General features: G+C 35.0%; 8 protein-coding genes and 1 long non-coding RNA gene across 17 annotated transcripts; 4 read left to right on the plus strand and 5 right to left on the minus strand.

Moving 5' to 3' along the window:
• Nucleotides 1–21,885: 21,885 nt before the first annotated feature.
• Nucleotides 21,886–37,171, minus strand: LOC147396922 (uncharacterized). 4 transcript variants are annotated; one of them, XR_015181093.1, is made up of 4 exons: nucleotides 30,418–32,298; nucleotides 25,385–28,218; nucleotides 23,999–25,087; nucleotides 21,886–22,128 (listed from the first exon to the last, which is right to left on the minus strand). XR_015181093.1 is itself a non-coding variant. In XM_086452240.1 (3 exons), exons 2-3 carry the CDS (start codon nucleotides 30,446–30,448, stop codon nucleotides 27,824–27,826), a joined length of 426 nt encoding a protein of 141 aa, XP_086308366.1. In that variant the 5' UTR covers nucleotides 30,449–30,543; nucleotides 36,961–37,171; the 3' UTR covers nucleotides 27,591–27,823. The 4 variants fall into 4 exon arrangements, 3 of the variants coding, with proteins under 3 accessions (XP_086308366.1, XP_086308368.1, XP_086308367.1); XM_086452240.1 differs by lacking the exons at nucleotides 21,886–22,128; nucleotides 23,999–25,087 and adding an exon at nucleotides 36,961–37,171 and having other exon boundaries at nucleotides 27,591–28,218; nucleotides 30,418–30,543; XM_086452242.1 differs by lacking the exons at nucleotides 21,886–22,128; nucleotides 23,999–25,087 and having other exon boundaries at nucleotides 27,591–27,891; nucleotides 27,991–28,218; nucleotides 30,418–32,486.
• Nucleotides 24,499–26,943, plus strand: LOC147396923 (cytokinin dehydrogenase 6-like). Its single transcript, XM_086452239.1, has 5 exons — nucleotides 24,499–25,159; nucleotides 25,341–25,468; nucleotides 25,565–25,825; nucleotides 25,923–26,185; nucleotides 26,274–26,943. Exons 1-5 carry the CDS (start codon nucleotides 24,499–24,501, stop codon nucleotides 26,611–26,613), a joined length of 1,653 nt encoding a protein of 550 aa, XP_086308365.1. The 3' UTR covers nucleotides 26,614–26,943.
• A 10,302-nt stretch (nucleotides 37,172–47,473) lies between the features above and the next one.
• LOC147396924 (uncharacterized) lies at nucleotides 47,474–61,439 on the plus strand. Its single transcript, XM_086452243.1, has 11 exons — nucleotides 47,474–50,352; nucleotides 50,450–50,689; nucleotides 51,011–51,140; nucleotides 52,984–53,136; nucleotides 53,308–53,552; nucleotides 53,684–53,753; nucleotides 54,663–54,869; nucleotides 59,155–59,390; nucleotides 60,091–60,169; nucleotides 60,241–60,378; nucleotides 60,701–61,439. Exons 1-11 carry the CDS (start codon nucleotides 47,729–47,731, stop codon nucleotides 60,899–60,901), a joined length of 4,323 nt encoding a protein of 1,440 aa, XP_086308369.1. The 5' UTR covers nucleotides 47,474–47,728; the 3' UTR covers nucleotides 60,902–61,439.
• A 1,837-nt stretch (nucleotides 61,440–63,276) lies between these two features.
• EIF3E (eukaryotic translation initiation factor 3E) lies at nucleotides 63,277–72,124 on the minus strand. The gene is made up of 8 exons (XM_086452244.1): nucleotides 71,836–72,124; nucleotides 71,588–71,730; nucleotides 67,403–67,630; nucleotides 67,185–67,306; nucleotides 66,511–66,730; nucleotides 65,277–65,419; nucleotides 63,716–63,853; nucleotides 63,277–63,620 (listed from the first exon to the last, which is right to left on the minus strand). The coding sequence occupies exons 1-8, from the start codon at nucleotides 72,041–72,043 to the stop codon at nucleotides 63,524–63,526; spliced, it is 1,299 nt and encodes a 432-aa protein (XP_086308370.1). The 5' UTR covers nucleotides 72,044–72,124; the 3' UTR covers nucleotides 63,277–63,523.
• An 8,208-nt stretch (nucleotides 72,125–80,332) lies between these two features.
• On the plus strand, nucleotides 80,333–92,457 carry LOC147396926 (chromatin-remodeling ATPase INO80-like). 2 transcript variants are annotated; one of them, XM_086452245.1, is made up of 22 exons: nucleotides 80,333–80,750; nucleotides 80,938–81,025; nucleotides 81,291–82,156; nucleotides 82,237–82,437; nucleotides 82,572–82,682; nucleotides 84,400–84,830; nucleotides 84,934–85,042; nucleotides 85,130–85,210; nucleotides 85,292–85,464; nucleotides 85,707–85,832; nucleotides 86,523–86,684; nucleotides 86,786–86,843; nucleotides 87,274–87,498; nucleotides 87,645–87,791; nucleotides 87,910–88,404; nucleotides 88,485–88,742; nucleotides 88,848–88,955; nucleotides 89,484–89,578; nucleotides 89,711–89,867; nucleotides 90,242–90,442; nucleotides 90,702–90,848; nucleotides 91,858–92,457. In XM_086452245.1, exons 1-22 carry the CDS (start codon nucleotides 80,700–80,702, stop codon nucleotides 92,050–92,052), a joined length of 4,485 nt encoding a protein of 1,494 aa, XP_086308371.1. In that variant the 5' UTR covers nucleotides 80,333–80,699; the 3' UTR covers nucleotides 92,053–92,457. The 2 variants fall into 2 exon arrangements, with proteins under 2 accessions (XP_086308371.1, XP_086308372.1); XM_086452246.1 differs by lacking the exon at nucleotides 87,274–87,498.
• A 925-nt stretch (nucleotides 92,458–93,382) lies between these two features.
• LOC147396927 (putative glycerol-3-phosphate dehydrogenase [NAD(+)] 1, cytosolic) lies at nucleotides 93,383–100,204 on the plus strand. 3 transcript variants are annotated; one of them, XR_015181095.1, is made up of 5 exons: nucleotides 93,389–94,593; nucleotides 95,280–95,501; nucleotides 97,650–97,897; nucleotides 98,614–98,723; nucleotides 99,202–99,341. XR_015181095.1 is itself a non-coding variant. In XM_086452247.1 (5 exons), exons 1-5 carry the CDS (start codon nucleotides 93,936–93,938, stop codon nucleotides 99,910–99,912), a joined length of 1,392 nt encoding a protein of 463 aa, XP_086308373.1. In that variant the 5' UTR covers nucleotides 93,436–93,935; the 3' UTR covers nucleotides 99,913–100,204. The 3 variants fall into 3 exon arrangements, 2 of the variants coding, with proteins under 2 accessions (XP_086308374.1, XP_086308373.1); XM_086452247.1 differs by lacking the exon at nucleotides 98,614–98,723 and adding an exon at nucleotides 99,789–100,204 and having other exon boundaries at nucleotides 93,436–94,593; XM_086452248.1 differs by lacking the exons at nucleotides 98,614–98,723; nucleotides 99,202–99,341 and adding an exon at nucleotides 98,764–98,973 and having other exon boundaries at nucleotides 93,383–94,593.
• Nucleotides 100,205–101,033: 829 nt separating this feature from the next.
• On the minus strand, nucleotides 101,034–111,771 carry LOC147396928 (Saccharopine dehydrogenase). Its single transcript, XM_086452249.1, has 13 exons — nucleotides 111,521–111,771; nucleotides 110,121–110,218; nucleotides 107,801–107,883; nucleotides 107,503–107,629; nucleotides 106,631–106,694; nucleotides 104,944–105,041; nucleotides 104,757–104,841; nucleotides 103,423–103,546; nucleotides 102,938–103,039; nucleotides 102,103–102,167; nucleotides 101,825–101,906; nucleotides 101,490–101,569; nucleotides 101,034–101,408 (listed from the first exon to the last, which is right to left on the minus strand). The coding sequence occupies exons 1-13, from the start codon at nucleotides 111,721–111,723 to the stop codon at nucleotides 101,351–101,353; spliced, it is 1,269 nt and encodes a 422-aa protein (XP_086308375.1). The 5' UTR covers nucleotides 111,724–111,771; the 3' UTR covers nucleotides 101,034–101,350.
• A 3,698-nt stretch (nucleotides 111,772–115,469) lies between these two features.
• LOC147396929 (uncharacterized) lies at nucleotides 115,470–117,788 on the minus strand. The gene is made up of 3 exons (XR_015180351.1): nucleotides 117,678–117,788; nucleotides 116,762–116,807; nucleotides 115,470–115,922 (listed from the first exon to the last, which is right to left on the minus strand). It is a non-coding gene; the product is annotated as an uncharacterized LOC147396929 (long non-coding RNA).
• Nucleotides 117,789–133,786: 15,998 nt separating this feature from the next.
• LOC147396930 (uncharacterized) lies at nucleotides 133,787–140,999 on the minus strand. Of its 3 annotated transcripts, XM_086452250.1 has the most exons (4): nucleotides 140,346–140,999; nucleotides 139,052–139,195; nucleotides 135,278–138,794; nucleotides 133,787–135,187 (listed from the first exon to the last, which is right to left on the minus strand). In XM_086452250.1, the coding sequence occupies exons 3-4, from the start codon at nucleotides 137,517–137,519 to the stop codon at nucleotides 134,220–134,222; spliced, it is 3,210 nt and encodes a 1,069-aa protein (XP_086308376.1). In that variant the 5' UTR covers nucleotides 137,520–138,794; nucleotides 139,052–139,195; nucleotides 140,346–140,999; the 3' UTR covers nucleotides 133,787–134,219. The 3 variants fall into 3 exon arrangements, with proteins under 3 accessions (XP_086308376.1, XP_086308378.1, XP_086308377.1); XM_086452252.1 differs by lacking the exon at nucleotides 139,052–139,195; XM_086452251.1 differs by having other exon boundaries at nucleotides 139,052–140,999.
• Nucleotides 141,000–142,804: the final 1,805 nt, after the last annotated feature.

Genomic DNA, 142,804 nt, shown 5'->3' on the forward strand with positions numbered 1-142,804 from the left:
AAGTCTAGAAGACGTGTGTCCAAAGCTTATTGACTCCTTTATTGTCTACACCGTTGTCAATTTCCAAAATCTTTCTAACTTTCCTACACTTGATAATGGTTCTAGGCCCAACCATTTTATAGGTAGTACATGGATTGACATACATAGTTAACAACTTAATCCTAAACTTACATATGGGACATGCGTGTACGTTAAGTAAAAATGGTTAGACAAACAAACTTCTTCTAATCGTCTCCAACAATTATAAAACTAACCATCCTCTCAAAAATCAGTTGGCTACATTTTGACTCCAATCTTCTTTTTCACAATTTGGGAATTGTGGGAAATCCTTTTCTTTCTTAATTGGGTCGATAGAAAGTGACATTAAAAGGTAAGGAACATATGAGCCAGAGCATTATCTTATCAAATAGTGTAACTTATATTAAGGGAGAGAGAGAGTTTGTCGATCTCTTTCTAGTGTTATTGGCTTTATTGATTGAATTGTAATGACTCACTTGTCTTTTCTTTTGAGTTGATTGATATTGACATATATACATAACCAAATGGTAGATGCTGATGGATCTAGATTCGAACTTATAGATATCAGACATCTTAATCAAGTTCAGATCCAAACCCATAGATCCATATGATCCACATTAAAAAAAATCATCTTGAGCCCTATGAACCATATTGTTTTATGAATTGAACATTTGCTGGATCTTAGTTAATTGTTATATAATGTTCTTCTTAAGAAACACCTTTTGATTGGGTTTGAAATTAAGGATCCATTTTCAATAAAACCAAGACTCAGTATAACTAGGTTTGATCCGCTTCATTCATGACCTATATATATTATTATTATAAATAAAAAGATGAATAAATCTTTGATATGGCCGAGCCAGTGAATATATTGACACCAAAGTGTGTATTATGTCAGTGGCAATGCTGTGTCACAAAATTGAATAGCACCTAGTGTAGTTTTCTGTTGAGTTCTGTTAGCCTGGTATGTTAATCAGGCACCCACGCTAATTTTAGGATTAATAATTAAGGCCCACCTCTTGATGAGTCCCTTTACCCAAAACCACACCAATGACAAAAGAATAATACTGGAGTGACTTTAAAAGTCACATCAATTTTTAAATATTATTCACTCCACACAACTACTTAACTTGAAGAATTTTTACGTATAAATGAGAATGTGAGTTGCTATAGTGATATTCTCACCGAAATATACTATTGATTTTATGAATAATAATTTTGGGGTTTGGTGAAGGTGCCACTTAACTAAGTGGTAAAGGCTTGAGAAGAGTTGATCCCATGACCTAGGTTCAAATCCCGTTGCACCCATCTTCACCTCTATTAACCATTAACCACTTGTTTGCTTAGCAAAAAAAAAAAATGGGGTTTGCCCAATTTAATACTTTATACCCTTGTCAAAACCCCTAGATGTCGTATTGATCATTTCCATCCTCAACTTTGATAATTTATTTTTAAGCAACCATATTAATGCCCAAGTCGAAATAAAGTGTCGAGTCTACAAAGCCTATTTTAATCCTAGAAAGGCTTTGTTAAGTGCCATTCCGTCGTGTGTTCTCATCATTTCCTTCTGATCACTTATAGATATTTAATCATATCCTAAAAAGGCTTTGTTAAGTGTCAATCCCTCTATAACTGTCAAAACCCAGACATTGTATCATTTTCCATCCACTTGTATGCTCCAATTGTTTCTTGATGGATAAGTTTGGACTTTAACCCATGATCTGATCTTAAAGTTGCATTGCAATTTGTCAAACCAACTGACCTATGGATCTAAGCACTAGTGCGCAAACTATTTCTTTTTTTTGCATATGGATTTCTGAACAAGCATATAAGGCAAAACAAATACACAACAAAATTCTATTAAATTATTTAGTTAATATTACCTTTCAAATCCCTTTAAGGGGATAGATTGTAATCATTCCTTTGATTTTGAAATAATGATAGTATCTTTATTAACATTTTGATCTTTATCATTTTTCTGTTTAATGTCAAAATTTGATGATTTTATGAGATAGAAAAAGTTGCTTATTATTATATAATATATTTTTTCATTATATAATACATTTTTATCATTTAGTCATAAATTAAAGTGTACGAGCTCCATAAATAAATCTAGCTTACCCATTACTAACTCAAATCATAGAAGCCCATGAGGATAGTATTTGTTTATATTAGAAAGGGTAAATTAGTCACTTTGAAAATAATTAGTTGACAGTGGTTATCTAATGTAATTAACCTTGCATTAGGAGGAATTTTATTTAATTTACAATTGAGGTCTTGTATGAAAAATTAGTGTTATCTTAACCCCCTCAATCAAGCCAAAAAAGTTGGAATTCTTACTTTAGTATTATTTAATCTCTTAAAGAGAAAAATAAAATAAAATTAATAGAAAGCTTACAATAAGGGTGTCAATGGGTACCATTTAACCAAAATCAAATTGGAACCAGAATTGAAAACCCTGATTCCGATTCGCTTTTTATTAGAACTGATTAGAGTCAGGTCTAAAATGGAACCAAACCGTTTGGTTCTATCCAACGGGTACCCGAAACCAATTTATTTTGTCATTTATTTGTATACTACATATGATTTAAGGTATTCTTTTAATTTTAAATTAATATATTTTATATAAAATTCTTTAATTTTCATATAAATTATCGATTGGAGCTTAAAATGAGCTATCTCTTCCACAAATTTATCATTTTTAAATAAGATAAATTTTTATTTTTGAAAAAAAAATCATCAACTTATATCTTTAGTATAACAAATTATAACTAAGTTAATAATTTTGTAAATAATATGTTAAGTTTTTTAAAAGAAAAAAATTATATAATGATTTAAAATACTTTTTTTTCTCATTCGATTCTTGAGAATCGAGACCGATGGGTGCCCATGTTTTTTGGTGGTTCCGATTCCATTTATTTTGGAATCGGACCTAGAACCAAAATAAATATAATGGTTATGGTTCTAATTAAGTTTACTTGGGAACCGACCCATTGACACCCCTAGCTTACACATTGTGGAGATCCTCCATAAGTGTTTTGTTTCCTTTTTAGTTGAATAATAGTAAAGAAATAAAATAGTAAATTAAATCTCAACCCTTAAATCATCTATGAGTATGATGATATGATAATAGATTAAGAAGGTCAATCAAAATTTAAAATTTAAAATTCTTTCTAAAATAGATAATGTTCATTTAGGAAATTCTTCTAAAATTTAAATTGATGTGTTTTACATTCATATTAGAGTAAGGAAAGAGTATTAATGATAGTTAAGGATTTCATTAACTAATGAGTGATCTAGATTGGTAGGAGAATTAAAAATTGAATAAAGAAATGAGGTGATGTCATGTGGCATTCCAAGAAATATTCTTGTTTTAGCATATCTTTATTTCATTTAAAAGCCTAATTTCATCCTAAAAAAAAAAAAATATTCATCATTTCATTCGTATACTTTTCTCTGAAACTCCATTAAAGGTCTCAAAAAAAAAAAAAAAATTCTTCTTAATCTCAATCAAGCCTTGATCATTTGATATTATTAAAAAAGAAAGAATCATCAATAGAATCAAGAAAATCAATATAGTCAAATCATACACTCACCATAACAAAAAAAATAGGTTCATTTTTTCCCTTCTCTCTCAATTAAAATAAGTCATTTGTTATAGAATATTTAATTAAAATGGTGATATATTTGAATGGTTGTGAAAATCTACTATTAAAGTGTGATTAATAATGATAATAGTTTTTCTAATATTTTAAGATTATTATTGTCATTGATTACGTATTTGTCTTTTCTCTTGTGATCTTCATGTTCTATTCATTTATCTTATGTTAATTTATAGAAAAAGGTGGAGATGAGTTCTTACTCGAGCTTTGTAACTTATGTTTTATTTTAAAAAATAATAATAAATAGATTTTATCTTAAAGGATTCAAGAGGACATATACGATCAATATGAGAATATTTAATCACTATTTATCACCCATAGTGGTTTAGTTTGATAGTTATTTTCTTTTAATAATTAATGCTAAGAGTGGATGGGGTTAAGGTTTTAATTTAAATTGTGTTAACATGTTTGAATGATGATACTTTTGTTTTAGTTTTCAAAAGACAAATGAAGGAATAATTAATTAAGTTATTGTATGAATCTAAATAAATAAGTAAAACAATGATGACCATTGATCCATCAATTAAATAACTTTTTTTTTATCTCACCCCTGAATCCTGGGTAACGAGTTGAGTAATGGATCATTAGAAGAATTGCAGATCCAGAATTTCGAGGTGTGCCTACCTACGAATCCTACCTTACCCATTTAACATATCGAAATCCTAAAGGCTTTATTAATTTCCATACCCTATCCCCGGGGTGGAGCCAAGAAGGGACCCCCCCTCTCTCCCCAAGTGTTTCGGTGATTTAGAAATCCCTCCAACTTTTATGGAATATTTGAGACACCCCACTTATGTTTTAAAATTGATGACATACCCACTTTGACCTTGTTGCCTTTGTCTAAATATTTTTTAGTGATTAGAAAACCCTTCATAAAATAGGTAAGTATTTAAATACCCCTATGTTTTCAAATTGATGCCCTTTGACCTTTTTCTTCCTTACAAGAGTAGCATAAAATGATCTAAAATACTATCATTTTCAATAAGTAACATAAAACCCTTAATTTTTTTTTTTTTTTTTTCTAAAATCAGTAGTCTTGAAACTTTTCAATCTCTATATGGTAAATTAATTTTAATTTATCAATTTTGTCTTAAATTCATTGTTGTAAACATCACCTTTATCCCTTTAGAAAATCTTAGAATATCTTATTAAAAAATCTTATAATCCTCTATTCAAAAAATCATATCTAATTCTTTAGATTTGAAGGTTAAAATAGATTAATCTTGAGATTGAAGATTTAGGTTAAAACATTTATCCAAGAGGTTGAAGATGACTCTTTTTGGGAAGAGAATCAAAGTCCTTTTTTTGTTTCAGGTTGAAGAGTTGGGTAATGAAGCCATTTTGCATTAGTTTATTGGATAACACCAAGGTCAAGGGGCATGTAAGAATTTTGATGAATATTTGAGATACCTTATTCTTTAAAACAGTGGCATTACCCCTTGACTTGGGTCTTCTCTCATAGACTAATGAAAAATGACCTAAATGACATGTTCTTCAACCTCTAATAAAAAACCCTTGTTTTCCCCTAAAATCAGTCATCTTCAAGTTCTTAGACTTTACCATTAACTATAGTCCCCCCCCAAAGAATATCCTGGCTCCACCCTACCATAGTGTGGTGTCGTCATTTACTTTCAATCAGTTATATTTTAAAAAATGTGTAGGAATACAATGTCGAGTCCATGATTCCTATATTTACTTTAGGGCTTATCGAATTTGACAATCTAAAGACTATTATATATTTGTTTCCCCCTTGTGTTCTCTAATTCTTTCCTTTTCTCGTGAAAGTCAGGAAACAACAAGCTTTCAACACGGCATTAAAACATCATTGAGTCTACGAATCCTATCTTACCTGATACTCAATGTCGAAATCCTAGAGGCTTTGTTAGTTGTCATCTCCTTGTGTGTGCACATCATTTTAACCCATATTTAGATATAAAGTCTTGTCTTTCAAATTTATTTTTTAGGATTTGTCGACTTGACAACTGAACTATGATGAAGCTCTAGACACATCATTTTAACCCATATTTAGATGTAATGTCGTATCCATGAAAGATATTTTTTTAGGATTTGTTGAATTTGACAACTTCTACCACTGAAGAAGCCCTAGACACATCATTTTAACCCATATTTAGATATAGTGTTATGTCCATGAAACTTATTTTGTTAGGATTTGTTGAATTTGACAACTTCTTCCAAAATGATGAAAGCCCTAGACAAATCATTTTAACCCATATTTAGATATAGTGTTGTGTCCATGAAACTTATTTTTTTAGGATTTGTTGAATTTGACAACTTCTACCACTGATGAAGCCACATCATTTTAACCCAAATTTAGATATAGTGTTGAGTCCATGAAACTTATTTTTTTAGGATTTGTTGAATTTTGACAACTTCTACCACTGATGAAGCCCTATAAACTGTCATCTCCTTTGTGTGTTTTGATTCTTTCTTTTTTCTCATAAAAGTAAGGAACCACAAACTTTCGATGTGGCATCAAAATAATGTTAGTCTATGAATCCTGTCTTACCTAATAATCATGTCAAAATCCTAGAGGATTTGTTATTTTCCATCGCCTACGTCCCCATCATTTACTTTTGATGGGTTATATTCTAAACCATCTTGATTATAATATTGAGCCCATGGGTTTGTCAAATATGTCGACATCCTAGACATTGTATTATTTGCCACCCCCTTGTGTGCTCTAGTTCTTTCTTTTTCTCGCAAAAGTAAGGAACACCAAGCTTTCGATCATGGCATCAAAATATTGTTGAATCTAAGGATCATATCTTATCCAACATCCAATGTCACAATCCTAGAGACTTTGTTATTTGACATCCCCTTGTGTTTTCTCATCTTCCTTTTGATCAGTTATATTTTAAATCATGTTAAACATAATGTCGAGTACATGAATCTTAGTTTTTAGGGGTTTGTTGAATCTGATCACAACTTTTACTATTGATAAAGCCTTAGACACTTTATTTTATGTCATTCCCTTTGTGTACGACGAACTTTGGATCGTGTGGCATCAAAATAAGGGTTTTAGAAATTGCTCTAAGTCACGAAGAGCCATCTTCAAAACTACTAGACTACTTTATTATCCATCACCATATATAGTGGTAACTTTTAAATTCTTTAATTCACTTTCTAGTACATGGGCTAATGGCTCTAGGCCTAATCATTTTATGGGTGGTAGCTAGATGGATTCCTGACTAAGTGTATGTGGCAAGACAATGACATAACACTCAAAACCCTTATTACACTTTTTGACTTGTGTTGGCCTAAATTGATTATATAAATAAAGAAATAAAGTTAGACAAGAGAAAATTTCCATAAAAGTCACCAACAACAAAACCTATACAAAATGGTTTTCTGACTGGGCATGCTTTCGTAAGAGTTGGTTATACTTTTCTTCTTAATTGGGTCCTTAGAAAATGCACTAAAGGTAAGGAACATTAGGTAAGTAAAACTTTTTTCTTGTCAAGTCAGTGTAAGAGAGAGAGAGAGAGAGAAATGGAGATGGAAAATTTGCTTGGTTTCTTGCATGGTTTATGAGTTGGCAAAAAATGAAGGAAAAATTTAGTGTACCAAACTCTTCTAAATATATTATTGAGTTTGCGTAAGTTTGAATCATATTGGAAACTCTTTGATATCTATGTGTCAAGATCTGAGATATGGGAGGTGGGTTCAAACTCTCCTCGCTTGCGTACATGACTCATATTCTTCCACTAAATTGAATGATATTGCCATGTGAAACGAAATACCACAACACATTAGATCAAATTGGATATGGATTTGAATTTATAGGTATTAAACATTATCAACATCTTATTCTGGTTTGGAACCAAAATATGGAGGGTCTAAATTATCCCAATAGTTATTCCTAGGATTAATAATTGAGGAAAGGTTGACACTCATTTATGTCACCTGGACCTACAAAATGATGGCCCAAATGAAAGAAATACTCCAATCCCATGACTAGGAATAGGATTAAGGGTGTCAACAGAGTGGGCCAGTTTGGCCTTATATGGGTCCATTTTTTTTAATTGGGCCTACTGGGCTTTACAATGGAAATTTGTTTCCATCCCTTTTCCATACATTTTGTTTCATATCATTGAACTTAATTCAATTCTCACTAGTACCAAAAACAGGCTTACTACCAATCGAAGAAAAAAGAAGGTATTTCACCCTTAGTTCACCAAACTAAGACAAGAGATTTGCCTTCAGCATTGGGCATCTGGCCAAGCCGAGCACTATTACTATGTAAAACATTCAAAATGAAAGAAACTCTCTACCCATCGATTTCACGTATTTGTCATTCCACTAGAGGGTTGCTTTAAAAAAAATGTCTATGGACTTCTAACCTACTTAATGACCATGTTAGATACTATATTTACATCGCCACTAAAATATAATGTCAAGTCTATGAACCATATTTTTCGGGGTTTGTCCAATCTGACACACAATACCATTGTCGCAAATCCTAGATGTTGTAGTGGGTTGTCATCCCCATGTGCGCTCCTCACACCGTTTCTTTTTGAACCATAACACTTATATCCATGTTGAAATATAGTGCCGAGTCCAAGAATCCTATTTTTACCCTATAGGATGCATTATTTGCCATCCCCTTGTGTATTTTCACCTTTCCAGCTATATATGTTATCGATTGAAATATAATATCGAGTCCATTAATACTATTTTTATGGTTTGTTGAATCAGCCTAGGCATTTGAAATATTTTCCATCCCCATGTGCACTCTAATTTTTTCCTTTTCTCGAAAAAGTATGGAATCACAAGCTTTCGACAAATCAAATTAATGCTGCCATATAGAATCTTTCCGACTTTCCTACACTGGATTCCTGATCAACAAGACAATTACATAACAACTTAAGCCCGTAAGTCATATTATTTGACTTGTCTGGGCCTTAGTTGGTAAAAATGACATACAAACAGATTTCCTCCAAAAGTTTCTAACCATTAAACCTAGAAGTGGTTTTATCAGTGACCATGCTCTCAAACAAGTTGCTTATAAGACTACTTAGAATCTTTTTCTTCTTTTTTTTAAAATTTGAGAATTGTGGATAACCTCTCCTTAGCAAAAACCTCTTCAACATTGTATTTTTTCAAAATAATAATTTATTATTTTTTCAAATTTAAAAAATAAGAGTATATTGATCATTGTGCAATGGCATTTTTGTATATGTATTTTCATCATTCGAGTTATTTTTGCATCCATGTTGAAATATATGTTGAGTCCGTGAATCCTATCTTTTTAGGGTATGGTGAATACGACGCCTTGTACACATGTCGAAACCCTAGACACTGTACTATTTGACATCCCCTTGTGCGGTCTAAGTGTTTCCTTTCCTTGTATAAGTATGGAACCACAAACTTTCGATGTCTAGTCAAAGTAAGGTTGTTAGACCATATTCTAGTCCCCCCCCAACAATCTTTTGGGGTTACTTTAGATATAGCTATTTATGTCTAATTTGTTCAATATTTGAAATACCCCCTTTGTTTTCAAACTGATGACATGCCCCATGCCATTTGATGTAGGTCGTTAATTTTTCTTTGATCAAGCGATGGTATTGGGAGGGTTTCTGTTTATAGGTTGAAGATGAGCACATTTAGGTCATTTTTCATTAGTGGTAAAGGGAGATGTCATCGATTTGAAAATATAAGGGTTAAGTTAAATATTCACCAAAATGTGGAGGGGCGTACCTAAATCACCCTTTTTTTAGAACTGTATTTTATTCTTGCCTTGCCCGTTTGTTCGGCACAAAGTATCTGCTTTTTAAGGACCTTGGAAAATGACTACTGCTTTTTAAGGACTAAACTTTCGGATGATTTAGACATTTCCCTCCACATTTTAATGAATATATGACATATCCCCCTCATGTTTTCGAACTGGTGATATGCCCCTTGACTTCGGTTTTCTAATAGAGTAATAGAAATGACTTAAATGAATTCATCTTCGATTCCAACCCCAAAAGAATAATGATGAATGCACGCGGCCTTGGTACGCGGCTGATGTGGCAAGGGCATAGAACCGCACATCTTTTTCCTATGTATATATCTCGATGAAAACGATTTATGGTTCTATGCCCTTCACTACGAATTTTAGAAACTGAATTTTGACAGTTTAGGACCATTGAAATTCTTGATGTTCTCAGATTTGACGGCTTAGAGCTGTCGAATTTTTCCCATCCTTCATTAATTTGACAGTTTCGATTTTTCGAAGAAAAAAAATTACAATGAAAATTTTGGCGCCAATTCAACCCCTTGGTCCGTCGAATTTTTTGAAATTTGACGGCCCAAGGCCATCAAATTTGGATTTTTTTTTTGACATTGTGCTTGCCACGTTAGCCGTATACTCAACCGCGTACCAAGACCACATGCATTCATGACAACTACTCTATAGAAAACACTTTATTTTTCTACCCAAATATCTGAATAGCCAAAGCACATATTTTAGATTTTTATACAACATCCTTGGAATACATTTTTTTAGAGATTCCTTTGAATGACTTTCAATCTCAATCATATATACTAATTTGAAGTAGATTTTCCCACATCGTTGGATGCTAATATTTTTTTACCTAGCTTATACATTTTAATCTCAAATAACATTTGAGGCTCTCCATTAAGCATACATTGACAATAGTTTGCCACCTACAAGACCCACTAGGGCTTAAAATGGGTTGGATTTTATCTAAAATTCGAGTGATCTAAATCCAATTTTAGCGGATTTGGTTCTTTCAAGTATATCGATTCATCCCTATATCCGTCCATACTTGAATGATATATTATTTTGTATGTTATATTTTTATATTTTTCAAGTTATCTTCTATCTACTAATAAATGGTGGGTGTAGTGCTCAAAACCTCTCTTTAAAAAGAGAGAAGTCTTGAGTTCAAGTCACATTTTTAACAATTTTTCTTGAAATGGTTTAAAGTCATCCGATCCAATTGACTAGATCAATTAATTTAGTCGGATCGGATCAGAATATAGGTTTAATTAAAGAAAAAAAAAAGATTCAGATATGATTTGAACTAGTAGGATCCAAGTTAGATTCGGATCCAGATTTGGATATATGCATATCCGACCTGAACCCAAGATGCTCCGCCATTGCTAGTCAAGAAGTCTTGTCTTAAAAGCTTTTGGACTACTTTATTGTCTACCACCATTGTCGTAGCTTTCAAAATCTTTTCCAACTGTCCTACATTGGATAATGGTTCTCTAGGACTAATCATTCTATGTATGGCATGTGGATTCCTGAATGTGGACCTTAATTGGTGAAAATAGGTGAAATAATGGTTCTCTAAGACTAATCATTCTAGTATGGCATGTGGATTCCTGAATGTGGACCTTAAATGGGTGAAAATAGTTGAATCAGGATCTTAAACAAGTCGTGCACGCAGCCATATATATTTTTAATCCCACCAAAACATGTCATATAGACACCATATGTTGCTATAGGAATGAGACACCGTTCTAAGCCGCAAATCAAAATAGTTACACAAGTAAACTCCTTCCCACGAAAAGTTACCAAAAACAAAACCTGCAACAAGTGGTTCACTCATTGATGAGCATGCTCTCAAATGAATTGGCTACACCATAGAATCCTTTCTTCGATCTTCTCAATTTGAGACTTGTGGATAATTTTTTTCTAGCTTCTTAATAGGCTTTAGAAAATTACATTAGAAGGACATGAGCCATAACTTTTTCTCACTATCAAATCAGTGTACATATATAATAAAGGAGAGAGAGAGAGAGAGATTCTTTAAGCCCAAACTTTATCTTAGAAACCAATGTGGAGCTAGAAAGGTTTGGAAGATGGAGATACGGCACTAAAGGGTGTTCAGAAAATGACACTAAAAGGTATGTAACATGAGCAAAAGATTTTTCATTTCAAGTCAGTGTAACTTGTGTATGTGTGCAACTGTGAGAGAGAGAGAGCAAAAATTTCATTGGACAAAGCCAGGGGTTATAGTGCCGTAAGGGTATTCAGAAAATGACAATAATAGGAATGGAACGTGAGCAAAAGATTTTTCTTTTCAAGTCAGTGCAACTTGTGTGTGTGTGTGTGTGTGTGTGCGCGCGCGCGCGTGTGTGTTTGTGTGTGTGTTGGAGAGAGAGAGAGAGCATAAACTTGATTGGACAAAGCAAGGTGGTAAATTAAGGGAAATGGAAATGGAGCATATTAGCTTTATTTGTCATTGCATGCTTTTTCATGAGAAGGACTTGGCAGAAAGATGAAGCTCAATTATGTTCTTTGAGATATCTATAAAAGTGAAAGAAAATCTAAGTGTACCAAATTCCTTTATAAGTGCTATTGACTTTGTAGTATTTTTAGTACAGAAGCAACAGGAAGCACATGGAAAGGTTACTTGTTCACATGGGTTCTCTCCACTATGTAATGTTGAGCTAGCTAGCTAGGATCCGAACATGGGGACTCTTTATCTTTTAGTACATTTTTGGTTAATGCTTGATATCATAACCACAATAGAAACTAAATTAAATTCAAGAGAGAGCATCATTTTTTAGGATTAATCACTATTTAATGGGCCATCAAATAGATTGATCATTAATGTAAAAGTTGACTCATTCAAAAATGGATCGAAGTCCCAACACGATGTGATACGATCAATGGATGATTTTATTGTATGTCCCATTGAAGTATGAGACCCATGCCAAGGTAGGAAGTGTTATATTTATAGAAAAGTTTGCATTGTAGGATCCAAGGTCCTTATTTGGATCATGTGGATTGTCACGTTGATCCAAATGACATCTCAGCTCTCTTGATTTTGTTTTCTAAATTGGATTTGAGAAAAGAATTCCAAAAGATAATTTATTTTTATTTTTATTTTTATTTTTTATCAGATCTTGAGTTTGAATATGGATGATCACAAAATTCCCACATTTAAAATTTAAATCTAATGATTAACAATTCTTTTTTTTCCAATTTTATTTCTTTTGAGAGTTCATTAAATTTTATGTCAGCTCTACATACATGTAGCACCTGATAAGGGAGAGGATTTACAGTGGGGGCTGTGGAGGCACTTGCCCCCACAAGAAGGTTCAAATTCTATGGATTAATAAGTTATTGCGACAGATTTTAGCAGCTAATATAAAAAATAAAACCATCACTATTGCCCCCCACATTTTTTTCACACTCTTATTGCCCTCACAAATTTTTTTTTTCTTTTTTTAGTTGCCCCCTCCTAGGCAAAATCCTGGCTCCACCCCTCCACCTAATGGTATTTTTGGGTACCATGTTGGCATGCGATCCATGGAGATAGATGGTCTCCCGATCGATATAACCCCATCTCATATATATATATATATATATATAGTTTTCAATTTTTTATATACAACAACTTTGGTATGTAAATTTCTTTAAGTTGTTATATCATTATTTTCCTTCTCATTTTGTATCATCTCTGGATCAATTAATTATCCCAATTAAAGAAATTTCTTTATGTTATTTTATCATTGTTCTCTTTTCAAAAATCTATCCCAATTATTGGAGTTGTGCATTAGGAGGGACCAACCATTGTGTCCTGTGAAGTGTGTGTCGTGTCATGCATCATATTGAACACGTGCCTCGCCGTATTATCCAATAAATTTTTTTGTTATATTTTCATTTTATTAATTTTATTTTTCAGCATCATACATTCTGGACTTTATACGTGTCTTGGGACTCGTAAAATTTACAATTTCAGATTTCACTTATATTATGGATTATGAATTGGATTATATTATGAAGAATTTGTTCAAGGAAAATGCTGAACTGACTTCCTTGGACACTGTGTTCAACACTGTATAGATGTGGCACTGTGCACATAATCATAGATTTCTTTTTCTTATATCTCGAAAATATATATATATATATATGTTCCCTGCACACTGCCATGTCAACACAGTGTCCAAACCAGCAGTGTCTAGGAAAGTCAGTTTAGAATGACTTGTAAAATTATTATAACTATCTTTGAACTAATGTTAAAATAAATTAATTTATAAGAAAATAAAATAAGTAGGGCTTATTGGCGAACACATGAAAGTTTGTATTTAGCATTATTTATATAGTCCATGTTTAGGAGGATTAAAGGCGCACGTGTGAACACTTATGACGAATTGAAATCAGGACATATCGTAGCACCATCGGCCATCACTCCCAAATGAAAGTACCCTAACGCACTGTCACTGTCCTAACGAATTTGGTTGGGTGGGCTCCATGCTATTAATTGCGGTCCAATACATCTTTGTCCATATCCATGACTTTTCAACTTGAATTTCTTAATCTTTTAGAAAAACTCTTCCCTATCTAAAGTTAAGAAACTTTTGATGATTTTTCATCGATGTATGCTACAAAATTTTATCATGTTAGTAATTTTTTATTATGGGAATTGAATTTTAAATCTAGGAGTTTAGGGTTCATTTTCAAAGTTTTTAATCAAGTCAAAAAATCAACTCCGAGAGATTGGCTCAATGGGAATTTCGACTCCAATAAGTGGAGAGTTCATAGGCTTTGTGTTCGATACTCAGTCTATGCAATGGCTCCTTGAGGTCACCTTCACTTACCTGTTGTGTGTGATGTGCGGGTGTTACACGTGCCAAAGGGAGGGACACATATGCCTTGGTCCAGGCCTTGGCTCACCCGGTCTTACTAGTTGGACCTAAGTTCGAATACCCTGTTAACAAAAAATCAAAATAAAAAAAAAAATTCTTTTTTATTTTAAAATTTAATCTAGATCATGAATTTAGATTGTTATTGTAGTGCTTAAATGGAAAGGATTTTTTTTTTTCCAACTAAGGAGAATTCTACCTTTTGATGGAATTTTTTTTTTTTTTTTTTTTTTTGAGATGGGTAAGCCACGACCTCAAAGTTGTTTTGCAATGCATTAAACCAATTAAGCTACAACCTAAGAGCATCTCCAACAACCTTTTAAAGTAATAAAATGTCTCCAAGAGACTCTTTAAAGGTAAATGTTAAAATAAAGAGGGAGCTTCCACTCTCTACATGTAAAGAACCTCCAAAGTTAGTTATTTTAATATTAAAAAATGAAAAACACTTTCTTTACTAAGGATCGTTGGACCCATATGGATTTCCACATTAACAATCCAACATAACATCCTTCTAGATTTCATGAAAAAACTTATCCAAAAAAATAATAATAATAATAACTTGATCTAAGGTGTTAAAAATGGCCGGCTATCAAACTCCCAAAACTTAAAATTAGAATTTAACAGTGAAAAATGATTTTTTTTTTTTTTTCAAAATTCTTATAATTTAATTCTCTACAAGCTTGTAGTATTAAATCATATTTTTTTATGCCAAGATGTGAGCCTATGACCCTTAGAATGATTTAAATAGGTTTAACAAATATTTAGTGGTAAAATAATATAATATCAAGAATAGAGAAAAAAAAAATGTTGAGTTTGTTGGAGTTGAGATTAAATTTTACACTAGCTAAAATAACTTTGGTTACTTTTTAACAAAAGATTAGGACTGCAACTCGGGTGGGGTTGGGGCTCAACCCATGCCCAACCCAAACTTGACAAACACCAACCCGCGCTCATGCCCAACTCGACCTCGGGCATGAAATGCTCAACGTGAACCCAACCTAAGTCGGGTTGTTTGGGTTGATTAGGATAATTCATTCCTCTTTAATATTAAGTAAGTTAGTGTTGATAAGGATTTATATATTGATAATGGCATGTTAAATAACTTATAAGATTTACAATTATTTGTCCTAGAAAAAGAAAATCAAAATTTTATGTACATAAAATTATAAGAAAATTTAAAGAAGAAGAAGAAGATTAACTAAAATAATCATTTTCATTTACTGTTAATCACAATTTCAACCAAAGAAAAAATATTGACAGTTGTAATATAATCATTATATGACAATACGGAATTACACTTAAACAAAAGCATTAATAGCGAAAAAAAATTATTTATTTAGTAAAAATATTCACACATTAACTTAGATATATAAATAAATAGAACATAAATATTGAAATATGAACCGTGAGTACAAAAGAAATCAAGATATAAAAAATATTTTTAAATTAGAACTATATTAAGTTTGTGTTTGGGCAAATCAGATTGCTCGATACGTATGCCTGAACCTAGTCCATTTTGAGTCCGGCATTTTTTTTGCTGCCCGAACTTAAGGCCAAACCCAAGCTAATTATGTCCAGACTTGACCCAAGTTCGGGTTCAACCCAGTGGATTCGGGTTTAGCCCACCCAAGTTGCAACCCTCAAAAGATATCTTTATTTTAAAAAACATAGTTGGAGATGCTCTAAGCCCACCTTTTAATGTGCGATAGGAAGTTTATACAATGAATTTTTTGTGAATTAATGGCATTTTCGTAAAAATATTTATTGTATTTACTGTTAAGCATTTAGTGCAATGGTATTTATATAAAAATATTTATTGCACGATAACCAAATTACCATTACTTTTTTAAGGGTATTGTCAGGTAGGGCACACACATTAAGATGCATTAAATACACTTTGAAAATAATTAATAAACATCGGATGGTATTTTCAATAGAAACAACTTTTTGAGGGCATTTTAGTTTTTTTTTTTTTTTTAAATTGATGTGTATTTAATGCAATTTAGTGTGTACCCTTAGGCATATATTAACAAGACCCTTTTTTTTAATAAAGGCATATTCAAAAAAAGGAAAGTTATGGACCAAGCTAATGTCCCCATAAAGCATTGGATGTTAGTATTCCTTTTTTTATTTTATTGTTACTTATGGTGAGTATCCCCAACCTTCGGGTGAAACTAATCTCATAGTCACACGCATTGCCCCCTTGAAAAGTCTTACGTGCAATTGGTTGAATCGAGGGTCAACTGGATCGTGGAGGTTGACCCCAAAGAATTCATTGTTTCGTGAGCTTTCAAACACTTTGATCGACCCTTCCTGATGAGCTTATCAAGGTTCGGTTTGCCACTAGGCCAATCCCTTAGGGTTATATTAGCATTCCCCATACATATACTATATCACTATAATAAATAAAAAAATTATATATATATATATATATATATATAAAGAATTATATTACAAGTTGCTTTGAATTGAAATTTTGTAAAAATGGTCATCCAGGCATGGACAATTCATTGCCTGGTTGGATTGTTCAAAATATTACTTTCACGTGAGGCTCACAAGTGGGAGCAAGTAAATGTAGTATCTTTATCCTCGTTGTTATATATGGGGGGATACTATCACCTAAGAGCTCTCCATTCCTTACCCAAAGTAAGACTCAAATTTAAAATTTAAGTAAAACTTAACTTTTAACGCTTTTGTCCTTGAATAAAATCTATATCAAACTAACTTTTATCCAAACTCAAACTCAAACTCAAATCAAGTCAGAGTTTGAGTAAAACTCAAATTCTAACGGTCATATTTTACTTTAGAAAATTACTTTTCATATTAACTTGATCAATTTCAAATATTATTAAGGGTCATCGGCCCCATACGGATTACCACATTGACAATCCATGTTTTGAACTTCATCCAAGATATTGAAAATAGACGGCCATTGAATTCCAAAATTTAAAATTAAAATTCAACGATGAAAATTAACTTTTCTTTTTTTTTTTTTTAAGGCTTCTAAAATTTTGTCCTCTAGAACTCTATGGCATTGGAACATGTTTTAAGATGCCACAATGTGAGCTCAAGACCTCGGTAAGATTTGAAATCTTACCAAGCTAATAAGGTTAGATTGATTTTTATTTTTTAATTTACCACTGGAGTGCTTTATATCAAATGAAGCTTTTACTCAAACTTTTACTTAAATCTAAGTAAAAATTTGAATCATGGCTGGAGATGCTCTAAGATATGTCTTACTGGGATGTTGATATTGAAAGGCATTAATTATTTTATTTTTGAATGCAAAAAAAGATCATGATATTTTGGTACTAGTACAATAATTACTTTTAAAAATGCCATTGCATTATATACTTGTCAATGGGTAGTTTTACAATATATATATATATTATTGAAATTTTTTGATACTTACAAAAAAAAAATTGTTTTAATGAAAAAAATAAAATAAGGGCATTTTAGGAGTTGTCTAATGACATTTTTAAAAATATCAAAAAACTTCAATAATATTTTTGTAAAAGTACTTATTGCACATGTATTTATTGTAATAGCATTTTTGTAAAAGCATTTATTATATAAATGCTTTTACCAAAAAAAAAAAAATTAGGATATTTTGGCACTAGCACAATAATAATTTTTTTTAAAATGTCATTGCATTATCTGCTTGTGCGACGGGTATTTTTCCAAAAATATTATACTTACAAAAAAAAAAATGTTTTAGTGCAAAAAGTAAAGGTAGTTTAATACTAAAAAATGATATTTTTTTAATATAAAAAGCTGTGGATTTTGTTAACATATGCCCTAAGGGCACACATTAAAGTGTAGTAAAAAAATTTTTTTAGAGGGCATTTTTTATACAAAATTCAATTGTTCAGTGCATTTAATGCACTAAAGGGCACACGTTAACAAAACCTAAAAACTTTAATAATAGACTAATGATAAGCCGCCACTCTTTGTACACTCTCTGGCGCGTGGCATATGAATAGAATCATAGATCCTTTTTCCTTATGTATCCCAAAGAAAAAGATTTATGGTTCTGTGAATTATATACCAGACCAAAGAGCGTCAATTTATCACAATTCTTAATAATATTATTGTAAAAGTACTTAAAAGTGATGATATAAAAATTTTCACTCGATCGACATGGAAAGTGCACAGAACCATAGATCTTTTTCCTTCGATATATACAAGGAAAAAAATCTACGATTCTATACACTTGTCACGTCAATTGAATATAGAACGGGTCTGTAAAATTTTTGAGTCCGATTATCATTAGTCCAGTACTTATTGCACATACATTTATTACAATAACATTTTAGTAAAAGCATTCAATACATAAATAGCAAAAAAATACCCATACTCAAAGATAATGATAATAATAATAACAATAAATGTACTTCGAAGGGCATTTGAAAAAAGTTAAAGTTGCGACAAGCACATGAGGTTTTTCCAATTCTCCGTATTAAGGACGAAAGATGTACTTAAGGTGTAAAAGTCCTCTTGGCACTTCTGCCTTGAATTACTAAGTACAAATGGGACTTATTTACATTATTGAATGATATTGAAGTTAAAGCATCAAAGTGTTCGTACTTGTTCTATAAGCATTCATCAACATGTGGTCTGTGGTCGGACACCTTTTGGACTTGTGGTGTTGGATTGACGATCGAACTAGGGGATTGGCTAAGTGGTTCCGTAGTTTCTTCTTTCGGTAAATTTACTTAATTATTGACTTCTGAATATGACTTTATATTTCATGCTTTCTTTTTTATTTTTCACAGAGTTTGTATGGTTGTTCATGGAAAATGGGAGGGAAAATTAATTCAACTTGGAAAATGATAGAACGATTCTCCACTCACCCACCCTTCCTCCCTCCCACTCACTCACCACTCAGGAAAATGATTTTCCCACCTCTTAGTATTATTCTCCTACGTCACCCCAAAAAAAAAAAAAAAAAAAATTTAAAAAGACTACTATAAAATGACTCACTAGAATATACGCGGCAGTCTGTATGCTGTTGACGTGATAAGTGCACAGAATCATATGATTTTGTGCACTTACCTTGCAACTGCGTATAGATTGAGTATGTTTTAGTAAGTCAAATTATCATGATTTAACTAAAAAGTTAGATTTCAATGGGGGGGGGGGGGGGGGGGGTCAAATCAAGTTAACAACTCACAAGTTGACTCGAGAAAGTTATATTAAAATAAGAAAAATTTTATAAAACTAATTTAATATTTTATGATAAATAAAATTTACATTTTTTATCCCCAAAATGTTATACATAATATAATAACTTGGCTGTTTTTCTTTCAAAAAATAAAAATAAAAAATTGTTATATTTATTAGAATCAATCATTCGAGTTTTTGTTCTGACTTGGTGCACTTTTGAGTTGACGAACAACTCTAAGTCTAGATCTACATAGCAATACAGGGAAGCAGAGGTCTTGAGCTTAAATCACCCTTTAAAGGTCACAGTCAAAGATTTATCCTTGAAGTTATCCAGTGCGGGGGGGGGGGGGGGGGGGGGGGGGGGATAGTACGAGCCTCGAGATTAGTTTGGGTTCTCTAATAGGCCTGGATACCTTGATGTGGCATGTGCTAGAACCACAGCTTTTTTTCTTGGGATACACAATTACTTTTTCCCATAAATATGTGCAATTATGTATCTCGAGAAAAATATATATAGTTCTAACACATGCCACATGGGGGGGGATTTCGATTTATCATTATTATAAAAATATACATATATATAACATTACATAATCTCATATAAAACAAAGCAAGATTTCAAATGGTCAAATGAAACCATTAGCTTTTTCTTCCAATTATATTTTTTAATTTAAAGAAAAATCATTTTTTTCTTTGACGGGTCACACGTGCCGTCCCACCCGGGCACGTGTACAGCATTAAATAGCCAACTTTTGGTGGAAAGGCATATAAAATTTAACGAAAATTCATATACATACGAAATGGTTTTTGTTGAATAACATATTTAAAAAATAAAATAGGTTAATTAGAATTTGAAAATGCAATCTTTATAATATGAAGCAATCTTTAGCAGATCTAGGATCAAAGATTGTCTAAACTAGACACATTGTACATTTGTACAGTCACACACATACATGCTCTCTACCAATGAAAACTTTTTTATCATATAATATATTGTTTCCATCTCTTATGTGTGAAGATACATTCTTCTCAACAAGGCCATTTCACATGGCTTGATTATACATTGAAATTAAATATTTTATTTCGGAGCTTCTATTAACTCACCAACTTTTACTTAATTTCAAAAGGATTGGTGTTTTAAAAGTAAATGTTGGTGTACCAATAGAATCAATCTTATATTCTCATTTCCTTTAAAAGATATCTAACAATAATACTAGATATGCATATTATTAAAGGTTGTCCCCACAATCCTTCTCTTCCAAAAAAAAAAACTCATTTTGAAAATAATTTTTTAGATTTTGATTAATTTGACAAAAACTGAGGGAAAAGCGTGACTGGAAAGAGAAACCAAGACACTCACTTCCACAACGAGAACTGACTTGGAATCATGATCCCTGCACCGATTTATGCACGGGTCATAGAAAACCTATGAAAAAGGCCTGTATTAATAATTATGATCTTACGTAAGGACAATTCCTCAATATCTTGTTCATTCGCAACAAAATATTTTCTTTGTACATCAGTTTTTTTTTTTTTAAAAAAACATGTTTTTTCTAAAGAGAGAGAAAGAGAGAAACTATTTCAAGTAATCCAAATTATATATTAACCGAACTTTCTTCCAAAATGTGGTCAGACCTATCGAACCATGGGTTCGATCTGAATATTAAAACATTACATACATACACATGTACATACAAATATATAGATTTATTGACTAGTAGTATCCTCTTAGTGATGTCTTTAAATATTAAGCATATAGTTAAAGGCATGGGTAGTAAAGATGTTTCTAGAAAGGGGAGAAGGGAATCTCTGGTGTGGCAAGGGACAAGGGGACAGATAGGAGTGGAATGTACATTGTTTAGGGAACATGATAAGAAAAATGGCTTAACTATATTCTAATAAGTTTGAGGATCCTAGATCAATTTTTGTCCTAAACCCTAATTATTTAAATAATTAATAATGACTCATGACGTAAATGAAGATCCCGATGCATATAGATACAAATGGTCTAATGAAATGATTGGTAAAATATTGCCTACTCGGCCACATTTTGTTTTTTTTTTGTGTGGGCCCAACATTCGATCGAATGGTAGAAAAGTTGGTGTTGATATGGTGGCAATGGTGTTGATTATTTAATAACATTTGACATAATTAGCTTCCATGGTATGATGATGATGTCGGTGATGGTCACGATGTGGCGATCGTGCGGTGATCCACCTGCAACCTAGTGGGAAGGCACCCACTTGCCACGATATGATTGGTTGTTTCTGTAGCTCCATAGCAAATCGAAGAGCTGTTATGGTTAATGGTTGGCTGAGCACCTAATTGGCCTAATCTTCCTCTCTTTATCTTTTATCTTCTTTTCCCCTCTTTTTTATTATGGCCGGTCTAACACCACAATGAGAGGACCAGCTTTCTAGTCTTTAATTTTTATTTCTTAATTAGATTGTCTTGAGTGCAATATCTAGGTCAAATTATGAGAATCTTTAGTAAAATAACAAGACAAATTTGACCCAAATTACTCAAAAACCATTTGTGCTTGTTTGACAGTTCACATCCTTATGCATAGCTACTACCTGAAGCCTTTAAGCCCTAAAGGCCACTCTTGTTGGTCCAAAGCCGAACAACCCGACCCGACCCGACGTGCTTGACTGACCTGCATGCAATGACTAATCTGATAAATTTAAATGAGAATTTATACAACACCACTAATCAATTATAAATAGTTAATAATATCATATACTTTCAAATTTTAGAAATACAACGAAAAATCCGCACCGCAATGTGACGCCAATAGCAAGCTCGAGGGCCCCTACCCCCCCCCCCCCCCCCCCCCCCCCCCCCCCCCCCCCCCACAGTACTCTCTTCCAAGCTGACACACTTTGGCCCTGCCGAAAAGTTTAGCAGACCAATCTATAAGTGAATTCCCGTATATTAAAGTTCAAAAAGGACTAAATCTATCTATTGTTACTTCATTTTCGTACTTTGTGGTGCCTGTATGAATATGCAATACCAGAGTGAATCATTCTCAACATTCAATCAATTTTAACATAAACTATTTGTCAGCATAGTCCCATATTGCCTGAGTACTCTTGGCATGTGCCATCTATAAAGTGGGGGCAACACTCCCTTACAAGCCAGTTTTCAATGATTTGTTAGATCCATGGACTTTATCATGGAATCAGAGCGGGTGAATCTCAAGGATGGGTCGGGTTAGTATCTCTAGCTTTGCATGGAGGGGGAGAGCCGAGTGTCTCAAGCCCTGGCGTTGATGGGGAGCTTTAGCATAGTCCCACATCACCTGGGTACTCTTGGGATGTCCAATGTATAAAGTGGGGCCAACCCTTCCCTTGCAAGTCAGTTTTCATTGATGAATTAGGTCCATGGACTTTATCACTAAACAAAAAATAATAATTTACATGTACAGTCCAGATTTTTCAACTTCAAGTCAGCTTTTATGAGACTTAAGGATATAAATACAAACAGAGAATAAAAGTAGAGACTAGCTTTACTTTTTTGGGTGTTGCCAAAATAGACACAAATATAAAACATAATGCTTTTTTCCAATTGCTTACATGTGCCATGACATGTGTGTATGTGTGTGTGTGAACTCGTAAGAAGAATGGTAAATGGTGCAATGATGTCGATAATAGTAATTTTCGGGTTGTTGGGAACCAAGGCTCCAAACAAATATAAGAAATAGAATAGATTAGCCTTTTAGTGTTTCCTAATGTCAAGCTTGCCATCTCCATGTCCACTTATCTCCCTCATCAAAGTCCCCACACTGAACCCAGGCCCGGCCCCTACACACCACCACCTCTAAGATTCGGCTAAAATCGTAGTGTTGCATCCTCCCCTTGGCCCCCCACCTACCCACCAACATACCCATTTGAAGATCATGTGATGCGGGACCGTTTGATCCGGTCCCCTTATGGGCACTCACCTCTTCTCCCATGCAATCCGTGGGGGGCCGACGCAGTGATCTCTCCCCGTCATATTGAAAATACTTGTTTATGATATACACTTTCAAACTTAAATAAAAAATAAAAAATAAAAATACTAGGTGTTCAGAAAGTGCTCTTGGGGTCTAGAAGAATTTCCAGAAGCTGTGACGCATGAAAGCAATTAAAAAGTAGTTTCTAACTGTGTGGAATGAAAACAAGATGAGACACGCAAAAATAATCCTAAAAACAGTTCTGGGCATTGTCAATATTAACTCAAATGGAGACATTTTCATCCCAAAATCCCATAATTTTTGTCCCTTCAGACTTCCCGCAAAAACTAAAAGCCCAAAGCAAGTCTAGGGCAGCTTCAACTTCTGAACACTTCTTGGCTTTTGGATTTTACGAAAATCCAGAAACTGAGTGCCCACCAAACATGCCCTTGACTCTGGAAAGTGCTTTTGATGTGAGCGGAAAGCCAAATACGGTGCAACACACAAACAAACCCACTTGAAAATAAATAAATAAGACAAGCAGAATACGGAAAATTATTTTATTTTTTGTAAATGATTTATGTTGACATACCTGTCATTCTTCAGAAGGATTCTAAAATATCGATCATCGGGTCAAAGAAATTCTGCCCAATCCAATCTTGGCAAGTGGCATGGAAAAATATATGGGACACGTTTCTTTGCTAAAAAAGGTGGACGTGTGGTTGCAACTGAAGAAAAGTGATCTGAGGATAAATATAAATTTATTTTCTTTCTTTTTGAAAGATTTTCTCTTCAACTTGAGTGAGGAATGTAAGGTTCCATAAACAAAGGAACCCCAAAAAGGAAGAGCTAAAAGAAATCTAACAACACTTCCCACCCAAGTAGACGGTCTTCATACGGAGTCTCACCACTGAGAATAAGTTGACTCTGCCACCCAAACCTCTCCTTTAAATTCCCTTCTCTCCCTCTCATTTCCTTGGACTTTCTACACCTCTCCTTTTGCTCTGCTTCACCAAAGAAACAACAAAAAGAAAAGAGTTTAAGAGACCTCTCCCTCTTTACTTGTCCCACCTCTTCAGAAGGAAAAAAAAAATGGGATCACAGCCCATTAGTTTCCTCAGAAAAAGCAACCACAGATTCCTAAGATGCTTAATTTTCTTGTTTTTGAGCTGTATTACTGCTAGAATCAACCTATGTTCCAATCTCCCCTTCACATACCCAAGTGTGTCGAACTTGAGTCCTTCTGACTTACTTTCCTCTTTAAAAACACTGAACCTTGACGGTCATTTTAGCTTTGACGATGTTCATCATGTAGCCAAAGACTTCGGAAACCGATATCGGTTACACCCGTTGACTATTCTACGGCCAAAATCAGTTTCCGATATTGCCACCACTGTAAAACATATTTTCCAAATGCATCCGAATTCAAAGCTCAAAGTTGCTGCTAGAGGCCATGGTCACTCACTCCAAGGCCAAGCACAAGCACATAAAGGAGTGGTTGTTGACATGGAATCACTCCGAGGACAAGAAATGCAGATCAACACAAAGAAGCTCCCTTATATAGATGTATCCGCCGGCGAATTATGGATAAATATCTTGCATGAGTGCTTGAAATATGGGCTCGCACCAAAATCTTGGACAGATTACCTCCATCTTACGGTTGGTGGCACCTTGTCCAATGCTGGAATCAGTGGGCAGGCATTTCGGCAAGGCCCACAAATTAGTAATGTCTACCAGTTGGAGGTTGTTACAGGTGAGTTTAAAATTACAACTAAGATTCCTATAATCAAGATTTAAAATTCTGTACTGTTTCGGCCTGAGACCCAAACAAAACATTGAATGTTTCAGGAATATTCCAGAATGTCTCAGTCGAGATAGTCTCGGTTTTTCTTATAGTCAATATTTTGACTGGGCAACTGAAATTGTGAGTGCAGGAAAAGGAGAAGTGATTAAGTGTTCAGAGAAGCAGAATACTGACCTGTTTTACAGTGTTCTTGGAGGATTGGGTCAGTTTGGGATCATCACCCGAGCCAGAATTGCTCTTGAACCAGCACCCAAAATGGTATAAATGAATCTTCTTCAGTTCTTCCTCCCAAAAATGAGTTTAAATATGATGACAAGTACCTGTGTTCGTAAATATAACCGTCACTTTCTACAGGTGAAATGGATTAGAGTTCTGTACTCAGATTTCTCCATATTTACTAAAGACCAGGAACATTTAATATCTTCGGGGAATACATTCGATTATATTGAAGGCTTTGTAATAATAAACCGAACGGGTCTACTTAATAACTGGAGATCTTCATTCAATCCTCAAGACCCAGTTCAAGCAAGCCAATTCAACTCAGATGGAAGAACTCTCTTCTGTCTAGAAATGACCAAGAACTTCAACCCAGACGAATCCGAAATCAAAAACCAGGTGAGACAATAAATCCCTCCAGAAACCCAGGCACAATGTTTACTTCAAGTCTGAATGTCTGATCCTTAATTCACTTTCTTCCTTTGTTTGCTTGTAGGAAGTGGAGAGCCTCTTGTCACAGTTGAGCTATATTCAATCTACACTTTTTGTATCGGAAGTCTCATACTTGGAATTCCTGAATAGGGTACATATATCTGAGATAAAGCTCCGGTCCAAAGGCCTATGGGACGTTCCACACCCATGGCTCAATCTTCTCGTTCCGAGAACCAAAATTGGAGACTTTGCCGAAGAGGTCTTTGGCAAGATTCTTACAGATACAAGCAATGGTCCCGTCCTCATCTACCCAGTAAACAGATCCAAGTACAAATTTGATAACTCGAATAATCTCTCAATGAAGATTCTCAAATTTTTTATGTTTTAACCTCCTCTTTTTTCTTCGACTTTTCAGGTGGGACAACAGAACTTCTGCAGTTACTCCAGATGAAAATATTTTCTACTTAGTGGCATTTCTTTCCTCAGCGATGCCGTCTTCCACGGGAACTGATGGCTTAGAACATATTTTAACTCAGAACAAAAGAATTCTAGATTTCTGTGAAACAAATCGTATTGGGATGAAGCAATACCTGCCACATTACACCACCATGGAAGAGTGGAAAGCCCATTTCGGCCCTCGATGGGAAACCTTCATAAAGAGGAAATCTGCTTACGACCCTTTTGCGATCCTTGCTCCTGGTCAGAGAATTTTCCAAAAAGCCCCTTCTCATGACAATGGTCTCTCTCACATATAAAAACTATTATACAAAGGAGCCATACAGCTTATGGAGGAAGCCAAGATGTCAAATTCTAGGAAAATTTTATAATTATATTCAAAATACCTTCTTGGGTCTCCATGACAATCATGAGAGGCTGTGAAGCTGCTTGAAACTTATCTTCTTGTTGGCCGATAAGAACGAAGCTTATCAATTATGAAATGCCAAATACTGTAAATACATTGTAATTATATCCAATACTTACTCAGCTCCATGGCAATCTTAAGCACAAGCAGGATAATGCTTGACACTTCATTGACAGGCTGGAATAAGTCCTTCAAATATGAAATTAGTGAGGTTTTTAGTGAAGTTTTGAGGTATCCCTCTGGGCTTTGGTGAAAATTAGAGTTAACCCCAAGTAGCAAAGAGATGGCATATGCCCCTTGCCCAGTCTTCTGAGAGAGACTAACAAAAAATGACTGAAATGCCATCGTCTTCAACTTATTGCCAAAAACTCTTGATTTTTTCCCCTCAAAAAAAGATTGTCTTCAACCTCAAGGTAATGTTTTTTAGCCTACTCATCCTCTTCAATGTCATGCTAAAAAACCCCATTGTCAACAACCTCACCAGAAAAAGGTTGAAGGATAGAATCTTGATGTTGACGCGGAGGATAAAAAAATTTACTCTAGATAAAAATAAAAAAAGTTGAAGATAATGGGTTTTATATATATAATATCAAGGGTTTTGAGCATGAGGTTGAAGACAAGGGCATATCAGTCTTTTTTTCTCTCATGGAACACCAAGTCAACCGTACTCCCTTGACAACAGGAAAACCAAGTTAAGGGGGCATGCCATTAGTTTGAAAACAACAGGGGGACTATCTTTAATTTTACCAAAATTCAAAGGAGTAACCTCAAAATTACTCGGAATTTAATATTGAAGGGAGTCAAAAAGCATCAACCCAGGGTGGCTGTTTATGAGCAAATGGTATAAAGAAGCCAGAATTAGTTTTTAGCTAACAGTTATAAAGCATGATGTACCATTTCCAGCATAAAAAACACAAAATAATCCTAATAAAGGTGTACTAACTCAAGTTAAACACCAATTGTACAAGCATACCTTGCAGATAAAGCCATAAAAGAAACATTTACCAAAGCGAAATTCAAAGGGCAAACATATCTGGGAGTGATTTGATTGTTTGGTCTACAACAGTAACAACAGATAGAACCTTGGACAAAGTAAGCACAAATCAACGTTCATTTGACTCCAGAGCTTCTGTCCAACCGAGACCTGGCCTGCATACTTGCCCTTGAGGTTCTTCGTAATCTCGGGCATCACGAAGAGAAGCCTCAAAGTCAGTTAAATCGATTGCAACAGGAAGGAAATTGTTTATATCATCTCTAGCTCCAAACCCACCAGCTCGCAAAACATCGTCAGATGTTATGGAGGCCTCCATGTTCACGTCTCCGCATGTATGCGTATCTCCATGAACAGCAGCTTTTGTCGTATTTTCTTCACCTTTGGTGCCCATTTTGTTATCTTCGGATTTTTCCAAGGTGTCTGGATTCTTTTCCAGGACATCTTTCACATCCTCCTCTGAACTATCAGATTCCATTATTCCACTCATGTTGCATTCATTCTTATCTGATGCATTACAGACCAAATATTCTCAATTTGAAGCAGAAATCCCAGGATGAGCATATTGAGATTTGAACAGAAATTTTGCACACAAAAAAGTATTGGATTGAGGAATCATTCTTACGTAACAGTATGAATAAAAGCAGAAAAACAAGAGTTTGTGTGAATCAAATCAAACTAATATTTTTTATAGGTAAAGATTTTGTCCAAAAGTAGGAAAAAAAAATCCTACAACATCCCATATTTCACAATCATTCAAGTTTCTTCTAAAACCAAAGTCCCAAGAGATGTTCTCGTCTTTATGATCATGAAGTCTTGAGCAAAATAATTTTGCATGTAAAGGAATATATAGTTGGAAAGTGCCCTTTAAGAGATTTTCCACACCACAGATCCTCCCAAAAGCAAATCTTATCACCAATGGCCACACTGAATCCCACACATTTATCTAAGTATGGATTAACATTCACAATAACTTTACATCAACTACACCCATATGAGTCCCTAACCTCCCCATATCCCAACCTAAATTTCTACTCCATATGTGACTAAAATAAGTTATTCAAAGATCGTGTATCTTGCTTCAATATACAGAACCACTTCCCCATTTGGGCTGAATTAATTTGTTCTACTTTTCTAATTCCTAGACCTCCATCAGTCTTTTGGAGTATTAATTCCAATCCACCAAACGGTAATTAGGATCCCCTTCTGAATTATTTTACAAGAAATTTTTTATCAGTGCTCCAACTTCTTAGCGACACTCACAAGATTAATGAGGAGAAGTGTAATAAACAAGAAACTTGAATGAGTACTTTTTTATCAAACCATCTTACCCACTTTGTAGAGATACCAAGACTTTTAAGAAGCCAAGCTTCTTCCAAAATCCTCAATGACCATGGGTTTTGGTGTTTTGTTTTTTTTTTTTTTTTTTTCTTTTGGGTGGGGGGGGAGAGAGGGGAGGGGGTGGAGGAAATGACCCTATTTCTATTTTGCAGCCAAGGGTATCAGCTAGCACACCATGAAAAATCTGTCTCCTAACGAATGCCCGTTGCTCTAATAGGATTACCATAGGAAGTATTGCATGAATTTTCAAAGCCAAGAATTTAGCAATGATCTTATAATCACTACCAACTGGGTTTATGGGTTTATCAAGCCTTAAGGCATGCACTAAGCATCCGATAATTGTTTGTAAATTCAAGTTTTTTTTTTTTTTTTTTTTGGATAAATTAAATTCAAGTTGTCATATGCTACTCAGTATTCTAAATAAAATTGATAGAATTATATTACAGTTTAAAGGGGTACAAGTCAATCTATAAGTAAAACATATTATATAAAATGTGATTATGTTAAAAAGGTAAACAATCTCATTTTCTTATAGTTATCTCAACACCTAAGAGAGGATTGACTCCCAAGTCCATTACATCAAAGTTCAGATACAAGAACTTTTGGTTTCACCAGTACATTCTAAGTTGGTTCTAACTTCCAATAGACACCACGTGTGAGAGAGAGTTCTAAATCCAAAACAAAGAAAAGTCTTTAAATACAAGATTCATTTCCATATGTTTGAAACCCACACCATGGGAAAAGCTAATTTTGGAGAAGCAACTTTGATCAACACTTTTATCAGTGTTAGATTGGCATACCAGACATTGGTTGCTTATAAAGACGTGAGGAAAACAGCAGAAGTAAGGGGCATGATTACTTGAAAGTATCATTCATGGCCATGTCATTGGAAACACCTTGTTCCATCAGCTTCCAAGATACTAAACTTGACTGAGATTTTAAAACTTAGGATAAGGACATAAGTTGCCTAATCAACATATGACAAACAAGTGGTCAATGGCTCAACTTTAAGTTGTTCTAAGGCAATTGAAGTCCTGTCTAACCTTTTACAGATTCAGTCCTCGTATCTCCGAACCATATATATATACTTGTACCTCGTTCTTTGTTTTCTTAGGTTTTAATAAACAATAAATTATATATATATATATATATATATATATATATATATACATATATTTATTCTTGTATCAATTGATCCACTCGTACAATTGTAGGTTTTATAAATCTCATAGGGAAGGGAAACAAGATTAAAAAAAAAATCCATGTGATTATTCTACATGGTACATGGAGATACCATACTTATTTTCATTAAAAAAAAAACTTTGAAAGGGATTCGTATGTAAAGCTTGGGCTTTATTCAAGTACCATGTAAATTTTCCATTGTATCACGTTCCATACATGGATCAAAGTTAAGTCTACAGAGAAAACACAGCCTTTAGTTATTATTATCCTCTGGAACCAAGCAACTCCAGCACCTGGACAAAAACAAGCCTAAAAACCAAATAGTTGCATCAGGATTTCTGAGTACATGACTGAGAAACAATACGTTGTAATCACATGGTGCAAAATCCAATTTACAATAAATTTAACTTCAACATGCAGCGATTCCCATATAATTTTCAACATGAAGTTGCTTATAAAATTAATAGGAAAAAAAGGTATGAAACAATAATTGGTCAAAACTCAAGACAGAAACAGATTGCGATAAGAAAACCATAGGCAGGACACCAATGAATATGCTTTCCTCAAGCTCATGAAGGAGGTCAATTAAAATATATATATATATATGTATATAGTTGATATGAAATCTGGTGTATATCTAAAAATTTATCGATGTATGGATTGGATCCAGAAGAAAGAACTAGACATAAAAAGTGAATTCTGGTCCTAATTTCAGATCCCCTTAGTTTGCACCCAAGCACCAAAACCCAGTTTTGATATCATAATTCGACCTCCGGGTGGTCATTCCAAACCATTTTAACTTTTCAGATAGTCGACAAGAAAGTGTAAGTAGACTTTCCCCCTATATAAATATATGAAAAAAAATTAAAAAACATAAACTTTTGAAACCAAAGACTAATTCTACATACTTTTGCTGATTTTATCAATGACAATCTGAACTCAATCAAAATTTTGGGTAGCAATTATACAAGTTTTTAGTATGATATTCTTTAACTCTGTATGGTTGAGGACCTCCTTAAATGGAATCTGTCCATCCACAATTTCATGATCCAGGGATGATCTTTTTGAGAATGTGCCACCGTTCCAACATATGATACTCGCAATCCACTGAAGTCCATAAATTAAATCATCACTACCAAGGTGTGATTTGAAACCGGAACAACCTGTATATATAATCTGCTTAATTCCCTACTTGTTGACTATAGTGTTGGAGTGCCTTTTGCACAAACATTGCACCTAATTAACAAGTACGACATTTCAGATCAAGATAATCCAAGTGTGACAGAAATGAAGATCACTGATTGGCTCGCCAGCACAGTTGTCGTGCTGAAGAAGAATGAGAAGGTGTGAGAGACTTGCATTGACTTCACCAAAAAGAAAGGAAAAAAATATATCCAAAAGACAGATTTCCCTTCATCAGAGATTGACCAATTAGCTGAAGAAATAACCGATCATGATCTCTCGTTATTTATGGATGGATAACCATGACTACTACTATCGAAAGATAAGGGGAGGAATGCCTCCATTACTTACAAAAGGTAATAAATAATATTTTGATTAGTATAATTTTATTGAAGAAAGAGGATATAGAGAAGACCTACCTAATTAGAAAAAAGGAGCTGAATCTAGCCCAAGACTGAACACATAAAATCCCATTTAAAAATAAAGTCCTCAAAAAATAAACGTTTAAACTCATCGAATAACTTACACCAAAAGAATAATACTAATATGCTAATGATTGATTCTTAAAGTGACTATTCTTCCCTTCAAAGGTTCATTTGTTCCTTCCATTCCAGGTCCCCCAACAAACTATAAAAGGTATTGAGACCCACAAGACTTGACACTCTATATGAAAAGGCATTGATCTGCAAGTTTTGGAATAGTGACAAGACAAACTTAAGAAAACCCAGTGCATATGAAACAAGTATAGGAAGTGTGACCAAATCTCCCTATTGAATGGGCAATGTATTAACAAATGATCTACTGTATCACCATGCTCTTTGCCAAGAATACAATAAATAGGCATAGCAAATCCCCGGTTAATTAAGTCATCAGAAGTAAAGATTTTATTTTTTATTTTTTATTTTTTTTATTAAAAAAAAAAGATACCTTGGAACTTTGTGGCCTCAAATGGAGGCAACAAAGAAATCAATAGAAGAAGCAAGTACTAAGAATGAGTAAAATGGTTTTACCGAGAAACACCTCTCTAGGCTACACGTTCACTCCCTCCAATCATCTTATTAGGAATGCGAGGTGATTGGTTAATAAGATTGGCTATGCTGAACCCCCCCCCCCCCCACACACACACACACACACACAATCACTAAAAACCCTCTTGAAGCCAAAATCTATAACAACTCACTCCCTTACAAATCCTAAAAGCTTCAACTGGTATATTCTTTTTAGATTAAATACAAATCACAGATAAAAACTATAGGGATAGGGGAGAATCCCTATACCATCCATCCTTTTGGTTTCACACCTATTATAGTGTGCCTCTCATTCATAATTTCTCCAAATTGAACAGATTATACACATGTATCATCCCATAAATTATTTCTTGCAGGTGATACTTAGATTGATGTCACATAATAGTTAACTCTTCTGAGATTCAGCCAGATGGCACACATTGGTGCATCCCATCATTGGTGGTAGTAGCATTCTGAATTATATTCACTTTGCAGCCCACACACGTTAGTAACAAACGTGTTGCTGGATCTTAGGATTTTATACAGTAGTAATTCAAATGATGCACGTGTCACTTCCTTTATTTGCATAGCATATCGAACAGAAAGCTCAACCCAGTTCTTAGGATTAAAATCGTGCGGAATTGAAATCCTTTTAAATCTATGGTTGAGCTTTGATTCCACCAGGCCTGAATTGGAGATAATAAAAAACTCTACCGCAATCATCCTGTTTTCCACATTCATCAATGGTTGGAATGATTGCTTCTCCCTATCTCCGCTACAATTCTTTTAGAAGCACCTTCAAGCACAAAAACAGTCATTCTTATGATCTATGAACAATGTACTTTATCATAGAGCAAGCTACCTTTTTTCTCACTGGTCTTGAATAGGGATTAGGATGAGAATGAAACACCAATATTCTCTATGAGCAAAACCTAAATTTTGACCAAGAGATGATATTCCCAACTCTAGAATATCAGATTGGTCCTTTCTCTAAAAAGAAGGTGCGACCATAATTTCAAAGCCACGCCATCTGATGATTATTGACCATCCAACTTGAGGGTTTTGAGTTAGCCTAGTGTATCTAGATGGCTCGTGAATGAGGTCATCTAGCTATAGGAATTTGACATTTCTTCATGTCTCAAGGACATTTCTCAAAGGTCAGGTGTGGAAAACTTCATATTTGAATTCCCCGTCACTTACTAGTTTGCAAATGACCTCCATGATTAAGATACACTCGGTCATCAGATATTTGTCAATACACCATCCATCGGTAAGTAGTTGGGCTGACCCACTCACTAGTGAAAGAAGAGAGAGAGGGGACCAATTTCAGGCCCCGGGTCCAGAATGTGGTAAGGTGTTCAAGCCCCATGTTATTTTGATAGGTAACCAAACTCAAATGAGTCGGGAGCTTTAAGTGGTGTTTGTATCCCTAAGAAGATTAAACTAAAGAAAATAGTAGAATAATGGATTCCGACCACAAATAACAAAATTGACTATGAAGTAATTATATTATGGTTTTAAATGGGGATAAAGAATAGAGGTTAGACAGGTTTTTTTCCATTGACAACTTGTTGGTGATATATAGTGTCATAAAATAATATGTAAATTACCACTTAGTTCACTCAATTTATTTCTATTGAACCAGACCAGTCCAACAGGTCCCAACTAGGCAGACCAAATCATTACGTTGATACTACGACAATCAATATGGAATTGAAAACATTGACAATTATGTAAATACCCTTGTGTTAAAGCATACAACTAAAAGAACCATTTACAGGAAGGTTCACATATGACAAAGTGTACAAATAATCCAATGCAAAAAGAATGGAGGGAATGGGAGGGGACACCATGACATATAAATGTTCATTGAAAATGAAACTCCAAACTAAGTAAAGCATTTGATCTACTTTATAAAGAGAAAGGAAAGAAAAAAAAAATGACAATAAATTTCAATACAGACAAACAGGAAAAGAAATGTGTCAATAGATATTTGAATTGGGCGGATTGGACCCTAGTAGACGAAATATTCTAACCAACATGCCACTCCAACTCTGGAATCCCACTTTCAGCCATAAAATAGTTTGACTTCTAGTTTTTTATGGATCCCGCTTCCAACATAGAGCCGCTTCTTGGCATTTCATTTAACTAAGGATTAGATTGTAGGATCGCTTTAAAGATAGGTGGCAAAATCAGTTCCTCGAAGAATATTTCCTCTTTTCTAGCTTGAGGTCAGAGTTTCTGTATGTCATTGCGAGCACAAAAAAAGGAAGAAGTGTATCTCAAATGAATATAGAGTTTGGCTAATACTCGATGCCCTAGACTAAATTGAAGAAACTTTTGATACTTATCTAGAAATGAAAGGTGGAGTTGCAAGGTCAATTCCACATAAAAGCAACAGCATCGAAGCAAAAGAAGTCAAGACTTGCAATCAATGGTCTTACAACAGGGGACTAAGTAACTAGGGAATCCACCAAATTGACAAGATCAATTCCACACAAAATCAACAGATCGATGTAAGAATAGTCAAGCTTGCAACAATGATCTTCCAACAAGAGAGTAATATTAAATAGAGTGACAAAGGGATACGCCTGATGCAGATGAAAGAGATATTAAAATCAACATTAGTCGCATATAAGCAGCAAGCAAGGGACACAACTTCAACTCGAGTAGCTAATGCCTATGACCCAAGAGCCAAAAGTCAAAAATTACACTTTATTAGCTAGAGATGAAAGGTTCCCAAAAAGAAATACACGACAGATGAAAAATTAGAATGCATGAACTCTCCAAATATAAAATAGAAAATCACGAGTCTAGTAGCACAATGGCATTCTAGGATTGTGCATCCTTGACACGTTCACTAAAACGCCATAACTAAGTACATCTTCAACTAGTGACTACTCATACTTAAGCCAAAACCAATTCCAAAACAGGATTATTTACTGAAGAAACTCCCCAACTAACATAGCAAAATACATGATATAGATGCTTGTACTTCTAAATCCCCAACTTTTTGTCCTTAAACATGCAATTCAGGCAACCTGCAATGTTGAAGAACACTTGACCCAACGACATTTGAACTGCTCCAACAACAGATTAGGTCATACCCATCACACTAAATGAAAGAAAATGAGGCAGGTATTCAAAACGACGAAGTTCTCCATGTATGAAACCCACAATTGAATAGTATAACTTTCCACTTCTAACAAGAAGTTCAGCAATGCCCACCTTTTAAAATTGCAGAATGTACGTGTATGTATATAAATATAGAGTCCACATTACTGGACCTCTAGAAAATTGACATCTTCAATCACACGTGCTCATAGAGCCTACATGGAGATGAGTCATAGGATGATTTTTCTCCTTTTGAAACTCCCAACCCTACGAAATATGGCATTCAAAATAACAGTGAACGCAAATGGTAGAAAATTGTTTATCCTGAAAACCACTTTTTATGAAAATACAAATGCCATCCTCGCTAAAATCGGCATTTGACTAATATCCATGTTGGACTTTTGAGCGTGTGATTTTAGATGTCAACTTTCCAGAAGTCTATTGATACCAATGTGTGTGTGCACGTATAATATTATTGTAGACATGCATATGTGAGGGTCCTCGCAAAAATCATCCTAACATAGAATTTGTACACAAATAGACTTAAAAGTTAATAGTAAAAAAGAGCTGTCCAGATTATTTTTTTCCTTGCAACATAGATGGTAAGTGTTTCAAGGCATGTCACCTAAAAATATCCCAACCTCTGGCATGCAACCCCACCACGTAAATGATATTAAATCTTGCAATTATAAAACCTGTTATAATCCATAAGATAAGACCTTAACTTTACACGTCATTATGCATAATGGCTTTTTTTTTTTAATGTTGGTTAGATTGGAATCAAATGGTATCAGAGTCAACAAATTGTCTCGAATTCAAATCTTGCTCGACCTAGGAAAGGGCTAACAGAGGGCCCGATAAGAATGGTACCAGAGTGAAAGCCACCACAAAGGGGGCCAGCATGAACATCAAAAGAAATGACAAGAGAGAGAAAGGGCTACCTAGTGCCCCAAAAAGTAGGGTACCAGAGTGAAACCCACCACATAATGGGCGGCCATGGGCACCAATTACATAGAATGGTGGTGTATAATGACCCTAAGAAATAAGTGTTTACTTTCCACACCATTATCATCAAATTTCTTCTGGTGTATTGCATTGGTTAAGCCCATATCAAAACCCTACTCACTCATCCTTAAATATGTAGAATCCATACATCCAAGAACACTAAGAAAATCCAATATGTCGTGTTTAAACTGTTGTTACCAACAAATTAACTAATACCAATCACTTCAAATTGAAGAAAAACAAAGAAACTATCACAAACAAAACTTTTATGTTCATCAGTCAAATAGTTGCACAAAACTAAATGCAAATTGCAAAACCACGGGAAATGGTTATAAAGGCAAACCCATTAATGTAAGAACATGTACTTTCAGCCCCCACCCCAAAAAACAAAAAAAACACTAACAAGAAAGAGTAGTACCTGAGAGACTAATGACTAGTGACGACTCGGAGGGTTTCAGCTTTGCCACCCTTTTAAAGGTTTCTCTATTGGGAGAAAGATATGCTCACGCGTGTACTAGCTGTGCTTGGACACGTGTGGGTTAGAGGGTAACCCGCGTGTTTGCAACGCAGGAGACAACTTAATAACGTGATCAGGTGTCCCACTGGGTTTTTTCTCTGCACCTATGAGATTTTCTTTATTTAACGTGGCAGACCTGTTTTTCAACCCAATCCACATAAAATCGGCTATAAACGTTCATGGTCAAATTGAATCCTCTTGAGTCGCTTTTGTCCTCCAAATACACTTTAGGGGTGAAATTAACTTAGCTTGCAATTCCCACCTACATTCATAAGTTATCTAGATCAATTTTTCGTTTTTAGCATTTTTGAGAATTTGACTGAATTTAAAATCATAGATATTGGATTATTGAAGTCTAATTTCATGATGAAGGATATTATTACAAGAACGTGAGAAAAAGGCCTTTGTATCCATGGGTTTAAAACTTGTTCGAGATCAAGACGTATCACCCGAGTTAATTATATATCAGAGTTGAACGAGACCAACTCACAAGTCACTTTTTTGACCGAGATTTAATACCTTACGTTTAATTTTTTGAACGAGACATCTCAAGTGAATCAAAAAACTCGTCCGAGACGACTCGATATGGAGACTAGACAAGACAAGACGCGAAACTGAGTTTTAAAACCATGTTTATATCAGGTGCTTGAGATTGAACTTGAGTCATATCATGATGAATATTTAATTAAACTACTTAGTGTCCTTAAATTGATCCCTAAGTTTGCTACCCATAACCATATTGGAAAATGATTAAGTTTATGATGATAAACCCAAAATCCACTAATCAATACCATATATATTCAATGGTTGTTGAATAACCGGTACACATTGACACCCTTTGCCGTTAGTAAATAGTCTATTACTCTGTAATTTGAATATAATCCCAAACATGATCACAATTTAGAGACTCTCATCATGAATTTTAAATAATTTCATCCACACCCAAAATTTTCATATTCTTCCTCTAAGTGAACCCCATAAATATCTTTCTTTAAAAGCACAAATATTTCTTCATCCAATCTTCTCTTTTTTTCCCTTCCTCAAAATACACAAATAAGTGAGATGCAGCTTCTTGAAAGAGAAAAAAAACACTATCGCAATCAAGTTAGAGCATCTCTAACCATGCCTCAAATTTGATAATAAACTTCATTTGATATGAACCTCTCCAATGGAAAACATCAAATTTTACAAAAATCTTTCTTAAAGATTCTCATCGTATCCCAAAAATACATTTCTTTTTTTTTCATCTAAATTTGTTTCTCCCACTTATCTTTTCTTTACTTTCCCTCCAAAATCTATTTTCCTCTCAATTCTCTCTTCGCTCTAAAATATTTCTTCCACTTCAACATTTTTACTCATTCAAAAATAGAACATTCCATTCATTAATTAAACAACTATTACAATAATAGGTCAAATTATACAAGATGAAAATAAACATAAAAATATTCAAAACTTATTATTTTTATTTCGAGCGAACATTTGTTGTTAAAGATCTTCATAGTATGATCTTTGCATAAGAGTTAAATTGGTCATGTTCATCGACATGATTTTATGATCTTCATTTTTTTATTATATCTCATTTATCGTCATTAATATCTGTAGTTGTACCTCCATATTCCGAGTCTTACTCTGACGATTTATAATCTTTTGTTGTTCTCAATCTATATTTCATAAGGATATATTTGTCAAAGTATCAATAGTTTAGTTTAGTTGGTTACCAGATCATTATTCTTGACATCATTGATTGTTTTCTTCATTCTTGCTTCTTTCTCAGTCTTATTATCAATGAGTCATTTTAATTTCTCTCTTGAAAACCGATAATCTGGATCTAAATCAGAAGCTTGGACCGTAGGTTTCTTGGAATGTGTTATAATTTCATCTCATTTACAACTCAATCGCAATATTTCCCACCATGTATAAAAATTGAAGTATTTTTTTTTTATAGCATGATACATCATACATGTGTTTAGTCTCACCGATCTAAAAAAAAAATCAACATCTAAAATCACAACTATATCATAATTTTTAAGTTTGAAATAAATACCTTATTTGCTTCTCCAATTCTACTTTGTTGACTCATTTGCATTTGATCATAAAAATCAGAAAATTTGTTCACCACCTTCTAAATAAAAAACCAACAGTGAGACAAAGAAATACTTGTTCTATTTTTTACAACATTCAGTTGGGAAGAGACATAAGCATGCACACGTTCCCAAAACACCGTCATAATCTTAGTATTACCTACAATTGGGTCTTGAGAGATAACCACTAAACTCTACAAAATGCTTCATCTTCCACCATATTAAAGGATTTACCATGAACACGATCACTTTGAGAAATTATCTCGATTTTGTGAGATTCCTCCAAAATCGAAGAATCCTCAAACATTGGATGATTATAATCCATTACTTAAATAGAAAATTAACAAAATAGAAAAATGAAAAAGATATAATTATAATTATAATATATATATATATATATATATATATATATATATATATATATATATATATATATAGAGAGAGAGAGAGAGAGAGAGAATTTAAAATAGTTAAAATTGTGGAGAATGGTGTATAAGATGAAGAGTAGAGAATAAGTTAGAATAAAAAACAAGGTGTGTGAAGAGTAGAATAAGGGTGTGTGAGTTGAAGCATGAGGATTTATAAGTTTTTTTTTACTGTTGGGCCCCAAAAAATGTCGTTGGAGGTTTGATCAAAACTCAAACTCTCATTCAATTTGAGTCTATGTTTGGGTAAAAAAGAGTTTGGGTAAATGATTGGAAGGTCAAAAGTGAGGGTTTTACTTAAATCTTAAATTTGAGTTAGACTTTGGGTAAGGGTTGGAGATGGACTTACAAGTAGGGGTGCACATTGTCTTGGGTAAATCCAAGAACCGAACCAATCCGAAGCCTTTTGGATTGGTTCTGATTGAGCATGGTTTGATTCGGGTGCAGATTGTAAAAAAAAATATGATTAATTTGATTCGGTTCCGGATTAGTGGTATAATAGAACCGAACCAATCTGAAGTATATATTATAATATATATTTTTTTTTATTTAAAAATAAAATCCTTTCTTAGTTTCGTTCTTTTATTATATATTTCTCTCTTCTTCAAGTTTGAAGAAAACCTAGCCATCGTTTGTCTTCATCACCTCGTCATTTCGTCGGAAAACGAAAAGATAACCCATTTCTTTCTCTCTCTCTCTCTCTCTCTCTCTCTATTTCTCTCTCTCTCTCTCAACTGTGTTAGTATGTTACGTAGAGGTAACTCATTAAAGTCTTCAACTTCATCTCCTATATTTTTTTCTAACAAGAACTTATAAAAAATGTACACAAAACTCTCTCTCAACTCTTAAATGGATCTACCAATTTATGGAAAAACTTTCTCAAAGAATTTAATTCCTTGTTTTTTACGATAACCTTTATGCTATGTTTGTTATATGAAATATACTATATGAACCTAGACTTGGATTCGTTAATCTACCATTTATAGATTAGTTTCCTCACTAATCCATCAAAAATACCAATTTTAAAATTGTAATTTTTTTTTAGTCTCATTAAACTTCCTCTAATTTTCAATTTATACAAATTTCAGTCAAAATTTAATTATAAAATCATTTTCATTTTAAAAATAGGCAATATTTATGATCTAGTTCAAATGATTCCTCTTTTGAAAGAAAACATACTAGTTTTTCTATTGTAAAAGTATGAGAACCGATAACCGATCCGAACCAATCCTAACCAAGGTTGGTTTGGATTGGTTTGGTTCTATAGGGTAATTGGATTGATTCAATTCCAAATTTGTAGAACCGATCATGTTTGGTTCGGTTTCAATTTTGTCAAAATCCAAACCAATCCAAACCATGTGCACCCCTACTTACAAGTACTTTCAATGTTTAAACCTAATTGTGAAAGTGAATCACTCGATGATGTTAGGGTTGGTTCTTTATATTTAGGAAAAATTACTTGAAGGTTTTTTACGTTAAATTTTCTTTCTGATTAATCCCTGAATTTTCAGTGAACTAAATAGTCCATCTTTTTCTAATTAGTCCCTCAAACCCATTTCCCCCCATTTTCAATTGTGAACTATTAAAAATACTTTCTATTTATATACAAATCTACTCTAACCATTCAACCTTTCCATTTCCAATCCCAAAATCATGATTTGGAGATTCCATTCCTACCGAAAATGTTAAAGAAGGAAGAAAAAATGGATTTTTCTAGGGTGGGTACACGTATGTTAACAATGTATGTTCTAGTTAGGATTTTTTCAATTTTCACTTCGTTTTTTTATGAAAATCCTTTGATTTGGGTTTATTATGTTAGAAATCATCAAATAATGTTGGTTTAACATTTTTTTTTAATTTTTCATATATTTTTGTGAAAAAATAGAGAAAAATAATAATTTCATATTTACAGCACCAAGGTTACTAATAATTTTACCTAGATAAATTTTAATTTGAGTCTGGCAATTTTATTGTCGACCTCGATAATAATCATTATCAATTAATTAAAATTGACAAGGTCGAAAATATTTTGATAGAAACTGAAAATGTCGAACTCAAAATAAAATTGACAACCTCGATACTCTTGTAGTTGAGGTCGGTAATTTCTTTTTTTGTTTAGAGTCGACCTCAGTATTTTTTTATAAATGTAGACCTTGACAATTTTTTTTTTTTTTTGAAGAAACTTCAAATACCATTGAATGGTAACATCTACTTTAATTATTTCATGACATGACAATTCACTTTGATTATTTAAATTGCTTCAGTGAATCAAATGTGAATGGTCACATTTACTTAAATTGTTTTGTGGCATAACAAATTACATTAATTGATCTGTATAAACATTTTGAATACAATCCTTTTTTTTATCTAAACCTAACCTTCAAGTCTCAACTTTGTCTTGTTGTTGACGAAAGCCACATTATCAACGATGTCTGGTGATAATTCTCCAACTATAATTAGTAGTAATGATTGTGAAAAAGAAATCTAGACAACAAACAATGATAATAGTCAGTCGGATGACTACTTAGGAAACTCGTTTTACGGCACGAGTAGCTTAGACGAAACAAATCATGATATATAAATTATAGAATCAACTGAAGAATTTTTTAATAAAAGAAATATACAGTGGCGTGTGTTCTTCTCTAAAGCCAAATGTTTTAAGGTGGAGATGTGTGATATTAAAGAAAAAATTCTTCAAGGGAGAACAAGAATGTACTCAAAGAATACACCATCTGCATTTGATTTATCTCTTGAACGCATAAAAAAAGAAAATGCACGAATACGTTCACATGGCTTACAAAATAAGAAGTTGAGTTTATTCCAATGTTTTACTAACAAAGAATGAGAATAATTTATCAATGATAACAATTTACGTTCACCATACTTTATGACTGATGAAAGAGATAGAGATACATATTAAGAATCGTAGTTGCTAATGATATTTTAATAATTTAAAAGTTATGTTTTACATCTTATGTTCTGTTTTATTTTTTTATGTTATGTTATGCACTCATTTCTATATGATGTAAAAGCCATGTTTCCATTTTTATGTTATGTTTTTCATTCTATGTTTTGTCTTCTATGATCAACCGAGAATTTCATGACAATGGACCTAACCATCAATTGGTTTGCTCACTTGATGCATGACTTGTTCACAAATGGGTCCGCATGCTGATTCACTTCTACATCATGTCTTGAAATATTACGTGTGCATATCACTTAAAGTAAGAAATGATCATTCAATTTTTGAAAATATATTACAAAACATGATCCAAAATACTAATGTCTTGAAATATTAATAAGAATAACAACTCTAAGAGAGGAAATATATTCATTCACGAGGCTTCTTTATATAAAGCAGTTAAATTGATTTTCAGTTTCACTTCAACATCCTCAGTCGATATTACTCAAGCTGCTTTTCTGAAATATGAGAATACTCATTAATATTGAAGAGTTTTGATTGATTTTCAATAGTTACACTATTTCAATCTATTGATGATCCCCCCCATTCTATCTTGTCAGTAGTGAACATCCTATGCTCTTCATGTCTGATTTGACAACAAAATTGACCATCATTCCTCTTTGATAGTTGGGGCATGCAATTTTCTTCGGACATTCTAGAGCAAAATATATTAGTTGATTACAAGACCAACATACATAAATTCATTTTCCATCCATGCTTCAACCTAGTGGAAAAAATAATGGTTGCAATTAGATAAAATACAACAAAATTACTTACCCAAATATTGAGTTCAAATTAACAGAAAGTGAAGTGAAGAGAGAACCATTTGAATTTGTATACCACTATGTGAACCCAAATATAAAATCTTAATTTGTTATAGTTTTTTAGTTACTTGATCTATTTCACAAACAAATCATATTGTAAGAAAAAAGCTTTACAATTAAACAATCTAATCTCATCAAAGACACTTTCTTTAGACATTATAATGGAACCTGGTGAAACAAAAAAATTAAAAAAACTCAACAAAAAATGAATTTTATTACTGTCAAGGTCGAAAATAAATTTAATTATTATCGAGTTCTTCAATTAATTTTCATCAAGTTCGACAATTAATAAAATTAGAAATTGATGAGTTTAGTGATAATTTAAATTATTGTTGACCTCGACAATAATTTTATTAAATTGTCGAGGTCGATGAAAAGTTTTGTTAAAAAAAAAAAATTTATCGACCTCGACAATAAAAATTGATGATCTCGGCATTGGTAAAACCCACCCATCTTCGTTTTTCGAGTTTTTCTTACTAAAATACATGGAAAAATCGACAAACAACTAGAGATAACGATATGTCTAGATTTTTCAAACCAAAAGAACCATCCTTGAACGATTTCCTTCTTAAATTCTTTTTTATAGAATGGAGTCTCTGAAACTCGATTGGGATGCCGAAAATCCATTTTTTTTTCTAAACAAAAAACAGTGAGATGAAACGGTTAGGGCTTTCAATTGTGATAAATGTGGTGAATTTCGGAGACTAATTAGAAAAGCAAATTTTACTAAATGGCCTATAAAGAGAAGCCCTAGAACTTGGGGACTAATTAGAAAGAAATCCCTCTACTAGGATCCTTTAAGTAATTTTCTCTTCTTTTTATCCCAACTACTAGGAAGGAGGTGGAACTGGTGATGAGGAGACCAGATGGATGCAGTGATGCGTTATGAGTGAAAAAATGGTGCAATAATAAAGCATCCATGACAATAAACTATCATTGTATAATACAAGGAAAATGAGATCTAGCTGAGTTACTTTATGTCAAAATTTCAAAATTTTGCACATCATTTGAATTTTGAGGTGTGAAACTTGCTATTTTCAAAAGTATAAAAGTTATATGCTCTCCTTGTGACACTTAATTGAGCTCACTAACCTCTTATATTAGAATCATTCTTTTAGAGAGTTGGTATTGGCATCTCAACTTTTACTTATTACATCACCATTTCTTAAATTACTTATCACACGCCAATTAAAGAGTAACACACTCCAAATATTTCAAAGGATTGGCTCAAATTATAATCTCAACATTATAACACTCGTTCAAACAATTTTAGTAGTTGTTTGCAATTATGATTAGGCTCATATAAAATCTTGAGCACAAAAATAAAAGGGATAATTTTCAAAATATGTGCAACTTATGTCTAAATTCCGATTTCAATACACTGTTCATTTTAATTCCCAAAACATGCATTTCAATTGAATTAATCACTTTTATAACCAATGAATTTGTTGATATATATACGAATTCATAGATATTAAAAGTGACATACTCACGAGTTTGTAGGTTATAAAAATGACGAATGCATGCTTTGGCAATTAAAAGGAACAATGTATTGAACTCAGAATTTCGTCATATTCAGCGCATGAAAAGGAAATTCACCCAAATAAAAAACTAACAAAAAACCAAAATAAAGAAAAAACTTCTATTGGCACCCCAACATTTACTTATTCTCAATCATTCACTTATTTTCTTTATTTTTAATTGGGGTATACCAAGTAAAAAAATGGCAGTGCCAATAGCAACTCTCTTTTTTATTTCTCATATATTTAAACAATAAAAAAGATCAAATGAAATAAACAATGAAAATTGTCAAATTTAATTTCCAGTAATTTCCAATCAAGTTGAAAATATTTATCATATTCATAAAATGATTTTAAAAAAATAAACAAAGAGATTTACATCAATTTTTATTATTATTTAGGAATATAACAAATGTGTGCCTCTAAGGATGCATTCTACTCCTTGCCTCCTCATCAAATTCGTAAGAGTCATGATAAACTAACACTCTTGACGTGGTTTTGTGCATTGTCATCTCAAGTGCGTCAATTTTTGCGAGTCTGTTTATCATTAATCAAATCGTAATATAAGCTCTCATAAATATTTTTTAAAAGATAATTACTATTTTGTATTTAGAGTGATTTAGACATGCCCACTTACTTTTTGGTCAACATTAGAGTTACTCCTATGTTTTCAAACTGATAATAGTAAATATGCGGTGGCATATCGAAAAATATCATTATTGTTATGTTAACCACCAGACTATGAGATTTTCCTAGTGAATGTTCTCTATTTACATTCATGTCTCTTAGAAAGAACCCTTAGAACAATCAAACTAGAGAGGTGCAAGTAGCACAATCATGATACATGTCATTAATAAATTGGATAAGTATCGACTTATATCCCCACCAATGTGATCCCCATTGCAGATGGACAAACTTATTTGGAAACAAAGTTCTTTTATCATGGAAGTAGACCCCCTTGACTTAAGTTTTGTCTAAAAGACAAATTTAATATGACCTAAATGCCCTATAGCCAAAATCCCATGATTTTTATCCCATAAAATATGTCTTCTTCGAGATGTTAACTTCTATCATAAAATATTTCAACTCATTCATTGTGTTTCAATCCATCACATTCAATGTTCATAGGAAACCCTTGATTTTCTATCCAAAAAAATCATTGTTCTACTTCTTTCAAAAATTCTATCTTGTTCTTGGGATATGAAGGTTGAAGGGGATAAAATCTTTAGATTGAAGATGAGTTTATCATACAAATTCATTATTTTCAAGTTATTGACTTTTAGGGTAAACTATTTTTAGTTTCATTCAACCTCATCTTCAATTCAATGTTTTATAAAAATATTTTATTTTTCTATCCAAAAGTCCATCCTTCTACTTCTCCAAAAATTGTATCTTGTTCATGATGATTGAAAGTCGAATAAGATTGAATATTTATATAAAAACACAGTCAAATATAAGTTGAAGATGATTGATTTTGGAAGAAAATCAAAGGGTTTTTGGGCATATGTTGACGATGAGGGGTATTTAAGTCATTTAATTTGATATAAGATAACCACTAGGTGGAGGGTGCATTTCATCAGTTTTACGAGGTGTCTCTGTCATCGTCCAACACGTGGAGGAGCATGTCTACTATCCCTAAGAAAAAAAAAGTGATTTAGACAAACCACTCCAAGTTCTACTCAATACTAAAGATAATGTTGTATTTTGAAACTCATGAAATGTGCCTAGGTCTTCTCTAAGAGATCAATGCACATGACCTAAATGCCCTCATCTTCAATTTATACCCCTTGATTTTCTCCCTAAAATTAGTCATATTCAATATTAGGATATTAAACTCATCTTCAACCTTAGAATTCTATGTTCTTCTACCTTCAAACCTTAGAAAGAAGAAAGGAATTTTAGAAAAGTACAATAATGAATTTTTGGGTAAAAAAATCAAGAATTTCTATAAGATAATGAAGACAAGGTTGAATAATTAAAAAAAAGAGTTGGGTTTCGATGACTCATGAGAAAACACATAATCCCAACCGTTTAGATACAAAATTCAACAGTTAAGATTTATGTTGATCTTGATAAATCTCAACAAGTAGATTTTGTGTTTAAATGATTGGGGTCAAGTGTTTTTTCATGAGCCAAGGGATCTAACCATTTAAAAATTGTTTACACTACTAAAAAATAACAACTTGAAGATGATAAATTTCTTGGGTAAAATATTTTACCTTATTCCACATAAGATTCTCCCCTCATTTAATTTTCAAATCTAAGTAGTAAGATATGATTTTTGGGGGAGAAGAATGGATTCTTGGAAAAAAATTCAAGCTCTACAATGCAATTGAAGATGATATTTCTACCAAGAGAAAGGTTTTAGCTAGATGTTAAAGATAAGGGCATTTAAGTCATTTTGATTATTCTCTCAGACCAAACTAGGTTAAGGGGGGCATGTCACTCAGGTCTCAGAGGGATTATCTCATATATTGACTAAAAGGTGGAGGGGTTATCTCTAAATCACCACAAAAAAAAACTATGGTAAATTCACACAAACCCAGGGGTACATACTTCAAACCCTCAACAATAAATACCTCCTTCACAACGTTTAAAAAAAGAGGGTTCAAAAGCGATTTTGGCATTTTAAGAGAAAACCCGTGAGATCTCTCTCTTTCTTTTTCTTGTTCTTTCAAAAAAGCAAGAGAAGATCCATCGTAAAAGAGAGATTTTTTTTTCTTCTTCTTCTAGACGAAGGATCTTCAATCCTTAAACCCGTTTAATCCGTTCGATTTCTCTCAAGCTGGCTTCCAATTGGTCTTACAAAGCTGAAAATCCATCTCTAGCCGTCCATTTTGATGACTTCTACCCTGAAATGTCACCAACAACGGTAGATTTGAGAACTCAAACGACCAATCCAACAATGCAAGCAAAACGATCATCTCTTCCTCAAAACCCTAACCCTAAAGGTAATATCTCTTCCTCCTCTTCTTCTTCTTCTTTTACGCCTCACTTTGGCATTTCTTCGAATAATATCTCGTCGAATCGACAACAACAGAGATCTTCACAGATTGATTCAGAAACGATTAACCCATTGAATTTAGGGAGTGGGGATTTTGTAATTCGGAATGCAAATGAGGGTAGTTTCGTTTCATATTCTGTTCTGCCTTCGGTTTTTGAAAAGCCTGTGTCGAGGACGACATCGGGTCTTTCGACGCCACGGTTTGTGAAGGTTAGAAAACACTCGTCTTCTCACAAGGGTCGATCGGGATCTGCTTCTCAATCGGAGAGTCAGCTGGACTCTGATTTTAATCCGTTTTGTCCAGTTTCCGAGGATTCGGATATTGCTAGAGAAAGTAATGGTTTGAATAGTTCCGGTGGATCGACTTTGGGAAATTTTGGGCTTGGGAAGAAGTCTGATGATGTGGGTTTTGTATTTGGAGCTAGTCGGAGTGGTTCAGTCTCAAATTTGAATTTGGGAAATAGTGGGCATGTTGAAACTAGGGGAACTTTGCTTCCTGACGTGATGAGTAAGTTGAACATTGGAAGTGAAACAGAATGTATGAGTGGGAAAGATGCAGCTTTTAATACTGGGGAGAGGATAAATTTGAAGTCGGATGAGGCTTCTGAGAAGTTTGATTATGTATTTGGATTTAATAGTCAGAAAAATTCTGGTTTAGATGGAAATATGGAATCTAAGCTTCCAGAGGAGATGAGGAAGCTGAACATAGAAAGCTCTGGGAAAGGTGATGGTGTTGAGAAGATTAAAGATGCCAATCTTAGCTCTAAGGGTAATGCCAAGAACACTTTCATCTTTGGAAGGAGTAGAAATGTAGAATCTAAGCTCCAAGATAAGATGAAGAAATTGAATATAAAAGACTTTGAGAATGCCCAAGACACTAATTCCATTCCTAGAGCCAATGATAAGGACAGTTTTGGGTTTGGAACTAGTGAGAAGGATGTTGATTCTTTGGGTAGAAGCTCAGCATCTATGCTTCCCAATGAGATGGAGAAGTTGAACATCGTTGGCTCTGGGATTGATGATGGAGTTGAGAAAGTTAAAGTTGGTAACTTTAAGGTCAATGAGGAGATCAGTTTTGATTTGGGGAGTAAAGATAAAAAATCTGATTCTTTCAGTGGAAGCACAGCAAATATGCTGCCTGATGAGATGATGAAATTGAACATCGGGAACCGAAATGAAGCCGAGAATACTAAAGTTGGTAATATTAAGGACAATGAAAAGAAAACTTTTGTATTTGGAAACTCTTCTGCAAAATTTTCCCGTGATCCCGTTGTTGGCAAAGCTGTTCCTACACCATTTACTTTTCAGACGGCAACGTCGAGTGAAAGTTCAAGAATGGGTCCAGTTCCTTCCGTTCAGCCGAACAATGATTCCAAACTTAGTGAAGCTTCCTTTCCATCACCTTCATTGTCATCGGCTGGTCTGGTCTTTGAATCAGTTGGGAATGTGTTTGAAGAACCTTCTATGGGCGGAAATGAAAAGAAGTCTGAGTTTAGTTTTAGGACACCTCATATGGATATCCAAACACCAAAGCAGGATGCTTCTTTTACAGGGAATCTGTTTGCTGGGTTAAACAAAAAGTTGGAATTCAGTACAAAGAGGGGAGCAGTTAAGGATACGGGGTTAAAGAAAAGGAGAGGACAGATGAGGCAGCCTGCTTCAGTCCATCAATGGGCCGGGCAAAGCTCCGTTTCAATGAAAAACAGTTTCCAAGAAAACCCAGAGTCGTCTCCCAAATGTTATTCACCAATGGATTATTCTCCCTATCAAGAAACATTAGCAGTCGATCAGAGTTCAAGAGAAACTTCAGTTGCATCAGACGAGTACTCCCACTTTGACTCTAATTATGCATCAACTGATGCATGTCCTTCGGTTTATAAAGATGCAACACAAGAAGAACTTGTTACTGCTACCCATAGCTTGGATATTAATAAAGATGATCCAAAATGTGGAGAATTTGAAGATGAAGGGTCCATGGATCATGTTGAGGGAAGTGTTGGTGATGAATGTCCTTTGAGGTCCGAAACTGAGGAGGTGGACATCATCCATGATGATAGTGTTGCCGCAACAGAAACTACAGAAGGTTGTAGCTCAAACCTAGAAAGAAAAGAAAGCGATGACATGATGCAATTTTGTTTTGCACCAAGTTCTGAAGATGTTGGTGTCACTAACTTCACCTTTGCTGCCTCAACCTCTAATGAGGGAAATTTATCAGCTACAAAGCGGCATTACCGAAAGAAAAATCGAATGAAAGTTGGCCAAGATTCAGGTGGTAGCTCTTCAATGCAGTTTATTCCACTTTCTCGTACTTCTTTGCATTTGGGCTCCGGGCAGAGTAATAAAGGAGACTCATCTATTTCTCAAAGCATAGGAGAGAATAAATTAGCAGATAAAGAACCAGAGGTCAAGCAAGGGTCTATCTCCATTAATGCTGCAAGCTCAGCGGCTCAAGAAGCCTGTGAAAAGTGGCGACTCAGGTGCGCGTCCTATAATTAGTGTCTAAAATCATTGCTTTATTTTTTGGTCATTGTTTCATCAGTCGTATTTGAAATTAATCCATTTGATTCACAATAGGGGAAACCAAGCTTATGGGAAAGGGGATTTATCTAAATCTGAGGATTATTATACACGTGGGGTGAATTGTGTGTCTCCAAACGAGACATCGGAAAGCTGCCTTAGGGCCTTGGCACTATGCTATAGCAACCGTGCTGCTGCACGGATGTCTGCTGGAAGAATAAGAGAAGCACTAGAGGACTGTACAAAGGCTGCCACTCTAGATCCCAACCTTCCCAAGGTTCAAGTTAGAGCTGCAAAGTAAGGGTTTTCTCGGGTTAATTTCTTCTCTTCATTTTTCTTAAAGTTGTCATGTAAGATGTGACTAATAGTCCGTGTGTAGGAAGGATGTGGATACATATTAGATCACAACATCCACTACTTCAATTTTTGCTGCCATTTAACAATTGAAAAAATTGCTGTCATCATCATCAAAGTAGTATTCCAAAACTTGGGGTCGGCTGAGTGTATATTGTTCCTCCATTCATTTCAGTTGCCATCCTGTTATTTTAAGTGCGTTCAAATTGAAAAGATTGATACATCTTCTGTAATTTACGTAATGCTTTTTTTTTTCTTTTTCAGTTGTTATCTTGTGCTGGGTGAAATTGAAGATGCATTAAAATATTTCAAGAAGTGCTTACCATCGGGTGGTGATGTGTGTTTGGACCGAAAATTTGTAATAGAAGCTTCTAATGGTCAACTGAAAGCGCAGGTACTGCATTTGTTGTGTTTACCATGATGCCTACTTTCTTTTATAAGTCGTAGATCGATTTAGTTTTAAAATCCACTCATTTAGTACATTTGAGGTTGTCAAAGATTTACAAACATGCAGCTACCCATCAAGATATGATGCTTTAGTGTTAGAAATCTAGATCCATCTTTCATTCAATTATGAATTAGATGGATGCCCTTAACATCCACTAATGGTCATGGCTTAAAATATTGGCACTGCAAGCATATCGTTCACCTCAAAAACCAGTAGCATCATGATACATGTGAATGCAGTAATGCACAGCCATATACTGTAAAACATATTCATGTTTATCTTACTGTCTATATGCTTTCTTTGTTCTATATCCCTAGAAGTGTTGAGGTGAGATTGGATAAATTGTTTAAAATTTTTGTTTGGTATGATAAGGAGGGGAAGAGGAAGTATTATTTGGTTAGTTGGAAGAGTATTTGTTCCCCTAAGAAGAATTGGGGTTGGGGTTTCGGAACTTAAGGCCATGAATTTTACTCTTTTGGGGAAGTGGTTGTGGAAGTTTGGAACAGAAACCTAATGGCTTGTGAAGAAAGTTGATTGTTACCAAGTTTGGGGAAAAGAAGCTTAGTTGAGAGAGTGAAGTGGTGCGGCCTTCCTTCGGGCATGGGGCGTGGAAGGGGTCTTTATGGTATTGTTGGCCTTTCGCACAAAAAGTGATTTTCAAGGTTGAAAAGAGTAATAGGGTCTGGTTTTGGAAGGATCAATGGTGCAGCACATCTCCCCACAAGGATTAGTTTTCATTATTGTATGACTTATCTAGTAAAAAAGATCTACCCTGGTTTTGGGTTCAAAGGAAGCTTGTGACCTTTGTTTTAGAAGGGCTTTTAATGATTGGGAAATGGATTCTATTGTTGGCCTTATGTAGGATATTTTCTACGTGATTAGGGAGGTTGAGTTTGATAATAGGATATTCTCAGTAAAATCCTTTTATCAATCTTTATCTAGTCAGACATCTGTGGCAGTTCCTTCTACAACTATATGAGGCTCAAGAGTTCTGACAAAAGTTTCCTTCTTCATTTGGTTGGCCGTGCTGAGGATGATCCTCACCATGGATAATGTTTTCATAGAGGCCTTATCTCTCCTAATTGGTACCATATCTGTAAGCGGGATGGGGAATCGATGGAACACGCTTTTATTTTTTACTCGGTAGCAAGTGAGATTTGGTTTTACTTCTTAATTTTGTTCGGAGTCTCAGGTTACTTGCCATGGGAGATGGTATCCCTCTTCGAGAGTTGGTTGTTTCTCCGATTTGAAGCATTCAAGAGAGTTCAGTGAAGCTTTGCCCCATTTGCTATCTGTTGGGGAATTTGGAAGGAAAGGAATGCTAGTATTTTTGAAAACAAGGAGCTATCTATCGCCGAGTTGGTCATCTGTATTATGGGATTTATGTTCTTTTGGTGTTAAATCTGTAATGAATTTAGGGGTGTATTTTTTTAGGTTATGGTGGGGGTAGATGGGACTGGGTATATAAGATTCCTTTATGAAAATATAGGACATAAACACCCCTGCTCTGTCTCTCTCGGCCTTTCTTACTCTTCTTCATACTAGGGTACAAATATTGGCCATAAACACCAATCCTTTGTGATTACAATCTTCATATGTATCAAAAATATGTTAAGAGATTCAAGGATAGTTCTACATACTCAAGGCTGGTTATCTGGATATGTATTCTGGTTCTCTCGAACTTGGTAATGAAATGTGTTTCTGCTTTCTTTTTTCATTATGCATGGAAAACTTTGTCGATTTTTCCTTGATGCATGACTGATTGAGTTTTTTCCTTCTTGACTGGCAGCGAGTTGCTGAGTATCTCGATCGTTGTGCAGAACTTTTGCGACAGAGGACATCCAATGATGCCGAAAGTGCATTGCAAATAATCACTGAGGCTTTGTCAATAAGTCCATACTCAGATAAATTAGTTGAAATGAAGGCGGAGGCTCTCTTCATGGTCTATGCTTCTTTAATTTATTACTTATAATTTTCACTTCAATTCCTTATGACATGCTTATATAAACCATTCAATTACGCTTGAAATTTAATAACCTATTATGTTCCTAAGATTTTAACTATAAACCAAAAGGACCCATTTTGACACTAACGTTTCACTATCGTCTAATAGCTGCGGAAGTATGAAGAGGTGATTCAGGTGTGTGAGCAGTCTCTCGATTCTGCAGAAAAAAACTCTGCTTCAGTGACTCTTGATGGCCAGTTCAAGAACTTGGATCGTTCTGAAAGCATAAAGAACTCTCCTTCAAGGCTATGGAGATCGTGCCTGATTGCTAAGTCCTATTTTTATTTAGGAAGGCTTGAGGAGGCTCTTGATATTCTCGACAAGCTAGTGCAAGCAGTATCTGCCCCACAAAAGTAATTTATTATCCTTTTTTTCTTTTTTTTTAATTTTTTTTTTTTTTTTTTGCATTTGCTGTGATTGATTTGTATCAGGATATTGTTGTTGATATGGGCTGTTGTTTCTAATGCTAATGATAACTGTGCAGGTATGGAAGTGAGACTCTGAAAACATCAATTTCATTAGCTGTTACTGTCCGTGAGCTATTGCGCCACAAAGTATAATCATTCAGTTCATTACTTTTTTTTTATGTGTTTGATATCATTTTCAGTTGCATTTTATTGCTTGAAATTAGGAACTTAATATCTGAATGTTTTTCTTAGTCTTTTGTTGAGTGTTAACCAATAACAAATTTACGAACTTTGATTTTTCAAATAAATAAAATATATGGATCTAATATCTTCATTTCATGTTCATATTTTGCAATTCGAACCAATGCCAATTGTTTTGTGGAAGTAAACTGCTTCAATTCGATGTCTGCTTCTTGATTTAGAGTGTCTAAGCTATATCCCCATATTTTTTTATTTTTTTTATTTTTTATGGGTAAGCTGGACTAGAACCCACGACCTCAAAGTTGCTTTGCAATACGTCAAACCAACCGAGCAATGGGTCTAAAGCCCACATCTCCATATTTATGGTGACTTATAATAGATGCTCTGAGGAGATTGAATTGGAGTGCTGATTTGCAAACTGTGTCTCGTTTGCATTATCTTTTTTCCATCATTCCATCAATCAAATGTTTACGTACTCCCAGCTTCCAAAATTTAGGATCTAATTTACATGCGGAAACTGTGGATTTTATTCATTTTATCTCAAAATGAAGATACAGATATGAATACAATAACAATACACTACAAATCCACTTACATCATTGTCTAGTCTTTTATTTATTTATTTATTTTTATTGGGTTCATTTTCTATACCAAACAAATGAAAATTTTAATACATGCAAAGTATTCAAACCATTTCATGCAATTGGGATTCTCCACCAACCTTTATATTTTGACGGTTTGACTTTAGTCTCAGTTAAATGAACTGAAGACTTTACTTGCTCAAGTATTGCAGCACTGAATATTCTTATGGCTTCATATTATTCCTTAATAGTCATGCTTTGTTGTTAATTGTAGGCTGCTGGAAACGAAGCCTTCCTGTCTGGAAGGCATTCAGAAGCAATCGAGCATTATACTTCTGCCTTATCATGCAATATTGAGTCACGTCCTTTCGCTGCTATCTGCTTTTGCAATCGTGCTGCTGCGCACAAGGATTTAGGTCAAATTACTGATGCCATTGCTGATTCCAGCCTAGCAATAGCTCTTGATGGAAATTACGTGAAGGTTTGCCATTCAGACTACATGTTCTAAGTCGCATAGATATGTTGAATCCTATTTGAAAAAAAATAAAATCCTAGAACATAAAATAAGAGTGCTTCTACTGCCACACCAACTTTTGCTAATGCCATCCCAAGATGTGTGCTAATTCTTTGCTGATTTACATATGAATTGGGGTGCGTTAGCAAAAGTTGGTGTGGCAATATGATGTAGGACTAAGAAACTAACTAAAATAATGGTTCACAGATTACCAAAAAAAATTATCAAAGACAATAAATATTATAAATTACCGGATTCTACCGCTAATAAATAAGAAAAGACTAATAATTTTTTTTTTTTTGAGAAGTAAGAAAAGTCTAATAAATAGCTAACAAATAATTCTAGATAATGTTTTAAGTCCTGTCAGTCTGAATCTTAAATATTAAATTTGGTAGAACTTCTAACTAGCCTAGGATATTTATTTATTTTATCGATAAAAATAAATTTATTGAAAGAGGAAAACAAGAGGGGTCGAGAGGACCAACCAAAACAAAGAAACAAGAAATAAGAAAAAAGAACAGCAAACAACAACGAAAACAAACAAAAGACTCTCACGACAATGAACAGACCCTGTCCCATCTCACAACAAAGTCTTCAAAGAAGATCCCCCTAAACTCCTTACAGAGTTTACTCCAAGAAAACAAGAGTTCCAAAACAGCCAGAACTAATCCTTCCCTCATAGTCTCTTTCCCTTCAAAAATGCATTGATTGCGATGTTTCCAAATTTTCCAACAAATTGCTGAAGGAACCAGGAACCAGAGAGTCCATTTAGAAGACAAGAAAGCTCCTCCCCACGACAGTCAAGACTCCAGAGCCGACTTGACAGATCTGGGAAAGCAACCCACAATCCCAAACAAAGATAAGAAGTGTGACCAAACGTGATGAGCCACACGATAATGAATGAGTAAGTGGTCCACCATTTCCATCTGAGATCTATACATACAACACTGATTTGGCGAAATAAAGTCTCTTCTAATCAACTGATCCATAGTAGCGAGTCTTCCCAAGGCTGTTATTCAAAGAAAAGTCGAAATTTTAGAGTTCCTAAGGTTAGATCTAGGATTGGAATAAGATTAGACTAATAAAAATAATGTTTTAGGATGGTCTAAGCTTGTTGTAAATTATTGGGCAGTGAGTAGGGTTTATTCGGTTGGGGTTTTGGGACCGGTTTGGGTTGGGGCAGCAATATGATGATTTGAGGAGAGGATTTGGTTGGTTCTATTATGTGTAGGATTTTTAAAAAAGGTAGGTAAGGGTTGATCTAGGGTTTAGAAACAGAGAACTATGAAAAAAATGATGAAGAAATAAAAGAAAATTAGACTATACCTGCAAACCAAGAAAAAAATGGAAGATATTGATGATTCTTGCTTACCAAGATGGATGCTCAACATTCAAGATAGGAAAATCAGAAATTCTTTAAGTTATATTCAAAAGCTCCATAGAATAACATAAAAATGTCCTTAAATAGTAAAACAAAGCTAAAGAGAAAAAAGACTTAAGCTAACCTTAAGTGAAAGATAAATTATAAAAATTATCTAATTTTTGTAACTTTCTCTTTCCTAAAATTTCAAACCTTAAAAACTTAAATAAAAGACAACCTAAAGTTACTAAACTACCCCCAAATGTATATACTATGACCATGAGCCAATAAAACATGAAAGTTAGCTCAAAATATAAAAAAATCCAAAATAAAGTTCAAAATAGAAAATTAAATAAATCCTAAGTATTCTAACACTATGGTCACGTGTTGGTCATTATAATTCAACTAACAAGTCCTCCTCGATTCAAATGCAACCCATACGCACTTTCCAATGTGGAGTATTCAAAAGATCTTGGACATGGGATCTTCAAGTCCTCTCCGTAGCTATCACCAATCCACAAGGAAGCTTGTGATTTCCTCCTCCTGTGGTAATATTTAGAGGGTGATGATCTGATGTCCCCATCATAATAGAATCTCTTTAAAATAATTGAGACCAACACTTAGAGAATTTGAATGTTATCATTCACTGCCTTAGCCATGTGGAAGGGGGATTCATGATAGAACAAGTACTAAATAATAATAATAGACCTTGATTTACAAGTAAAGTGGGTTAATCAGAGGAAAGATCCCCAACTAGCCAATACGACGATAACTAATACATCCACTTTATAATCTCTAGTTAGAAACTTAGAATCATGGGTTTAAATATCGATTTTTTACTTTACTAATCCCAATTATTGTGGTTGGCGACATGAATCCCATTTTTCCATTTAACTCTATCATGAATCATATCTTAGTCAAGTTGATGGTTAGGAAATTCCCGAGTAATAATTTTCATTACTTTAGCTATATTGTCCCAAAGGATGGAAAGATCGAAGAGGATCTTATCATAAAATTAGAGTTGAATGGTTAAGTGGAGGGTAGATTTAGCGTAATTGAGACGAGGGTGCTGAGATGGATGAGTGAAAAGCCTTGATAATCAACACATTCTTAAAAATGTCATAACCCCTTTATATGATAAACTAAGGGGAAGTTGATTGATATGGTGTGGTTATGTTCAACTCCAAGGGGTTGGCCTAGTGGCAAGCCGAGCCTTGAAAAGCTCCTCAAGAAGGGTAGGTCAAGTGTTTGAAACCTCACAAAGCAATGAATAGGCCTCCCTCTAGGGTCTGGTTGATGACCCTCAACTCAACCAATTGCATGTAGGACTTTCCTAGGGAGTGGTGCGTGTGACAGTGGGATTAGTCTTAACCCTAAGGGTGGGGATACCCATGATAGCAAAAAAAAGGTATGGTTATGTTCAATGAAAATAGATAATGGCCTTAGTAAATAGTAACATGAAATTGAATGTTCTAAAAAGCTCAAGGGAGACTAAAAGGATTTGGATTGTAGTAGTAAGAGCGGATATGAATACACTTGAATTAATAGAAGACAATGGATTTAGAAAGAAATGGAGAGCGTAACATGATCTCTTATGGAGGAATTCCCGGTCATGTATTCTATGTCCACGAAAAAGGGTCTCCCGGTCTTGAGTTTTAGATGTTGGGCAGATGGTTTTTGGAATTGGGATTTTGGATTTAGGAGAGATTTTAATGACTGGGAATTGGAAGCTGTTTGCCACCTACTCCAAGCTACTAAATCCTGATCGCGACAACACTCAAGTTTGGCTGGATTCCAAAGAAGGTAATTTTACAGTCAAATCTTTTTATCGGTCACTTGCCAACATTGATCAATCAATTTTCCCGGCAGTAGCTGTTTGGGAACCAAGAGTGCCATCGAAAGTGGCATTTTTCAGCTGGATTGCGCTTCGTAACAGAATTTAGAGTATGGACTTCCTTATGCGTAGAGGCTTCTGTGGAGCAAGTTGTTGTCCCATGGGTACTCGCGACGCGGAATCAGTAAATCACTTGCTTATGCATTGTCGGGTGGTAACTGAAGCGTGGAATCATTTCTTCAACTTCGGCATTTACAGCTGTATCCCAAGGTCGGTGATGATGTTATTTGAGTCATGGAGGAATATGGGGAGGAGGTCTTTCTCCGGTCCAAAAAGAATACTTTGGGGCCTAACTCATATCGCAATATGTTGGGGCATGTGGTTGGAGCGTAATAGATGTATTTTCGAAGACAAAGCTTTGGATCATTGGTCCCTTGTGGTTTCAATTTTAGGATTGCTGTTCTTGTGGTCAAAATTGTATACCAAGTTTAGAGATTTAGGTTTGATGATCTTATGTTTAGATGGGAAGGGGTTTGTTGTGTCTCTAATAATTAAGCTTTGTATCTGTTTTTGCGCTTGGTTGGTCATCTTAACCGACTAAGCTTCTCTTCAATAAATTGCTTTGCTTATCAACAAACAAACAAAAAAAACAATCAAAACCCCAACTTAGATGCTCTAGAAAAAAAGATCATAGAATAAGAAAAAATAAAAAATAGGAGAGAGTACATAGGGGGAGGGGGGAGGGGGGGGGGGATGTAAATTGTTTAGAAAGAAAGCGATAATAAATTCTTTATATTACTGATAAATTTTCCATTCATGTTATGTAATTGGATTGTTTAGCTGTATATATTCATTTCTTTTTCTCTGTGTTTTTTTTTTTTTTGAGGGCGGGGGATGTAAATATATTTTCTCAAATATGTTGAATTACGTGGCATTCTTTTAGTTCTTTGAAGAGCCTTAAAAAGCACATTATCTGCATTAATGTCCATCTACTGTTTTGGAAGAACTGATGACCCAAAATGTTTTTTGTGTTCTAATTTCCCTTGAACCTTTTGCAGGCAATTTCTAGAAGAGCCACTTTACATGAGATGATCAGAGACTACGGGCAGGCAGCTAGGGATCTTCAGAGACTTATCCCTCTCCTCGAAAAGCAGACAGAAGTCAAGGTCAACCAAAATGGGACATTAAGTATATCAAATAACAGTATGAATGATTTAAACCTAGCCCGTACGCGACTTTCCACGATGGAAGAACAAGCCAAAAAGGGAATTCCCTTGGATATGTATCTCATCTTGTACGTTTTTTTTTCTTCAACTGAAGTCCCAAGAGATTTGTACTATCTGCACGCATTGCACCTTGTTTATGATTCATTGCAACTGTTGTGCAATAAGTAAAGCAATTAATAGGCAAACATGTTACAGAAGAATATATATATAAATATATGGGTAGCATTTGCGGGACAACGTTGGGAGACAACAAACTTTTTCCTATATGGCTTAAAATTTTCGGATTGGGCTGGTTTTTTACGAGGATGATCTCTATGGCAAGGAGATCATCCTCACAAAAAATCTGCCCAATCTGAAACTTCTAATCCCATCAAAAGTGGTTTACTAATTAATGGTAAAGAATCGACAGTCCACAATTCTAAACCACTTTTGATGAGGTTAAACGCTTCAGATTGTGAGGAGATCATCCTCACAAAAAATCAGCCCAATCAGAAATTTTTAAGCCATATATATAGGACAAATTTTGCTTCCCAATGTTGTTCCCTGAACGGGACCCTATGTATATATATATATATATATATTATTACTTATGTTCCAGGGAGGTTTACTCAACATCCTGCCGTGCATTTCCCTTCTATTTAATTTCATGCTTTCTAATAAATTTGATGACCCCTAAAAAATGTAAGAAAAATATAGGTATTAGATGATAGGGATAAGAACATCCTTAAACTAAAAATTAATTATTTGTTATCCCAAATATTGATGCAGAGGAATTGAACCATCTGGTACGGTATCTGACATCAAGAAGGCATACCGTAAAGCAGCACTCAGACATCATCCCGACAAGGTCTCATGTCTTTCTCTTTGAATTTGAGCTTACATTGTTTATTCCTCTTAACAAGTTTTGTGTTGGTTTAGGCTGGTCAATTCTTGGCAAGAAGTGAAAATGGAGATGAGGGAATGTGGAAGGAAATTGCTGAAGAGGTCCACAAGGATGCTGACAGGCTTTTTAAAATGGTTGGAGAGGCTTATGCAGTACTTTCAGACCCTGCCAAGGTCCGCTATTCATTAGATTAAGTCCTCGAGCTTTCTCCATCCTTAGTCAATGTTCTTCTGAAATCTTTTGTTGCAATGTTAACTACCTTGAACTCTTTCAATTTCTTCAACTTTCCAAAATTGGTATCATCATTATATCTTTGGTATTGAGATTTTGTTTTCTTGGTTCAGATGCATGTTAAGTTCTGTGCATCCTTCAATTCATTGTGTTCGTCAGAGCTCACTGCATTTAGAGAGGAATTATATTCTAGAGATTTATTTATTTTTCCTTTCTTTGAGTTGCAACATTAGCCTTGTACTTAAGTACTTTTTCTGTTCTCAGCGCTCACGGTATGATGTCGAAGAGGAGATGAGGAACGTCCAGAAGAATGGTAATGGAAGTAGCACTTCAAGAGCATCTTCCGATGTTCACAATAATCCATTTGAGAGAAGTAGCAGGCGGCAGTGGCAGGAGGTGTATAGATCGTATGGGAATCAACGGCGCCCATGGTCAGAAGCATCTCAATCACATAGGTATTCTTGAAAACTATGAAAACTATGTGTATGGTGCACCATACACAAGGGATCACAACTCTTCCAACTCAGGTTATAAGCTCAAGCCAAGTCACTTTAAGGATTTGTGTTGGCAAGCTACAACAAAAGCAGCTTTACATTTCAGAGTTTCCACAGATGGACAGCCACTTCATCAGTGAAACAACAGCGAGGCAAAGATTTTCGACATTGGGATGTTTGGAAAATCACAGGCTTTGAAGGACTTGAAAGCATTCCTCCATTTAGATGTGTGCAGTTGTTTTGTGTGTGTATAGTCAGAGAAGGTTTTTCTTTGAGAAGGAAAGTTTAATGGCGGCCTTGGACAGGTGGAAAGCCAACGATTTGCAAGATAGAAGAAAGAAATGGGTTTGTGTTCTGATTCTTTTTGCGGGAAGAAGAATCAAAACAACCAAATATAGAAATTACATTATTTTTCTGTTTTTTTTTTCCCGGGTGGTGTGTGTTGCATGTATATTGTTCATCAAAGTGTAGATCATGTTTTGTTTGTGTAGTAGTTCTACCATTTATAATGTTCTTTCTAGAAATCCATCAGGATACATGGAATAACAGTAGAAATGGGTACCAGTGGGTTCTGCCATCATGAATCCTTTGAGAGCCATACCTACTAGTTTACCATGTAGTGCATTAGTTTTTGGAAAGTAAAAAAGATCAAGAAATTCGGATCTTACGCTAAGGAGTCCGACACCATTTTTCACCGCCAGTTTGCATCGCTCGAGTTTATGTGGATCCCTTGTTTAACATTGAAGTCTTATCTTGAAGATTTGGGTTGGTTAAATGAATCCCTAGTTTATCTTGAAGATTTTGTCATAAGGATAAATTTCCCTACATTTGAACTAACTAGGGAAAGATAGGGTAGGGTATGTGAAGAAGAAGAAGAAGAAAAAAAGAAGGGTGGTTTTAAGTATTTCAAAATATTATATAAACCTGAGATGAGGTTGAGTAGGGCTATCAAAGGATATTCATCAGTTTGGATATATCTGAACCAGAAACTGAAATTTTTATTTGATATCCAAATCCGACGGATGTTTTAAAACTCTATTTGAATTCAAATTTGATTATCTTATCCGATATCGAATAATATCCAATTAGAATTCGAATAATTTGTACATATAAAAAATAAAAAAAAACATAATTTTTCCTTGTCCAACTGATTTTTCACTATTAAAAAAAAACTTATTGATATATTATATTATTTATATAATAAATAAAATAATATATATCATATATTATTTCAAATAAGATCTCATCAGATTCGAAATGTTAATATCCAAATCCAAATCTATATCTGATAAGGATTCGAATATATATAAAACTATCCGAACTCGAATCTAATATTCGAAATTTGAATAATATCTGATTTTTTGAATTTGAATTGGATTCGATTTTCGATTATCCATTGGCACCCCTAAGGTTGAGGGATCATTGAGAAAACAAAGTTTTACTAAATGCACAACCGCATGAAACTCAGGGACCACTTAAGAGAAACCCCTCCTGTCAGGACCCTTTAAATTATTTTTCCCTTAAATTTACTAGTTTATATAACTTATTATGATCATTCGTCAAAATGAATTAAATTGCAAACCTTTTAACTAAATTAATTTGTTGAATTACAGAAATATCATCCATCATATAGTGAAACGCAGGTATTTTTCTTTTTCTTTTTATTTTGGTATGCACAGGTCATCGGTCAAACCGAGTCGACTCAGTCTGCCGAGTAAATGCATTCAACTGAGTCGGCTCGTTTGATTAAGTTGACCAGTCAACTGATTCGATTCGTTTGCCAACTGAGTCGAATCGTTTGACTGAGTTTAAAATCCTTTATATTTCAGCAAAGAAGATGCCAAAACACCTATTTTAAACATGGATAGGAAAGGCAGCAGCTGCAAAAATGAACACCACCTATTTTACAATACCATAGAAGACTAATAATGGATTTTGCTGTATCAATATATATATATATACACACAAGTCCCCTAACACATCATGAAAGCTACTTTATTTTTCATTAAAAATATAATAATCTCTACCCAAGGAGGAGGATTCATGTAGTAAGGAAGATTCTCCATACACTATTTTGGTTCCATCTCACTTTCTTATTGTTAAAAATGTCAAAAATATTTTTCATATTTACTGACTGACACACTACATGTTCGTTCAAGTAAATGAAGTTTTCAGCCAGTGTCTAAGACGTTAGTAATTAGGGATTTTGTTTGTTAAAATTTTCACTTACAGTCCCCCTCCCTCCCTCCGGGAAGTCTATTAGGAGGTTTGGCTTCACCCTTTCAAAGACACAAGTCATATGAAGAAGCTGAGTGCCGGTCATCCAGACAAAAACATAATACTCAATTTAACAAAATTTGAAGCTCAATATATGTTATAGATATTGCCTTACCACCTGTGCTAAGCTTCAGAAATCTACAAAATGAACAAAACAAAATCCAGTTTTTTAAGTATCTGATTTTGTTCTTGTTTCTGGTGAAATTCATAAAACAAATCCACCATCAAATCCCTAACATAGACCTTAATTAACAATAAATAAAATATCTTAAAAATCTTTTCTTCAAGGACATTGTTTCATGACATCAACCACTCGTTAGGCAGGCTGTGGCAGTGCAGATTCTAGGACGAGATTTGCATACTTGTAAGTCCGCACTGAGAGTGACTTCATACTTTCAATGATCTGTTCATACCTGGAAAAAGGGAAGACAAAAATAGAAAAGAAGTTGGAATGGAATGGGCAAGAAGACGAAGTAAATTAATGGAATCAGGCGCAGTATACACTTACACATTAGGATGGTTCGGTTCCATTATAACAGTCCCGGACTTGGAATCAATCTTGGCATCAAGCTTTGCATTTTGCACAAGATTCACTATCCATCTCTCAGCCTCATCGAATGTCATATTCAACTTTTCAGCAAGCATTCTGTCAAAAATAACCAGAAATTATGTAGAGTAACAAGTATTTTCAACCAACCAAGTTCAAACAGCAGATTCTAGAAAACACATGAAAATCATAATCAGTGCTAAACAAACTCAGAAGCACTCCAGCAGCTTTCAACTTCAGTAACATTCCCAAAACATTTCTAGGATGCACACGAAACGGACAGAGTGTAATATGAGTTAAGTTTGATGACATCTTCCAGTAGGCAGGTCAGTGTAAGAATTTAATGGTCTGGAAAAATACAAATTTCCCTAGCAGATGAAGAAGGTATCATTTGTAGAGCGCAGTGAGCTATATTGCATGGATTCTTCAAAAAAACATGCAGTACCCAAGATAGACATGGGCCGGATTCTGACACTTCCAATTCTTTTCTTTTCTTTCCTAAAGAGCAATATATTACTTAACATATATATCATATATTCTATTCCTTTAACAAATATAGGGATATATATATATTCTCTTGTTTGTAGTATATGATACATGTCCCGAGATATCCCTTGACATCATCCACTACTTTTTCTTAATTTTACATATAAATTATTTTGAATACAAAGCTTGAGTCCATGAATCATGAATCCTAATTTTCCTTAGCCAAATATAATACCCCGTACACACTCATACCCATATTATCAATACAACCTAGATGGTGAGTCACTCACTCCACAGAGTCGGGTTGATCGATCATAATGTTGTATCCTTGGGATGAGAATGAACATGCCCAAAGCAATGTTTCCAAAGGTTTCAGAGGCTTACACCATGAGGTTCATCTCAGCAATTCTCCCCAAAATAAAGACTCGTAGGCTTTAAAGAAAAGATGTTTTCCATCGATGCTTGAACTAAATTAAAAGAAGTGAATAATAAACCTTATGCATTGGGAAGAGACCTTCTGTTACAAACTCCATATTGCATAATGACATCCCCATGGAAGATGCATTTAGATACTTTACACACTCGAGAAACAAACTCCACTCTCTAAAAAGTGAAGCCTAATAAAATTACGTATTTTGAATGCACAATCATAAAAAATTTAATGGAAAATGCAAAGCCTAATAAAATAATTTTTTTTTTTTTATCGATAATAAAATAAAAATATTATAATCTGGGACCAATACCATAAAAGAAAATCTACAAAGTACATGCTTCCCAAAATTTCAAATTGAGGGGGAATTGAAAGAGAACTTCTTAGGACTGTCCAAAAAATAAAAAAAACTTCCATCTAGTTAGAAAGAAGATTTATGAAACAAAGCTAGCAACATAGTTATATATTCAAAATAAAGAGTAAATATTGTGAATAAAATGAAAGAGTAAGTAAGAAAACGAACCAATACAAATTTAATGGTCAGCTATACTACTCGGTTCACATAATGAAATTGAGTGATACTGGACTTTGGTAGCAAGTACGTACCCTATATCAATGCATTGATGTATTCGGCAATAGGTCTCAAAGATGAAGAGGCGAGCATTCTCAAGAAACTCATCTCTCAATGGTACTGAAGTAAAGTTGCCTTCTTCAACTCGTTTGCCAAGAAAGGGGTCATTCAAGATTACCTGCATAATGGTTTCCAAGTTCAACATTCACTAACAAACTTCAGAGATGGAAACAAAAAATGAAAGGGCAAACTATCAGAACTAAGTTGTGCAGCATTGGATAAAAATAAACATCAATCTTGCATGATAAAAGTATCTTCCAACGCATCTAAATAAAAATAAAACTCAACGCGTAGATAAGCACACACACGGGCTTCCCAATCATGCAACCGAGAAAAGAATGAAAGATTCTGTTTTTTTTAATAGATAAAAAGAATTAAATATATTACAATTGTGATATGCTCAAAATGCCGATAGACTATTTAATTGAATGCAATGCTAACACTCCACATTAAATATGAGTTCAGCTTAGTACCCAAATGTAATTCAGAATGTAGATCAAACCAATATGATGAAATGTTATTTCATGTATTGATAAAGCCTACATGACCTCTAAATTTGATGTGGAACCTAGAATTTACTACTTCAGATTTTCAGGTTCCCAACTATGCAAACCTGACGGAGCAATGATAGTAATTGGTAAGGATCCAATCATCTTTGACTTGCACATGAATGTACATGTTAATTCTAGCTAATGGCCATAAACACTGAATGTTTGGCAATGGAACAAGTTCCGTTTTGAAGTGATGTAACACCCCCCCCCTGCGGAAGTCGGATTTCTCTCCACCACAATCCTGCCCAAAGGACTCTGGCTTCTTCAGACAGCTAAAATGTCTTTTGGGACAAGTGACAAAATTCTCCAATTTTTTGAAAGCCACAATTACTCCACGGTTCTTTCAACCGACAATTTAATAACAACTAATTCACAAAGTTTGAAAAATACATTTTTATATTATATGTTGAAAATATATATATAACGACATGCTAATGCTTGAGTAGATTGATTCTAAACTACAGATGACATGGTTCTTTGATTTAACTGCACCCCATTTATCCTAAATATCAGAGGCAAGCCAGAGTAGAGGATATCAAGGCCTCACAAATTCAAAAATCAGTCATTCGGACCAAAACCTGATAAACATGCAACCTTTTGCTTTACCAAGAAACAAGCAGCAGTTTAGAATTGAAGGAATAGAAGACAGAAAACTTACATATTCACACTCTCGCAGCTTCTGTTGTGCACCATCAAAGTCATAGTTTACATATAAACACTGTAAGAACTCTGTAATGGGGTCTTTGTAAGAGTGCTGCTCTTGCTGGATAACTTTGATCAACTCCTTGAGCTGAGGTCTTCTCTTTTTGTTAATAATCAATGCAGTTGCCAAATAACGTAAAAGATGGGGTGCATTCGTTTGAATTGCATTTAGATACCTGATAAAGTATGTTCTTATTATCTTCAATAAAAATAGTTTAACAATCCCAAAAAGGGAAAATTTCACATAAAGAGTTATAAACTACAGAGGGTAAGCCAATGAAACATGTACCGAAATTGACTCGTCAATCTGAGCATATTGTCAAAAGCTTTTGAGGATCAAAAGGTCGCTCTGGGAATATAAGGATTTATTTTGTTTATTTCCTATTCTTTGTAATCAATTTTAAAGGGGTTGGTTAAAAATATGGAAGTGATGGCCTTTTTCGATTCAGAAAAGTGGGTAGAATAGACTCATATATTTGTCATACATACAAGAACAAGGTTATCAACTTCCGGGTCTAGAAAAGGCAGGCAATGGAGAAGGGACCACAATTAAAGCAAAAAAAGAAAAAAAACAAATGATAGGAAATGAGCAAAGAAAGCTATACGAATGGATAAGTTCAGATGGTAAACCTGTCATAGAGAAACAGATCAATGATCCCATTTCTGCCATTGTCATGGTTGAAAAATATGAAGAGACTCCAGTGCATTAACCATACTCTACTTTGCAATTGATTTAGTGGCGATGAAAAGTTCTGCATCACAAATCACAGTTAGCAAACAATGTCATAGAAGGCAACAACACTAGATGCATGTATGATCAGATTCACATGAGTCTATTCATCGCAGACCTTTGTATCAATTATTTCTCTCAACCGATTAAGCTCCTCAAGAGCAATATCCCAGTTCTGCATCAATATCTCAGCTGCAAGCTTTCCCCATAATGCACTCAAACTCCTGTCACTGTTTGTGCATAAAGCCCTGTACTGATACAGAAAGTCCGCTGCACCAGAGTAGTTTCCACACTCGAACTGAAATTTGGCATAATGATACAAAGCTTCTATCTGCTCTGGACCGATCTGTGCTCATAAAATACAGTTGTTTCCCAAGTTAATAGGTACACAACATGCATATGTTGCATACAATGAAAATTAATGAATCTAATGCTGCCGCTTAAAATAAAGTTGTAAGAAACTTTACAATATGGTGATTTACAATAATATAGGGCAAAGGCCTAATGTTTTTCATGACCAGGTGTGGTAGAATATATATAACTTCTGTGCCAGTACAACTTAAATACAGTAATGTCATAATCATTGAGAATGAGAGTTTCTGCGGAAAAAAAAGAGGCATGAACATGGAGTTGTTATAAAAGAAAATAGCTCCTAGTAGGAGAACATCCAACGAAAAACAAAACAATATCATCTGTTTCAAGAAACGTTGGTTCAGTGTAAGTCATAAAAATTCAAATTGTACACGAAAAACAAGAGTATCTGAATTGGAACTGGAGCCAAGTAAACTTATGGTTTCTCCCATGAACAGGAAACAACCAGTCAAATATTCTGTACATAACAAACCTAAAAACATTAAAGAATTTAGTTTCTTGTTGGAACACTTATCAAAGCGCATTAAAACAAAAAAAAAATTGCAAGCCCCCAAAACAAGAAATCCTACAAATTAAAAAGGAGACAGATATTCCAAAATGACAAAACAAAGAATAAAAAAAAACCTGGTCAACTAAAAACATGGATTTTTTTATATTGATATTGTACATATAAACTAAAAGCAGGGATTCAAAACACGATGACTAAAGTGGTAGGACAAATAAGGTCCATCATGTCACATTTTCAGCTCAATTCGCCATCCATGTGCCAAAAGATGGGAGGTTTTTCTCTTTTCTTTTTTGGCCTAAATGATATAAATCAATGCTGTAATTCGCAGTAGAGAAGTGCAAGACATTTTTTTTTATATGGGTAAGCTGGACTTGAACCCATGACCTCATAGTTGTTTTGCAATGGGTAAAACCAACAGAGCTATGGGCCTAAGCCCCAGATGTGCAAGAAATTGAAGAGCATGTGTGTAATGTAAACCAGGGCTTTGTTAATAGGTCAACATGGATTGGCCAATCAGTGAAGAGAAGAAAACCCCAAGTTAAAAGTGAAGGAAGTATTGAATATTGAAAATTGAAAATTGGAAATGAGACGCCAAATTATACAAATAACCTACGAAACGCATCTCATAACTCCATACTAGTGTATAGGAGTCCTGCAGGTCATTTTAGAAGTTCAAGAGGGTTAAGACGAGGGGGCCAGCTAATATGGGCATTGGGTAATCTCTTTCTTCTTTTTCGGCAACTTGCTCGTCTTTTGGTAGGTTTGTATTTCTTTTTTTCGGTTGGTCCTCTCGACCTCCTTTTTTTATTAATGAAATTATCTTTACCTATCAAAAAAAAAGACAAGGGGACCCGTTGTCTCCGTTTTCGTTTGTGATTGTGATAGAAGCCTTAGGTAAGCCGTTGTCTTTGGGAGTTGACGGGTTTCAGGGTTAAACCAGATAGCCCTGAGGTAACTCACCTTCAGTTTGCAAATGATACCTACTCTTTTGGGGGGGGGGGGGGGGGGGGGGGCTCTTTCAATCAACTGAGAGTTTTTAGAGGTCTCCTATGTTGTTTTGAGGCAATTTCAGGTCTTAGAATCAATTTCAGAAAAATCAAGCTTTTAGGTGTCGGTTTGGTGCTAGATATTCAGGATTGGGTGGCAATGTTTGGGTGTCAAGTGGAGACTTTCTCTTCTAGCTATCTGAATCTCCCTTTTAGAAGTACGTCAATTTGGGACCCGATGTTAAAAGGATTGGGAAAGAGATTGAGTTTGTGGAAAACCAAATATTTGTCTAAAGGAGGAAGCTCACTTTAATTCAAAGTACTCTAGAGAGTCTATCGATCTACCGTTTGGCTTTATTCTCTATCCCTAGGAGTGTAGAATTAAGAATGGAAAGGATAATGAGGGATTTTTCATGGAATGATAGAGATAGGAAGAGGAAATATCATTTAGTTAAGTGGAAGGTGGTGTGTGCACCAAAGAAGGATGGCAAATTGGGTATACAAGATTTAGAATGACTAATAAAGCCTGCGTAAATGGTTGTGGCGATTTGGATAGGAGAATTCGTGTTTGTGGAGGGTGATTAAGTCAAAGTTTGGGGAAAAAAGATTTGGGTGGGAGAGTGGGATATGAAAACTCCCTTTGGGCACGTGGTGCGAAAAGGTATCGTGGAGGTTAGTTGAAAGTTTAAAAGGTCAATCGCGTTTAACGTCGACACAGGTGAGAGAGTTCGCTTCTGGGAAGATAGATGGTGTGGTGAGATTCCTTTATAATTGCAATATCTAGTCCTCTTGATTTATCCTCCAAAAATAATATGCTAGTATCTACCTTTGTTTCTCGTAACGGAATCGAAATCTCTTGGGATTTGAGTTTTAGAGGGGCTTTCAACGATTGGGAAATGCAAGGACTTAAGGATCTATCCTCAAATCTGGACCAAGTCTGTTTTGAGGATTCTGGGCGCAATCGTTGGGAATGGACTTGCAACAAGGAGAGATGCTTTTCAGTCAGCTCATTCAAAAATGCCTTATCTCCTCAAGGTTCGGGGACTTTTCCTATTACCCTCATTTGGGGGGCAAAGGTACCTTCTAAGATTTATTTTTTCATTTCGTTGGCAGTTTATGGTGGATTTCTTACTCTAGATCAATTAATTAGGAGAGGTTTCATCTTGTCGAATTTTTGTGCTTTGTGCTATGCGAATTTTCGTTTGGTTGGCGATTTTATGGTAGGTTTCTTATTCTAACATTGTCCTTTGACATTCAAAATTTGGTCCCACTTTTTTAGGTTGTTTATTTTTTTCTTGGGTTATGCCTTCTTCAACCTTAGTAGTTTTTCAGGGTTGAAAATAATCTTTTCACGGGCAGGAAGACATCTTTGGGACCTTGCTCCCCTTTGATGTTTGTTGGGGTGTGTGGAAGAAAAGAAATAGGAGAATCTTCTCCAAGGTCGAAAGTACCGACCACTATGTTCTTTTGTGATTCTTAAGTCTTCTTTTTCAATGGTCCAAGTTGGATGGGACTTTTAGAGGGATTTTTTTTGTTTTTGAAGATTTTGTGTTTAGATGGGATGCCCTTTGTAATGTGTAAAGTTGTCCTTTCTTTTTCTTGTATCTTCTTGTTTTTGGCCAATCCCCTCGACTGCCTTTTTGATCATATTGTTTTACTTTAAAATAATAATAAAAAACAAATAACCTATTTGGCTAAGGTATACATTGCAATGGCCCTAAGGGACATAATTCGAGATCCAACTAAACCCAAAATCCCCATTTATTATCCTTCATGGATTTGCTCCACCAATTTCATAAATAAGGCACCAAACATGGTTCTGATTACCCATAAAAAGAAACAAAAATATAGAACTAAAGAGAAAATCAGGTCTTTAATCGAAGTGAAAGATTTTGAGATCTATGATACCTTCAACAGAAAAAACGGTAACCTTACAGAAGTGGTATGTATATTTCTCAACAAAAAAAAAAAATCAATGGCAATTCTGAAAGTTTGGACTCTTTAACATGATAAAAGTGTAGATAAATTAAGGCTTGCAATATTTTTTTAGAAGTAATTTCGTTTAAATTTGTGCCTTTTCGTAGATATGCATGTTGATGCAAATATAAGAAATATGTATTCTCAAAAGGCACCCTTGTTATTAAATAATGCTTTATCACCTGAACCCAAACCATAAACACAAACCCCAAAACATAAGCAGAAAAATAATCAAAAAATTCCAACAGGAACTCTGCATTCATGGTCTAGAAAACCCTTTTTCCAACTAAAAATGTTACCGAAAGTCAAAAGATTTTGAAAACGAAAAACTTCTTAAACCCTATATCTTGAGGTTACCAATTAATACAACATCCTTAACTACAAACAAAAGATAAACCATTCAAACCCTGAAATTAATGTTCTATAACAAATAGCAAATTTTTTTAAATAAAAACTTTACCTGGTATCGATCATGAAGCATCTGGAGATTGTACTGCTTATCAGGTCGGAGTTCCTGAAGCAGATTAGGGTTTTGAAGAAACGTAATCAATTCTTCTAGAGATTTCAATCTCGCAACCACCTCCGCTCGTCTATCAATCATATCTACCAACAAAACACAGAAACACAAATAAAATTCAATGATTCGAACACTAAAATCAACAAAACCTTAAAATGTGAAGAATGTTTTCAGTTAAAAGTCAAGCGAACCTTGAGGGACTTCTTCCGTATGATAAAGACTCTTGTGAATGTCCATGGCATAATCGACCATGTTTGTCTTGCTTAGAAGTTCGATCTTCGCTTTTAGTATCTCGTCGTCTGGGTAAAGCTGCAACTCTTGCAGGAATTCGAGAAGAGGAAAGACTAAGTGGCGATCGAGATTCGGAGCGATTTGCCTTGTTAGATCGTAATTCGCCATGGCAGCACCAGTCGACAGAAACCCTAGCCAAATCTGAGAGATAGGGTAAATAGATAGTTGCCCTAGTTTTTATGGTTTTAAATAGAGGTGAAAATTGGTCCGATTCAAACCGATAGCGTTGGCTTGGGTTGCTTCGGTTTGGGACAAGGTGCGTTCGGTTCTAAGACCACCACGATAATAGTGTATATTAAGAGCCAGACTAGCCTTACTAAGTTAGTAAAGATTTTCACTCTTAGTCATGATATCAAAAAACCTGATCCAATGCTTTAAGGGGGTAGAAGATAAAATTCTATGAACTGTGAAAAAAAATAAATAAATTTATATTTCACTATTGAATTTTAGTTTTAAATTTTGGAATTAGGTGGAAGTTCAGTAACCTTCAAAACCTTGTATCAGGCACAGAAGCAATTGTTTTTTGACAAAAACAAAATGAATCTTAATTTTTTGATGAAATTTAGAGGGTTGTGGTATTAGATTGCTAGTGTGATAGTCCATTTGAGAAAAATGACTCATAGTAATTAAGGCTTAACATTTTACTAAGTTTGTAAGGAAAATTTTACTAATATTAATACTAATAGAAAAGAGAGGCTCGACCCGCTTAAGTTAGTAAGATTTCAAATCTTACTAAGGATCTTTAGACTCACATGGATTCCTACATCGGCAACGCAACACTACAGCCCTATAAATTTCATGGAAAAACACATATTCAAAAAATAAGAATAAAAAAAAAAAAAAACATTTTGTGGGCCTAATCGAAAGTGTTGAAAATGGATGACTACCGAACTCCTAAATTTAAAATTAAATTTCAATGGTAATAAAAGAAAAACACACAAGTACCTTTTTTTTAAGTTCTTAGAATTGTGTCCTCTATAACCTTATAACATCGGATCATGTTTTTGGGTGCCAGAAGGTGATGCGATCGAGAATCTTTTCCTACAAACTTAGTAAGGAAAGTGTTTTTCAATGAAAAAATGATTTAAGGGCCCTCATCTTCAATCTCTATTCAACTTTTTTGGGAGAAATTAGTGACTTAGCCTCCCTCACCCCACCCCACTTGTTTTGTCGATGTTAGAGGTACCTTTGTGTTTGCATCTCTTAGAGAGATCCCATTGAACTTAAACGAAATGGTGATTTAAACCCCCACGTTTTGATCGATATTAGATATAACCCTTGTATTTTTCAAACTAACAGCATGAATCCATTGGCCTCGATCTCCTTAGATTAATGATAAATGAATTAAGAGTCATCACTTTCAACCATTATTCATTTTTTTTAAACATGAAACAAAGTTTGAATTCATTAATTTTCGGAGGAAATTAAATTTGATTAATTCAGAAAAAAGTTTTGTAAAAAAAAAAAGTCGAAAAAATTATAGTGAGTATAAAAATGATGTTTTTAAGTTTCTTGATATTATCTTCTGCTCCCTGAAATCCTTTCTTATTATTAAGATTTTAATGTTGAAGAAAATAAAATTTTGAGATATTAAACCTGAGCTAATTTTTACTTATAAGTTCAAAATCTATGGTTTTCATTTGAATCTTTTGTCATTTTCATAGAAATTATTGGTCAACCATCGTTTATTGTGATAAACCCAACATTTACATAGAAGGAAACAAAGATAATCAATCGACCATCGTTAGCACTTAGCCCCCACTGACAAAGAATTATGGCTTTGCCCCTGTTATATATAGAACCGACCCAAACCAAATCTTATAAAATAAGTTAATGATTTGTTATATATATATGGGTCCCTTTCCGCACCCAACCATTTGCCCAACATGTTTTGTCCACATGGGTTAGAAGTTTTGGAATAACCCCATGTTTACAAGTTGAAAAATCGTGGACTGTCCATTTTTTGTAAACCATTTGTGATGGGATTAGAACTTTTGGAATGGGCTGATTTTTTGTGAGGATGATCTCACCAAAAATCAGTTCATTCCAAAACTTCTAACCCATGTAGGACAAAACATGTTGGGCAAATGGTTGGCTGCTGAACATTTCCCTCCATATATATGTGTGTGTGTGTGTGTGTTTATTATCTATACCCTATATCTCCTCTACCTCCATAAAAAGCAATATAATTTTCTTATGTTTTTTGTTTAAAAAATAAATTAATTTTTTTTTAAGTGTAGAGAATCTAGGAGATCCCTTTGGAGACCACGTGCAATCCAACAACAAAGAGGGTGTTCTTCTAAATTTTTTAACCAAGTTGCCTCTTGGTATTATCAAAAATATGAAGGAGTTGATGATAAAAAATAAAAAAAATTGATGATCGCATTCATTCTTATATTGCATTCCACTATTTTGTACTAATTAAATTTATTTATTTTTTAAATGTATATTTTAATTTAATATATTTTGGGTTAAATAAGAGAATCATTGATAAGTAGTTGCATAATTCGGATGAGATTTATTTACCTTGTTTTCTTAATTGATTTTCTCCAATGTCTCATGGTTAAATTTAACTTTCCAAACTTCAATTTTTCTTTTTCCCCTCTATTCATGGCCAAACTAGCATGTAATTTATATAGCCCTTCTATTCATGGCTAAATTAGCATGTAATGTGTATAGTATTTAAGATTTAGAGTGATTTTCTTTCATTTTAAATTCCAATAAATGTGATTACTTCTCTCATGTTAAATGCACGTGTGGTCACATGTAGAGTGTTTTGCAAATTTACTAAGTCAACTATTTTTTTTAAAGTTTGTGAAAATGTCCATATATCTAATTTTATGATTTTTTATTTTTATCAAAATAATTATGTATATTGTACAATCACATTTGTTATTTACTTATTTATCCTTGTGAACCTACATTCAACTAAATGGCATAGAGCGATCCGTATACAAAAGAAATAAAATAACAATTTTGGATATATGACTATTTTCATAAATATTAAAAAGTTGACATATGGTTCAGTAGTTTTAAGAAAATATGTAGCGATTAACAATTTCCATGGGTTAAAAATTTAAATCATAAATAAAAATGTATATACTTAATATAGAGTCAATCCATTCTTTTTCATATATCTTCTTTAATATCATTTCAATTATCTATGACTTCATCCTCACAAAAAGACAAAAAATTTCCCAATGAGACTTTTAAATGGTGATATCAAATAAACTTACATAAAACTCCAATATATGGCCTTGAAAAATCCATTGAAACAATTTGTAGTAAATTGCGTATATCAAGGGTATTTCCAGTTTCGAGAAATATCCACATTAGGTAAGTCCTCGATACACGTGACATCCTGTTATTGGTCAATCAAACTGAGACATAGATTATTTGATTCAATGAACTCAATGGACACCATTTCGTGGATCAAGATTTATGGGATTCACATAAATGTATTATAAAAAAAAATTAAATGAAATTGTTCTAAGGGGTCCAAACACATTTCCTACTTTTGATGAACGAAAATATAATTTTATAGTGGCTTCTAAAGTCATAGTTACATACGTTCAAAACATTTACTTGTACGCATATGTAGCCACCACATTTTTGCACTCACCTGATTAATCAACTCGTCAACCCGATTGCAACGGTTCCCAATGATGGGTGATTATTTCATTACTATATTTTGTTGCTAGATATGTTTCAAAAATTCAGATGAGATATCTCGAACTAACAAAACTATAGAAACCACACTACGCTAAGAAAATATAATCCAAAAATCATAAAAATCATCATCTTGCCAACAAAAAGAAGCTTTACGATAAAAATCACTAAAAAATGATCAAATTATCAAAATACCCTTAATCTCAAAACATCCCTAGAGCCTACATTACACTTAGAAAAACCCTTTTAAACACATAAAATAATAAATCAAAATCAAATGAACCATTTCACCAATTTTCACAAAATTTGATAAAATTACGAAAATGCCCCTTATAAAGTTCACGATCATTTCACACAAAAAATTCATAAATGACACAAATCAATATTCTCATTGAATTCCTTACGAAAAATCAATTCCAAAACATCATAAAACATTGAAAAATGACTTAAAACGCAGAAAGTCCTCTCAAAGGGCAAAACGATAATTTTACAATTTTAATAATTAAAAATTCTGAAATTAATAATTAAAATATTAATTAATGTAAAGTAAAATCCTAAATAAAATTAAATTCAATCAAGTAAGACTAAAGTCAAAATTTTAAAGTCAATCAAGTAAATACTAAAGTCAAAATTTTAAAGTCAATCAAGTAAAGACTAAAGTTAATCTTAAAGTCAATCAAGTAAGACTAAAGTCAAAATTAAAGTTAATCAAGTGAGACTAAAGTCAAAATCTTAAAGTCAATCAAGTGAGACTAAAGTCAAAATCTTAAATTCAATAAAGTAAGACTAGAAATCAAAATCTTAAAGTCAATCAAATGAGACTAAAAGTCAAAACCCTAATAGAATTCTAATTAAACATAAATTCTATTTAAAACAATTATAATTAAACTATAACTCTACCTTCTAATTAAATTACAACTCTATTTAAAACAATTCTAATTAAACATTAACTCTATTTAAAATAATTCTAATTAAACATTAACTCTATTTAAAATAATTCTAATTAAACACTAACTCTATCAAAATAAGCACTTAAAAAATCTATAAATAGGAGTTCCTACAACCTATTTTCGTATGAAAAAATAAACCTTAAGAAAAGTATGAAGAAAAGCTTCCGTAGCTTCCCATAAACCCTAATTTTGAAGTCCTAACTCCTTACCTAACATCCATACCTCAATTCTTTCTCAAAAAACATCTAGAAACCCTTCTAAAACACCTAAAAATCCATTAAAAAAAATCAATCAGAAAACTCATAGATCTAAGAAGAAGATAGTCCATCTTAGAAGATCAGAAGCGCATTCAGTGACGAAAACGAAGCAAAGAATCACAATAAAGGGACCTCTCCGTCAAATCTGAGTGAACCAAAATCGTTGCATTTGTAAAGGTAAATATTTTTATTTTTTTATTATTATTTAGATTTTTTTAGTAATGTATTTTATTTGAAAATTAGTAGAGACCGACGTTTGCCGGGCGGGGTTGGTGCCTAACACCTTCCAACCCCGTAACGTAATCCCCGGACTTAGTATTCCTTTTAGTAGATTAGTTGTTTTGATCTGTTTCGAGTCAATGTTCAATTCCTATACCGTAATAACTAGGTGGCGACTCCCAATCCTCGAAAATCAAAAGTGGATCCGTGCACCCCGCGGATCGAAGGTGCTTTCAGCATATAAACAATCATACAACAAAGAAACAACAAATGCAAATGAATACATGTTCTCATTTCTAAACTATATAAACTTAGTAAACTCTATGATAACCACACACAAAATACATGCAAGGGAAAAGTACTATTATTCAACAGCCACCAAGGTGTTGGGTTGGGTCGAGAGGTGAGGAGTGACCCATTCTTAGCCCATGAGCCAAGCAAAGAGGCCCTAGGCCATTATTTAAAAAACATATTTGAGGGTTTTGGCCCTTAAACCTGTATTTTTGGACATTTTTGCATGGGACCGTTGAAATTGGGGTGTCTACACTACTACTATACTTCTATAGTCTATTGTATTACTTTTGTGTACTATTACTATAGTACTACAATAATACTAATACAATATAATATACTAGTACTATATTACTACTATATTGTTGCTACTATGCTACTAAAAATCGAGATATGAAAAGAGTTTACGATAGATTGGAGTGGGATTTCTTGTTGGAAGTCTTATACAAAATGGGTTTTCAAGATAAATTATTTCGGCTTGTGCGTGGTTGCCTCCAAACTTCTATGTTCTCAGTATTAGTGAATGACTCTTCTAATGGATTCTTCTTGACTTCACAAGGTCTAAGACAAGTGGATCCTCTATCTCCTGGTTTATTCATTCTTGCAGAAGAAGCCTTAATTTCGAGTTTGAATCATTTGGTGGAGTCCAGATTAGTGGAAAGGTTCGTGGTTTTCAAAAAAGGTTCAACTCCTAGTCATCTCCTTTTTGTGGATGATCTGATTATATACACCAAAGCCACCAAGAATTCCTTAAATGCCAAAAAAAAATTCTCTTAGTGCATCAAAAAACTTTGGGTCAGCAAGTGAATATCTAGAAGAGCAAATTCTTTATTTCTAACTTAGTGTATAGAGCTAGACTGAGACTGATCAAGAGTGTGTGGGTTTCTATAAGGGGTTGATGCATTCTAATTACTTAGGAGTTCCTCTATTTTTGGGAAGAGTAACTCAGGATATGTGGTGGTTTGCTAGTAACAAACCTGGTGAATTGAGGCTTTGTGGAGGGATTAAGAAACTACTTCAACACACATTTAATATAATTTTATTTTACTCATTTGAGTTGACTTGTGATTTTTTGAGTTGAATTAATTCGATAGACATTCAAGTCAAGGTTTAAAATTATGTTTTAATTATTTATTTTTATATTTTAATTAATCTATTATACATAGATAAAATAGGTTTGATGATGATGATGACCATACTCATCTCCATCATTGTCATCACCATTTTTGTAGTCATTGTCATCATATACGACTCTTTGTGGGTTAAAGATGATTAGTTTTGAGAAGAGAAAATAAATGTTTTTTTCTCATTTAAATCTTATTTTTTCATTAATCAATAGTAGATGACTTTTGTCAATGGGCATATAATTAGTTCTAAAACATAAGAATACCTCAAATAAACACATTTTTTTAAACATCAAAAGTTGTTGAAAGGGTCAGACAATATTTTCATTTCAAAAATATTTTTTAGATTGACATTTGATAAAATGAGTACTAAAGAATCCATAAGTTTTTAGAGGAGACTTTTTGGTACATATTTTTAAAAAGTGTAATAATTTTGTAACTCAACCTGATAAGGCGATTCAAAAACTCAACTAACATGTATCCTGCAATAATCATAGATTTTTTCTCTCAAGATACACAACTGTAGATCCCCATAAAACATGTGTAGTTGTGTATCCCAGGAGAAAAATCAACAGTTCTTGCACCTGCTACGTTAGTGAGTTTTTGAGTTACCCTCTTAGGTTGAGTTACAAAATCAACACTAAAAAGTGTAATAGGATTTTGAAGTGATCGTCCCTTTAATTTTAAGGACTATTACTGCAAAGATCTATTTTTTGAAAATATGTACTAAAAAGTTCTTTCTAAAAAATTGTGGACTCTTTAGTACCCAATTTACCAAATATTAGTCGAAAAATGATTTGTAAAGAGAAAATACCATAATCACCCTTTCAATAAAGGAACCTGTTTATTTGAGAATATTTGAACTACTCTTATGTTTTATAATTAATGACATGCCTTTTAACTATGGTCATATCTTGTAGATGATTTAAAAAAAAAAAAAACTTGTTTCTCTACCCAAAACTTGTTAAAAATGCATAGATGATGATGACTACACTAATGATGATGATGGAGATGAGGATGATCATCATCAATTTGATATAATAAATGAATATCAGTTTTATAAAAATATATAAATTAAACAATTAAAACATAACTTTAAAACTCGACTTGAATGTTCATCAAATTGATTCAACTAAAAACTTAGCAAGTTGATTGAATTTAGTTTTTAATAAATAAAATATTTATTTTTATTTTTCACAAAAATATTAATAACTAAATAAATTGATTGAGTTTTTAATTGACTCCTTATATTTTTAGATTAAACACATTGTAAAGTTAAAAGGGTATTTCAGGTATTTTTCTTAAAAAAAATATTCAAAAGATCCTTAATTGACTAATGTTTTATTAAGTCGGACTTAAATGTTTCGTATTCTTTACTAGGGGATTATTCGATATATATTTTTAATAAAGAGTCTTTTAAAATCATTTTCCCTTGATTTAAAGAGTTGTGCTGGAGTGACCTCAAGGTTGGACCGCATATCGCACATCTTGACGTGAAAGTCAATAGGAACCAGAGATGTTTTTCACTTGTATCTCAAGGAAAGAATCTATGCTTCACATACAATTTTACATCAAGGTGTGCAATGTGAGGTCCAATCATGAGTCACTTCATCATTATTCTAATTTTAGAGGGGGCATTCGGTGGTTGTCCATATTTAAAAAGCCACAACCATTTGGTGGGCCTATTACCTTCTACATCAAGCCAATGGTAATAACGATCTACCAATCAGCAAAGATGGATGGGCCAATCACCCAATCACTTATGGAGCAGTGGGCCTAAGAGAAGTACCACATGGCAAGAAACATGAGATGGAGTAGTGTAATTACCCAACTTCTGGAGTACGGGAACGGCATGAAACAAGCCTGAGAAGTGAGAACAAGGTGGGGGGATTCTTGAGCTTCTTTGGCGACCAGAAATAAAACGTACAGAAAACGTAGAACACGTTAGTAAACAGCACCCCATCGGCGCACTTTAGCACTTCGAGATGATTTCCTGTAATCCGTCTGTCTCTATGTTTCGTCTCGCTCTCTCTCCAACTTCTTCTCGAACTCCAAATATATTCTCTTATCCTGCGCACCACCCCCCTTCACATCTTCTCTGCTCCCTAATAAGTTCTCTATATGTCTCCATATTCTTTCTTCACATTCTCACGTGCAGAAGTTACGCGCGGATTCGAGGTCTTCTCCTCTTCTATTCCCCAACTAGTATTTCAGTTGTTAGGGTTCCTTTCTCAGAGCCTTCAAACCCTACTTCATGGAGGGTATTCGTAACGATTTCTCGTACTCTAATCTCTTCAATCTCGAGGTTTGTAAGATGGGTTTTTGTTCTTCTGAAATGGGTTGCTTTTGTATTTTTGATCTGAACTGGATATTTGGGTGAAATTTTATGTTTTTGGATTCGGTTAGGGTTTTTGATCATTTATGGTTTTTATGAAATGGGTATTGTGTGTATTTGTTTATTATAATTTTTTTGGGTTTGTGTTGTATTGTAGTCTTTGATGGACTTTCAACTTCCTCAACAAGATGATGGTTTTGATAATTATGGGAATAGCAATCAGGATGTGAGCAAAGATAGTCAAGGTAGGCATTTTTGTTTTTGTTAAATTTGTTCTTTCAGAATTTTGTTCTGATTTTGATTGGAAATCACAAGTACCCAATTGGATTGTAGGATTGAAATCACATTTAAACTGTAGAATATCTTCTTCCCCCCCCCCCCCCCCCCTTTGTATTATTGTTAGATATATGTCTGCATGGTTTCCACTTTGAGCTGATGGGGAGGTTTGGGTCGGACAATTTTGAGCTTACGTGTGCGATTTTTGGGTTCTTTTGGATGGTCATTTAACAGATCGAAGAACCATGGTGGAGCATGGCAATGGGGTTCTGTCAGGAAGGGCATTAGTATTGGGCCTGACAAAGAAGAATAAGAAGAAGAAGAAGAAGAAGAAGAAGCACGTCAAAGCGGAGGTTGGTTTGAATTTTTCAGCCAGGAGAGACACTGAAAGAAACAATGGCTATGGGGCTGACGAATATGGGACCCACATTTCGGAGGAGGGTTACCGCTCAATGCTTGGGGAACATATTCAGAAATACAGGAGGGTGTTGAGACCAGCCTCTACCCAAATGGGAATATCAAGAAAGAAAGTAGGGAATGAGGGGAGAGTGTTACATGGGATGGAAACCCCATCATATTATCTCACTGACATTAGTACTCGAGAGCCAGCGAACTATTATGAGAAGGATTATAATCCAAAATACAGGGCTGATAGGTTGTCTTCCTCCCTCGATTCTGATTATTTGGATATTGGTGAGGGCATTACATATAGAATTCCTCCAACTTACAATAAGCTCGCAGCATCTCTGATGTTACCCAGTTTCTCAGCTATTCAGTTGGAAGAGTATCACTTAACGGGCACCTTGGATATGGAGTCCCTAGATGTGATGATGTCCAGTGATAATAGTTTAAGGCCTCAAAGCCGATCAGGGATGATGGGTGAGCCTCAACCCCATTATGAAACACTTCAGGCTAGATTAAAGGCCTTGTCTGCTTGTAATTTGGTCCAAAATTTCAGTCTTCAAGTCTGTGATATTGGATTGGATTCGTCATCTATTCCAGAGGGGGCAGCAGGAGGCATACTGCGATCTATCATGTCTGAGGCAGGCATGATGCAGGTTTACCATGTGAGGGTCTTGGAGAAAGGAGATACATATGAGGTTTGTATTCACTTTGAATCAGTCTCGACGATGCATTCTTTTTGGATATTTTCTTATTCTAGTTTTCGTATGAGTTACAGATGATTGAACGTGGGCTACCCAAGAAGCAAATAGTGAAGAAAGATCCTGCATCAATTGAGAAAGAGGAGATGTTGAAGATTGGGAAGGTTTGGGTGAACATAGTGAGAAGGGACATTTTGAAACATCAAAAAAATTTCATGAATTTCCATAGGAAACAACTAGCCGATGCCAAGAGGTTTTCAGAAACCTGTCAAAGAGAGGCATGTATAGTTTAATCCGATTTTGATCCTTGTTTTACCATGTTAACAAAACAAGCTTATTTCTACTTATCTATCATTGCGTAAGTAAAGTATTTAATTCTGTATAGTTTACTGAGAGTTGATTTGCTTGCCAGGTGAAATTAAAGGTGAGTAGGTCAGTCAAATTGATGCAAGGGGCACCGATTCGCACAAGGAAACTGGCTAGAGACATGCTGGTATTCTGGAAAAGAGTGGATAAAGAACAGGTATGACTCTTTTTCAATTGTGAAACTACTTGGTGACAGTTTCTGATGTCATGGTTTATTATAAATAAATTTGTTGTTTTCAAACAAATGCCATTAGACTAGAACTAAATCTGTAAAATTTCTTGGGACCCAGTACCTTGGGTCTGCTGTTTTATTAGTGTTAACAGTTTAAATGAGTTTTTTTTGTTGTTGAGGAATTTGTGTTCACTTGAGACTTGATTTGTAACGAGAGTCTGTGTGTTTGGTTATATCAGGTGACTAGTATGTGCACAGTTGTGTTGTGTTTTTATGCTTTTGCTTTGGCCAGGCTATCTTGTAGGAAGGTCTCCTCGACCTTCTCCTAATTTGGTAATATATAATTATTGAAAACAAATTGTTAGGGACATTTGGTTGCATTTTCTATCATTGTTTTGTAATTCTTTGTGCTTTCTTAATTCCACTTTAGATCTGTTTCAAAGTTGGCATGTTCAAGCCTTCTTACATAGAGAGGATATTTTTGGTGAATAATTCATTTGGTATATGTTGGGGGGTCTGGAAGGAAAGGAACAACAAATTTTTTTCAGGAGTCAGGAAGTGATTATGGGTGTGTTTGATTGCATGGAAAATCAAAATCCATGGAAAAATGACTAGTATGGAAAACTTTAATCCATTGTTTGATACTACTTTGAAAAAAATAAGAGGGACAAAAAAGAAGAAGAGGAAGAGGGAAGGGGAGGGGGAGAGGATGTGGTGGTGGTGTCGGTGTCGGTGGAGGTAAGGGGGGAAGAAGAGGGGAGGACGTGGTGATGGTGACGGTGACGGTGGCGGCGGAGAGGGAAGAAGAAGAAAAGAGGGGAGAGAAGGTGGCCGGCTATGCCAACAGTGGCAACAGCGATGGTGAGGTTGAGTGTGATGGTGGCTATGGTGGTGGTGGGGAAGAAGTAGAGATGAAATAGGGTTTATTTTGGAGATGAAAAATATAGATGGATTTCACTTTCTCACCCATATGGGTGGGATAGTGAAATCCGTGGGAAAGTGAAATCCAGCTTTTGGTGGACTTTTTGATTGGGGTGGAAAATGAATTTCCATGGAAGAATGCAATCAAACGCATACAAAATGTCATTTTCCATACTTACAAAAAAAAAAAAAATCATTTTCCACCCTATTTTCCATGTGCAATCAAACATACCCTGTTTGTATTTTGGGTCTTTTGTTTTTCTAGTGCAATGTCTTTAGAGAGTTTAAGACTGTCTTTTTGAGGACTTCATAGTTGTAATAGGTAAGTTCTTTTTTTGATCAATAAAAATGCTTTTATAGGTAATAGGTAGGTTCTCTTGTCCTCTTTTTTTTTTCAGTAATAAATTTATCCGTTTCAAATAAAAATAAAGATATGTTATTTGTAGTATTAGTTCACAAATATACAGATAAAAGACTTAAGACTTCAGTGAAGTAGACAGTTACTAAAACTTAATACAAAATATATAAAAATATCTGCAAAAATGAAAATAAAAAACTCTTTGTTCTATAATTATTTTGGTGTATCCTTGCCACTTATTGGACACACACAGGAGCGCCACACATCCTTTTTTTTGGACAGAATGCTTTGAGTTTTTAAATAAGGCATTAAGTTCAATATGCATTTGTGGAAGATGTTGACTAGGGAAGCTCAGGTGGACATAATCTTAGATAAATTTGATGCAGACGATTCTAAATGTTTTACTTCAACCCTCTTCTATAGGCAGAGGTGAGGAAGAGAGAAGAAAAAGAAGCTGCAGAAACTCTGAAGCGCGAAGAGGAACTCCGTGAAGCAAAGAGACAACAACAGAGGCTCAATTTCCTAATATCACAAACAGAGCTATACAGCCATTTCATGCAGAACAAGTCAGCCTCGCAACCCTCTGAAGTTTTGCCTCTGTGTGATGGAGAATCAAATACATTGGAAGCACCTTTGAGTTCTTCTGATGTTATGCGAGGAGACAAAGAAGATCCTGAGGAGGTTGCATTGAAAAGGGAGGCTCTCAGAGCCGCTCAACATGCAGTTTCGCAGCAGAAGAAGATAACTAGCACGTTTGACAGTGAATGTCTGAAGCTGCGTCAAGTGGCTGTGCCTGACGAACCTCCAAAGGATACTACAATTGCAGGATCTACTAACATAGACCTACTGAATCCGTGGGTGTTTTTTTTTTCTTCTTTCGTGGATAAAAAATGATAGAAATACCTCGTTTAATTATACTGATATATGTTTTGAATGTTCTTTTGTCAATGAGTTCAGCTCGACAATGCCTGTTACATCGTTAGTGCAGACACCAATGTTGTTTAAAGGGTGTCTTAAGGAATACCAGCTAAAGGGTCTGCAGTGGCTTGTCAATTGTTATGAGCAGGTAATCTTCGAGGGGGTCTTGTAAATGAAATTGAGTTCACCAAGATTGGATCGGACTTTGTTGTTAACTTCAGATTTTTTTTTCTAGGGTTTGAATGGCATCCTTGCCGACGAGATGGGCCTGGGAAAGACCATCCAGGCCTTGGCATTTTTGGCTCATTTAGCTGAGGTGATCGATCTTCCTGTAATGCTTAATGCTTATAAAGCTGTTTTCCCCCTTCTAATTGCTTAGATCGGCTGTATTATGCAGGAGAAAAATATATGGGGGCCTTTTTTGATTGTTGCACCTGCTTCTGTCTTGAGCAACTGGGTTGATGAAATTAGTCGTTTCTGTCCCGACTTGAAAACAATTCCATACTGGGGTGGGCTTTCGGCAAGGACTATACTTAGGAAAAAAATCAATCCAACACGTCTCTATAGAAGGTAATTGCCCTCGTTAGAAATGTTTCTTTTGTTTCCTTCTGGAGAAACCCAGATTCCTAATGAGCTGCTGCTAAGCGTAAGCTTGCAGATTATCTTCCAGTGGCTCTTATCCATCACTCAATCATATTATGCCCTTTGCAATAGCAATTGTTTCTTTTGGTAATCTATATGATTGTTGGTCAAAATTTTGCCTTATTTGTATTCTAGCTATGAAAGTTATAAGTTATGTCCTTGTCTGACAGGGAGGCTGGATTCCATATACTCATTACCAGCTATCAACTGCTAGTATCTGATGAGAAGTATTTCCGGCGAGTGAAATGGCAATATATGATACTAGACGAGGCCCAAGCGATTAAAAATTCAGATAGGTATGTTAACCGTCTTCCAAATTAATGTGTGTTTAAAGGCTGTCAGAAGATTAATAATTTATGCTTTTAGACTTTCATTTCCTTGGTAATAAAATGCTTTTCTTTAACCAATTCGTATTGGTTTAAAATTTATTCAGTTATTTATTTATTTTTAAATTGTTAATTAGCTTGTCTTTTACATTTCATCTATGAATATCTCGAATATTAATGTTGGTAACATGAGTCTTTTTTTCTCCTGTTAACTGTATCTTCTCAATGCTCATATCTTCATATCTTTTCTTACCACCTCTGTTACATCATTTTTTGTTCTTTTTCTCACCATTTTAGAGCCTTCAACCTGCACTAAACCATGCCTCTGTACTGTGTAGTGCATGCCTAAATCATCTTAATTGACTTGCTTCATTTTTTTCCGTTTGGGGCTATTATAGATTTCCCCAATTTCCATATAACATGTAGCATGGGTTTGTCATCTTAGAATCCAAGTGAGTGAGTATTTTGTTTAATATTGAGCAATGCCTTCATGTCTGTGTGTGTATAAGAAAGATCTATGAAGATTTTGGTTTTAGTAGCATGTCAGCATGCATCATCACAATGTTATGAAGGTATATCGTTAGATGGATTGTAAAATTGTTCCTGCTTTGTTATTTCATGTATTATTATCCACCTCACTGATGACTATTGGTTTTGCAGTATAAGGTGGAAGACATTACTCAGTTTTAACTGTAGAAACCGCTTGCTTCTGACTGGTACACCCATACAGAATAACATGGCTGAGCTATGGTCTCTTCTTCATTTCATTATGCCCACCTTGTTTGATAGCCACGAGCAGTTCAATGAGTGGTTTTCAAAAGGGTATGTATCCCTGTATCAAGTTCATTTATTTTATATTTAACTTATATGAGCTTTAAATTTCTCACACTTCAATCATTGATCATTTTTCCCTACATTTTCAGCATTGAGAACCATGCAGAACATGGAGGAACTTTAAATGAACACCAACTTAACAGACTGGTGAGTGCACTTTTCGTTCTGATAAGTTTATTAGGAGTTTAGTTAAAGAAATCCAAGTAGTCAAGTCAGTGTGTCATGTTTAAGTGATCATACATTCATACCATCCAAATGAAAAGGAAGAAGGTAATTTAACATATCATCGTACATTTTTTTTCCCTGCATTATTGTTTTACCCCCTAATAACGTTAATTATTATTATTTTTTCCATTAAGCTATTTGATGTTGTTGCCTTGTTGCTTAAGGTGTATGATTATAATTCTCCTTGCATCAGTACCATTATATTTATAAATTTTTCTCTCTTGAAAATCTTACCAATCTATACTTATAAAAAAAAAAAATCTTACCAATCTCTTCATTGAAGGCACATATATTCTTATCCCCTTTGTTTTTTTGATAAGTACATATATATCGGTGGTTATCATTTTGGCAGCACGCAATTTTAAAGCCATTTATGTTGCGGAGAATTAAGAAAGATGTGATTACTGAGATGATTGGCAAAAAGGAGGTCATGGTACACTGCAAGTTGAGTACTAGGCAGCAAGCTTTTTATCAAGCTATAAAGAATAAAATATCTCTTGCTGAGTTGTTTGATGGCAGACGGGTTAATGAGAAGAAAATTCAGCACTTGATGAATATTGTCATTCAACTGAGGAAGGTACTCTATCTATTAGTGTTGAGGTTTTCTTTTACGGATGATCTGATAGAAATGAGGATCATCTTGAGTTCTCGATGTGTCTTGGTATTAGATCAATTTTCAGTCATTCGTTGTGAATAATGTATTTTTCTTTTGTATAATGGTAGGTATGCAACCACCCAGAGTTGTTTGAGCGAAATGAGGGAAGCACGTTCTTATATTTTGGAGAGATCCCGAATTCTCTTCTACCTCCTCCCTTCGGGGAGTTGGAGGACATACACTATGCGGGAGATCAAAATCCTATAACATACAGGGTACTTTATTAAATTTGGTTCTTCCTTCATCTTTTTCTTATTGAATTGTTGTTATCGATAGTCCTTTTCTTTTTTTTATTTTGAGATTTTTCATGACGACTGAATTTCATCACTTCAGATACCAAAGCTGGTCTATCAAGAAATTATCCAGAGTTCTGAATTTCCTTGCTCGACATTTGAGAAGCTTTTCAATATATTCTCTCCAGAAAATATTTATCGATCTGCTAACAATGGAGCATTTGGTTTTACACATTTGATGGATTTATCCTCGGAAGAGGTTGCATTTTTAGCAAAAGGTTCTCTCCTGGAGAAGTTGTTGTTTTCCATTATGAGGTGGGATAGACAATTTTTGGATGATATCTTGGACATGTTCATGGAAGCTGAGGGTGATAATCTCCAGAGTAACCTTGAGAGGGGTAAGGTGAGAGCTGTTACTCGGATGTTGCTGATGCCGTCAAGATCTGAGTCTAATTTACTTAGAAGGAAACTCGTATCAGATCCAGGTGATGCCCTGTGTGAAGCATTAGTTGTCTCTCATCAGGATAGGCTTATATCCAACACCGGGCTTCTCCACTCAACATATGATTTCCTCCCTCGAACTAGAGCTCCACCAGTAAGTTTGGTTCAACTCATGTATTTTGGAAAGAAATTGATCTATTTCAGAACCTTTAATAATTCTCTTCATATGGACAGATTAATGCCCACTGCTCAGATAGAAACTTTGCATATAAACTACATGAAGAAGTTCATCACCCCTGGATTAAGAGGCTGTTCTTTGGGTTTGCACGAACTTCTGAGAGTAACGGACCAAGAAAGCCTAATTGTCCTCATCGGTTGATACAAGAGATTGATTCTGAGTTACCCGTTGCACAGCCCATTCTTCAGCTCACATACAAGATATTTGGGTCTTCTCCGCCCATTCAGAGCTTTGACCCTGCAAAAATGCTAACCGTAATTTCTTTTCTGGTCATTTTTTCCCAATTTTTTGATTATTTGATGGAATATTTGTATTCTACTTACTCCCCAAAAAATTGTTTGTATTCTACGAATGTTTAGGACTCTGGGAAGCTTCAGACGCTAGACATATTATTAAAGCGTTTGCGGGCTGAAAATCACCGTGTCCTGTTGTTTGCACAAATGACAAAAATGCTGAATATTCTTGAGGTATTTCTGTTTCCTTGTCCCTTTTATAGTCAGCTATCTTCTGAATGTTGAAGGCTCAATTTGTGACTCAGCCAACTCAGAATGGATACGAATTGGTCTTGGCTTGGCCAAGTCAGTGATACAGTTTATGATGTTTATTCTAATGTACTTGTACCGGTACTGGTAGCCACACCCAACTTGGCGCGTTTTTATTAACATGCATACTTCACCCTTTTGGAAGAATCCATGCAACATAGCACATGACATTTGGTAGAGGGCTATAACATTTTAATTACTACAGAACTAGGTCTTGCATTTTCCATAGAGTAAAATATTGGCTACTCCTTTGGACTTCAAAGATTCATTGACCCTCCGATCAAAGGCCGCCTTGCACTCTCCTTTTTAGGATTAATGATCACATACATTGCCAGCAATATGTTTCCGGGAACAACCAGTCCAGTTCTGTTTTCTTGTTAGCCTTTTAAAAAAAAAAAAAAAAAAAAACTTTTCCAGGATTTATTTTCTTAACCAATTAAAATTTTCATGCAGGACTACATGAATTATAGGAAATACAAATATCTTCGACTTGATGGATCCTCCAGCATTATGAATCGTAGCGACATGGTTAGAGACTTCCAGCATCGGTAAGCTAAGCATTACTTGAACATACAATGAGTGTTGTATAGAGCATTTACTTTTACCAAATTTTCATCGTTCTCCCTCTCCATTCACTCTAGAAAAATTAAGCTATGCTAGCTACTGCTCTCCTATTGCAGGAGCGATATTTTTGTGTTCTTGCTGAGTACCAGAGCTGGTGGATTGGGTATTAACTTGACTGCTGCTGACACGGTTATCTTCTATGAAAGTGATTGGAATCCAACCTTGGATCTACAAGCAATGGATAGAGCTCACCGAATGGGTCAGACTAAGGAGGTTAGTTCATTCCCAATATTTTGTGGTTCAGAATTTTACATATAGCACTGGGGCATAATTGGCCAAAGTGGTACCTGTGCTTTTTTTGTTTGTTTGTTGATAAATATGGCTTTTATTAAAAGAAAGCTTGGTCGAGCTGACCAAACTGAAATAAAGAAACAAGCACACTACAACAACCGGACCAAAGATGACCTCTATTACGTAGAAATCTTACAGACCAGTCCCATTTCCCTATAAGCAGTCCCTGTGCTTTTGCCGTTTATTTGTGTTGCTTCTCAGGGCTCCCCTGCTGTGATACGCAGTGTAACCCTGTGGGGTATGAAGGTGCAATGGAATATTCTAGTTGATTATTTTATAATTTTATGCATGTGCAGGTCACGGTGTATCGATTGATTTGTAAAGAGACTGTTGAAGAGAAGATTCTGCAAAGAGCCAGTCAAAAAAATACTGTGCAGCAGCTGGTCATGACTGGTGGTCATGTTCAGGGTGACCTCTTGGCTCCTGAAGATGTTGTTTCTTTACTCCTTGATGATGATGCCCAGTTGGACCAGAAATTAAGAGAAGCTCCACTGCAGGTTACTTACTTTCACCTTTTTGAACTGGGGTTCATCTTTCCTAGAGTAGATACTATATTTCTCCCTTTTTAGCTTTTGATATTTTGATTTAGTGAATCTTAGATGACATTTTCATCACCATTTCATGTTTAGGTGTTTATTTTCTTTACTGTAATTTTGCCTTGTATTCCGTTTGTTCTCCCCAACCCCCATTTTCTCTTCTTTATTAGTAATATTTGACCTGTCAAAAAAATGTTGCTTATGATTATTTTCCTACCAGGTAACCGATCGGATGAAGAAGAAACGTGGAACAAAGGGCATTCATATAGATGCAGAAGGAGACACATCTTTGGAAGATTTCACGAACATTGGATCAGACGGTGCTGGACATGGGGTGCTTCCAGAGCAAAATATTAGTAATAGAAAGGTATGTTAAACATATCTTTTTTAGGGGGTGTGATATTCTTACACATAAAAAACGCTGTCTCTGTGGGGCCCACAAGGGGATGAGTCTACCAAAAATCAGCACTCTGCTGATCATGATGTGGGGCCCACAGACCGATGTAAGAATATAATTTTCCTATGCATGCGTTTTGTCTTGTGTATCTTGATTGCTAAACTTTACTCCATAAATCAATGCACACTGCCGATGGTTGTAGCATAAGTATCCTATTCACATCATATACTATCCACATTCTGGAGATAAAGTTGCTGACACCTATTTTACAGATGACTATGTAATAAAGACATGGTCATGTATGTTGGTGTCAAACAAGGTTATGAAGTGCTTAACATGATGCCTTCGGGAAGCTTGAAACATATACACGCTCATACACTTGTATTATAATATAATAATATTTTAGTTATATTTAATTAAAAGTTTTAGTAGTAAAAATAATGAAAGAATATTACGAAAATGAAGAAAAATATTTCTATACAGCACTACACAATGAAGGTAGATTTATAATATCAAACCATGGTTGTGTTTGACAATTAATATGATTGTGTACAGGGGATGGATTAGACTTCTCCAATAAAAGTTAAAAAAAAAAAAAAAAGAAAACCTAAAAATAAGGATGACACTACCAAAGAAATCGTACAATTGTCGCATCCTTGTTACATTGGATTTTAGTGTACTTAGAGTTCTTGGATGGATCCTTTTTCCTTATTTCCAACATGTACATAATCGCTAATCATTTGTGAGTAATTAAATGTTGATTCAAGATTTGAGGGTGCATGCTTTAACATAATAAATGTCGCATGTAGAATTGAAATTGAGCGACATGACAGGATGCATGTAGCTGACCCATATTAGTTAGGCCAGGGCTCTGATGATGATACTAAAAGTCAAGTTCACCAAAAATGTTCAGCTCTATTGTTGTTACCTGTTTTTCAGCTTTATTTATTCATACTCCATTACTTCCTTTTGTTTGCAGAGGAAAGTGAATTCGAACAAGCAAACCCCCCGTCCCAAACCACAGAGGTCTCAGAAAGTTCCCAAAAGCACTGATTCTTTTAAAGGGTTGAATGAACCTTACTCAAAGGACTATGGCTTGGACAATTCTGTCTGGTGCATAGAAGACCCGCAACAAAATAAATCCCTGAGGCCTAAGAGACCAAAGAGAGTGTAAATGAAGGCCTTGAACTGGCATCAATGCCTGCTGAGAACCCACATATTTTAGCTTCACCAAATAGACAAAAGGAGAAAAAAAGAAATACGAATTGGAACTATTCGGGTATAATAGGATTCATCGCTTGATGGGCTTAGATATTTCCTAATTTAGTTTACAAATTTGGATTAGAGTTATATGACAACTGGCAAGAGACACCCTCGGAACACCAGTTGGGATATCAAATTCTCAAAGGGGAAGCTTGGTCCCTTGAGCTGGTGGGGTTCTGTCATTCTTTTTTGCTATATAAACACCAAAGTTTGTACATATTTTGTGAACCATCTTAGCTTCGTTTAAACGTTGGGTATCAAGAAAAAAGAACAATTTATATATAGCCTGGTTATAATGAATGATATTATTAGTTCACTTTTTTTGTTTTTGTTTTCGTTGTTGTTAATTTCTCTATTATTTCTCGATCCATAATAGAAATCAACTTTTAAGTGCATCTCCCATACTTGGTGGGCATAGTTGCAGCTGAGCCGAGACCAATATATTTGTCGAGTTGGTAGAGAATTGAGTCAAGTGGTTCCATTTTCATCTCAGAGAGAGAGAGCCTATTAAATGAATGGTCAGGATTGATTGATTAATGAATTGGTGAGCAAAGAGCATCAAATTGGATTCTTAAATCCCACTAGATGCCTTCGGTCAGTGTTATACACTAGAATCCCATTTTTGCCCATAAGCTAGTTCTAAGATCTGGTTTTACATTTTGGTTTGTATTACAAAGGTGATTCTCATAGAATCAGAAATGTAAATGAGCTAAAAAATCAGAAATGAGGTAAGAGGAACATTTCTTTGGGTTTTGTAAAACCGGATCAGCCAAAAGGAACTTATGATTTTAATTTTCTGAAATTAGTTCCAAAGGAGTTTATTTTCCTAATAAGATTAATAAATAGTGATTCATTAATTCAAGTAATCAAAACAACTTTTCTTACAAATACATCCTATTCTATTCTATTCTATTTTGAATAGAACTAACAACTTATTCTTCTTCTTCTAATTTTGATGTTTTCTCCATTATTATGATTTTAGTAGTTTTCATTCACTAGGGCTGGCTGCCCCCCAATGTTGATTGGGTTTGGATCTGAATAACACCATTCATTGGAAAAATCTGATTTTATTTATATGCAAAATATATATATTACTTACTTACATACCAAATATAACTACATAAAGCAAAACAAACAAAGTAAAGGGAGCGTTTGGGGATTCAGAGTTTGGGTTGTCCGAATCAGGTTATAAAGTAATTTTCAAAAATCAAATAAACTCGATTTACATCTGTCACTTTTTTCACATCCAATCACACATTCACAACTGTCACTGCATGCGATTGAGAAAGAGAGAGCAGCCGACACGGAAAAAAAATTTACCTTTTTGTTGTTGTTGTTGTTGTTGGTTTGTTTGGTTCTGATAGATGACCAAAATCAAAACGGAGATTTGGAGGAAGAGTTTGAATTTGTGAAGGATATGTTGAAAGCTCTTAGAATTTGAAGGGAAAGAAAGAGAGAGAGAAAATCTGGGATTGGTGGAGTCTGAAAATCTGGTGAGAAATCAATTTATAATAATACAAGCCTTTTGATGTTTATGGGGATTTAGTAGGCTAAATCTATTTAGTTTTTAGTGATGATTTGAGGGTTTTGGGTGTTACGAGAGCAAAATTTATATCAAAGTTAGACTTGGTTCGTTCAGAACTATTTAAAATTGAGTAAATTTGACACCGATTACTTAAAGGGAATCATCAAGAAGTTGATTATAGAGACATTATAAAATATTTTTTGTTTGTTTGTGAGGATTGGGTTTGTTTGTTTATTGGTATTTTGGATTCAATTCTGCTTTGAGGAAGGATGGTAGGGAGTTCTGAAAGAGTAGCCAATATCATTTTCTCAGATGGGTCGGTTCAGAATTCTAATTGTATCGAGGAAAAACTTGACGAAATTCGTCGGCTTTTGGGTATAGCTGAAGGTGACTTACTGAAGATTGTTGGTGTTGGGGCGGGTGCTTGGGGTAGTGTTTTTGCAGCTATGCTGCAAGACAGCTATGGCCATTTTCGAGAAAAAGTTCAGATAAGGATATGGAGAAGGCCTGGTAGGTCAGTTGATAGAGCCACAGCAGAGCACCTATTTGAAGTAATCAATTCGAGGGAGGACATATTGAGACGACTCATTAGGCGCTGTGCATACTTGAAGTACGTCGAGGCGAGATTAGGTGATCGGATTCTATATGCAGATGAGATTTTGAAAGATGGGTTCTGCTTGAATATGATCGACACGCCACTTTGCCCTTTGAAGGTTGTCACCAACTTACAAGAAGCCGTGTGGGATGCTGATATTGTGGTGAATGCCTTGCCATCCACGGAAACTTTTAAGGTGTTTGAAGAGATTAGTAGGTATTGGAAAGAGAGAATCACAATGCCAATCATTATCTCGTTGACAAAGGGTATAGAGGCTGCATTGGAGCCTTTCCCCCATATAATAACTCCCACACGAATGATTAATCGAGCAAGTAAGAATTTTCATTTTCTTCATTTATGTTTTTTTTTTTTGGGCCTATGGTTCCCATTTATGGTCTGTTTAATTAATATTTCATTTGTTAGCTTTATCTTGATTATCATGGAACAAGTAAATTGCTTTTTTAGGCGGAATAATTTGTGACTCCAGTGAAACAAGCGCCTTGTGTGACATGGAAATTTGGCATTACCGAATGTGTTGAGTTTTGTAGAAATAGATCCATTTGCATTGCTAATCAATACGTAGAGGATTCCAATGCATTTTTTTATGCATATAGATCTCCCTAGCTGGACAATTTTCTTATTGGCCAACTTTCATACCCTTTTTGATTGTTATGTAAAACCAAAAATGATGCTTCTTCTATCAGTGATCCTATACTTTCTACTTCAGCTTTACTTTGGAGTGAATAGAGTGCAAAGATTTATTGATCAATGTGCATGTTGTATGTTATCTCCATCATGGGATATAAAACACCTTTAACTATATGATAATCAGGTTTTATGCCATTTAAGTGATTTATTTTTCTGTTAATGTCAATTTATCTTTAGTCATTCTTGTTTTGAATTAACATCGCTGTCCTTTGCTATGAGATCAATTAGTTTCAAATCACACCAAGTACAGCATGTAAGTCTTTATTTTACTGCTTGTTATACTTTTTAGTTTTTTCTACTTTTTGAGCAGCTAGAGTTCCCATGGAGAATGTTCTTTACCTTGGAGGACCGAATATTGCTTCAGAGATTTATAATAAGGAGTATGCTAATGCTCGAATCTGTGGAGCTGAAAAGTGGAGGAAACCTCTTGCTAAATTTTTAAGGCAACCACATTTCATTGTGTGGGATAATAGTGACCTTATCACTCATGAAGTTATGGGTGGCTTGAAGAATGTTTATGCTATTGGAGCTGGTAAGTATTCATTTTGGTAATGTTGTTAAGAAGATTTGTCTAATTAGTGAGCAAGAACTTGTTGTTTCTGGACTTAGCTAAGTAGTGAACCCAACTTGAGCATTAAGAATTATGTTTCATGTTTGAGGGTGCATTCCAATGGTTTGGAAGAAAAATGCCAACTACTTGAGACATAGGCTTGACATCAAAAGTGGAACAATGGGATGTGCACAGCACCTCAGGGAAAGGAGAATTTTGTATCCTGTGACCTGTATTCTGGACTTATCTAGGGTCAACCCTTTCGACTTGGTGGTGAATATCAGTCTACACATGTTGGATGTACCCAGGTTTTGGATATGAAAGGTATACACAATGTAAAAGATTGCTAAATATGATGGGAGTGTCATACATGTTGTGTTGGTCGTAACACTATGAATCCAACACCAAAATTACAAGAATACAGGTCATAAAACAAATTCATCATCATCATCACCCAAGCCTTATCCCAAAATTTTGGTTTCAGCCAAGTCATCAAATAAACACAAGAATATTCTCCTTAAAATCTACATTCATCAAAACATTTATTGTTCTATATTTTTTCGTATGTTCTTCTAAAGTTTAGGGATTAATTCATTTTTGTTAAAATAAACCCATTTTTTAGAACTAAGTTCATTGAAAATTCTTATATTTTCAATATATGGGTTTATGTTTTTCAATCATTTTTTGTTTAATGGGTTAAACCTATGATGAAAAACATAAACCCATGTTAGAGCAAATAGAAAACACTGTAGGACAATAAATTATGTGCATATTTGATATTTTCTAGATTTATCAGCAATGGTTATATTCTCTTCTTTGATGAAATTATCAATGAGGGTATGTTTGATTGCACGGAAAATTATGGGGAAATTGAAATTTCGTGGAAAATGGCAATTTTCCAGGCAATTTCCCCGTGTTTGACGCGTCAAAAACTCTAAATTTGCGCAGAAAATGATTTGTCAACACCCCTGATTTTCCTTAATTAACGACAAATCGTTTTCTTACCCCCTCCCCCTTGGCAAACGATTGGCTAGCACATGACAAATCAAACAAAATCAATATATTTTTTATAAATAAAGTTAAAAAAAATTAAAAAAAATTAAAAAAAGCACAAATTTTTTTTGAAACTAAACAAAATCATAATTTTATTTATAAAATAAATATTTAAATTGTTAACAATTAATTATTTTTGTCAAAAAAATTTAAAATTATCTAAATCAATCCATTTTTTTTTTTTTTGTTGTAAATTTTTGATTGAATAATTAATTTTAAATTATATCAATATTTGTTTTATAAATGAAGTTATAGAGCTGCTATTGGCACCCAAATTGTATTGATTACACACCAAATTAAAAAAGAAATAATAAGTAAAAGTTGGGGTGCCAAAAGAAACTATCTCATTATTTGCTAGATTTGATCTATTTTTTTTTTTTTTTTGGGTTTAGGATTTTATATGAACCTAATCATAATTGTAAACAACTACTAAAATTGTTTGAACGAGTGTTACAATGTTGAGATTATAATTTGAGCCAAACCTTTGTAATGTTTGAAAAATGTGTTTTAATCTTTAATTGGGGTGTGGTAAATAATTTAAGAAAATGGGGTGGAATAATTAAAACGTAAGGTTCCAATTGTAGCTCTCTAAAATATTTGGGGTGCCATATAGTTCTCTAATAATTTAAGAAATTGGGTTGTAATAATTCAAATCTTTCCCAAAAAAGTGATTTTATCATTATTTTTTGTATAATCACAAAATTCAAATTAAAATAATGTTTTTTTGATTTTTTTAATGCAATTCAAACAACAAAAATAATTTTTCACGAAATTTTCCATCTTGTGTCCAAACAGTAGAAAAGGATTTGCCTTGAAAATCATTTGCCAACTAATATTTTCTTTGCAATCAAACACGCCTTGAATGAAAAATTTAGAATAGTTGGGAAACATTTTAGATCAGCAAACATGTGCATATGTGATAAATGGAAATGAATCGCATGGTCTGATATTCTTACTTAAAGGCATAAAGTTCTGTTAATAGAACATGCTGTAAAGATGGTATACTACTGCTTCTTTTGAGAATAATAGTTAGTTTCAGATTTGGAATCTATTCAATCTTCAATTTGTTTTCCACAGGAATGGTAGCAGCTCTAACCAACGAGAGTGCAACTAGCAAATCGGTATATTTTGCACACTGTACCTCAGAGATGATATTTATTACTCACTTGTTGGCGGAAGAACCAGAGAAGCTCTCTGGGCCATTGCTGGCTGATACTTATGTAACCCTTTTGAAAGGTCGTAATGCATGGTATGGACATATGTTAGCCAAAGGAGAATTGAGCCTGGATATGGGTGATAGCATCAAGGGGAAGGGAATGATTCAGGTAAGGATATTGATTACTTCAACACACAACAAATTTAAAATATATATGGTATAGTACTAGATGGATGTGCTGCTTCTTTTTCTAACTTGAAAACCAATAGACTCATCGGTCTACCCAGGAGTGGCCCAAAAAGGATTTGATAGTTTCTTTATGCTCTAACATTCTGGCGAATATATTATCTTCATCATGCTCTAGATTGTTATCTCTAATTTCTTGAGCAAAGGCTCCTGTCATGATGAATCCTGCAATGTATTGGTGATGAGTACATAACGCATCTTGAGTAATGAAGTCTTGTGCTATGAATGCATAAGCAGGTAAAGAAATAGGTTAGAGCAAGGCCTAATTGAAAATGAATCTGACTATTGATTGTGTCATAAAGACCCTTGTGTCCATTCCCCAATCCACCTCGGAGGAATGTGTTTCTAAAAGATCTTTCATATTGTGCCCAATCCCAAAATTAGTTCTATACATGTGACCAGCTATCAGGAAAAGAATTGCAATATTGGTCAGCCATAAACTTTGCGTTTGTGGTTTTTTTGGGCCCAATATGTGTTCCCTAAAAAACATTTTCCAACAACATGACATGATTGTTGTTGATTTAGATTTTTTAATTGCACATTTACTATGAGGAGATATTTTTCTTCTTTTAGAATAATATGTTAAATCTCTGATTTATTTTTTCATTTTGACTCGACACGTCATTTTCAATGTGTCAGGTGTCGGCACCCTAAAATGGCATGTGTCTTGGCCTGTCATGCCATGTCATGATTTGTCGTGTGGTGCCGCATGCTTGCAAAGTAAAAACTTGGAAATTGGAAGGGCCAAGGTAATGCTGATTGTGTTTAGGCTTCTTCCTTTTGTTTTAGGTTCCATTAGAAAATGAAACGAAAGAAAGAGTACGATGTTAACTTAGAAAATCCTCGCCTTGGTATGTTCGTCAAGTGCTTTTTGGAGTCTTTGAATTAATTTATGTAGCTGTGTCTTTGACTCTCTTTTTATGCTGATTGTGTTTAGATTTTTTCCATTGTTTTAGGTTCCATTAGAAAAAGAAAGACTGCAATTTTAACTTCTTTATTTATTTTAGGGAGAGAGAGAGGGGGGGGGGGGGGGGGGGTAAGAAGAAAATTCTCACCTTGGCAAATTGGTGAAGTGCACCTGCAAATCAGGACCAGAGTTTTGATGTCCTTGAATTAACCTAAATTCATACATGTATCCATATCTGACTCTCTCCTCATATTCTTTTCCTTTTTTTTATTCACTTGATCTTACCTGCAATTAAGATAATTCTGCTTTGTTTTTCCCAGGGTGTTTCTGCTGTGGGAGCTTTTTATGACTTGCTAAGTCAGTCTTGCTTGAGTCTGTTTCATTCTGAAGAAAACAAGCCTGTTGCTCCTGCTGAGCTTTGCCCCATCTTGAAGACCCTATATAAAATACTAATAACAAGGTACTTAAACTCTCCAGATTCCAGATATTTCTCTCTTTGCTCTTCACAGAATGGGGTCATGAACCGATCAGATTCAAATGAAACACTAGAACTTTAGATGTTGCCGCTGTTTTGAAGATGTCTAATTTTAACTGATCAAAATGCATAATTGGTCAAGTTTAACCATCGCAGGGATGGTTGAGTGGTAGACTTGGGTATCATTAGGTTTGCTCCCTAGTTGGTCTCAAGTTCAAATCCCGCCAACTATATTCCTGTGGTGACCACGCACTGGCTTGGACCAAGCAGCACCAGCCATAGCCTGGGTGTGGGGCGTAGGGACTAGTCAGGATGCGCGCAAGCTGGCCCAGACACCCTTCGTTATAAAAAATAAATAAAAAATTGGCCAAGTTTGATTGTGCTACCTCAAGTATTTAAATTCAATGTGTTATGGTTTATTTTGATCTGCAGGGAGCTTTCATCACAAGCTATTCTTAAAACATTAAGGGATGAAACCATGAATGATCCTCGAGATCGCATTGAAATGGCCCAAAGCCATGCATTTTATAGACCTTCGCTTCTTGGGCAACCTTGATTGATTGTCAGATATCAGATGGATGAAGAAATGGAGGATAGACCGCCCGCTTGGGCTGGACTGCTGAAGCCACAGACGAATTGGTAGTCATTTTTGCAATATCCTCTCAAATTTTCCAATTCAGGACTCTGGTTTAGTATGAGCCTGTTGTATGTTTTTTTTTTCTTTCTGATATTGTTAGTAATGGTAGGCAAGTAACATCATTGTGGGAGTTTCTGAATCAGAAACATTGAATGTTTCGGTATTACCCATGTTTTCTTGGTTGAGAAAATTTCAAATTTTCTTCTGATTAGCTTTAATCATCCTAAGAAATAATATTCAAGATTATGCAAAAATAAGTACATTATCAAGGAAACTCACTGATGCCTCAAATGGATTAATGATTTTTTTATTTGCACCCACCATTTATGCTCAGTGCACCCACTCACTGCAATATAGATCACCCAAAAATGTGTTTTAAGCGGGTGCAAATATCCTGAACCTTCTCTTAATTGTTTGAACATTTTTCATTTATAATTGGCTGTTCTACTGTTCTCATCTCTGCCCCCTTCCCCCCCCCCCTTTTTTTTATTCACTAAAAATGTTACTTCAATAGGAAAAAACCTCACTGTTTCAGAATTTTAAAGAATTCTCAGAGCAGTAGAATTTTTTTTATAAAGAAAAAAAATTCCCTAAGCTCCCGCTAACCTGATTTCAACAATAATTTTTATAATCAGTAACAGAAGACAAAACCTAATGCCATCAGATATGAGAAGAAACACCAGCCCATGTTGAGCTGGTATCCTGTATTTGACTCTCACTAATCTGAATGATTTCACCAAAAAAAGGGTGAGAAAATGTAATTTTCAGGTGCATAATTGCATTTTGTGGGAATTCTATGAAAATTATTTTCTCGTGAGGGCGGGAAAATCCTAAGATTATTCCCAAGCCCAAAACTAAAATCCAACTTTCTTTCAGATCTCATCCTAAGTGCCATCTTTCACCAACAAAAATTTCGGGAGTGGGTCCATTCCAAGATAGAATAAAATTTATTCGCTACAATTGAAACAGAAAAGAATGATTAAACAAAGAAGATTTATGAGTCTCAAATTTTGTTCCAAAGTAGTTCAAAGAGAGATTCATTTGCGAATGAAGTTCCATGACAATGTTCTTATTACTTTTACTTTACATGTTATGCAAGAGTTGATTCGTTGCTCAATGAATTGTGTTCCCCCTTGTTGCAATAATATCTCGGAAATTTTCATGGGAAATTGATTTTACTGAGAAAACATTTTCTTCATACACATCTTACAATACGATACTACCGATGAAAAAATAGACATATCCTACTTGAATCCAACCTATGGAACAGAGATCTCCAAGCAACATTGTAAGTTCACCACAACAATGAAGTGGAAGGAGAAAAATTCAAATGCACTTGGACTTTAGTGGAGTAACCTCATACATATATTCCAAAACCGAGCTCCTTTGGGTTAGTTTCCACCATCCATGGTGCCCTGTTTACAGAAAATTTAGTAAATCCAAGAAAAAAAGAAGAACTAGAGTAAGAAAGACAATAAATGGGATCAAATATTTACTTGTTCATTGCAAAATTGATTGTTCCTTGTGATGCACGTTGGAGAAGGACCTCTCTGGCATCAATTGCAATTCCTTCAGTCTGTATGGAAAATGTGAAAAGGGATTAGCAAACCCACTAATGGTTGATAGCTAAATTCCAACTATTGTTGAATGTCAACGAATCTATACATCATGATTTGATTTTTTATTCTTCTCTGCCCACTTGATAAGTGGCACGGATCTGTTACAAGATCAATTTGGATTGGCTCTGGTAATTTGGTATTTTCAACTCCATTAACAGCCACTTAATTAAGTTCTACATTGTGTATCAATCCTCTCAATGGCAAATACATACCTCTTCTGGAAACCAAACCCCAGGTTGTGTGCTTCCCTCAAGAACTGCCAGTGCAAATGCAGCTGTTGCAGTTCCCACTGATCTGAAAAGATAGGCATTAAGTGTAACTATATTGTACAGTGAAAAGCTAGTGGTTCCATTTATCTGAAAAAGTGGAATGATAAGCAAAGCAAGCATGGAGGATGGGAGAAACTATTGTGAAGTCAATAACAGTCAAGTGAGATGAGGAAAATTCCAACGTCAAATGTTGTAAAAAGAACTGGAAAGGTAAGACTTACACAGAAAGTCTTTTATGACTAAATATACCAACAGTATGGCGTCCACTTGAGCACTCTAAATCCACCTGTAAAAAGAGAAAAAAAGGATAAATAACCTTATACTGTTCTAGCATTCCAGGTTGTATTAATTATTAACGTGTGTATATTTGTGCACAGTTCCTTTCTTCCTCTCCATCTCATGAAACCAAATAAGCTTTTCATAGACACAAACACTAATCCGGAAGAAAGAATTTTGTGGGGTTGATCCCATTTGTATTTTTTTTTATAAGTAAAATTTTATTGATGAAAGTTAGAATGAACAATGGGCAGTTGAGATGACCACCCTTACAAATACTACAGACTAAGAGATACAAACCGCTTTCCACCTAAATACAAATTCCTCAAAGAAAACATCTTTAAACTCCAGGTAAAGTTTACACCAAAAAAAAAGAAAAAGAAAACACCTTTAAAATCCACGGGGGGTTCCCCTGCTCCATAAATCCCATTTGTAGTTTATTAGGAGCAATGGAAGGACAGGAACAAAAGGATCTTTGAAGGAAGGAGTAGCCGGTTCCTGAATTTATCATTTAGGTGACAATTTTTTATGGTGTAAGATCCTTAAGCAAATGGGACCTTGTAGTTGGGGAGGATAAAGAGTTGAGTGGTTGTTAAGTGTTTAGCTTGTTGCTTTATTTTCTCTGTTTCTTTTCTGCTTTTCATGTAGGTCTCCTTGACCTCCTTCTGTATCCTTCCCAACGCCTCCCCTATAATCTAATACATATGTTTTAAAAAAAAAGCTCTTATTCAAGAACCCACAAAATTGATTCCTTCAGTTTCCTTGTGTATAGTATCTCACCCTCATTGACACACGCTCTCCTGCAATTCCATCAATAGCACGTACAAGAGGGTCAAACATTTGAACCATCTGCTGGACTTTGCTTTTGTCTCTTAGAAATTCCTGAAAAAAATTAAAAAACCAGATAGAAAAATCAATTGTAGTAGCTACATAAACTTCTTGCTGTCTATAACGTTTTTTTTTTCCTACGCGGTGGCTCATATAAGTTTGCAAGATTCTAAAATGTCGAACTTTCTTTTTTTCTTTCAGATCTGTGCTAAGCCATCTTCCATTTTCATACGTAAATAGATCGAAAAGACTTATCTGCAGATCTGCATTTAATAATTCCTTGCAAGAGATACTATTTATACTACCTTTTGTTGTAATTCCAAGACCGAATCCAATGCAATAAAGAGAACATCACAGGAACAAATAACTTAATTAAAATTTGAATAATATGGTTATAAAAATAAATGGCAGAATCCAAGACATATAAGAGAGCATACACCAGGAACAAGACTTGTCATGGCTGCCATTCCCCAATTCCAGAAGAAGGGTGCAGTACCGAATCGAGCACTGACAGTCGGTACCCCTAAGACCTGATGAGCGCTTCTTACTTCAGGCAAGTTCCTGAAACATGAAACTCTTGACTAAGAAGTGATTTGGAAAAAATAGCTTTGTAGTGTTGTGCATTCGGAGCTAGAGCAAAGCTGAGCAGCCTTATGACTGTACGATTTTTTCTTTTTATTTAGTGATCCAAACTCAAACCGGTAAAATTGACTTAAGGAGACAGGAAAACTGTCAAATGGAACACAAAAAACGATGAATCCACCTTTTTCTCATGTTCTATAATCTTATAGGCATTTACTATAGTTAATTCAGAGGTATGTATTTAGGTAAATTTAGCATTTGATTCAGGCTGTGACATGGCAGGGGCTATAGGAAATTCCAAGTGAAATGCTATTGATCTTCATTTCCACACTCCATATGGTTGTTTAGTATAGTTTGATGACCTATGAGATTTTTTTTTTTTTAGTTTCATTATTTAGTTTTATGAAAATTTTCTCCATATTTCCAATCATTTCTACAACATTTCCACCATTTAAATGAAAATTGTATTTATATCCACACTGGTTGAAATATTTTCATTTCCAAGCTAACCGAAATAGACACTGAAGCTGAAATTTAATTCCTTGCTTCCAAATATCTGGTTATCGGTCTTGGCCATATGTGCTCTCACTATCTCAACCCACGTCCTGATTTTCCTCACTCTTTCTAGATCCTTAATGGTATGTTCCTTCTCACATGTTATTGGTTTTTGTAAGAACAAACCATCTGAATTGAATTCCCTTAGCTATCAACTATTGGGGCTACCCCTCCCCCTATGTTTTCATGATTGGTTTCATTTCTAATCTCAGATTGACTTGATAAGGGTGTAGATGGATGGATAAATGGTACCATGTGATATCAATGCAATTTTTCTCTTTTACCGATAATTTCTTATGCTTTATCAACATTCAAACAAATAAAAAAATAGGAAAGAATGAAATCATGACTAATATGTCATCATCATTGTGAGTTGGGCTTATAAGATTTGGAGTACCATTTAGATGGTAACTTAGACACAAGTTTATGGATTACATTGATTAAACAGCCAAGTCATCTACCTGATCCAGAGTCCAGACAAATGTTTTGGATATCTATAAGGGTGAAAAGTGATTCATTATGTATGTCTATGGTGTGTAAACAATGTCATAGAATGTAGAGCATTCTTTTTTGTTTAGTTGCAAAAAGCTTGCGAGATGCTTTTGGGATTCATTTATCTCATAATCAAACTTACAACAAATAAACGTCTCTCTTTCCAATCCCTTTTCCAAAGTCAATGTTGAGCATTCCAGTATAAGGCTTTAGTTTGATCTTTTCGCCTGATTAAAGGGTTTATTAACATAGTTAGGTATATCTTAAAAGACGGAACCACACTTGAAATGAAAGAAATAGCAAGATCAGTGAGTAATGTAAGAATTGACCTTTATTATAAGCAACGACCTCCTCCCCAAGAAGCAAAAAGCTAGTGGCTAATATTGTTGGACCAGCACCACCAGAACCTGCTGTGTAATAGGAGAATCTGAAAATAATGTATTAGTGATCTCAGACTCAAACATGCTTTAATAAAATACACAAAGACATAATGAAAATGAGCAACAGATTAATGCTTTGCATACTGCATTTAAGTGTTATATTTGAACTTAACTATTTCTAGTATCTGAATATGTAATCCAATTTTTTTTCCAGAAATCTGCAAAAATTGCCAATGGTTTGGTTTAGGTCAGAGAAATGCATGGGAAAGCAGTGAAGTGGGAAAACCATGTTATGGAACAAATAAGAAGTGAACAGAACGAGGGGACCTCAGACCGGAAAAACCAAATAAAAATCATAAAGAATAAAAGAGGTATTTTGTTTGTGATGTCCACTCCAAGTTACTTTCATTCTGAGAAAAGAAAATACAGGAAAATAAGGTGTTTCCCACTTTCATTTGTTATTGTTTTACCCCAGAATCGACTCTAGCTTGCTGGCTAAGGGGAAGCAGAATCTGGCAGCAACCCCAAACATCCAATAAGTGCTACAAATCATTGTGTATGAGTGTGTGATTGTATCACCTTGCAACAGATTCCTCTAAGCTTGTGATTTATATTTTTCGAGGCTTCTAGATTTTACTTCCTTTGTTTAATTTGATTAAAAAAGAAGAAAAAAAAAATTAAAATTGTTAGATCTGAAATGTAACTCCAGCCATCACATATTTTCACCTTAAGCTATGGATCGCGAGAAAAAAAAAGCTTAATTATTTCAGAGGTAGGTTCATTTCAGCTAAACATAAGGTAACATGAGATGTATATTCCTTCAAGATATCTTGCACTACCTCTTGGCGCCAGCTACGAGTAATTGCATCTGAGATCTAGTCTAGGAGTAAGTTGGCAAACGTCTAGGCTCATGGAAGTTTAGACGTTTATCCAAGGGTAGTTAATTGACCCTAATTAAAGTGTACCACATCGAGTATTTATGTGTACTTCCTTTCCCTAGTCTACATCCCTAGGAAGATCAAAAATCAAATTGAAAAACTAACCCCCTATTTCAAGTGGAATGGTTTGTAGTGATCCCATAATTTCACAGTTAATTGGAACATCATTTGTTCCCCTCAGAAGGAAGACGCATTGGAGGTCAAAAATATCAAGTCTATGAACATCGCCATACTCAATTAGTGGTTACAAAGATTTTGAGTTGATAATAACAGCCTATGGTGGACAGTGATAAGGAGAAGTTTGGGTTCGGGATGTCATGTCCTTGGTGATTCTTTTGGTTGTTGAAGGGTTCCAGGCAGGTTTTTTTTTCCCGAACTCTTTGTATGCTTTCCCTTGGGCCTTATGAAAATATACACTAATCGTAGAAAACAAAAAACACAAGCATAGGGTAGATATAAAATAGAAACAAAATAGTTAGGAATGGAACTGTAAACTTGTTATTCCAATAATCAAATTAAAAATGTTGGTATAGAATATGGGAAAAAATATTTAGTATCCTTCCATTTCTTTTTTATGGGTAGTTAAATAATAGTTAAACCTTGATTTATTTATTTTTTCTTAATGCTCCATGAAGAATGATTTGATAAAGAAACAAAAACTCTGAATGTAAAATTAGCAAATAGTTGGGGGAATTTACCTTAGCCTCTCAGGTTCTCCCATGTTTTCCTCTCTTGCAGACCGCACCAGCTCAGCTGCCATTACTGTCATGATAATGGAAGAAGAAATCAATACTTGACACATATAGAGATCATAGTAATAGAACAAGTTGTTTGGATCCAGTTCCTAAAGGAGATTAAAACATTCGAAGAAATAAAACAAAAACGAAATTAACCTTATAGATACAGCTATGATAAAACAACATATGAGAAAAGGTCTTCCATGTTCAATCAGTTAACTTTCCATCATGTAGTAATATTTGAAAATGAATAAAAGACTAAACCCCTTATAGATCTTCGAAAAAAATTGTCCTACATCCATCAGTACAAACATTATTTTGTTGACACTTCTAGATAAGGTGACCAACCATGACATATTTAGCAAAAATCAGCATTGAAAAGTTCTGACACATAAATTGTCCAAAATCTTCATACGAAGAGTCCTCTACTAATAAAATATTGACAGGTCCTAGCAAAAGACTTCCATTAGAGTTTGTGTGCATTTCATTGTACAGCTGTTGTCATTTATCTGATTTACTCAATGGTAGTTTTCACCTTTTTCTTTATATATATATATATACTAGAGTTTGCCTGTGCCTTTGACACGGTCATTTTCTTTGAGGTTAAAGGGGTAAAAGATGAAAGAGAGTAAAGTTAAGAGGGGTATTATTGAACAATGGGTGGGTGGGGCGGGGGGAGAAGAAAATAAAGTTGAAGGGGGTGAAGAGGAAAAGAAATAAAGTGGGTAGTGAGGACCCCACTCCACTGTATCTGGAGGGGGACCCACTGTTGTGTTTTATTATATATATATATCTTATGTGCATTAGTTGAATAAGAATGTACGTAGTATCACCATTGCTCACTCCAGGGTAGATTCCTGCAGTTGTTAAGGCAGGAATATTAGCAGCAACTGCTTTCTTGTGAAAAGATTTTGCTTTCCATGAATAGTTTGTATCATCACACACATCCATGTAAGCGGTCTGTTGGGAGAAAGAGAACTTTCATTAAGATAAGATAAGGTCACACATTAATTGAAATCATCACAAAAAGGAGGGGAAAATGTGATTAGTGAAAAAATGAAGAAAAAGTATCATAAAAAAACTTTACCTTTCATACAGTAAAGCAACACAAGGTGAAAGTACAATTCTCACCTTGGTAGATATCGCAGCTTCCAGTACAGTGCACTTCTCTGCCTGCTGAAAAGGTCCTGCCGTATGAACTACAAGATCTACATCTGTAGTAGAAAAGGTATGGGCATGTAACAAAATTATGTAAGCTAATTTAACGAAGTTTTGGAAAATTCGTAGCAGAGGCTAACTCCTAAATCATCCACCATTCTAGATCACATTTTCCAAGAGTACAGTCAAGGCATATGATGCCCTGATATCTATTATGATTTTAATTTTTAGTTTAAATAGACAAAGAGGATCCACAGTCAGCATTTGCATCATTTAAGAGAGATTAGATCTATACAATCATGAAAAGTCTAATCAAGAAAGAGAAAAGTGACAATCAGAAAATGGCAATGTCTTTGAACATCATCTCGGAGCAAGGCTCTCATAAAAAAACAAGAGGCTCTAAGCAAAGAAACTTTTCCCCAATGGATTATGCATAACTCAAAAAGGCGTTGAAAAGGCTTGTGTCTTGGGGAGCGCACGCCTTCTCGATGCCTTATGAGATTGATATTTACTTGTACTTTTCCCTTTATTTTTGCAGTATCATACTATCATTATATAAGTCTTTTAATCAAAAAGTTGTTCTTGTTATAACATTCAGTTTATATACAATCTTTGGCTCTTCTTCTTCCACTATTTTTAGTTTCTTCCCAATTTTTTTGGTCTCTCGAAGTTGAATCTACACTTTCCCTTCTCTTTGCAGTATTAGAGCGGTGCTGTGTTTTTTTAGTTAGTGGTTGTTACACACAAAGTTGTCCCTTTTGTTCGAGGAACCAAAACTTATAAAGTTGGAAAGTATGAAATTATAAATGCGGAACATTTTAACTTGATTTTGATGAGTTTGGAATTTGTATTTGGATATTAAACTTTGGAATGTGAAATTGCGAATTGTATTTAATTTTTTTTTTTTTGGGTCAGTTTTTTCCCTTATTTTTCCACTTTATTGGAATTTTTTTCTATTTATCCATTTGTATTAACTATGTATCTAATTCAAATGCATCCTTATTAGTTATGCATGAAAGGCTTTGGATAGTGAAATGTGTCACTTCACACGTTAGCGTTTAAAAACAATACCTAGAAACACCCTGGAACAATCACAACAAAAATTGCCCTTATGAGTCTACACATATATCAAGTTCCTACATACTTCTCTATTTTAGACAGTACGCCTCTGAAAATTTAGTTCTCGAGATAATAACATTGTATTGAGCTCCTTCACAAGGGAAAATGTCTGACATCGAAAAGGTCGTGTCAAACCCATCATAGCCTTAAATCAGGTGGGGACGAGGGACTCACCACACCTACACAATCATTGGAGTTGACAACCCCTTATCCAAGAAAGGCAGCATGGTTAGTTGATTTAACCATGGGAGTTCGTCCTGTGGTGATGGTGATAGACAACTAAAGGCAAGAACATCTCGCAATACGAAAAATAAATGACATCTATCATAATAAAACAGCCACCTATCAAAGTGACGTCAACATATGTAAAAGAACAGGGAAAGGGTTGACACCTATAAGTGGATACTGCTCTCCTCCAAGTAAGGGATTTAAACCTTTTCATTAGAGCACTTATGATGGACCAATTCACCTACCAAGTAAAGCATCCGAAGATCCATTAGGCTCTATCTATTGGTTTGTTTTGTAGGCTGACTGACTGAGGTGTTGTTATCTTGCTGTGTTCATGATGGCACTAAGACACCATCTATAGTATGATGAGGACCATATCCAAATGATATAAATGTTGTGACAAAAGAAGGTTTTGTCTTTCTTCTAATATCCATGCAACTAGTTCTTCACATGCATGTGAAACTATATTTCAGCATGAAAACTATAAAATTATGTCCCTGTTACATAATTTTCAACAATCTAAGACTATGAATTAGTTGACCTTTAATGGATGGTACATCTGGAACTCTGCTCTGAAAACTTCACAAAATGGTTGGCCTTAGGCGTTTCTAGAAGGATTTTCTAGGATAAGGAAAATTATCACCGTCCGTGCTTTTCATATGAGATTTTTATCAGAGATAAAATAACCACAAATTATAACAGCCAAATAATATAGGAGACAAAGCACTGGGAGGGATCCGTGCTAGCATATGAGTAGATATTAGTCATACTAACGTAGCATTGTCATGCTATCATAGCATGAAACATCTGACTCCAACATAGTTATGAAGAGACTCCAAAACTATATAAAAAAAACCCAGGGACCCAATCAGATCCATTATTTACATTTAAAGCTAAACAGAGGATCTTTCTTGAAAAGCCAATATTATAAGAAGAATTCATGCACCATTTAAAGCCGCTTCCACTGTTTTTATATTATCAATGTTGACTTCAACAAACTTTGATCTTTCTCCAAGAGTAGCCACTAAAGCATCCCCTATCGCCCTGCTGGGAAATTTGTGCAGTTTAGCATCCAACACATGACAGGAGGAAATGTCAAGAAAATTCCAAATTCATATGCATGTCTAATCTACCATTTTTTGTTGCATACCATACCAAAAAATTTACGAGTGTTCCATTTAACTAAATCACCTGATTGAACTTTTGTGATGGCTTATAAATTTGGTGCCTCAAGTTCAAACCTTGGAAGGAGGGCCTTGAGGCCCAAAAAGAAGGATGTAATATTGAAGCCGCCACAAAGTGGGAACCAAGGGTGTTAATGGAAGGGGCGACTTGAGGAAAATGCTACCTAGGGTCCCGAAAAGATGAAAAGAAGGTACCAGAGTGAAAGCCTCCATGGACGAGCAGAGCTAGGATTTTGCTCTTGTGGGGGCAACCAAGAGCAAAAGAAGTTGTGTGGGCAACAAATAAGAGGAAATTTTTTTGTGGGGGCAATAACGGTAGTTTTCTTATCTGCCGTTGTTATCTGTTGCAATAACTCATTTATCTTCGTAGATTTCAAAAATTCTTGTGGGGGACTTGCCCCCAATGTATATCCGCCCATCCATGAACATCGGCTTCAGAGTATGGTGGTATATTACAACCCCAAAGAGATATGAGATTAATTTCCCGTAGCACAAACACCTAAGTATTTTTGGTGTCTTAGTTGGATTTGTATCATTGGGGGTAAAAAATTGAAGCTTTTTTTTTTTCAAAATTGCAACAAGGGGTTCACGACAAGGTGGTATATACCATATAATGATATATTGAATTTATTATTAGCTATAGATCGACATATAAATTTCATTTCTCAGTAAAACTAAAAATTTCACTCAGTGCAATTGAAATAAGTTTCCAATATTTCTCATAAAAATAACTTTGATTATCTCAATTACGAATTTCTAGTCGGATTCAATGCATATAGTACAGAATTTTTCACAATTACTTAAAATTAAGACAAAATCAGACCAATTTGGTTGCTTAATTTACTAAATTGATTCAATCAACAATAGTGTTTTTAAATTTCATTTCTCAGTTAAACTAAAAATTCCACTCAATGCAATTGAAATCTGTTTCCAACACTTCTCATAAAATAACTTTAATTATCTAAATTAAAAGATTACGTGGTTGGATTCGGTGCAACTAGTTCACAATTTTCCATAATTACTTGGAATTAAACCAAAAACATTCTGATTTGGTTGATTAATTCAGTAAACTGATTCAAACTAAAATAGTGATTTCGAGTAATTCAACTAAATAAAATCGTGAAAATTGAAAACGAGATGAACTAGGGTTTGTTACAAGCACCTATTTCTACCTCCAACAAAGAGTTGGAGATGGGGGCAGAGCTTGGAGAGAGCAGTGGCAGTCGATCCGCCAACCCTCCCAGTTCCTCCCAGTATCAAAACCCTAGAATTTTGGGTCTTGTTTGGGAAATTAACCACTTTTGATTCGCTTTCTTTGACGCAAGCGGAGAGAGTCTGGTTCAAATGAAGAGAAGCTCGCGCCATCTCTCTCTCTCTTCTGCCTTCTACACCTGTTTTTTAATTTTGTATTGTTTTTCACATTTTATCTCTGTTCTTTATCTTATTATCATTTTGCTGACGTGGCGTCATATCTTCCTTGGTCACGTGGATTACTTATATTTACTTCACGTGGCACTTGTTGGACCTTGTTTAATAATAGAGCTGCTATTGGCACCTCAACTTTTACTTATTACAATCCAATTTCGTAAATTATTTATCACTCCTGTGTTAAAGATTAAAACACATTTTACAAACATTAGAAATGTTTGGCTCAAATTATAATGAGTAAATCTCCATTTCGTGCGTTGAATATGACAAAATTTTGAGTTGAGTGGTACTTTGTTCATTTTAATTCCTAAAACATTGATTTGTCATTTTTAATATCCATGAATTCATAGATATAGCAAGAATTCATCAATTATAAAAATGACGAATTCAATTGAATGTATATTTTGAGAATAAAAATGAACAATGTACCGAAATCGGAATTTAAATATAAGTTGCACACGTTTTGAGAAAAATCTCAATTATAATCTCAACATTACAAAATATTATAACACTTATTCAAACAATTTCGATTTAAGATTATGATTAGGCTCATATAAAATCCTAAACCCAAAAATTAGAAATCAAGTAAAAAAAATTGAAAGAACTTCTATTGGCACTCCAACCTTTACTTATTCTCAATAATTCACTTATTTTCTTTTTGTAAAATGATAATTTGAGGCTCTTTTTTTGACAGATGCCCCCTTACGCTCATTGACATGGCAGTTACATAATCATTAATCTATTTTTTGTGTATCCCGAAGCAAAGGATCTATAATTTTGTGATGGGGGCATATGATAAGAAAGAGTGTCAAATTGTCACAACTCATTCTTTATTTTTAATTGGATTGTAATAAGTAAAAGTTGGGGTGCCAATAACAGCTCTCTAATGAATATGCACAACTTGCCTTTTTCTTAGAAAATCATTTTAGTTAAATTGATTTTTTATTGAAGTTGGTCTTTTATCGTATGGGCAAGGAATACCTCATTGTGTATATTTTTTTATTTGTGCATGTCCTCCATGCAAATCCTATATGCTATGGGTAGTGTTCGACAAACAATGTTAAGGAGACAACATTTGTCTTATATATTTTAAATTTATTGGAATAGGCTGATTTTTTGTGAAGATGATCTTTATGATGAGAAGATCATCATCCTCACAAAAAAAAAAAACAGCAAAATCTGAAACTTCTAACCCCACCAAAAGTGGTTTAAAATTATGAACCGTCGATTTTTTACCATTAATTTGTAAATCACTTTTGATGGGATTAGAACTTTTAGATTTGACTGATTTTTGGTGATGATGATCTCCTTACCATAGATATCACCCTTACAAAAAAAAAAATTCAACCCAATTTAAAACTTTTAAATCATATAGGACACATTTTGTCTTCTGTTATCTCCCTAACGTTGTTGTCAATTGGGACCCATATGTTACATATATATATATATATATATATATGTGGGTAGAGATCATCCTCAGAAAAAATCAGCCCATACCAAAACTGCTAACCCCATCAAAAGTGATTTACAGGAATTGGACGGTTCACGATTCTTCAACTTGTAAACTATGGTTAGAAGTTTCGAAATGAGCTGATTTTTAGTGATAATGTTTGGCTCCCTTTAGAGCCTCCGAACACTCCCCAATATATATATATATATATATATATATATATATATATATATATATATATATATATGGTCGCATTCGGTATACACACAATCTGACTTATATCTCTACAAACTGTTTAGACCGTCTGATTTAACACGGATCTAGGGTCTAGATCTGTCGTAGAGTTATAATCGTTTGTTTTATATATATATATATATATATATATAGGGGGCGGTTCAAGGGCCATATGAGAAAACATATGAAAAAACTTTCGTTTTTCAAAACAAGAGTTAGAGGTTTTGGATTGAGCTGATTTTTTGCAAGGATGGTCACTATGATGAAAAGATCATTCTCACAAAAAATCAGCTCAATCAGAAACTTCTAAATCCATCAAAAGTGATTTACAAATTAGTGATAAAAATTGGTAAAAAATCGACGGTCCACATTTTAAATCACTTTTAATGGGGTTAGAAGTTTCAGATTGGGCTGATTTTTTTTTTTTTGATGATCTTCCCATCATAGAGATCATCCTCACAAAAAATCATTTTTTGTAAACCATTTTTGATGGGGTTAGAAGTTTTGGAATGAGTTGATTTTTGGTGAGGATGATCTCCTCACCATAGAGATCATCCTCACCAAAAATCAGCCCATTCCAAAACTTCTAACCCATGTAAGACAAAACCCGTTTGTTAAAATGTGTGGTAAAGCTTAGGGTGCTGAACGGGACCCATATATATATATATAGGGTCCCGTTATTTGGCCAACAGTTTGGCAAACACTTTTTCAAAACATGGGTTAGAGGTCTTGGAATGAGCTGATTTTTGGTGAGGATGATCTCTACGGTGAGGAGATCATCGTCACCAAAAATCAGCTCATTCCAAAACTTCTAGCCCCAGTTTACAAGTTGAAAAATCGTGAACCGTCCATTTTTTGTAAACCATTTTTGATGGGGTTAGAAGTTTTGGAATGGGCTGATTTTTGGTGATGATGATCTCCTCACCATAGAGATCATCCTCACAAAAAATGAGCCCATTCCAAGACCTCTAACCCATGTTTTGAAAAATGTGTTTGCCAAACTGTTGGCCAAATAACGCTACCCATATATATATATATATGGGAGCGGTTCAGCAGCCCGTTATGGTGCCCCATATGGTGCCATGCATTTTTTGTAAATCACTTTTGATGGGGTTACAAGTTGTGGAATAAGCTGATTTTTTGTGAGGATGATCTCTACGGTGAAGAGATCATCCTCACAAAAATCAGCTCATTTTGAAACTTCTAACCCTAATTTACAAGTTGAAGAATCGTGGACCGTCCAATTTTTGTAAATCACTTTTGAAGGGTTTAGAAGTTTTGGAATGAGCTGATTTTTGGTGAGGATGATCTCCTAATCATAGAGATCATCCTCACAAAAAATCAGCTCATTCCAAAGTTTGTAACCCAATGGGGCTGCTGAACCGCTCCCTATATATAACATGGGTCCGTTCAGCACCCTAAGCTTTACCATACACTTTAACAAACGTGTTTTGTCTTACATGGGTTAGAAGTTTTGGAATGGGCTGATTTTTGGTGAGGATGATCTCTACACCATAGAGATCATCATCACCAAAAATCAGCCCATTCCAAAACTTCTAATCCCATCAAAAATGATTTACAAAAAATGGACGGTCCACGATTTTTCAACGTGTAAACATAGGGCTAAACATTTCGGAATGGGCTGATTTTTGGGGAGGATGATCTTCTAATCATAGAGATCATCCTCACCAAAAATCAGCGCATTCCAAAACTTCTAACCCATGTAGGACAAAAAACGTTTGTTAAAGTGTGTGGTAAAACTTAGGGTGCTGAACATTTCCCTATATATATATATATATATATATATATATACATGCATTTTTTTTAATATGCAAATCAATTAGTGATAGTAAATAATGGGCGAAAGTGGATTTTAAACAAAATTCCTAGGTCTTTCAACATTCATAAATCCTACCAACTTAGTAAGTTTATGCCTTCAATAGAACATAATTATTTGAAAGTATCATCAATGTTATTTATGAAACCCGAGATCCAATCATGGAAACATAAATTTTCATGATCGTCGGCATCTCAATCCCAGATCCAAGTACAAATATCTTAGCGTACCAACATTTTTACAAGAAATCTCTGGGCAATCCTCTTTACAGTATTATAATATAAAGAAGTCATATTTTAACACAAAACATACTCCTTATATAGTAAGCTACATAGTGAGTCAGGTACATATAGTGCAGATGAGATAAAATCTATTTCTGGGTCTTTGATCTAGCCAATATTATTGAGTTATACTCTTCCCTCAGCCTATTATATTCCTCACTCAAGGCTCTAAATGCCTCAATTTTTTCCTCTGGAACCTCTTTATTTACCTTCTCTAATTGAAGCTTCACTGATTTCATTCTGTTCTTGAGTTCTTGAATCCTTGATTCCTGGTTGATGTGCTGTGTCTGTAGTGCTCCCAACTTGTCCACTTTTTTTGGACTTGTAAACCAATCTATGTGTTTATTAGGACAAAAACTTTGTTAGAACCTATGTTTAACTTTTAAATATGGCACGGGCATGGTCGATCGATCGGATTAGACCCGAATTTCCATCCTTTCCCATTTAATAACTTGAGATCTGGATAGAGTATGCGGATCCAATCCAATAATGATCTGATTTGATAACCTATTGGATCGTTTCAACTATGGTTATCGATCCAATGAAATGTAAGAAGGTACTTATTTTATTTTTGTTTAAATTTATGAATTATTTAGATTTTGTATATCAAATTAGATTTGATCCTATTATTATTGAATTAGATTTTGGTCTATGTATTGATATTCAATAAAGGGCTACGGTCCAATTTTTATTTGACTCGACGTGGTAGATATTAGAGTCAGAAAGAACAAGTGGTCCGTAACTGTCGAACAAATTTAGACAATTGTCTTTAAGAATCATTTTAAAATTCAAAAGTTTGAAAATATTCATTTCCTTAGGTCTATATCAGGATCCAAGAAGGAACCGATCCAATAACAATGGATCAGTGGTCTCAAACCATTAATAATAAGAGAGAAAATACCAAAAATAATAATAATTTGTATTTATCAGATAAAACTTATTGGACCCAAATTCATTTTAATTCTTGTTAGATCAAATTTGCATCCAAATTCAATCATCCACTAAGGACACAATCCAAATAAGTTATAAATCATATCTAGGTCTGAGCCAACTTTTATCAGATTCATTCCAATCCGATCCGAATTTGATGGGAGTCATAAAGTCCATTGGTGTATATATATACATATATGAGGTATTCCACTTGAACAAAATTATATATAAAGAAGTCGAAACCTCCAAAATTGGATGAACCGCTGCTATCATCCATGATGATCCGAGCCTGTAAAGATCCCATAATAAACCCTAAAATTAGTATTTATATATACAATTTCAATAACAAAAGACATGGCTCTAAGTAGAATGGAATGAAGGAACAATATATGGTTAGGCGACTCCAAATCCTTGTGATAAGACTTTCACAACGATGATGCCCAACTTCAACAGAAAAAGCGTTTTGTACCAAAGGTAAATAACTTTAACGTTTTAAAAATGAAAAATGCTGGAGTGACATTAAAATTGACATCGTCTCACACATTGCTGACATGGATGTGTGTACCAAACTGTAGATGCTTTTCATTGAGATACAAGTAAAAAAACATCTATGCCTATATACACACCTCAACGTAAGTAACGTTCGAAACAATGTCAATTTTAATGTCACTCTAGCACGACTCCTAAAAAAATTCTCTTTGGATTATATCATGTTTTTCCCATGAACGTAGCTTGTGATTTGTACCTCACATAATTCCCATGACTTCAACCCCCACCCCACACATAATTCCCATGATTGGATTGATTTAAATTTTAAACCATTAGATTCATGGGTCATCTTGAATATTTTTTTGTTTTTTAACTTTGATCCGACGGTTAGAATCATTCCAAACCATGCAACTTGTGACTCACAATTGTCTTAATTGGGGAAATTTTTTTTTTTTATATATTTCGAACGAAAAATTTAATCTTCTTCAACATTGAAATCACGATAACAAGAAGAGATTTTCAGGAAGATATAAGATAATGTATTTTTGGTTAGAAGCCCAAAAATATCATTAATATATTGTCCAACTACAAAAAAGAAGATCAACAGCTCATATCACTTAATCAAAAGTTAAATAACGTAAGTAACATAGTTAAAATCCATGCAATATACCTTATCTTCTTCAACCTAGCTACCTCTCTCTTCCTCTTCTTTTGCCCTTCCACTGTTTGTTGCTTCTCCACACAATGACTCAAAGGGCAGGATATATAAAAAGAAAAGACTTGGGGGGTTGTTTAGAATTATGAAGAAAAAGGTAATTATATGGTGTGGCGCGAGAAACAAAACTTGGTCAGAGCATTTCCCAACAAAGGAAACTAAATCACGTCCGTATATTTGGTACACAGATATGCTACACCGTGAACGTGAAATTCTTCACGCGCCATTCTACCTTGGGAATCGGCATAATAAAGTCACGCGCTTGCGTACGCACACCGGAGGACATAAAGTTCATGGATTTGGAACTCGAAGACTCGACTCAATCAGTCAATTCGACTTAATAGTGACTTGATTAGATAGAGATATCAAATAAATAAAAAAGGGAAAATTATTTAAAGGATTCTCACGAAAAGTGTTTCTTTCTGAATAGTTCATAAGTTTTGCATGTTAGTTTGACAGGACATTTTGTAAACTTTTTCTTTCTTAATGGTCCCTTGTACTGTCGAGTTCATAATTTTTACTATCAAACTCGACGCTTTTTTAAGTACTGTTAAGTTCACCTTTTTTAAAATAAAAAGTGGTGAATGCGACGCTGATAAAACCTACCAATTTTTAATTTTCAAGTTTTTCTGACTAAAATATATGAAAAGATTGACTAAAAACTTGAGATAACGACTTGTTTAAATGATTTCAATCCAAAAAAAATTTTATTGATCGATTTTAATCCAAAAACTAAGAAAAATCCCTAGTTTTTTACATTCTTTTATGACGGAATGGAATCTCCGAAACTCGATTGAGATGTCAAAAATTCAATTTTTGGATGAAAACAATGAATTCAAACGGTTAAGTCATTCAATCACGAGAAATGTGGGAGATGACATCTAGGGATCGGATCATTTAAAAAGAAAAAGTTTACTAAATGTCTTGCCAATCAACCATTGAAAACTTAGGGATTATTTAGAAAAAAATCCCTCTGTAAAGGTCCTTTAAATAATTTTCCCAATAAAAAATGCATGCCACCACACTTTTTCTTTAATAAAAGCACCCCAAGATATATACAAAATTCTTCTTGATATCACATGAATTGGGCGCCTTAGTAAAAGTTGGTGTGGCAATAGAATGTCTATAAATATGTTAAGGGCCCATTTGATAATGTTGCTAGATTTTATTGTTGAATTAATGTGGGATTTATCCTAATGTTTGAATGGAAGTGGAAGTAAAAGTAAAAACAAAAGTAAAAGTTAAAGTTAAAGTAAAATGTGAAAATAAGAGTTAAATGGTTTGTTTGTAAGTTGTGTAAAATTTTAGTCTCATATCGGATATAAATAATTAAAGAGTATTACTCTTATTTAGAAGCTCTCACATAGTGTAGTAAGTGTGAGAGAGATATGGGTCTAGCCCACACACACATGAGGGCCCATGGGTTCTAAAAGAAATTTGAACCTATTGGTTAGAAAAATCTTATCGCGTGTGTGCGCATGTAGGGGGTGTAAATCTTCAGATTTAACATGTGAAATGCTCACTTTTGCTAAAACTTTGTTAAACTGAGACTTTTCAACAGTCTTGGTGACTGTTCAGAAAGACACTTCTAATTCTATAAATTCTCATTTGTTCCCTCTTTTGATTCATTTAATTTTCAAGTTCTTATTTGCATACTACCCTTCTGTTTTCAAGAGATTTTTTCATATGTCCTTGAGTGTATAATTTACAATACAAGTTCAATTGTAGATGTACACTAGGAGTGCTGTTTTGTACACGTGTGGAGCATTACATCTTGAGAGACAGACGTCCAAAGACTGTTAGCACATTACATTACGAAATCTGTCGTAAGGCAATTGTGTTTCATTTCAACATTAAGATAATATTTCACGATATTTATAATTTATTTTGTTATTTTATTTCACATCATTTTTTATTTATTTTCTCTAATCTTACATCACAGAAGTAACATTTATTATCAGATTCTACGAGTGAAAACAGTTGGACAAACCAACCGATAAAAGTTGAAACTCTGAAAAGCTTGTTTGATAGAATCCTGTAAAAGTACTATATTGTTTATCAAAATTTAGTAATTGTTATTTGTTACAGCTACAGGATTTTGGTAAAATGACTAGAATGTCTTTAATGTTTAATAATGCACCCATAATGCATCAAATTAAATAGAATGACCCCTATAAATATATAATTATACTAAAATATATAAATTTAATAATTTTTTATTTAAAATAATTAATAAATTTTAATACATTTATTATTTTGATTAAAATTCAACAAGTTTTGATAAAAATATTATAAAATAATGACTTAATGTTAATTTATAAAAACTTATAAATATTATAATTTTATTGAAATTTCGACAGCATTTCCTTTGAAAAATTGACTTATGACAATTTACCTGATAAATAAAATACCTGTATAATTCACATAACACATCTACAAAACATCTCATATAATAAAATTGTATTTTAACATCATTTAAACATAATAATCATATCTAATATCATCACTAGAACTAAAATAAAAAAAATATGAAAAATATGCATATCTTAAATGTATATAAGATATATTTGTCATTCTTCTTCTTTGTCTTCATCATGTTACTTTGAATGACATTATCATCGATAATATCAATTTCATTTTCCCACATAAAAAATCCTGCATGTCTTTATAAAGTAAAAAGGAACATATGAATTAATACTATCAATGTAAATATTTATTATAGACACCCAACATTAATGTCAATGAGATATTAACTACAAAGATGGACACCTATAAATGTTTAAAAATTAGGGATGTTATGAATAAAAGTTGTGCTACACTGACTTGCAACTACATCTTTCAAAATTGTGTTTACAAAGAACAATCAATTTTCCTCGAGTTTACAATACTCATATCATGAAGAAAATATTTATGATTCTATGCACACCACCATGTCAGCACAATGTTGAAAGCAATGTTGTAGGAAGTCAATTTAACATTTTTTCTACGAATAAACATTAAGTGATTTTAATTTATTATAAAGTCGTACCATATAATAAAATCACTTATGGTATTTATTCATAATATCCCTAATTTTTTTGATTGATGGAAAATATTTCGGATTTTAGAATTCTTTGTTATGGAAATAATATAGAGTGAGTATCCTCCTTAGGGTTGAATGAGTCCCCTTAGAATTGAGTTAGTTCACATTGACAAGTGATTTCCTTTCTATCCCATCTAATCTATCCCTTTTTTTTTTTATAACCTTCTAATGATATTTGGACCTATTCCTATAAAATTCTCTATTTTCTTTTGAGTTAGTTGAGTTTTCCAAAAAATTATATTTATAAGCATTTTCATGCTTTTTGACTCTACAAAGATATTTTATTGATTTTCTTAGAAACTAAGGTAGACCCTTACCTAAAGGCCTAGAACCTAACAAAGACTCCAACATAGACTCCTAGAAAATGACATAAGAACCTAAAAACTAAAACCATGAACCTAGTCTTTTTCATTTTTCCAACATTTTGATGCGGAGATGTGTGCTATGAGAATTTCAAGAGAGATTTTTTTTTCCATTCATATTGAAGGAAATTTCTAAAATCCTTCCAAGACAGTAGCAATTCGTCATCAAGATTTCCACTTGGATTATAAAACGTTTGATTTTTCTGTGTACTGTGAGAATGTCAGGATTGCGTAATTATTAGGGTTTATATATTTTCTATTATTTATCTATTCCTATTTAGATAGGATTCTTGTTGAAGAGGTTTATGACTCTAGATGCTTTTAAAATAAATAATGTATGGACATGGAGATATTATTGAGAATTAAGAAATATAGTTTTGTTTATTTGGAGGAACAATTCCCCTTAGAATAAATCAAATATAGATAGAATTTGTGATACTATCAGAGAATTTCAAAAGAGAAATTTTTTTTCCATTTACATTGAAGGAAATTTCTAAATTCCTTCCCAAACAGTGGCAATTCGTTATCAAGATTTCCACTTGGATTATAAAATCCTAGATGTTTCAAAAACAAAAATCCATCTTTCTACTCCTCAAAATAGAGTTTTGTTAACATTAAAAACGAATCCTCTGTAACACACGGTTTTTGTAACAATCCTGTAGCGCATTTTAAACGATTGGAAGAGCGCTACATCAGTGATAAAATAGGATTTCACGAAAGGATGCAACGAATAAAACAAACTACGAGTAGGAAATTTAAAGTAAAAAAGAAATGGAGATAACAAAACAGAAGACACGATTTACGTGGTTCGACAATATACCTACGTTCACGAGCAACGGTGATCAATCTACTATATTAACAACGAGATTTCTACGAAGTTCATCAGAAAACCCTAGTCCCCTGTTACGTCCATTCTAAGCTCTCTCTCTCTTTCTCTCTCAATATATATATATATATATATATACTTCTCACACATAAGAATGAACCCTAAAAAACCCTTTATATACTAAGGGTTATAAAGAGGATAAAATGGGTAGATCAAAACTCAAACCAAATGGCTCCAAAATTTCAGGCCATATGGGTCATTAACATATCACTAAGAATTCATGTCAACTCTCCAACACTCACAACTTAAAATCTCGGGAGGTCAGTAGCCGTTCATTTTTAAAGACATGGATCTACATAAAAAGCTTATTTTTTTAATTAGATCTAAGTCATGATCACAAGAGGACCTCTTTCCCATCCTTTGAAACTGTGCTACATGGTTGCTACATGAACTGTGTGTGCTACGAAGGATCTGCTTCCGTTAACATGTGCCCTGCAGTTATTTCCTACCAAAAATGCCTTAAAAAAATTCCTTCCAAAAAATACCCTCAAAGGCTTATTTTCAAGGTGTATTTAATGCATCTTAACATGCACCCTTAGGGCACACATTAACAAAAATCCTCAAAAAAATTATATTTTGTTCTTGAGGTTTGAAGGTTGAAGAAGATAGAATCTTAAGTGCATGTCTAAATCACCAAAAAATTAAGTTAATGGGGGGTGCGAATAGCAATTTATTTTAACTTTAGAAGAGAACGTTGGTTTCAATTTTTTTTTCCTTTTTGGTGATGAGAAATCGAAGAGCATTGATATCGAATAATTCGAAGCAAATGAGCATTGATAAAGTCAATATTAGGTGTTCAAAGATTTCATGAAATTCATTAAGGAGATAATGGAAATCGTAAATATATTATTTATTGGAAGCCACATGTTTATAGAGCATAAATTTCTAAGAACTTGATATTTTTTTATATAAAAAAAACGACAACTTGTTTTCACCATTGAATTACAATTTTAATTTTTGGTGTTGAATAGCCGTCCATTTTCAAAATCTTAAATTGAAAAAAAAAAAAAATTTATTAAAAAATAAAATTCAAACCTAATCTAAACACTTAATTGTAGAGTGCTAGATGTCGTTTGGACCCCATGTGGCAGTAAACACGGCCCAAATTAGAGGCTTGGTTAGGTTCTAAATGGTCCTTATGATCCATGCAACCTATATATATAAATATTCACATGTTTTCTTTTATTTTTGTTATTCTTACAGGAAAAAATGGTGAAGCAATAGTGATGGTATCAGTTGACTATAGCTTGTCTTCTCACAAGAAAATCATGGCTCCTCTTCTATATATACGAAGGGGTCGAATTAGCGTCGAATTTTTCATTGTCAAAATTTTATTTTCAACGGGTTGAAACTGTTAAATTAATAAAGGATGGGAGAAATTCAGCAACTCTAAGCCGTCTAATCTGGGAACATCAAGAATTTTGACTGTCCTAGACCGTCAAAATTCAGTTTCTAAAATTTGTGGGCCTTGGCCTGTCAAATTTTTCTGTCAATTTTTCCAGCTTTCACGTGGTGAACCTCTTGGGTTAAATTTTTATTCTGCTCTTCAATTTTAAGATTCTATTATATCTATTTTAACTTCCCAACCTAAAGAACAAGATAGGATTTTTTGAATCGCACAATAGCGAAAGCTTGATAGAAAGACCTAAAGTTTTCACCAAGGAATTACGTTAAAGTTGAAAACATAGTTTAAACTTGAGGTTAAATAGATTAAAAATTATCTACAGTACAAGTTTAAGAGATTGAAGAGCCGGGTTTGAAAGAAAAAGCAAGGGTATCAATCACAAGTTGAAAACAAAGGCATTGAGATCTTTTCCATTATTCTATTAAAGAGTACCGGGATCGAAGGATATATCATTACTTTGAAAACATAGGCACATCTCAAATATTCACCAAAACACTGAAAGGCATGTCATGAATTTGAAAAGATGTAAGGGCCACGTGTCATTAAATGAGGCAATTTCTTTGTGATAATGCTTAGATTTTTCTGATTTTTACATAATTATCATAAGTCTTATCATGTTAATAGTCCAAATATTATTTGTTTTAAGCTCATTATGAGATAATCCTCTTGATTGTAGGATAATCTTAGTCATAGAGCTTAATATTGGAGATTATGAGCACGAGAAACTGAATTTGAGAGTCTAGGTGATTGTATGGAGAGATCTTGAGGATTATTTATGGTTTATAGGCTTCTAAGAGAGATAGGGGACCATATCTAAAAGCTTCTTTAAATGGGCTTGTGGAGGTCAAAAGTGATAAGACATGGAGCCATTCTTAGCTTTGTGCACACATTCATCAAGAACTTATGTCCCCCTTACTGAATCTTTCTCTATCATCTCTTTCATCTCCACTCACCAATTTTGACCAAAATGTTGAGATTCTTTTTTACCACTTGGAGACCACACTATTACTCCCCATCTATCCATTACTCACCTCACAATCTATCTCATCACTTTGTTTTCTCTATTTAAACCATTGGTCTTCCACCATTTTTCATCTTTTGATGATTTTGCCTCATTTCATTTAGAACTAGGAGATTGGAAGACTTTTCTTTTTCTATTTTATTTTTCTTTGTATTTATTTTCTATTAATTTCTTACTTTGGCTTTACCATGCCAAACTAAGACCCTTGCTAGGGTTGGAGAGGATGCCCATTCCTTATCTCCTTTTGTGACTTAGAGAGTGCATTCACATATTTTGAAACTTATTGTTGGGATTTATCTTTCATCACTTTTGTGTATTATGTTGTATCTTTTATGGTGTATGTCATGTATACTCCATTATTTGAGCATTTTTAAGATTAAAGATAATGAAGTAAAGAGGTATTGTTCATCTTTTATAAGTTTTCTTGTATTGTTATGTGATTTCTCATGTCAAGCATGTGTAATGCTTAGGACACACTTGTATCACTCACACACTTAGTCTTTAAGGTATAAGAATACTTTGATGAAAAAAAATCTTATCTTTATTTAAAATTATTTAAGAATTTTCACTAATCTCTATATCTTAAGTGGGAGAGCAACTCATTAGTTGTTTCTTCCATTTCATTAGATTGCACTTACTAAGAAGCAAATGTGAAGGGATAGGCTACTCTTTCTCATTTTTATCTTACGTCACTCTTGCCCACAATTGGTGGTACAAACAACATTGCACATTAGTTAGTCACTTGCAACTATTATTTATCTTTTGTTCGTTAAATCACAAATGACACTTCTTTTCCATTTTCTTTGTCTTCCATTTGCACTAATCCCAACCTTATCCACCACCCCAATCCTTGCGTTCGACTTAGGGCTCCCTAATTTTAGAATTTGTCAACAACCATCCTTAGTTACACTCCATTTTGTTACTTCATACCTTGATATTTATAGATCTTTTGTTGCATACATTTTACACATATAAGGAATACATTCTGTAGGCACCAAAATTTTGAAAAAGGGCTTTACAAATTTTATAAATAAAAATCCCTAATTTTATTAATGGGCTTCAAATCCAAATTGAGTCCATTAAATGGGAACGTGCCCCCCTACAAGTTTGGGTTTTGGGCTTTCGCAGATAAAGCTCATGATCCTATAAATTCAAGTGATCCACATTAAATATTGGGCCTAATACCCAAATAAATAAATTTGGCCCAATAATAATCCATAAAATCCATAAAATTGGATTTGGACAAATTTAGCCTTTTAAACAAATCAATTAAGCTTTCTTAAGTTGGGGGTATAATTGGAAAGCTAAATTACCTTTAAATCTATAAATACAAGAGCCTCTCTTATTGAGAGGGGATCTGGATCACTTTCTCTGAGAAGACAGAAGCTCTCCCTCTAGAAGAAGAAAAAGCTCTCAAGCCCTCCTTCAGAGACAAAAGCAAGGTTCTTCAGAGATCCGGACTCCGACTAAAGAGAAGATCAAGCATAAAACCCTTCTCCGGAATCCAAGCAACCTTCTCAGCCGATAAAGCGCGAAGCCCGGAGAGAAGAAGATCTACAGAAGCCTCTACAGAAGATCAAGCACAAAGCAAAGCCACCGTTCAAGCAACCTTCTCAGCCGATAAAGCGCGAAGCACGGAGAGAAGAAAAGCTACATACGTCATCACTATTTTGTACTTGACTGTTAATCAGAGGAAACACTGAGATCTGTATCCACTTTTCATCAAAAATCAATAAAATCATTTGTGATTATTTTTCACGGATCCCGAGGTAGATCCGTAGAAATTTATTGTCGACAAATTTCTGGCACGCCCGGTGGGACCATCTCAACCTCTCATCTTTCAGTCAACTGCAAGAACATCACCTAAAGCATCAATGGCATCTCGCAACGTCAACGCTATCGCATCTGCCATTACTGAGAAAGGTAAGAAAACCCTTTCTTCCAATCTTGAATCTGATCAAGTTACTAGTCGCGATCATCATGTGACACGAACAAAGACAAAAACTGGTGGAATCAAGCTAATGGAGCCTCTCCAGCATCACTCCAAGAAACGTGCCACGAAAACGGCACTTACCACGAAAGAATCATGGGCGGACATGGTAGAAGACGACTTGTCAGATTCTGGATCTGATTCGAAGTCAAGCGAGGGATCATCTAGATCTTTATCGATCACTTCTCCGTCACAAACTCACACATCCATCAGAGCAGTAATGACAGCTGGCGCACTAACGATGGAAGAACAAGTTGCTCAGATGGCAGACACCATCAACAAGTTAACAAAAGCAATGGAAGAAAAAGATATTCAAATTGCAACTCTCGCCAGCCGTTTGGAACAGAAAGACAAAGAGAATGAGTCGAGTGCTGGACCCTCACATCCTCCAGGATTCACCCCTGAAGCATACATGGCTCCGCACGAAGAGGAACAACGAGCAGACTATTCTGGTTCACGAAAAGCTACTCGAGATCCACCACAAGGCTCTGTTGCTTCGCTTTCCGTTCAACAACTGCAAGCAATGATTACTGACACCATTCGTGCTCAGTATGGGGGCATGCCACAGTCCTCATTGGTTTACTCCAAACCTTACACTCAACGTATCGAACAAATGCGTCTTCCAGCGGGATATCAACCACCAAAATTCCAACAGTTCGAAGGAAAAGGCAATCCAAAGCAACATATTGCCCACTTCATCGAAACTTGCAACAACGCCGGTACATTCGGAGACTTCATGGTGAAACAATTTGTTCGCTCCCTCCGCGGCAATGCGTTTGATTGGTACACTGACTTGGAACCCAACTCAATAGACAGTTGGGATCAACTTGAAAGAGTGTTTCTCGGCCGCTTCTACAGCACTAGAAGAACAGTAAGTATGGTGGAGCTTGCTGCCGTCAAACAAAGGAAGGATGAACCAGTCATTGAGTACATAGAACGATGGAGAAATCTTTCCCTCAACTGTATGGATCGACTCTCCCAATCTTCTGCGATCGAGATGTGTGTTCAAGGGATGCACTGGCAACTCCTTTACATCTTAAAAGGAATCAAGCCACATACTTTCGAAGAGCTAGCTACTCGAGCCCACGACATGGAGCAGAGTATAGCTGTGCATCAGACTCCACGACCAAGCGAGCCTCGAAGGCAAGAAAAGAAGGATGGCAAGTCCTTCAAAACCAAAGAAGTCTTGTCTACCACTACCAGCAAACCTGTTAAGATCACAGGTAAAAGAAGAGAAGATCAGCCACGAGCTGATTCAACACAAGAAAAAGGAAAAGCTTGGAAAACTCTCAAAGAGCTTGAGGCAAAAGAGTACCCTTTTCCTGATGCTGATGTCTTGGGCATGTTCGAAGAGCTACTGAAGTTAAAGCTCATCGAACTTCCAATATCCAAACGACCTGAAGAAGCAGGTCGCAACAATGATCCGAGGTATTGTCGTTATCATAGGGTGATTAGTCACCCAATTGAAAAATGTTTCGTCTTCAAGGAGAAAATCATGGATTTGGCACGTCAAGGGAAAATTGAACTTGACTGTGCCGAAAATGTTGCTACTTCCAACATGACCTCTGTCACTTTTGGATCTTTTGATCCAATACTCTTGACAAGTCAGTATGCTACGCAGATTCCATCTCCTCAAATCACCAAAATTTTACTTCAACCATCACAACTCATATCCGTACATTCCGATGTTGAAAAGGCCCATCCCACGCTGGGGGCAAGGCCATATCAAAGAAAAATCATCACATTTCCTACCTCACTTCAACAAGGACCACAATCTCATTCGGCTTCAAATTCAAAGTCGAGTATCTCACAGTCTACTTCAGTCGACGACGAAGGGTGGACGGTTGTCACTTGTCGAAAAAGACGTCCTACATACATGCCAACTCTTTCTGCTCCAAAGCCAAAGAGAAATAGAAGAAAGTCAAAACCAAGTACAGGGTCAAAGAAACGAAAGAAAGCAACAAAGAAGAAGGCTTTCCGAGTTCCACCTGCAGATCCCGAAGACATCCTTCAGCAACCTCCTCGTGTGCCAGTCACACTTCTAGAATTCTTACCCAAGAAGCTTTTAAAGGAAGTCTGCACGGTTTCATGTCATCAAGTAGAAGCAGAAGTGCTAGAAGATGATGTCGGTAATAGGTCCGAAGAACATCCTACTGCTTCCAGTAATGGAGATCAAAGACTTGAGAAAGACAATAGCACTTCGGAAATAGAAGATTCGCAAGTCGACTTGGATTTGTCCAGTGAATTCCAAAAAGTTCAGCTTACTTCAAAGCAAAGCTCGACCAATTCAAAACAGGAAGTTCAACCTGACGTAAATCCACAACAAGACAGTATGTGTATGGCCACAATCACCTTTACTGACGAGGATCTCCAATTAGGGTCTCGACCTCATAATAGGCCTCTTTATGTTACAGGTTATGTGAGGGAAACTAAAATTCAAAGAATCCTCCTGGATTGTGGTTCTGCGGTCAACATCATGCCAATTCGTACTATGAAACAGGTTGGCATCTCATCGGATCAACTTGCTCGCAGTAAGTTGATGATTCAGGGCTTCAACTTGGGAGGTCAAAGAGCGATTGGCATGATAAGAGTCAAGCTCTCTATTGCAGATTTGGAGTCAACAGCGCTTTTCCACGTGATTGATTGTAAAACTTCATATCACTTACTTCTCGGTCGACCATGGTTACATGAAACTGGAGTAGTACCATCCACATTACATCAATGCTTCAAGTATTACCAAGATGGTGTGCAGAAACGTGTAATAGCCGAAGATCAACCGTTTGACAAGGCAGAAACGTATTTTGCAGATGCAAAATTCTATTTTGAAGGGGATGTCATTCAAGAAGCATTTCCAGTTTCGGTACCTCCTTCGAGTAAGCAAAAACCTGACAAAGGAAAGTATGCTATGAATGACGCCGATAAGATTTCTCCCGGTCCTCCGCTTCAAAAAGAACGAAGTAAGAAGCAAGAACCAGAAACTCGACAGATGAAAGTGGGCCAATCAATGGTGGACGCGTCATCCACAGTTGTATCGCCAACCCCAATGCTTCGTTACGTGCCACAATCGAGACGAAAGCCGGGACAATCACCTTTCGAAGAGATTTCTTCAAAGACTAAACTTCCTGTCTCTAAAATCGAATTGGAGACGTTGAAAGAAGAGTTGACATTCCCGGTTACACCTCTCCAAAAATCTTACATAGTAAGGACACCCGTGGAAAACGTTGTCCCAACTACATCAATTGTGAAGAACCATAAAGACAACCTCGCAAAAGTAGAGTCCAAAAGTTGGTTCGGTCCTAAAACTTCAAAGTTATTCGAAATTGCTGGTTACGGAAAAGGTGAACCCGTACGATTGGGTGAACTACTACCAACTGATCAAATTCATGGTTTAACTTCAACACAAGTCAAACTCGTTCGAGCTGGAGAAAAGGTTTCATTCACACGAGCGGGGCTAGGGTATACGTCAGAAGCTCCAATCAAAATTTCTAAGATGAAGACGGCTGCTTCGCAACATACTACAGTAGAAATCATTGATGAGTCTGAAGAAACACCAGTTCCACGAACATCGGTCTTTGATCGAATTGGTGGCCACATCTCGACCACGTCGGTATTTGACCGATTAGGTGCTTTAGATGATCATCATGATGTACAGATTCATAAACCTCGTGCGTCTGCTATATCTAGACTTGGTCAGAATGTTGGGGTAAAAATACGAAAAGAATCGCGACGTCGACCTAAGCCAATGAATAAACATGTGGAGCATAAAGATAGTAGTGGCTTGCATAGCACTATTCCATCTCGCATGAAACGACAAACGACTTTAGAAGTCTCGATATCAGATGCATTGGTTGTGAAACGACGCACCATCATCCTCACAAACCAAACGAGCAACAGCAGAACTTCAACTGTTGAAACAGACAATTCTGAAGATGTCGTTTCGGTAAATCATATTACCATCGAGGAATTCCCTGAAGAAGATTCTACGTCGTCAGATGAAGAACTCGAAAATGCTCCACCTGTCTTTGAAGAAGGCGGGCAAGCCACTGTAGATGACTTAAAAGAAATAAATCTAGGGACAATTGAAGAGCCGAGACCTACGTTCGTTAGCACTCTTCTAAACCAGCATGAAGAAGCCGAGTACCTCAAGTTGCTACAAGAGTACCGAGATGTATTTGCTTGGACTTACAAAGAAATGCCAGGACTTGACCCGAAGATCGCGGTTCATCAGCTCTCAGTTAAACACGGAGTTCGCCCAATAAAACAGGCACAACGTCGTTTTCGACCAGAGTTGATACCACAGATTGAGACAGAGGTCAACAAGTTGATAGAAGCTAGCTTCATCCGAGAAGTAAAGTATCCAACCTGGATTTCTAACATAGTTCCGGTAAGAAAGAAGAATGGGCAAATTCGAGTATGTGTCGATTTTCGCGACTTGAATAATGCATGTCCAAAAGACGATTTTCCGCTCCCAATCATAGAGCTTATGGTTGATGCAACCACAGGACATGAAGCTTTATCTTTCATGGATGGATCTTCTGGCTACAATCAAATTCGAATGTTGCCAAAAGACGAAGAGCTTACAGCCTTTCGTACCCCAAAAGGTATATATTGTTACAAAGTTATGCCTTTTGGACTTAAGAATGCTGGTGCCACTTACCAGCGAGGTATGCAGAAAATCTTTGATGACATGCTACATGACAAGGTGGAATGTTACGTTGATGACCTAGTAGTAAAGTCCAGGAAAAGAGAAGATCATTTACAACATCTACGTGATACCTTCGACAGATTACGACGGTACCAGCTCAAGATGAATCCATTAAAATGTGCTTTTGGAGTTACCTCGGGCAAATTTTTGGGATTCGTGGTTCGGCATCGTGGTATTGAAATCGATCGAAATAAAATCGAAGCCATTCAAAAAATGCCAGCACCAAAAAATATTCATGAACTCAAAAGTTTACAAGGTCGACTTGCCTACATTCGTAGGTTTATCTCAAACTTAGCTGGGCGTTGTCATCCCTTCAGTCGATTGATGAAGAAAGATACATCATTTGAATGGGATGAAGCTTGTGAGAATGCTCTGAAAAGCATCAAGGAGTATCTTCTCAAGCCTCCTGTTCTTTCTGCACCAATTCCTGAAAAGCCATTGATTCTCTATATTAGTGCACAAGAAATGTCACTAGGAGCATTGTTGGCTCAAGAAAATGATGAAGGAAAAGAAGGTGCACTCTACTACTTGAGTCGAACTCTTGTTGGAGCAGAAGTAAACTATTCACCCATCGAGAAAACATGTTTAGCGCTCATCTTTGCCACAAAGAAACTCCGGCACTACATGTTGTCGCACACAATCCGACTCACTGCGCGAGCTGATCCACTCAAGTACATCATGACAAGGCCAGTCTTGTCGGGAAGACTAGCTAAATGGGCCCTTCTCTTATCAGAATTTGAAATTATTTACATCCCTCAAAAGGCTGTAAAAGGGCAGGCGTTAGCCGATTTTCTTGCTGATCATCCTATTCCAGCTGAATGGGAATTGTCTCACGACTTGCCTGACGAAGAAGTATTCTCTATTGATGTGCTTCCAGCTTGGAGAATGTTCTTTGATGGCGCAGCTAGAAGAGATGGAGCGGGGGCAGGTGTAATTTTTATCACCCCACAAAATGAAGTATTGCCATTCTCGTTTGCCTTGACGAAGCTATGTTCAAACAATGTTGCAGAATACCAATCTCTGATCATTGGTTTAGAACTCGGGCTAGAGATGAAGTTACACCAACTCTACGTGTATGGGGACTCACAACTTGTCATTAACCAACTCTCAACAGAGTATGACGTTCGAAAGCATGAGTTAGTGCCTTATCACCACTATGCTTTACAATTGGTAAGACAATTCGAAGACGTCATCATTAGGCATATACCAAGAGCTGAAAACAAGCAGGCTGACGCTTTAGCTAGTCTTGCTGCAAGTTTGGCTATGCCGGAAGGAGAAACAATGAGTATCCCTATCTGCCATCGGTGGGTATTACCTCCTTTGATAGATGAAAATTGTGAGTCTCACGAAGCAAACGTTGTTGAAATAGCTGAAATCAAAGATTGGAGACAGCCACTTATCGACTATCTACAGCATGGGAAGCTGCCAGACGACCTAAAACACAAAATCGAAATACGTCGTAGGGCACCTCGATTTTTATATTTCAATGATAAGTTATATCGTCGTTCTTTCGACGATATCTAATGAGATGTCTCGGAGATGATGAAATCCGAGATGCTTTAGAAGAAGCACACTCTGGAGTGTGCGGTTCACATCAGTCAGGACCAAAACTCCATCACAGTCTGAAGAGGATGGGATTTTACTGGCCTACTATGGTGAAAGATTCTCTAAACCATGCAAAGAGGTGTAAAGCTTGTCAATTTCATGGAGATTACATTCGTCAACCACCGGAGCCATTGCATCCTACAATCGCATCTTGGCCCTTTGACGGGTGGGGACTTGATGTCGTTGGACCACTCCCAAAATCTTCAAGGCAACATCTCTATATCCTCGCCGCAACAGATTACTTTTCTAAGTGGGCAGAAGCAGTTCCCCTTCGAGAAGTCAAGAAAGAAACGGTAGTCGACTTCATCAAAAGTAATATCGTCTTCCGTTACGGCATTCCACGATATATCATGACAGATAATGGGAAATCTTTTAGCAATGCGCTGATGGATCAATTCTGCATGAAGTTTAACATTAAGCAGAGATGTTCTACAATGTACAACGCTGCAGCAAATGGACTCGCCGAAGCCTTCAACAAAACTCTCTGCAAGCTTCTTGAGAAGGTTGTCTCAAAATCGAAAAAAGATTGGCATGAACGAATTGGAGAAGCATTATGGGCATACAGAACCTCATACCGCACCTCCACACAGGCCACACCTTACTCATTGGTTTATGGAGTTGAAGCTGTTCTCCCATTGGAACGACAGATACCTTCCTTAAGGATTGCGATTCAAGAAGGTTTGACCTGCGATGAGAATGCTAAGTTACGTCTGGCTGAACTTGAAGCATTGGACGAAAAAAGATTGGAAGCACAATAACGGCTAGAATGTTACCAAGCCCGGCTGTCACGTGCATTCAATAAGAAAGTTCGACTACGTTCTTTTCAAGTTGATGATTTAGTTCTCGCTGTACAACGACCAATCATCCTCTCACACCGTTCTGGAAAGAAGTTTGATCCAAAATGGGATGGGCCTCATGTAGTGAAAGAAGTATACACTAATGGTGCATATCTTCTTGTAACACCAGAAGGATTACGTCTTGGTCCGATCAACGGGAAATTTCTCAAACGATACTATGCTTGAAAGAATCATGCTCCCCAGCACGAGCCTAAACTGTTTGACAATGCTCCTCGGCACGAGCCTAAACTGTTTAGCAATACTCATTATCGTTCGAGCTTAAACTACATGATACTCCTGACCCGCATGAGTTAAAACTGTGAACGGTCCAAAAAAAAAAAAAAAAAAATTTGAGCTCGCTAGATTGAAAACCCGAGAGGGCGGTCTAGGCAAAACTTAGAGCATCCATCTGAACTACGTTATGGTTTGATCCCGTTTTTGGGTACGTAGGCAGCCTGTAAAGTTACTTCAGGTTCAACCACATCAAAAAAAAAAAAGATATACTCGTATAAGGAAAAGGGGAAATTTTATTAATTTCAAATGAAGTGAACAATGATATAATTTCCTAAGTCCTATACAGTAAAAAATAAATAAATAAATAAAACTTAATATAAAGAAGTAAGGTTCCAAAACTTCTTCTTCAAAGACTCTCTCTCGGCTTCGCAAGCAGCTATTTCATCATCATCAATGATTGGAGCATTAGATAAGCGAGTACACTCCGCTTCAACAGTAAGTAGAGCCTCCTCCTCTTCCTGAACTTGAGTATTAAGAGATTCTTTAGAAGCAGCGACCTGTGGTAGCATTTCTCTGATTTGAGTCAACTCGATTTCTATCTCAACTTCTCGTTTAGTCAGTTCAACTTCTTTATCTTTAACTTCAGTCAGTTGCGTACGTAAACTATCCACTGATTGACGTTTTAGTTGAGCTTCCTGATCCAAGACAGATAGCTGAAGATCCCTATCATCTGCTGACAAAGATGATAAAGCCTTCTCTCGTCTTGAAAGATACGCTTCTACTCCAGTTATAAGTGATTCGAAGAAGTTAGCAAAAGGCATAGGATCAGTTCTGAAAGCATTCTTGAGAGAAGAGATGATGGCCGGCATATGAAGTGATTGCCATTCTCTTAGGTTGGAAAAGCCAATATTGAGCATCAACTCAACCCTAGATCGAAGGAATTCATCACGAGCTCTATGTAATGCTTGTTGAACGCATAAGTCGATGTCACTATCATGTAAAGAAGCTTGTCGAGTTTGGGTAGAAATAGTAAGCATTCCACGTGACTTCGGAACAATCACAGATGAATCAACCAACTTATTAGAAGTAGGTAAAGCCAATGCGGTAGGAGCCGTATGTGTAGTTGAAGTTGATGAAATGCCATGAGAATTTTGACGAGGACATGAAGAAACCTCATCCCCATCACTCTTTGAGGGGTCTTCAGTAGCAATCAATTCCGAAAGCCCTCTACTAAGATGACTGACATTCAAAACATCTCCCATACCCGAGAAGACAGGGAAGATTGGAAAATCTTCTGAGGCGAACAAATCGGCAATGGAATGTATATTGGTTGATGATTCTGCGAGATCAATTAAATCACAAAAGATTATACATTAAAAAAAAAAAAAAACATGAAATTTCTAAGAAAGGAAAAAGTGTGTAAAGTTACCTTTCCTAGGAGACACATCATTCTCAGCTTCAGCTTCTTGCCTATCCGGAGTCACACTCGTATCTTTAGGTTTAGTCTGAACAACAGGCTTCAAAGAACTAACGGGACTTGATTTATGAACAACTTGTTCTACATCTACCCCAAGAATGTTGGCCTGTTCTGTTCGAGTAGTCGTTGGAGTCGGCAGTATTTTTTTGAAACGCAATTTCAATCTACGTTCTGCAATGACATTTTGCGTATCATCAATGCTAGTGTGTTCTATTCTTCTTTTTCGAGAACGACGTGCCTCACGATCTTCAAATCCTTTTCTTTCATCAAAATTAAAGTTCGGAACGGAGACGCTATCTTCAAGAAGACGAAAATCAAGGGCATCCAAATGAGGTAGTACATCTTGAACCCACCAATCCCTATAACTCTTATCAAATTGCCGGTTCATGTCTTGCACTTTTGGAGGAATAAAAAAATTGACTCGACTTTTGGTCTGAGTCAAAGACAACCATAAACTGTATAACTCTATCCCATCCACGGATCTTGTGAAAGGAATCGGAGTTCCAGGGATACGTTGACGAAAGCCTTGTTGACGAGCAAACCTGTGAGGGCTATACATTTCCACCTCGCAAACATCACCATATCGAAACATAACAAATCCAGGACGACAGCTTATCATGAAAGCTTGAATTTCAGAAGGATCATCACCATCATCAGTCCGCATCCTTCTATGACCTTTTGGCGGCCAAATCTCTTCCGGATACCATTTAAAATCACTAGAATCCATGGTTCTTATCAGATTCCTTGCATCTTTAGCACTATCTTCCCAATAAAAGTATGAGTTGGAAACACCAGCTGTGCGAACCAAATACGGAGGTCCAAAGTCAGCATCAATGCTACCAAATACTCCCCGAGGAAAATGAAGTCCAACCCACCCAAATAAGTAATGAAGGGGACAATAACTCGTGGAGGCACCTACAACTTTCTGTGTTTTCATACCCCAATAAGTCTGAGTTAGACCTTTGTATAAACAACACAGAAGTGGAGGTACCAAGCTGAACGTAGTACCTCGGGCCATCAATGCTGCTATCTTGAAAGTACCTGGACGAATAACATCACCATTCTCACAAGGGAGAACAAAACGACACAACCACAAGGAGAGGTATGCAGCTGTCATAGCTTCATCTTCAACATTCTGATTTGCAAGAAAACCGAGCCTGATAAATGGATTTTCTCCCTCTTTACGACCCCCCTTAGCCAAAGTAACTCGAGAAGAAAAGGGTCTTTGTAATTTTGTTCTAGGATACTGACGGCCATTACGATTAATGTAGAACGATTTTGCCCTTTCTTTATACTCTACTGTCAGACGAGGATTAGAAATTCGTTCAGCTTTAACATACCAGAAATCAAGCCACTCACTGTGACTAACACAGTCACTCCCTTTTTCAAGAATCAGTAAAGCATATGCCTTGAACAGATACTGACAGGAAAGAGGAAGTCCTGAAACACCGTTGCAACCCATGAGTTCATTGAGACTGGGTACTACTTCTTCATAATACTCACCGGTGATAGAAAGCCCAGAAATCTTCTGCATTTCCCATAAAGAAATGCCAACTTCCCCACGACCTGTCACAAAAGTATTGGTTTCGGGACACCAAAACTCACACAAAGCCCGGTACATACCATTAGGACGACTGTACTCCTTACTAGCTGCAAATATAGTTTCACCAAGGGAAGCTGTCGACTTTCTGCTTTGTAGTTTATGGCTCACGTCCAAACTCCAGTCCCAAAAACCACTGAGATATCGAATGTCGCCTCGAGGTTCAATATCCGAACCCCATCGAGTGAAACGTTGCATGATTTTCTGTGCCAAAACAGCCTGTGGACAATTACGAGTTCGATCATGATGTGGAGGATGACATAAAGATGGTTGACGCTCCATATCAATCTCATCTCCAGGAAGTAGGTCAACCGTTGAAGGATATTCACTCAAAGCTGCCAAATCAAGTGATGTGTCCCTTTCTGTATCATGTGCCTTCAAAGGACCAGTCATCGGTGTGTGCACTGCAAGTTTCAGCTCCATAGATGAAATATTTCCTCCTTTTGAATGACCAGATATCATAACATGGGGAAAACAAAGCCATTTTCCTTTCTGAGAAGGATCTGCATGGTCATCTACCCAACCTTCACGCGGTAAGCTTCGTTTGGAACGATTCTTATTCCTTAAACCTTTGGAAAGGGTGTCCCTAGCCATCTCTGCAAAATTTCAATGGAAAAGAAAAGAATAAACACATTTATTCAAAAAAAAAAAAAAAAAAAGTCTTACTAAGTACTAGTGTCACATTGACTAAAAGTATATAAGAGTATGAATAAAAATCCATCATGTTCAATAGTGCTATAGCGCTAGAGATTAGCCAATTGACGTTTGTCCACTCTTAAGCACTAATGATAAATGACTACTTTAGAGCTTGACCAACTAACTGGACAAATAGATCGTCGCCTGGTTCTTCTACTTGAACAAATCCTGCTTCAAGTAATTTTTCTAGCCAATTGACGTTTGTCAGCCAGTTGACGTTGTCACCTCTTAAGCACTACTGATGAACAGCTATGCTAAAGATTGACCAACCGACTGGACAAATAGCTCGTCGCATGGTTCTTCTATATGAACAAATCTTACTTCAAGTGATTCTTTAGCCAATTGACGTTTGTCAACCGATTGACATTGTCCACTCTTAAGCATTATTGATGAACAATTGCTTTAGAGATTAGTCAATTAGTTGGACAAATAGCTCGTCGCATGGTTCTTTTGTATGAACAAATCTTACTTCAAGTGATTCTTTAGCCAATTGACGTTTGTCAACCGATTGACATTGTCCACTCTTAAGCATTATTGATGAACAATTGCTTTAGAGATTAGTCAATTAGTTGGACAAATGGATCGTCGCATGGTTCTTCTGTTTGAACAAATCTTGCTTCAAGTAATTTTTCTAGCCAATTGACGTTTGTCAGCCAGTTAACGTTGTCACCTCCTAAGCACTACTGATGAACAGCTATGCTAGAGATTGGCCAACTAGCTGGACAAATAGATCGTCGCATGGTTCTTCTTTTTGAACAAATCCTGCTTCAAGTAATTTTTCTGGCCAATTGACGTTTGTCAGCCAGTTGACGTTGTCACCTCCTAAGCATTACTGATGAACAGCTATGCTAGAGATTGGCCAACTAGCTGGACAAATGGGTCGTCGCATGGTTCTTCTACGGGTACATATTTCACATTACGCAACGCTTCTGTCATGTCAATAATGTTCGCCCCAAGCATGACTAACAAATTCGAGTCATTATAAAATTAACGGACAAGCACCGTTTCCTAATAACTTGATCAATGCACCCTGTTGCAAGTCATCATGTATAAAAAGGGAATATGGCAAGATAATCAGGTTTTAAAAGAAATATTACCTTTTTTTTTTTTTTGGTATAGTTGTCGAGGTGCGATGACGAAAATTGAATTGAGTAGTTGCTAAGATTAAAGCTACTGCAAAAAAGAAAAAAAATGCATGTTAGATGTTATACTGAGCAACATCACAAAAGGAATCTAAAAAAAAATCCCAAAATAAGTCTAGGGGTCAAAGACCTTAACAAGATCTCAAATCTTATTGGGGCCATGGGTCCATAAAGATTATTATATCGGCAATCCAATTTTGAAATTGAGATGCAATGCTGAAGAATGATCTCTGTTTTCAAAAATCTGAAAATTTTGTGGTGTTAATGAGGAGGGAAATTCGTACTTACAATTAAGAGGGTGGTATTTCAAAGAAAAAAAAAATGGAGATTCAAGGAGCTTAGTTCCTTGAAAATAGATCGGCTCTTAGATACGCTGGTGCTATCGTCTTCTTTATCTTCTCATCTGTCAAGCAACTCTCCCAAACCTTGCTACTGCCATTGATGTGGATAGTTAGTAAAAATTTCAAAGAAAGAAGAAAAAGAATGACGTAGATCCATCGCCACAATATTCGATCCAAGGGGTTATAAATCTCTGTTCCCCAACATCCATCAATAGAGAAAGGAGAGTGAGAAGGAAAGCAAAGAACTCGACATCAATAGCCTTTATCACTAATATGGAGGTCGCAGCCCCTGTTTTGTAAAATAAAAAAAAATAAAAAATTATTCTCGAACTTAAGTATGGGAGCGCACATGAGTTACCGCATTGGCAATCCATCACCACAGTCTTCAAGATGTTACGAGAATAAATTTTACAAATAAATCCATCATGTTCTGGAAAAAGGAGATTAAAGTTTTGTTGTCTTCATTTACTTCCTTCTGACTTCAATTTACGTTTTGGAGATCACAATGTAAACCCAGTAAGCCTTAGCAAGATTTGGAAGCTTATTATGGTAGTAAGAATAGTTTTTTTTAATATAATAAGAAAAACAAGAGCAGCCCTTGTTTTAGCCTCCACGTACAGCAACAAGAGAGACTAACCTGTAGGCAGCTGTGGTTGGGACGTGAGTAGATGCGCCTTATGAGAGTGTTGCTCCAACGAAAAAAAAAAAAAGAGGAGAATGAAATAAATAGGCGAGAAGAAGGTGGAATTGAAGAAGGAGTAGGAAAGAAGAGAGGAGTGGGACTCTCAGCGGTGCAGGAACGTGAGACAGAAGGAGAATAGAGACGTGAAAAAAATAAATAAATAAATAAATAAAATAAAATAAAATAAAATTCGAAAAAAAAAGAAAAAAAAGAAAAAGAAAGTAAGCTAAGCTTACTAACTAAGTAAGAATTCAAATCTTACTAAAGTTGTTGCTGCCCCCTTGATGTTCCCTCATCACAATCTGCAAAGAAGAAAAAGGAGGACGAGACAAATAGTAGACGATGAACCCTCTACAGCAGCCGTGGGAGATGAATCCTTCTTGAAATAGGCTATTAGTGTTTAAAGAGGATTGAAAGATCTTCACCGAATTGATTCGATTGGCTTGTAGAAGGAAGAGTCCTTCTTGAACCCGTCTTGAATGTTTGGAGACGAAGTAAAAAAAAAAAAAAAAAAAAAAAAACAATTTAAAGAAGAAGAAGGAGAAGGAAGAGAGGTTACCTATAAGCATGTAACGCTCAAGAAAAGAACGTGTTGCTGCAAATTCCTTCAAGAATCGTCCATTAACTGCAAACCGGCTCGGTTTGAAGAAGAAGAGTTCTTCTTGGACATGGTTGTGAGGGCTCTTCGAAAAAAAAATTAATTAAAAAAATAGATAAAGAAATCGAGGTTTCAATCTTGAGATCTGTTTTTCAAAGAAGGGCAATTCCAAACCCAATAATCGGTTTCTCTCCGGAGAGAGAGAGCTAATCCGAGGCTGTGGAAGGTGTAAATCGATCTTGACTATGCGAATCTACGGCTGAAATCTGAGAAAACGAACTTCCCATGGCTGCGACTTGAGAGGGTGAAGCTTCCATGGCCGTCGAGAATGAAGAGAACAGGGAATAGATTTAGAGTTTTGTTTTGTTAAAACTTCTATTGACACCCCAGTTTTTAATTGCCTAAGTCTCAAAGGGTTTACACAAAACAGCAAAATCGATAAATAAAAAAAAAAAAATGATAGTAAGCTAAGCTTACTAACTTAGTAAGATGCAAATTATGCTGAAGCCCAACCTAGTCCATTACAACATCCAAGCCCAAGACTAGTATAATTGTTTTAAGGCCTGATCCATGGCTATTGGGCCTAACAACAACAAAGCATAGAGCTATGAGCCTTTAAAAAAAAAAAACAGCCCATTGGGCCAGGTTAGTGCGGTAATGTTCCTATACATGACCCAAACACGATGGGCTGAAGAGGCAGCATTCAAGTTCTGTTAAAATAAAGTTGTTGAGAAGTGGCATTGATCCTATGCACACTGGATACACCAAATTCTAATGGGACTTAATTGCTTCCAAGTTTTGTTCCACCTCAACTCGAATGAATATAGAGGCAACTCAGTTATAAAGCTTGTTAGAGGAACACGTCGGATTAACAAAAAAAAAAAAATGTTGACACATTCACCAAAGCATATCACACACTAGTCAAGGTGATCAAGAATGCATCATTGCTAGCTACGCATCAAATAATGCATCCTTGAGGGGGCATTTGTAGGCACCAAAATTTTGAAAAAGGGCTTTACAAATTTTATAAATAAAAATCCCTAATTTTATTAATGGGCTTCAAATCCAAATTGAGTCCATTAAATGGGAACGTGCCCCCCTACAAGTTTGGGTTTTGGGCTTTCGCAGATAAAGCTCATGATCCTATAAATTCAAGTGATCCACATTAAATATTGGGCCTAATACCCAAATAAATAAATTTGGCCCAATAATAATCCATAAAATCCATAAAATTGGATTTGGACAAATTTAGCCTTTTAAACAAATCAATTAAGCTTTCTTAAGTTGGGGGTATAATTGGAAAGCTAAATTACCTTTAAATCTATAAATACAAGAGCCTCTCTTATTGAGAGGGGATCTGGATCACTTTCTCTGAGAAGACAGAAGCTCTCCCTCTAGAAGAAGAAAAAGCTCTCAAGCCCTCCTTCAGAGACAAAAGCAAGGTTCTTCAGAGATCCGGACTCCGACTAAAGAGAAGATCAAGCATAAAACCCTTCTCCGGAATCCAAGCAACCTTCTCAGCCGATAAAGCGCGAAGCCCGGAGAGAAGAAGATCTACAGAAGCCTCTACAGAAGATCAAGCACAAAGCAAAGCCACCGTTCAAGCAACCTTCTCAGCCGATAAAGCGCGAAGCACGGAGAGAAGAAAAGCTACATACGTCATCACTATTTTGTACTTGACTGTTAATCAGAGGAAACACTGAGATCTGTATCCACTTTTCATCAAAAATCAATAAAATCATTTGTGATTATTTTTCACGGATCCCGAGGTAGATCCGTAGAAATTTATTGTCGACAGTCGCAATAACAAAAAGTAAATAAACATGTAAGTCACCTTGTGATAATAGAAAATAAATTAATCCTGCATATTCGTTCATCAACCTATACATCTCACAATAATGTAAAATATAGATATCACCCCTTGGGTGTAATTTTGATATTTTATCGTTTCATCCATCTTTTCCATTTTTTTGTATTAGTACTTTTTGAACTTTTTGAAAGCACCATTCTTTTTTATAATATTTATCAAATCAATGTAATTCATTTAATATAAAATCATTTTTTAATTATTAAATTTTTTTTATCATTTAAATTAAAAAAATTATAAAATTTGAATTAAAACGGGATCCTGACAATGGTACAAGATCGAATTGGCGAACCCTCCCACATATACATTGTTATAAAATACATCAAATACATATATTTCTCATGCATTTGAAATAAAAGAAGAAAATTCTAAGTTTTCAAACAAAATCGCAAATTTGATAACAACTCTAAATGCATTTTTTAAATCTACGATTACTAATAATAATTATAAGCCCCCTACCTATTTTAGGTCGTTAGAAGCAAATAATGTGCACGAAAATTGAAAAAAAATGATGTGAAAATCGAGGCAAACCAGACTTGGATACAATTGATTG

Source organism: Akebia trifoliata, chromosome 8, assembly GCF_017979445.1.
Source record: "Akebia trifoliata isolate Shusen 1 chromosome 8, ASM1797944v1, whole genome shotgun sequence".
NCBI classification, from domain to species: Eukaryota; Viridiplantae; Streptophyta; class Magnoliopsida; order Ranunculales; family Lardizabalaceae; genus Akebia; species Akebia trifoliata.

Bases quoted from the DNA above. Each gene is read 5' to 3' on its own strand.
- LOC147396923 (XM_086452239.1), top strand. From the start codon at position 24,499: ATGGGATCACAGCCCATTAGTTTCCTCAGAAAAAGCAACCACAGATTC. The intron at 25,469-25,564 runs GTATAAATGAAT...CACTTTCTACAG, and splicing joins TTGAACCAGCACCCAAAATG to GTGAAATGGATTAGAGTTCT. The intron at 25,826-25,922 runs GTGAGACAATAA...GTTTGCTTGTAG, and splicing joins AATCCGAAATCAAAAACCAG to GAAGTGGAGAGCCTCTTGTC.
- LOC147396922 (XM_086452240.1), bottom strand. From the start codon at position 30,448: ATGGAACGTGATACAATGGAAAATTTACATG. The intron at 28,219-30,417 runs GTACTTGAATAA...GTAATGCATCAG, and splicing joins TACAATGGAAAATTTACATG to ATAAGAATGAATGCAACATG.
- LOC147396924 (XM_086452243.1), top strand. From the start codon at position 47,729: ATGTCACCAACAACGGTAGATTTGAGAACTCAAACGACCAATCCAACA. The intron at 50,690-51,010 runs GTAAGGGTTTTC...TTTCTTTTTCAG, and splicing joins GTTCAAGTTAGAGCTGCAAA to TTGTTATCTTGTGCTGGGTG. The intron at 60,170-60,240 runs GTCTCATGTCTT...GTGTTGGTTTAG, and splicing joins TCAGACATCATCCCGACAAG to GCTGGTCAATTCTTGGCAAG.
- EIF3E (XM_086452244.1), bottom strand. From the start codon at position 72,043: ATGGCGAATTACGATCTAACAAGGCAAATCGCTCCGAATCTCGATCGC. The intron at 67,307-67,402 runs GTCTGCGATGAA...TTTGTGATGCAG, and splicing joins GAGAAATAATTGATACAAAG to AACTTTTCATCGCCACTAAA. The intron at 63,854-65,276 runs GTACGTACTTGC...TATTTTTGACAG, and splicing joins CATCAATGCATTGATATAGG to AATGCTTGCTGAAAAGTTGA.
- LOC147396926 (XM_086452245.1), top strand. From the start codon at position 80,700: ATGGAGGGTATTCGTAACGATTTCTCGTACTCTAATCTCTTCAATCTC. The intron at 85,043-85,129 runs GTAATCTTCGAG...TTTTTTTTCTAG, and splicing joins TTGTCAATTGTTATGAGCAG to GGTTTGAATGGCATCCTTGC. The intron at 85,211-85,291 runs GTGATCGATCTT...TGTATTATGCAG, and splicing joins TTTTGGCTCATTTAGCTGAG to GAGAAAAATATATGGGGGCC.
- LOC147396927 (XM_086452247.1), top strand. From the start codon at position 93,936: ATGGTAGGGAGTTCTGAAAGAGTAGCCAATATCATTTTCTCAGATGGG. The intron at 95,502-97,649 runs GTAAGTATTCAT...TGTTTTCCACAG, and splicing joins TGTTTATGCTATTGGAGCTG to GAATGGTAGCAGCTCTAACC. The intron at 99,342-99,788 runs GTACTTAAACTC...TTTGATCTGCAG, and splicing joins TATAAAATACTAATAACAAG to GGAGCTTTCATCACAAGCTA.
- LOC147396928 (XM_086452249.1), bottom strand. From the start codon at position 111,723: ATGGCGCGAGCTTCTCTTCATTTGAACCAGACTCTCTCCGCTTGCGTC. The intron at 110,219-111,520 runs GTGCTTGTAACA...ATTTCCCAGCAG, and splicing joins TTTGTTGGAGGTAGAAATAG to GGCGATAGGGGATGCTTTAG. The intron at 104,842-104,943 runs GTCAATTCTTAC...CCCTTTAATCAG, and splicing joins GGTCGTTGCTTATAATAAAG to GCGAAAAGATCAAACTAAAG.
- LOC147396930 (XM_086452252.1), bottom strand. From the start codon at position 137,519: ATGGCTAGGGACACCCTTTCCAAAGGTTTAAGGAATAAGAATCGTTCC. The intron at 135,188-135,277 runs GTAACTTTACAC...TTGATCTCGCAG, and splicing joins TGATGTGTCTCCTAGGAAAG to AATCATCAACCAATATACAT.